This window comes from Chionomys nivalis, chromosome 6 (assembly GCF_950005125.1).
Source record: "Chionomys nivalis chromosome 6, mChiNiv1.1, whole genome shotgun sequence".
Lineage (NCBI taxonomy): Eukaryota > Metazoa > Chordata > Mammalia > Rodentia > Cricetidae > Chionomys > Chionomys nivalis.
The window spans coordinates 90,304,318-90,448,496 of NC_080091.1; the positions used below are offsets into that span (position 1 = coordinate 90,304,318).

The 144,179-nt window shown below is 43.5% G+C and overlaps 4 protein-coding genes and 1 long non-coding RNA gene across 6 annotated transcripts in view; 3 read left to right on the plus strand and 2 right to left on the minus strand.

Annotated features, from left to right (window-relative positions):
- Positions 1-3,362: 3,362 nt before the first annotated feature.
- On the plus strand, positions 3,363-33,966 carry Sparcl1 (SPARC like 1). Its single transcript, XM_057772476.1, has 11 exons — positions 3,363-3,732; positions 18,285-18,349; positions 21,170-21,298; positions 21,676-22,641; positions 24,436-24,505; positions 25,180-25,298; positions 26,282-26,402; positions 27,673-27,809; positions 29,067-29,215; positions 29,768-29,916; positions 33,514-33,966. Exons 2-11 carry the CDS (start codon positions 18,296-18,298, stop codon positions 33,540-33,542), a joined length of 1,923 nt encoding a protein of 640 aa, XP_057628459.1. The 5' UTR covers positions 3,363-3,732; positions 18,285-18,295; the 3' UTR covers positions 33,543-33,966.
- An 11,674-nt stretch (positions 33,967-45,640) lies between these two features.
- On the minus strand, positions 45,641-66,355 carry Nudt9 (nudix hydrolase 9). 2 transcript variants are annotated; one of them, XM_057771537.1, is made up of 8 exons: positions 66,223-66,355; positions 62,096-62,335; positions 57,521-57,616; positions 56,127-56,213; positions 53,779-53,890; positions 50,414-50,560; positions 49,480-49,564; positions 45,641-46,076 (listed from the first exon to the last, which is right to left on the minus strand). In XM_057771537.1, the coding sequence occupies exons 2-8, from the start codon at positions 62,290-62,292 to the stop codon at positions 45,898-45,900; spliced, it is 903 nt and encodes a 300-aa protein (XP_057627520.1). In that variant the 5' UTR covers positions 62,293-62,335; positions 66,223-66,355; the 3' UTR covers positions 45,641-45,897. The 2 variants fall into 2 exon arrangements, with proteins under 2 accessions (XP_057627520.1, XP_057627519.1); XM_057771536.1 differs by lacking the exon at positions 66,223-66,355 and adding an exon at positions 65,955-66,200.
- Positions 66,356-72,411: 6,056 nt separating this feature from the next.
- Positions 72,412-75,842, minus strand: LOC130875548 (uncharacterized). The gene is made up of 4 exons (XR_009057245.1): positions 75,673-75,842; positions 74,766-75,299; positions 73,836-74,092; positions 72,412-73,042 (listed from the first exon to the last, which is right to left on the minus strand). It is a non-coding gene; the product is annotated as an uncharacterized LOC130875548 (long non-coding RNA).
- A 14,639-nt stretch (positions 75,843-90,481) lies between these two features.
- Positions 90,482-127,406, plus strand: LOC130875547 (estradiol 17-beta-dehydrogenase 11). Its single transcript, XM_057771538.1, has 7 exons — positions 90,482-91,059; positions 93,965-94,072; positions 101,576-101,707; positions 102,865-102,971; positions 110,153-110,290; positions 123,782-123,898; positions 126,678-127,406. The coding sequence occupies exons 1-7, from the start codon at positions 90,850-90,852 to the stop codon at positions 126,760-126,762; spliced, it is 897 nt and encodes a 298-aa protein (XP_057627521.1). The 5' UTR covers positions 90,482-90,849; the 3' UTR covers positions 126,763-127,406.
- A 4,794-nt stretch (positions 127,407-132,200) lies between these two features.
- Positions 132,201-144,179, plus strand: part of LOC130876202 (17-beta-hydroxysteroid dehydrogenase 13) — a 12,740-nt gene continuing 761 nt past the window's right edge. Inside the window, exons 1-6 of the mRNA XM_057772664.1 lie at positions 132,201-132,410; positions 135,216-135,323; positions 137,168-137,299; positions 139,363-139,469; positions 141,052-141,189; positions 142,762-142,878. Coding sequence (XP_057628647.1) covers positions 132,201-132,410; positions 135,216-135,323; positions 137,168-137,299; positions 139,363-139,469; positions 141,052-141,189; positions 142,762-142,878 — 812 coding nt within the window. The remainder of the gene's footprint in view (positions 132,411-135,215; positions 135,324-137,167; positions 137,300-139,362; positions 139,470-141,051; positions 141,190-142,761; positions 142,879-144,179) is intronic.

The window sequence follows — 144,179 nt, forward strand, 5'->3', positions numbered from 1 at the left end:
TTGGAGGTTTTTGAATTGGTAATATTTCTGTGAGATGAGAGACTTGGAATTGATAGCTAATGGACCAAGTGTTTAAAATATATTAAAGAGCCTGGAGAGGTGTCTCAGTGGTTAAGAGCACCCGTTCAGTTCCCAGCCCTCACACAGTGACTCGCAGCCATCTGTAACTCCCGTTCCAGGGAATCCAATGCCCCCTTCTGACTTCGGTGAACACCAGGCATGTGTGTGTTCCACATACACACGTGCAGGCAAAACACTCATACACATAAAATAAAATAAATAACTCTTAAAATGAGAATAAAATGAAACACATTAAGGATATTGAAGTGGCGAGAATGTGCCGTAGCAAGTGAGAAAGAGGTGAATTTGGGGGGGCCAGACGCAGACTGTGCTTGAATTGTAACCCCCCAATGTGTGCTCCAACCTCTGAGTCTGGAACCTATTAATAAGACCTTACTTGAAAGTGGGTCTTCACAAATGGAGTCTGGGTAAAATTAGTCATTACTAAATTATGACAAACTCACTCTCATGACTTGCATCCATACAGGAGAAAGACACCACAGAGATTGAGGAAGAATTTAAGAGGACTAAGCCTATTCAATAATGACACATTTTATGAATATTCTTTCTGGTTTGTGGTTTGTGAAATCTACAGATCCAGAAGCCATGGTTATGGAATGAAACCCTTGGCTGAAATGTGTTCTTCAATCTTTCCCCTAAAATAGGGTTTTAGCCCCCCTCAAAGACCAGAGTAGGACAGGAGGTGGGCAGTGAATACCCAGCTCCACCCTGACAGTTGAACAGAATACTAGATGTTGGCCTGTGTCAGGTGTCCTGGCCAAGGTTGACATCCTGGTGACATCGCATATGCAGTCCTAAAGCCTACTCTGTCAAAGTTCTGACGCCTCATGTAGAGAATGGGCATGTTTTCTGTGTCTGGCGTCCGGCTCCATCTGTGAGGTGGGCATTGTTGTAGGTTCATTGCCCTCTGCTTGGAAAACTGTAAACGGTTTTAGAAATGACAGTGTCAGGAACAATGAGAGCTTGGATGTCTGCCAGTGAACATTCCCAAAACAAAGCCGTACTTTAAAGACATCGTGGACTCCACACCCTTTGCAATTGTTTTCAGTCATTTTTCCTTCGACCTCAATTGTAAGAGTTTGTATATATTACAGTGTTCTGAATTTCTTATAACTGAACAGTAGATTTTTCCAGTCGCAAAACTGAGTCAATCCCTCAAGTTTTATAAGCTGAACTAGCTCTCTTCATATACAAATTACACTTAAACCATAATTCCAGTTTGCCTTAAACAGTCTGTCCATAAGGAAATTCATTTTATCATTTTTCCAAAATATGTCAAATTTAGGATTAGAAAAAAATTTGAGTTGGTCAAAAGTTTCTCTCATTCTCATTGGATTAATCCCATTGCCTATAACTGATCTCATAAAGATACCTTAAACAAATGGGAGATGCTAATTCAAATAAGTTAATATTCGAAGTGTCTGAGAAAATTCTTTAACCAACAAAGTCAAATCCTCAGGAGTGCTTTTCTATATAGCCTGCATGGTCTCACCTCTCTCAGGTCCCTCAGGACACTATCGCAAAATGGTGTCAGGGTTGTCTACACTGCTAAGACCAGAGAGATGTGAACAGAAAGGGGAAGAAACAGAGACTAACACAGCCACTCCTGCTCCTTCCTCTGTGGAGCGGCTCACACTACAGGCCTGAGCTGAGGAAAAACATCCCATTGTCTAGGCTCCAGGACGTCATATCCTTAAGCCTTCCATTAGGAGCAATAATCCTGATCCCGGACACGTGGGCCCCTTCCCAGCTGTGAGGGCTCTCGGGCAAACTGCCCGACTTCCTCTGCTCACAGACTTCCCCACTGCAAAACAGAGATAAGTTTTGTTACCTTTCTTCCTCAGTGTTCTGAAAATAAATAAGGCAAATGTTTCTGGGGTCCTTGGAGAGAACTGGCTGAGGCGTCTGCTAACGTTGTAGCTAAGAGCCTTGTTTGTTTGCTTTGCTTTGGTTTTTATGAGTCTGTTTTCCTGATGACTCTGTCATGCATTCAGAAAACCCAAATTCAATTACAACTCCTCATCTAACTTTAATAAAGAAGCACAGCATCCAAAGTGTTTGTCTGGACACCTAGAGACTAGAGCAGCACCCCCACCTGCAGGAGATGCCGCAGTTGCTTTGTAGGTTGACTAACACAGGTGTGAAGCCGGGAATCCCTGTTCACTGGTTACAGTTGGAGGCCCTGGCGAAAGCACAAGCCTTCCCAAGCTTCGCTCTTGTCTGATGTAAACCAGAACAGTGAACGCTTGTTGAGTGTCCACTACATGGGAGTGGGTTTGTGCCATTTATTTGCATTAAATTATTTAAACTCAGAACAATTACCTGATCCTATGATCTGTATCTGTAGCCTCATCTTATGGATAAGGAAGCTGAAGCTTAGAGATGTCATGATCCCATTCCCAGGTCTACACAGTTTGGGTGAGAGGAAGCTGAGCTGCAAACCCAATCTCCCTGGACTTCAAGCCTATTGGTATATCCATTACACAGAACTACTTTTCAACGGGAACATAGTGAGACCTCCGAAGACGTGTCAGAATCAAGAGGCGTGAAGCACAGAAAGCCGTTAGCATAGGGCCTGACCTACAATAAATGTGCAATAAATATAGACATAATAACTGAAATAGTCAGACACATAAATGAAGAACCAGGACGCAGGACCAGGCCTTCTGGTGTATTATTACCTTAACCCTCTGAGGCAGAGGCAGACAAATCTCTGTGAGTTCCCGATTAGCCAGGGCTCCATAGTGAGACCCTGTCTCAACAAATAAAGACCACAATGCAAAGTCAAAAATAAGCACAGCTCAGGTCTGTTTCCCAGGAAGACCTTTTCTTGTCCACCTAGCTTTATTTACCATCGTGGACTTACAGGAGGAGATGACTGGGGATGAGCAGGCTGTGAACCTCCCTAAACCAGCTCAGGCTCTGTAAACAGCAACCTAAATTTCCAGAGCTGCTTGCACAGCATTAAGTAGCCGGACGCTTGGCTATTAACATTCAGGCTGCATCTAGGAGGGCAGTTTCCAATCGAGCGTGTAAAAAATGCATCTGCTACAAGAGTCCTCCTCTCCTTCAACCCCGACTTCCCAGTCACCCTGGGAATAAACAACTGTGGGGAGTCTCTTTGCAGCCTCTTAAAGTCGCACCCCACCCCCACCCCCAAGGAACCCCAATCATAGGATCTCTCAGACCGTTTGAAAAAAGAAAAAAAATGCATGAGGAGCCAAGAGCTTACGTTCTGGCCAAGTTAGGAGCCTATGAGAACAAGAGCTTAGGGGAGGGCTGTTCGCTCCGTGCGCGCAGCAGAATTAGCTCTCTCCCTCTGGGTCTGCTCTGCCTGCAAAGCTCAGCAGCACCGAGGGAGAGAGATCCAGGAATCTGCAACAAAAACGATGACAGCCTGAAATAGCCCCTGGTACCAACCTCCAAATTCTCATCTGTCACTTCAGACCCTGACTGGCTGGCGGGGCAACAGAATTTCAACTCCAATAAACCTGAATGTGCTTCTAGGCAAAGGAGCCAAGCTCAGGAGGAAGGGGGTTGAAAGAGTTCGTCTTGGGCAGCTGTCAGACTTTTACTTCCTACTGTGTGCACAGAGGGGATTCAACATCTGCTGAAGCCACCAAGGCACTGGATCCAGCCACTTCTCCGCAGGTAAATGTTAATGAATTCCCTACGTTGGCCGATTGCATGTCTTAGACTGACTTCTGTTATCTGAAAGGGCTGGTTAATGATTTTGATTAAATAATTCAAAGCCATTTACTTATTTTAAAAATCCATTTTGAGTAATTTATAGGGTTAAAAAGAGAATTTTCCTTTTCGTAGTCATTTTTCTTTGCCTCCTACAAAATTAATAAACTAATAAACTATAGTTTTAGTGATGACCACACCAGAAATAAATACTTCAAATCAAACAACATGCATGCTTCTTGTGTTTAAACTATCTGCAGTTATCCATCAAATAAATACTTCAAATCAAACAACATGCATGTTTCTTATATTTAAACTATCTGCAGTTATCCATCAAATAAATACTTCAAATCAAACAACATGCATGTTTCTTATGTTTAAACTATCTGCAGTTATCCATCAAATAAATACTTCAAATCAAACAACATGCATGTTTCTTATGTTTAAACTATCTGCAGTTCTCATCATCGCAGTGTACTTAACAGCAATGTAGGACTGGAAAGCTTTGTTTTTTGGAGAGTTAGGAACTCTCTCTCTGATAGCATATTCTGCTTCTGCTACTTCTAAGTTATCCCTTTCCTGTTCTCTCTCTCTCTCTCTCTCTCTCTCTCTCTCTCTCTCTCTCTCTCTATCTATCTATCTCTATCTCTATCTCTCTCTCAACGGTTTAGCAGGTTTTTCTTGACTCCTGTTCTCATTAGTTAAGATGTCTACAAGGGGACAGGAAATTTGCCCCACTCCTGATAATGTCTTCGTTAGGCAAACAGATGCAGAAGTAGCGTGAAAAGCTAAGAGCAGCTGTGCAGTCTCTCAGACGCTTCTCTTATCTGGCTCTTCTCAGATGCAGCATTTTCCTGGGAGCCCTGCTTGCTCATTCCTCCAGGCCCAGATCTCCATGCTGGAGAGAGCTGTGCGCTGCTTTTGTCTGCAGAGCAATACAGTTGACAAGGTGCCCCAAGAATCCCTGCTACAGTCTCATGTGCACTGCCTATTGTCTGCAAAGAGGTTCAACATGTCACTTTGACATTGTATCTGCCATTCCTCTGGGGCAGGCCCTGACCTCTCAGATTAGAAATGACCCCACAGTCTGCACCCCCCCCAAAATTTATTCTCTCCTTTCTCATGGATACCAGGGTTTTTTAAGTCCAAAGCTTGCTCAGCTAAATCTTTATTATATAAGACCACATAGATGTGATTTATATGCACATTGTCACACTAAAAAGGTTTTCTTTGTTTTTCTTCAACACCCCCTTCTTAGAGAACATTTAAATTTAGGATTATCTAGTGAAATCTAGCAAGGTAGAACTATCTATTTCATCTTCTTGCCATTCAATCAACTAACGCTACTTCCTACATCCGGGAAAACAATATGTGTGTTGTTCAAAGATCGTGCCCCTCTCCCCTTGATGCACAGCTTTTGGACAGTCGACAGTCATCGAGTGGTTAGACTACTGGGGGCTGACTTCAGTTTAGTCTCCGGCAGGCATTATGGTGCAGGTCTATAGTAAAAACAAGGAACAGCCATGACAGAAAGAGGTGTGCCGTGCAGAAGCATCTGGGCAACTCCAGATGTTGCCTCTCTCACTCCCTCTTGACTGTTACGTTTTCCCAGCTGACTTGCAGCCATGCATGAATATGTCTGCTTTGGTTAAGTTTTAGCATGATGTCCAGATACACATTGAGGACATTTTTTCCCTGTCAAGGATGACAAAAACAACTGATCACAAAGCCTGAGGCATGTTGGACTTTCTTATTATCCTGGAACAATCTTCAGGGGGGTAAACCAGGAGAACCTCTTACAGATCTCATAGGATGCCTTCTGTCCCGGCTGCATTTGTACCTGATTCCCACCTAGCCACAGCCTGCTTCTTTGTCATAGACATCAAGGGTTATACAAAACTCTGACTCTGGAAGAGACTGGCCGCTTCAAAGATAGCCAATAAAATTAATCTGAGAAAGACACTGGCCTCTGGTTTCATACATGATGATCACATAACTCTGACTTATATAAGATCATATAGATGTGGTTATATGTGCACATTGTCGCACTAAATAGCTCAGGGACCCTGGACAAGTGACTTTACCTTTTTTGTGCTATAGAACCCTTAGTGATATCATCGGACTCATAAAAATAAAGCATTAGATAGTGCTGAGATATGATGTGAGAATTAAGTGGAAAAAATCTATGCCTGGTATATATTAAATAATCATAGCAACTATGAAAGGATTGGTCTAGCTTTTCCTTCACTGCGTAAACTCTGGAAAGGGGAGGAACTCTAGGCTTTCCCTCTATTTATGCACTGTGCTCTAGCAAGTCCTCAGACTCAAGCTAAAATCCCCAAGTCAGCATGACAGAGTGGACAGGCTTGGGCTGCCCCTGAGCTGCAACCTCAGCTCCCCCTCACACGCTGTGTGGATTTGGCCAGTCACTTCCCACCTCCAGGCCTCAGCTATTTATCTCTTAGACAAATAATCCCCAGAGGTGAGGTTGTTGTAAGGGTAAAATGAGATATTTATGAAACACAAGTGTGTATGGTATCAGCCAGAACACTGAACTCCCCAGAAACACTACAATTGCCACAAGAAATTTCATGCCCCAAGCTGTCTATTATGAAGTTGGAATGCAGCTTCTAGTAGCATTAGAAATGAATAAAGAAATATTCTTTCAATTATCTTTTCTTTATTCAAAGAAATGTAGAGGAAACCATTTTCGGGGCCTCAACACAGGTGCTTGTTCCTGAGTCTCCATGCTCCCTTGGTTGGCAGCTTCTGAAAGGGCCTGAGTCAAATGGGAGGGGCCGCTTTTCAGGTCAGCTCTTCCGGAGGCAGAGAGGAGCCATGCCGCAGTGTGACCAGCTCTAGTTTAGGGATCTCCTTGGACAAGGGGGAGGCCCCAACATTTTTCCTTTCAGACCTTTCTTGAAGGCAAGAACAGAGGTTTTGACTTGCTCCAGGGGTGTTTTTTCCTCTCTCTGTTGACATCCAAACAAAAAGGCTTTTTTGGTGCTGGTTGTTGTGTTTTTTGTAAACTTCTCCCCTATGTTCCTAGCACTGAGATGTCAGCTGCTTTTTCTGGCTATGTAAAGTAGGAGCTGCATGTTGTCATAGTGATGAAAGGGTACAGAGAGAGTCCCAAGTCATGACCAGCTCTGTGAAACAGCTCTTGTTAGTCTTAAAATCTTTCAGTGGAGATAAGGTGTCCAGTTCTGGCTCATTTCTTGCCTATTATGCAACCAACTTATGTGCAGCAGTAGCTAAATGTTTCCTTTAAAGATTCAGTGAATAGAAGGTATTAAGAAAGCAACTAAAGCAGCACCCATCTCCCGTGAGGTGCAAGGGGAAAAACCGGGGAGAGAAAGGAGAAATAAAAGTCACCCTCCTCGATGGCACACACTGAGGTTGTTACTCAGCATCAAGCCTGTGTTAAAACCAGCTGCTAAACTCAAATGCCCTGGCTTCCCCTGTTTTTCAAAGGGGGAACCGATCGTTGTAAGATGAACTGAGGCGATGGATGAGAGCTTAGCAAGGATTGGTTTTATTGTCCTTTTCATGATGAGGTCTAAGGTTCACGGAGATGGCCCTTTGGAACTTGGAGTGTCCCAGAGAGTAAATTGTAATAATAGCCTCAGAAAAAAAAATTTGCTTACTTAACTGGTAAATTTGTAAAGGAAAAAGAAAGGGAATAATTATCGGTTTAGGGGTTGATATTTATTTATTTATTTATTCATTACGTTTTGAAGAATATAAGACTTTTCTTGTCTTAGTACTAAGACAAAAGGTATAAGCCATTTCATCTTCCCTGAGATGTTTCGTTTCCTAACATCTTAGGTCAGACAACTACCTAAAGAATGCTATTTTTACCTGATGCCTCAAACTACTGATGGCATTCAGTGTTGCTTATTCTGTGAAATGTCTGGGGGTTGGGATGGGGCAGCAAGGAGATGAGCTGGAGCAAGGCTGTGCTCCTCAGGGCCCGTGTGTACTGAAACAGTCATTAATCAAACCATCCCAGGAATGGAAATTGCATACGCAAGCATAAGGTGGCCTTGAGGACAAAGCCATCTTCATCTTTCTAACGGTTCTGGCCAACCCAAATGTGCAAATGGACATTGTGTACTGCAGATCTCTAACCTATTACTCACGTGCCAATTTTAAATATCGTTTCATCTTAGTCCATTTTATGTGTTTTATCATCTCACGTTTCCTGCCTTGTGTGGAGAATCTCCGCGTGTGTCTTTAACATCTGTGTCTGTGTGGACTGGATCTGCTCTGTCATTGCCTAACAGCAAGCATCCTCCATCCTGCAGACTGTGATTCACCTTTACAAACCTGCTGACGCTGTGAATGCAGCTCTGGGCACAAGTTCTCACCCTACGGTGATGCCATCCAGATTTTAATTACTTAGTGTTCCGCCTCTCCCAGTGCTCTTTAAAGAGTTTATGGAAAACCACTTAAATCTGTAAGTGAAGCTCTAGAATTGTGTGGTTTCCACACTTGCAATAATGAAGTCATGCCCTAAGAATAGTGATTAAATCTCCTTTATCTCTTCCCTCACCTGTTTGGTCAAGGTTGATTTTCTAGGAATGAAAACAGGCCGTGCTTGAGGCTGCTTCGGATTGGTTTCCTTAATAGTACTCTTTTTTGCTCGAAATGATGTCATTCAGACCAGGGGCTCTCATGAGAGAGAATGCAGAGGCGCCAAATACAATGAATCAGTATTTTTATACAGCATGAAAAAATTCACCCTACCTCTGAACACATATTGCTTGCAATTGTATACTGAGATATATGTTGCACGGTTAAAGCGTGTTTGTTCTAAGAGAATATGATGGAGCTTGACCTCTACTCAAGGTCAAAAGTAACTTCTCCCTGCTCCCACCCTCCCCTCCTCCCTCATCTGAAGGCTAAAAATAGGGGTTGTGTGTGGCAGGGTGGTTGGGGAAATAAATGTGAGCAGGAAGAATCATAGCCTATATGACAAACAAGCAATCAACCGATCTGGGAAAGAAGAGGGAAGGAGAATTGAATCTAAATCCCCACCCCCCCACCCTGCAAAGCACTTCACCGCTATATTTGGGGACTCTGTTAGATTCAGGTTGCATGTGCATCTCAACATCTCTGTGGATTTCTGGTCAGATCCAAAGACCCAGCAACCATGAGTCTCGTCTACCCCAAATGAAGAACCACATGGGAGTCTGTGGTCTGGGAATGTCTGAGAATAGCCCGGGACAGGCGCACCTTGATGTCAGCTGGTGGCTCAGCAGAAAACTCAAAATAGAAAGGTTTTGTTTGCGTTCTTTGGGTGACTTTAATGCCAAGCTCTAGACCTCCTCCTGGAGACTCATTAATACTTTAAAAGCTCTAAAGCACAGTGCTAACTCTAGATCAGGTAGCAGCACGCATTGGGCAGGTGAAGTATGACTAAAGGCTTTGCTCTCAGAAAGCAAAGCCTGTGACTCTCAAGCAAGACCAAGAGAGCACTGTTCGAGTCTGACTAGGAAGTGCCTGTAATAGTCATCTCGTTTGCACCTTCTCAGAAAGGAAATTCTCCATAGCTGCCCTAGCTTCTAAAAATAGTGGCCTACAGGCTTCCTCTGACACAAACAACCTCAACAGAGGATACCTGGCCTTATTTGGAAGTGTGGATGTACATGTTTCAGGAAATAAAACGCTAGCAAGAAGGAGAAAAGGAGAAAGCAGGGAGACTAGTTGAGGCAGGAGTCTCCCTTTTAGGGTCTCTGGTATGCCCTTCTCAGGCCCCTTAACTTAAAACAAAGATGAACAGATCAAATGGTTGTCAGCCTTCAAGACCAGCCGCTGAAGCCAGTCTCCTTGGTCAGGAAGGAAGGGGCTTAGTTGCTTGATGATTCAAGGCACAATGAGGTTAATTCAGGAAGGAGGCAAAACTACCAGCACTTAAATCCCCACATAGCTTGATGTGACCAGTAGACAAGAGGAATCTCTCAGGGGTATGGATGACTGTAGTGGTACCCTGACTTTTAAAGTGTAGAAGAGAGAGGGACAGTAAGGTAAGGGTACTCACAGGGGACATGTGGGTTAGTCTAAGCAGGTTTAAGTGGTGAGGCAGTCTAGAACTTAAGAAATTTAACTTAATTTCAATTTATATATGTTCTAAGTTAATATGACTTAATGTTATAAAAGCTATATGAACTAGAAAAAAATCAATATAAAAGTCTACCCTGCCCTATCCTTACTATAAATCTCTACAAAATGTTGCAGAAACTGAAATGGAAGCAATTGCAACCACAAAAGGACACACAATGAATTCATTATTTAATTTGGATAGAGAGTGATGATCTAGGGTGTGCCAAATTTTGGATACCTTGTCCTCTAGAAAGCAGACACTTGTGGACAGAGATAAAGACCAATCAAAGGGTTTCCTTCAAAGAAATGTCCATTTTCCTACCAAATGCAATGAAGAAGTGCTGTGTGGCTGTCAGAGGCCCAACGACTTCTCTTTCGTCTCAATGTCCTCCTCAGGCTCTCACGGCCCAAAGTTAGAAATGCTACCTCAGAGACCAACAGTGGTTGACTCATGCACAGCTGCCCCATGGTGCCTTGCAGCCCTGTGTCTCCAGGCTCGTCTGGACTCTATTGACAGCTGAAGAATAGGACATTCCAGCTCTACGGCTGGCTGTTCCAAGCGTGGAGCTTGAGTTGCTGCTGAGAAATCTAATTACTCCTTCCTTTCATGGTAAAATCCAATTACAACCTCTCCCATGGTGAAAGCCAATCCTTTAAACACAAAAAGGAGCCAAACAGAGGGATTGTGTGTGTTCTTCTCCGTGAGGTGCTATGCAGACAGGACGCAGGGACCTTGCTGGGGACAATCATCACAACCTATTGCTATTCACTTGCTATCCCTTTGCCCCTCAGAAGCAAAAAATTTAGATGTGATACCAGGAATTTGAGGAAATTTTCTAAAGATCTATTAGTTATGACAAAGCAAATTTTGAGCCAGCATCTAGTCCCTCCACACATACTTTTTAATTCAGAAAGATGACTTTTCAGAGCTGAAGAGATGTCTAGCATCTAAGAGCACTTCCTGCTCCTCCGGTGATCCTGAGTTCAGCTCCTAACACCCACAGCTGGTGGCTCACAGCCAACTGTAATGCCACTTGCAGGAGATCCAACTCTCTTCTGGTCTCAACTGGTGCTTACAGACTCACAGAAATATATGTAAATAAAAATAAATAAGTTGGACTTTTTTTTTTTGTTTTTTTGAGACAGGGTTTCCCTGTATAACAGTCCTAGCTGTCGTGTAACTAGCTCTTGTACACCAGGCAGGCCTTGAACTCACAGGGATTCACCTGCCTCTGCCTCCCGAGTGCTGGGATTAAAGGCATGCACCATCACCTCCCAGCCAAGTTGGACTATTTTGAAAAGATGGCTTTCCCTGTTGAACTTGGAATAAATCTAATAAATTATTTAGGCCAAGATCTGTTTCTGACATCCTTAATGCTGTAGCTGTAGCTCAGACTGTGAAACAGCAGTGTCATCTGGAGAAGGGTCTCCAGACTTCATAAAGGCCAGCTGAAATGAGTGGAGACAAGCTTATTTATAGAAATGTGTATTTGTACTTGCTTTGGCAGCACATATACTACAGATGTATATTTTATAAGTACTGTACATAAATATTTATAAACTAGCTAAAATAATGAAATTGTTTATTTCATTCAAATCTCTACTATTACAACCTAATCGCTGGAATGGGTCTAGTATCCCTGTTTGTAACTTGCAAAGAAAAGAGGTGGCAAATGTTGGAACAAGCCTCCAGCCCACTACTGGGTTTTAAACGAAGACAAATGGAATACAGCGTGAGAAGCGGTTACTTTTCATAATAGCATAAACATTACCCTAAATGCCGTCAGAATCTGTTCTACATGCGCACACACACACACACACACAGAGAGAGAGAGAGAGAGAGAGAGAGAGAGAGAGAGAGAGAGACCATAGTTCTAAAATGGAGAGAGAGAGAAAGAGAGAGAGAGACACAATAACTCTAAAAGCCGTATTTTGTATTGATTCAATGTGAGCTGCCAACCCACTGAAGTGACATGACAGAAATTCACTGAGAGGTAACCTGAGATTCAGAAGAAAAAAAAAAAAAAAACGTAAGAATTGACTTTATTTACGGCAGTGGAAGCCTGTAATTGGTTTAATACCACCACGCTGGCCAAATATTCAGGCTATGCTGTCACACTGGAGCCGTTTGTAATTCTGGAGCGACCGTTGGTTCAGTGCCCTCCACCAAGCTTTCATTCGCCATCAAACAACTCTGAGTTAACTCTCCCTGAATCAATGCAACATCTGTCACATTCAAAAAGAACAAAGCCCCAAGTGTCTTCCATTTTCCCCTCTTGCCCCTAGCTCTAGCTCACACAAATACATTTGAAGACCTAACCCTGGAGTCCATTTCTCCCTCTTGCCCCTAGCTCTAGCTCACACAAATACATTTGAAGACCTAACCCTGGAGTCCAGCTTAATCTCTCTGTAAATCTTTCCAATTGTTTCCTAAAATGTGGAGAGAATAAAACACTAGGAATTTGTTTAAAGCGAAGAAACTTTTAGTTTAGGCCTCGGTGCCGCCAGTCATTCATCCTTATTTGGGGGCTGATGTGGGAGTGATTTCTTTCTAATCTGTTGCTTTCATTGGTTAATTAATAAAGAAACTGCCTAGGCCCATTTGATAGGCCAACCCTTAGGGGGGTGGAATAAACAGAACAAAATGCTGGGAGAAAGAAGCCGAGTCGGGAGTCGCCATGATTCTCTCACTCCAGACAGACACAGGTTAAGATCCTCCCTGGTAAGCCAGCTCGTGGTGCTATACAGAATATCAGAAATGGGTTAGATCAATATGTAAGAGCAAGCCAATAAGAGGCTGGAACTAATGGGCCAGACAGTGTTTCAAAGAATACAGTTTCCGCGTAATTATTTCGGGGCATAAGCCATGCGGGCGGCTGGGTGCCGGGGACGCAGCCCTGCCGCTCTTATTACAACAGGGGGCTTCCTGACTGCTTGTGGCAGGGTCGTCGTATCCACTGTGAGCTGAAGATGGGAAGTGACCCATTTTTCTCTAAGTGTTTTGTTATCATTTGAGGTTTTGTTTTTCTGGGCAAGAATATAAATCCATGAAATCTAAGTGTCGTAATTTTTTGTTCCCACAAGGAACAGAACACCAGCCTCTGCTTACACTGTGTTTTGGTTCTTTGTCGTGGCGTTTTTCTCAAACCCAGTGCGTCTGTAGAGTGACTGTTAAGGTCCAAGAGTGAGTCACATGGGAGATGTCTAATTCACCCCACTGCCTCCAGCATCACGAGAGCAAGGCTGAGGACTCCAGAATTGATATGCTAGGACTTGAAGGCGGTGGGCGCATATTTTTGTGTTATGAAGTCAGAAATAATTGTCATTCCCCCCCGAAAAAGATTCCCATGTCCACTATTAATCATCCAAATTGCAAAATATATTTGCATTCAGCTAATTGGACCCACTCGTTACTAGATAAAATGTTATGGGTCCTAGGACAGAGCACAGTGTGAAAAGGGGCTGGAGACAAGTTGAAATTGAATGGGCTAAGTAGCATTGAAGAGGCCCAAGACATGGCGTCCCTTGCTGTATGAGATCTGAAGATATGCAAACCTATGACTCCTGTATTTTTACTCAAAGTTGTTATCAATCCAAATCACAAAGGAAATGGTGATTCCAGGCAACAAACTCCAATCTGAGAACTTGAGGAGAATCTCATTAGAAGTTATTTACCAAAGCGTGGGAAGCTATGGAGAAGCTACAGGGCTCTTAGGGACATGGCGGTCAAAACTGAGTTTGTAAATAAAAAGGAAGGAATTCTCTGAATCCAGAGAAAGCCATCACAAAGGGCCAGGACACTCAAGAAGGAGCACAGCCACCTGAAGGGACTGAAAACCACAGGCCCTCACCTTCTGCACCCTTGACTCCTCCTTTCAGGGTCCCTGTTGGCTGAACCCAACAGAAAGTGGGTCAGAAAGTCTGTTGATCCATCCCTGGGAAAGAAGGGTGTGGAGACACACATGGACAGAGACTGTGTCAGATGTAAGGGAGTGGGAGGCACACAATGAACAGACACGCTGCGGTGCAGTTGTGAAACAGCTGAGAACCAGCTGTGAGCCAGCTGTGCTTTTGCCTCTCTGGGTTCTTTCAAAAGGCAAAAGTAAACCTCAGCCTCTCCTCTTTTCCCAAGAAATTTTTCAAACTAACTCCAACCATAAAGCTCCTTAGGATTAGTTGCCTCTGCACCTGTGAGTGATGAGCTCTGTTATATCAGTGGGCAGACAACTGGCATCCTCAGAAAAACCGTTGGCCATGACAAGTCTACATGAGACGCTTCCACCATGTGCTAAGTCCTGGAGGGGCTCCTTGGAATGAGTGTTTTTATCCGTAGCTTACACAAAAGACAAAACCTTCTCAGAGCACACCACGGTTCCCAAAGAGGCCCAGTACCATGAGAATCAGGCTACTTGGAACTGTATTTAGGTATTATTTGCTGTTTTCCTTAATCCTGAAAGAGAGCTCTCTCAGTGAATTATTCTTGGTTCATTCACACAGTTGAAAGCACTTGAAATCCCTCTCAGTTAGAACAGAACAACTGACTTATTAACGAAACGGACAATTTCCACTGAAGCCAGAGGCTTTATTTTATACTCATAGAGTTTAACTAATGAGAGAAATTCAAAGAAAAGCAGTCAGATGAGAAGGCCAGAACCAGGCATCCAAAGGAGAAAAGCTTGGTGGTGGTGGAAGGGGAACTAAAGGAAGAAAGAAAATAGAGTACCTGACCATGGCAGGAGCCAGCCTTCAGGCAAGAACGGCCTTGTTTTAGCAGCATGAAGCACATTGCCTGTTTTATTGAGCCCCTATAGTAGCGCAAGTGTGAGGAGCTTTCAGAGGAGGCTGCTGAGAAGCACATGTGAGATCCATGAAGCTGGGAGTTTGTGCAATGTGTGGAGCCTTTTTGTTAAGATAAAGGAGTCACCATCAGGTTCCGAACTTTGTGTGGCCCCTGTGCAAACGAGGGATCTGAAACTGGAGGTTCTTGGTTTTGTTATCTGTCCCTTAGGTAGCTAGCTAGAAGATAGATAGATAGATAGATAGATAGATAGATAGATAGATAGATAGATAGATAGATATAATATGATATATAGATGGTTGAATAGATAGATGACACATGGATGGATGGATGGATGGATGGATGGATGGATGGATGGATGGATGGATAAATGATAAATACATAGGTAATGATAGATGATAGATAGATAGATAGATAGATAGATAGATAGATAGATAGATAAGATAAATAGATATGATATGATATGATATGATATGATATGATATGATATATAGATGGTTGAATAGATAGATGATACATGGATGGATGGATAAATGATAAATACATAGGTAATGATAGATAGATAGATAGATAGATAGATAGATAGATAGATAGATAGATAGATCTCAAAAATACTATTGAGCAGAAAATAACACAAAAATGAAAAAAGTCTGTATTCACAGAGAAAGGGGAAACAGGGCAGAGGCTGTAACCAGAGTTGAGAAAGGTTAATATGACCAAAATTACTTCCCTAATCACACTATGAGGCAGAGCAAGATGAAGCCATTCTAAAGGCAAATTCTTGAGGGAAAACAACACTGAGAACTGCTTTGTGAGTCTGGGCCTGTGGAGGTGGGGATGAGACACAGGGGGATTAGTGTGCGGTAGCAAATGAGGGCCTCTGAGATATGAGGAGGAGGCGTGCAAAGGCCTTCATGGCAACCCTACCCTGGAAAGCCCGCAGGATCCTCTGAACATAATTAAAGTAATCCCTCAATAACAGACCCCAGAAGACAGGGACTGCTCTCATTTCTTCTGAGTGAGAGACGGGGGTTGGGGGAGCCTTCGAGGCTGTCCTTGAAAAGCACACATTGGGGTGACCAGATGGGAACAGTGGTGAAAGGGCATGTTGGCAAAGTGAGGTGCTGGGCAAGTTTTCCTTGGTGGGCAATGCTGAGAACCGGAGGTGTGAGGTCACAGGAGGAGTGCCTGAGTGTCACACAGGGAGGGTGCTCACCACATTACCTGGCATGAGGTGTTAACTACTTATTAACGTTGGTGAAAAGAAGGTAGTTTTTCAATAAAATTATACTTCGGGAAACACAATGAATACTAAGAGATTCAACTTCCATTTCCGTCATCTATTACTGAATGCCAGTATATTGTCCCAACACGGAAGCCCTTGTATAACATCGGAAGGTTTTGTGGGTCAGGGATCTAGACTCACCAGGAGTACTGACCTGGTGAAGGACTGTCCCTCACAGGTGGGTATGCGTTGTCAAGGACACGTGGAAAGCTAAAATCATTAGGACTGGTAAACGACGTTCAATGATGTAACAGCCCGGGACAAGTGGCTAAGGGCTCCCGAAACAAATGTTCTAAGAGGGAAATATTAAATTTTTGTGACCCAGATCCAGAAGTCTGGACCATCACTTCTACCTTAAGCACTCAGTCAAACAAGTCACTGAGGACAGCCCAGATTCAAGGACAGAAACAAGACGACATTCAGTAAGAAGAGCAACCAAGACCTTAGTGCCTACACAGAAAATGGAAGACATGGTCGCTTGGAATACAGCTCGGGTCTGTGGAGCTTTGCTTCTTAGGAGGATATTTCTTTCTGCTGCCAAGTGTCTCATCTGGATATTTGTTGTGGTGACACAGACTGGCTGGCCAATAGGGGCGTTGGATTTGGGATTCTAATTTGCTGGTTTCTGCAGAAAGGCCTTACCTAGAGCATGAGTCTAGCTGGCATGGTTTAAAGTTTCAGCTGAAGTAGCCCATCTGGCAAGAGCCATCCTGTTCCTAACAGAAGAAAAAGGCTTCTTCTCCTTCTTTTCCACCACCCTGCATCTTCAGGGTTGCTGGGTTTATGACAGTAAATACTGGTGCGAAGGAAGGAAAGAGCTGGAGAGCACTAAGCGACAAAATGATTCCAAATATGTGAGTTGTTAACGACCAGAGTTGTTAGGCCATTTTCTGCCTTGGAGCGTTTCAAGAAATTGAAAGGTTCTCCATTGTCACAGGTGTTAGGAATCCCTGATGGCTAGATGCTCTCCTTTGAGTCTCCTGGGAAAACTCCTCCAGCCCTGTCTTGTAGATAAAGTAACGACCTGGCCAAGGTCTCTGGGCAGTGGAGAGACAGTTCCAGTCTAAAGCTCAGATTCCACTTCCCAGCCAACCCTTCCTTTCAAACGTTCTGCGATGAGCCAGCTTGTTGATTTGGAGAAGAGCTCCCATCATCTCATGTCAGTACACAAAGTATAATTCCACATATGCAAAATTGTGTCCCTGTCTGCATCTCTCGTGTCTAGAGCCTCATCTGCTCTTCCTGAAAACAAAGCCTGCATTTGGAGAAACAGCACACTAAATCTGACTGTCTCAACTGATTTTTTCATGTATCCCGGAATAAATGGCACTCATCGTTCTGAGTGAGGACGTCATGGTTTTTGTTTTCGAGCACTTTGCAAGAGTCAGCAAATCGAGCCTCCACCATCTTCCACGTGGCGGTTGTTCTCACAGCATCTCGTTTTCTACCATAGGCCTCACTTCTCTACACAAACCCATGCGTCTCAGTGATAGCCTACAGACCATGAAATCATTCCCATCACCGTGCGACAAACACAGTTATCCTGACGAGGCAGCAGGATCAGCCACTTATCCCAAGACAGAGAACACACTAGAACTGTCTCCTGTTTTTTAATATGGGACAAGCAAATATTCGTCAGTGGTTCACTAGTGTGTCCTCTTGGGTTGTTTCCATATCACATTAAACATAAAATTTGGAAGTAAAGAAAAAGGAAAATTCATTTCCCAATGACTCTTAACCATTAGCATTCACTGAGAAAATAAAGTATTTTTGGATACCATCAGTCATAGATATATCTTACGTATTCCCCCTAAATTTACTATCTATTTAGTTTTTTTACTTTTGCTCTTAGTTCCATATATGAAACGCTTATTTCTTTTTTATTGTTATCCTTTGAGAATTTCACATATGAGTACTTTGTTTACATCCTTTCCAGCCCTTCCTCTTCCCCTCCAGTTTCCCGTTCCCCTAGTAAAATGTTTATGTTTGATACAATAGTCAAAATATGTTTTAGAGAAAAGAGCATCTGGGGGTTGTGAAAGGTCTAGGGTTACCTCTGGTTTCGTGATAGAACATTACATTGAGCAGAGCTGGAGGTCCCTGGCAGCTTGTGTCTTTTCTCATCGTAAGTGGAAACATATGAAGGATCAGGCTTTATAGGAACAAGGCAAGGTAAGAACTGAAATAGGTTTCCATTCAGATGTGGGAGACTAGTAAAATGACAGTCACTTCTAGAGTGGACAATAGCCAGCTAGCATTTGTAAAACCATCTGGTAGTCGTCCCAAAGGAAGCCTCCACGAATCTGACGCTGTCTCCTTGATTCACAGGTCTAGACAACATGACGCCTGCGCTTTTCTTCCTGTACATCTTGGGGACTGCAGCTGCGATCCCGGTAAACATCCTTCCCTTCTGTGTTATAGCTCTCCCTTCTGGCTCTGCATTTGGAAAAAACTGTTCTTGACTTGAGGTGCTGAAACAGGAAGATCCATCTCAAGCCCCAGCTGAGCCTAAAAAGACCCAGTCCCAAGCAAAGACACCCCCACCAAAACGATCCTTCTAGGATGGCTTTGGATTCTTTGTAATTCCAATTACATTTCCATGAAGTAAATTCATAAGTAAAAGAAAAAAAATCAAGATAACATACTTTAAAAAACATTTTCCCATAGAAGAGCTAGTTCCAGGACAGGAACCAAAAGAGCTACGGAGAAACCCTGTCTCGAAAAATCAAAAAATAAATAAATAAATAAAAATAAAAACATTTTCCCAAACAATAAGGTAAAATAATTATGCAGCTGAAAATGTTGACTATCATCTTATTAGACAGAGTCTACCCAAACAGTAGTGAGGGAGAATAAATTGTAGATCTGTGAAAAAACAAAGAATTTAACATCTATTGCGTAGCCATTCTCCTCCATTATTTTCTTCAAGATCAAAGGCATGCTGTCTGATTTCTGAGACTGAGACTCTCTTTTGATACTCTGCAATAATAAAAACAGGACTCAGTGTAGTAGAATCGTACATGCTATGGTAATTAATGGCTGCTACCTCAACTCTAGGTTGTCCAAGACAGTATGTTCCAAGTAGGCGTGACTAGGGTGTCTTCTACTTCATGGTCAGGCACACTCTCCCCAGCACCATCTACAAGTAATAAAAACCACTATATGCAGAAAGCCACATCAGCAGTTTTGGCACTATTGATTGGAAGCTTTCCTTTTAAAGCCTGGTGATCATTTCTGATATCATCTTTCATTAAACCACTTGTGCCATCTGTTTTTCTTCATGCAAGGGAAGAACCAACCTCCTTCAGACAACATTGTGCCCTCTACCCTAGACTAAGATTCTATCCTTCCTTTTAGATGAATGGAAGCTGCTTCCAGACAGCAAAAGCAAACTCCATGTCTCCCTGATCAAGCAGTTCATAGAAAGAAAGGGTTTATGACGAACACTAAGAATGATGCTGTAAATTAGCTCACGAGAACAGTCCAGTTGACGTTACACACTGTACTCTGAAGTTAGAAAACTGGGAAGAAGTAGCATAGTATTCCCACAAAACCGTTGCTTTTTCCTGAAAATACGCTTTCCCTTCCGAATGGCCATACTTTCAACTTTATAAACAGACACCCAGAGTCTTTGAGCCAAACGTTTGAAGACACTCCCACATATAGACACAAGCCAGATGTTTCCTTTCCGGGGTGATTTATCATAAGCAAACCTAGCCAGACGCTGAAAAGCTAACTATCTTCTCAAAAGACTGGCCAGTGTAAAATGCTGCAGTATTTTCCAATCCTGGTTGAATTCTTCAGCAACTAATAGTTTCTGTGTGGTCAAGAGATTCCAAGCAGATTCTCAAGAGGACAGGAGAAATAAACATAGACAGTGAAATATATTTCAATTACCAGAAAGAAAATGAGCTGCCACACTAGTGCGTGCTCCATGGAGGTAGGAGGAGCAAGAAGGTACAGGAGACAGGCAGGGAAGGGGAGCAGGCATCCAGCAACAGGCCCAACCTCCATCTCCATTGCCTCTCCTCTGCCCTGGGGAAGAAGAGACTTGGCCAAAGCAGGCTCCACTTCTCTGTTTCATCTTTGCTTCAGCTTGTTCCAAATCATTTTCAGTCTCAATCCTCTTAGTTGAGAAGGAGGTGAGATGCGAAATAGCAAGCAGATCATAACAGATCCTGTAGCCACCTCTCCTTCTTTACCGGCACTGTCGGCACTAATGGGCCTGCTGGTAGGTGAGAAGACACTGACCGTAGAGCCTGGGCCCTATACTTAGGTCCCCTGCATACGCACAGGATCTCCATAAAGCCAAATGCCTGCTTCCAACACTGACAGTTCACGTGTTTTCATCATGGAACATTACTGTCAGGAAGACTAGTTTTCACGTGGGAGCTCTGAAATTTACAAAATAGTTTCTGTTCACCACTCAGTCTCTGTGCTTCTGCTCGCTTTGCCAGAGGAGGTGGAAGGAGAGAAGACAACAACTTGTCGAGTCCAGTAAAGATCAGAGAGCAACCAAGGCTTGAAGCGGGACCTCCCTCCAACTCTAGTTACCCAGCTTCTGTTCTGTGCATCACTGCCCAGCTCTTCGTTGATGTCTCTCGTCTTGTACGAAGCCATTGCTCTTGCTGAAGTTAGACTCCTTAGTGGCTGCTCCCTACCAGGCTCCGTGCCCTGTCTCACATAATCTTTTTTATTGGTTCTAAATTAAACAGCTTGTTTAGTCAAAGGTGTCCTGATGGCTTTTAGTAAAAGCCAATGGGACCAAGAAAATAAATATTTAGCAAAAATCTTATAATCTTTTCTGTTAATTTTCCATGAGAACTTAAAAGCAGCCACGGTGCTGTTCGGTGCTATATCCGGGGGTTAGTTTTGTTTTTCTCCACGTTATGTCAAATAACACTTTCCAAAATCATAAAATATGTATGTTTCTGTCAAGACTAAAAATCCCAAGTCAAGAATAATCATTACTGAAATATCTTCTGTTTTATTTTCAACCAGTCTTTGCATATATAGCCTTTCATAAATTTGACTATAATTCTTCAATGTAACAATAGATCGCAGGCCTTTGCTGGCGGCCTAGGAAATTCTAGAGACCACCGTTCATTCATGTCCCCAGAAAGACTCCAGCAGCAGCGATACTGACAAAAATAACTCATGTATCTTAAGCTGGCATCTGTCTGTTAGTGGCACAAAGTCTTTGTCTTTTTCAGACAAATGCAAGGTTTCTCTCTGGTCATGTCAACCCAACGACCGCAACTTTGGTGACACCTGACGATGCTGCAGCCCCCAGTGCTGAGGCTGAAGCTGCAGCAGACATAGAAAGCCATGCCAGCAATAAGGTAAAAGTCATCCCCATACTACTGTCATCTCCTTAGTTCTCCAGAGAAGTTCGTATAAAAGCATGCTTAAAGTCTAATATATTCGTGTCTCAGTTTAATTTTGTAAGTACAATAATTACATGAACTATCTCTAAACACTGGAAGTTATAGGAATTAATGAGTGTACTTACTCCCTGTAGTCAAGTGCTATATAAAATATTTCATTTTACAAAATTTAAATTCGGGATAAACCTGTGCTTTAGAAGGTGAAGAGCGGCATAAATATGTTTAGATGATAATGCATGGAGAAAGAAGGGAGACAACTTAATATTAACCTTGCAACGGTAAATATGAATACCATGTCATTTGTTTCAAGAATAAACTTTTGTTCTTTTAAGGATGAACAGCCTTCAGCACTGAAGTCAGAAGAGGACAACCATGAACAGTCAACAGAACAGGACAAAGCCTACAGCCACGAGGAGGATCTCAAAGATGAGGAGGACGGGGAGGGCGATTTAAGCGTGAATTTGGACTATTCACCAACAGAAGGAGCGATTGACGCACAAGACGGTACAAGTGAGCCTCCTCAACAGGAGAAGCTCCCAGAGAGCACCGATTTCCCTGAGGTTGCATCTACTTCCTCTGTGGATTCCAACCGACAGGCAAATGTCACAAAGGGGGAGGGAAGCCAAGAGCAATCTGAAGGGGATGCGAACCAGCAACTGAACAAGAACAACCAGCATAACCAAGACTTAATGGACGAAGAAAGTCCAGAACAAGATCCAGGTGCTCCCGATGAAGAAGAGGAAGAAGAGGAGGAGGAGCCAGGAGACATTGGTGCTCCCGGTGATAACCTGGAAAGGGAAAAAGAACCTCCCGAGGAGCAGCCTATCAGCAAGCAGGAGGGGAACAGTGACCAATCTGATGATCCCTTAGAAGAGTCCAATCAACCAACTCAATTAAGCAAGACAGAGAAGAATGGGTTTGAGCAAGGAAACCAAGAGCAAGAAGGTAACTCCAATGCAGAAGGGGAGGACATGACGGCAAGCAGTGAGAAGCACATTCAGCATACAGAGTGGCAGGGCCAAGAAGGAAAAGCTGTCCTCGAAGCTACTGGTAGCCAAAAGGACAAGGATGGAAAGATAGTTTCCACAGAACCTACCGACGGTGTTGCCATCCTGGCCAGTTATGATGGCAGCAAGGATGACGCTAAGCATGGTACAAGTGATGACTATTTCATCCCAAGCCAGGAGCTCCTAGAGGCTGGGAAAGCGGATCCCCTTTCCTATTACCTCAAACGTGCTGAGCAAACAACGGATGAGAATGAGAAAGTAGATAAAAGTGAGGCTGCAGACAACCAAATGGTGAGACTGTTTACCATGATGCTTATCCAATCAGTTAGCCAGGAAATAGCCGCCACCGCTCTGTATGCTCTCACGCCCTGCTGTGTGTGCTTCACACAGAACATTCTTAAGATACAGGGCAGGCTGAACATCCCCCCTGTGAAGTGATGGACCTTTAAAAACACTGCAGTTTTGTTCAGGCCCTGCGACATGTGCATGTACATAATGAGATATCTTGAAAATAGAATCCATGTTTAAGCACAAAATTTGTTTTACAAACACTCCCTATGTGTTTCTAGCTTAAGCATAATGTCATACAATATTTTGGATGTGACTTATTTTACCTGTAACCTGTCACATGAGCCCATGTGTTATATCTCCACTGGTGGTGCCACGTCAGTGCTCAGACAGTAGCTGGATCTCAGAGAATTTCATATTTTCAAGTGTTCATATTATGAATGCTCACCTTGTGCAATATGTATTTGTCTGTCTGTCCATCACCAAACTGAGAGCATGCTCTGTTTGAGCCCTTCTTAGAAGCAGACCTTTGATTTGAATGACAGGTATTTGAGAAGTACAAGAAACAATGAAAGAGAAATGTAAATATTACGTAGGAAAGGAAAAGAAGCCTTAAAAATTAATTAAATTTGTTTTTAAAAAACTCCCAAGGATTATTCCATTTGGGAGTAAGGAGTTTGTCTGGGATTTGCTAGAGGTAATAAATCCCGAATGCATCCAGTTTGCCCTTTGAATCGGCCGAGTAGATTTCTATGGCTTAGGGGACTTAGAAATGCAGACAGTCAAGTTGAAAATCCCTGAAGCTAGCTGGAAAATTCTGACAGACCTGAAGAAGGGGAGCCATAAGCAGCTGCAATTCTGCTGTCTTCAAAACTGGGGTCACATTGGTCCTGCTGAACCACTGTGTCTGTCAAAATGCCTCCAGCATAAGCAGAACCGGCAACGTTTGTTGAATTAACCATAAAAGTTAAAGTACTGCTTTATAAAATATGAAAATTATGGAAATATGGAAATTGCAGCAGGGAAAAAGAGGAAATTCTGTTTTCATTTGGCTGCTTAATCACTTGGGACTTCCAGGCAAATTCCCAGCACACTGCCTGCCACTCACCATCCCAGGAGGAATTTATCCCTTCTGCCTCACCCAGAAGGAACTGACCCCGTTTGGGGTGGCAGGCAATATCAAATCCCAAGGTCTTTCCTGCCATTTAAGGTAGAAACTTTCTTACACCTCAAACCTGCTAAGAAAGTGTTATCAACACGTCCACAGAGGTCACTGATGGACTTCCATCCTTGTGACAGAATCCCAAGACAATGTTATGGGGACAGTGATTTGGACCCAACTCCAAAGCGGTGATCTTCCTCACATGGAATGATTCTTGCTCTCCAAGGGTTACTGTCTCCCTCTGCAACTTTAGGGGTTTCCCTACTGAGAGCAAAGCATGCGCAGCTCAGTGACTGACTGTATGCACAGCTCAGTGACGATAGTACACACAGCTCAGTGACTGCATGCACAGCTCAGTGACTGTATGCATAACTCAGTGATGGCTGTATGCACAGCTCAGTGACTGTATGCACAGCTCAGTGACTGTACACACAGCTCAGTGACTGTATGCACTGCTCAGTGACTGTACCCACAGCTCGGTGACTGCATGCACAGCTCAGTGACTGTATGCACATCTCTGTGACTGTGTGCACATCTCTGTGACTGTGTGCACAGCTCAGTGACTGTATGCATAGTAAGACAGAGGCAAATCACCTGTCTCTTGATCAAACTAAAATTCTGTTTTGTTTTCAAAGGCCAAGAAAACAGAGAGCTCGCCAAATGTTGAACCTTCAAATGAGGGCAACTCGAGGGGGCACAGTGCTGGTGAGTGGATGCTTCACAAGCTGCAACAGGACCAGGGAGGGATGGAGTCAGTCATTTGGGTTAGCATCCTTTTCCATTCTGATCCAGAAATCCATGTCCCCAATCTCCCTTAAGGAAATATTCTATTAAGTGTTGGTATTTCTTGAATGTGTTTGATAAACTGTGGGTTAATGGGCTTACAAACTAAAAGTTCTGTTGAGCTTTTACACAAAACTCTCTTTATCCTCCCGCAGCCCCAACATCACTTTCAGTTCTGAGAAAGACTGATTCTGTCGCTTTCTCTTAAATCTATCCTACTCCAACCGCAAACATCTTTAATTTCAACAAAGTTAAATTCTCCTGGCTTAACTTTTGGCCTCTTTGCACATTGTTTTTCATGCACTTCAGATTCTGACTGTCTTAGGTAGGGCCAAGGAGAGCCATTGTCCTCTTCCAGCTCCGATACAGCCTGCCGCAAGGAGACATTCGAAGCCCCGTGCACACGTCTGAGGGCAGAGTCCGTCCACACATTAACATCAGTTCATGTGCCCTCCAGTGTCTTCCTCCTGCCTTCGCGTTCTCAGGATCTGGGTTTTTTCTCTAATGAGTGAAAGAGAAGCTAAGCATCTGGATGATTTTGTGTTTAATATACAACTTCTCTGTGTTTACATTCCCTTTCCACTCTTTCCTGTTAGATTCCTGCGTGAACTTCCAGTGTAAAAGGGGACACACTTGCGAAGCAGATCAGCAGGGGAAACCCCACTGTGTTTGCCAAGACCCAGAGACCTGCCCCCCTGCAAAAATCCTCGACCAAGTAAGTTTTCTGCATGAAATTCCTCAAGATAAATATAGTTTGTAATGTAATCTGTTTTTAAGTGGGTACATATTTGAAGTAATATTGAGTAGGAACATACCAGAGAAATCAAATCAAAGTATTTTGATTATACCATGAAAAAGATTAATACTAGGGCTGAGGAGATAGCCCAGCAGGTGAATCTGTGCAGGCCTAAGGATGGGAGTTCAGATCCAGCACCCACATAAATGCTAGGTGGGAGTTGCAGTGTCCTTGTAACTCCAGGATTCCCAGAAGGCAGAAGTGGGGATTGCTGGAGCAAGCTGATTAGCAAGACTAGTGGTACAGATGATCTCTGGGTTCAACTGAGAGATACCACCTCAGCAATAAGATGGGGAGAGATCAGCAAAGACCCCTAACATCAGCCCAATCCGCCCACACACATGCACCCATACATGTGTGTGCATAATGGGTGGGCACAGAGAAACACAGACTGTAGTGTGAACACCACACCCATAGCACATAATATTTAAAATTTAAAAGATAGTGAGCAGGTAAACTTTTAAATTCATTCTGTCCTGGGCACAGTCAGAATTACTGTCTATGGAGATCTATATGGAGTTAAATTATCAATCATGGGTTTACCTTGGTGCCAAATCAGAAAACTGGTTTTTTTGTTTTGTTTTGTTCTGTTTTGGGTTGGGTCGGGTCTTTTGTTTTATCAAGACAGGGTTTCTCTGTGTAGCTTTGGTGCCTGTCCTGGAATTCACTCTGTGGACCAGGCTGGCCTCGAACTGACAGAGATCCGCCTGCCTCTGCCTCCCGAGTGCTGGGATTGAAGGCATGCACCACCACCACCAGGTCAAAAATTGGTATTTTAGTAGACTCTGTCTGAACACATTACTAGCACAACACAACTACCAGAGGGACAGTCTGTGAGTTCCGGGGATGTGTTCTCTGGTGAGTACTCCGCTCCATCACTTCTCCGTGTTTCCCTCGCCTAGGTTTGTGGCACCGACAACCAGACCTATGCCAGCTCCTGCCATCTGTTTGCTACCAAGTGCCAGCTGGAAGGGACCAAGAAGGGGCACCAACTACAGCTGGACTACTTTGGAGCCTGCAAATGTAAGACACTGACCACTGCTCGGAGCATCATTTCTGGGTGGGCTTGGGGTGATGTTTGTGCCTCTATGAATTTTATACATTATACAAACAAAAAAGTTTATATAGTTATGAAGTCAGACTGAAACTAAGCCAGCTCAGGAATGCCCAGACCTTATTCACAGGAGACTCTGACTCCATGGGGCTGTGCTGGAACCATAGTTTTACTTTGCTTTTTGTTTTTTAAGAAACCTAAACAATTACAGGTCTTCCCACTGAGTTCAGAGGCACCATTGTAATATAGACATGAAAGGCAGGGGTTTTATGAATTACACTTACCTTCCTCCCAATTTCACTTAAGTCTTTGCCAAGAATTGTATTGCAGTAGACTCTTCCAGAAGGTGTAATGCCATCTTCCTGTCCCAGGATTTTCTCAGTTGTGTTGGGCTCCCCTTGCAGATAAGTAGTTCCACACTTGTACAGACCCCACTCACACACACACACACACACACTATATATATATATATATATATATATATATATATATATATATATATATATTGACTTGCTCTGTCCACTGATGTAACAAAAGTCACCCATGTGCATTCTGGGCAGAAGCCATGAAGGGTGCTATGTCACTGTGTTCTCTCGGTTTGTCCCCACGAAGGCTGGTGTGTCACTGTGTTCTCTTCGTTTGTCCCCACACTCAGAAGCTTTGTGCTGAAGCAGTAGCCACAGTGTTGAGGCCCAGAGAGACAGTGATGAGCTGAGCCCTTTTGGCAGTCGGTGCCTGATGTGGGACCACCTGGAGACTAGCATGGGGTTCTCCAAGTGAAGATTTGTCTTGTGGTTTGCTGCTGCAGAGGGAGCTCCTCTCAGCCTTTTCCTCTACAGCTAATCAACAACCCACTTGCCCTCCAATTCCAAATTCCTGGTCCCTGGATTTACAGCGCTAGTGCTCAGCTCTTTACTGAGTGTCAGAATTATTCTGGCATCTCTTAAGACATCCCGACGCCCAGAACCCACCACAAGATCATCAAGACTTTCTTTCCGTAGAGATTGTCCTCTGTTAGGCATAGTAGTGAGAGTGTATCATCTTGGCACTTGCGAGAGTGAGGGAGAAGAACCCAAAAAAATATCCAAGAACTTTTGGTATGTTGTGAAGATGCACTAGGAGATTCTACCATGCTTCCGGGGGTAAAGCCCACCATAAGAAGGAAGGAGGTGTTGAGCTTCCTATGACGAAGACTTGTCCTTTGAAGTATGGTCATATCATGTTCTCTGCTCCTCCCAGCTATTCCTGCTTGTACGGACTTTGAAGTGGCTCAGTTTCCCCTGCGGATGAGAGACTGGCTCAAAAATATCCTGATGCAGCTCTATGAACCGAATCCCAAACATGACGGTTATCTAAATGAAAAGCAGAGAAGCAAAGTAAGTTCCATGCTCTGCTAGCTGGGCGGCTGTCTGCTGGACCTGAGAGGGGAGGTATGATGAGATCACACTGGCTTGCACAGCAGCAGAGTCTGCCCCCACCCTTCTGCATCTGCTTAGCCTGCATGCATCAACATTCTGCAGTGGTCACCATCTGTGCCACAACTTCCGTAATACAACCAAACTGCCCACCTTTTACTCACGGGGCAGTAGCCTAGAAAGTGATCCTTAGGCTGCATCTACAGAGAACTATGAGCAAGCAAAATTAACTAATTCAGCATTTATGTGATCAGCTTTCCATGCTTGTAACAAATACCTCAGACAACAAAACTTAAAGAAGAAAGGTCTCTTGGTTCACAAGTTTTAGAAGTTCTAGTCTGTGACCGATGTTGACTATGTTGCTTTGGGCCTGGGTTGAGGTATTAAATTGTATCAGGGAGTATTCACTTCATAGTGGGCCAAGGAGCAAAGCAAAAAAGAAGAGGTGCTGGGCTCCCCACATCTCCTTTGAGGGCATGTTCCCATATGACCAGGAAACTTCCAACTAGGCCCTACTTCTGAATGTTTCCATCACTTCCCATGAGCGTCATGGGCTGGGGACCAAGCCTCTAACTCATGGGCCTTTGGGAGACATTCTATCTGTGATAAAGCAGGCTCAAAGTGTTTAAATCTAATATTTTCACCCTCATGGACCAGGCACAGATTCTGCTATAAGGGAAATTAATTGCTCATAATAGCAGCAACACGTTAAGGTTTAAAAGTGCAGAACATTAATTCCAGAAGTTTCAAGAGAAGCTTCTTTCATCAGGTAGTTAGTGAATGTATCCCAGGTGCCAAAATTGACCCACATTCTAGAGATACCATGATGGACACATCAAACTTCCACCTAAAAGCATTATAGATTCAAGGCAAGGAGACAGATTACTATACAAAAGTAAGTTCATGTGTGTGAACTGTCTGGCAATAAACTGAACGTTTATTTTACTGAGTCATTTTAAAACAAAAAAAAGAAAGAGGAAGAATGGGAGGGAGGGAAAGAGGGAGGGAGAGAGAAAGGGGGGAAAGAAGGGAAAGGAAAGGAAAAGAAAGGAAAGGGGGAAAGGGAAGGGAACAGAGAGGAGGCTGCTGTGTTAATAAGAACCCATTTCATCTGGGTCGGGCTTCGCACCCTCGGCAGGTTTCAAGTAAGATTTAACAAGTGACAATTCTGAGACACTTGCCTGGTACTCTGACAACCTTCTGCCTTCTTAATCTCAGGTCAAGAAAATTTACCTGGATGAGAAGAGGCTCTTGGCTGGAGACCATCCCATCGAGCTTCTCTTGAGGGACTTTAAGAAAAACTACCACATGTATGTGTATCCTGTGCACTGGCAGTTTAATGAGCTGGACCAGCATCCTGCAGACAGGTAGAGCCCTTCGCCTCCCTCCCCCCCCCCCCAGGACACTCCAGACACCATGGGGAATGCTTCCAGCCTCATTTTCAAACACTAAATACAAACCACTGTGGTTAGGAATCTAATTAAAAATCACTTAGAAAATAATGGAAGACAGAACCAGCACAGCTTCTGAATTACCGTACTGAGTTTCCTTATTAAGTCCCTGGGTTGCCCACAGAGATGCCTTCTAGTCTCATTCTGGAACTAAATCCACAAGGTAATCTCATTGGCTCAACTTGGGTCAAATACCACCTTTGGGACAATTCCAAGCTTGCCGGTGAATGAGAGCCAGCTCACACAAGCCCGACTTCCAGGTGCTCATATAGACTGGGGTTGGATGGTGCACAATTCTCAGCAAAGAGGGGAGTCTCAGGCGCCATGCCTTGTTCCTGCCCGCAGCTTTCCACTGTGTATGACTGAGTCACTTGGTGTACGCAGTGACCTTGTAGAAGGAAATGCCCTTGGTGTTCAAGACTCCTGGGCAAGTCTGGCAGTTAACGGGCTGTCGTTGTCCTCTTACAGAATCCTGACACATTCCGAACTTGCTCCTCTGCGAGCTTCCCTGGTGCCCATGGAGCACTGCATAACACGCTTCTTTGAGGAGTGTGACCCCAACAAGGACAAGCACATCACCTTGAAGGAATGGGGCCACTGCTTTGGGATTAAAGAAGGTAAATTCGTTATCAAGAACAATGTCTATTTCCTCAGATAAATGCTGAGTCTTGTGGCTTAATAGCAAGATCCTACTGTAGCAGGGGAGGGAGAGGGAGGGTGTGCGTGCATGTGTGTGCACATGTATGTGTGTGTGTGTGTGTGTGCTCGCACATACAGGTCTTTAATCGCAGAACTCAGGAGGCACAGACAGCTATATCTCTGTTCATTCTAGGCCAGCCTGATCTATATAGTGAGTACCTGGACAGCCAGGACTACATAGAAAAACCTTGTCTCAAAACAATAACAATGTAAACAAAGCCTAACTAACAACACTGAGGTTGTCTTCTGACCTCCATGCACACATATGCGTGTACACACACACACATCAGATGCTTTATGGATATGTCTAAAAATACATACGGATGAGCATACAGTCAAGCAACAAGAAAAGACAGACAGTCCAAGGTCAGACTTGCCCCCAGAGGTTGTATGTGTGACTTCCACCTTAAAATTCTTCTTCATGCCCATGTACAATGGGCTGGAATTAGCAAGATCCGAGAGTGTTGGGACTGAGTCCTTTCACGCTCTGCAGAAGACCGACCCTGGTGCTCTCAACCGGCCTCTGTGAATAAAGCCGGCGATGAGCCCATTTCTCTGAGCAGCTCCTCTCCTGTGTGAGCTGCTACACGACATAGCAAATCACCCCTGAATTAGCAGTCTCAATTTGCCAGGGTTGGGAGTCTGGGAATCACTTTCCCAGGTGGTTCTGGCTTAGGGTCATGGGACCAACCTGGTAGCTGGTGCAGAGGTTACTGCAGGACCTGCTTCTAGTCACCTGTTTGTAAGTGGCTTCAAGATCCCACCAGATGGTGCCACCTACCCTTAGTAACCCGAGGCTGAAGTCCACATCCTTCTGACATGTTCTGGTGGTCTCACAGGACAATATTGCTCTCATGTGGGGAACACGGGCCAAGCAGATCATAGGAAACCATTTTGGAAACTGTACTCTATTAGTACTGACAAAAAAATGAACAAGCTATTAGACCCAGACTGATATAAAAATAATCAATTTCCTTTCTAATATCTATTCTCCAAGCAGAGTATTTATACAAGTTCAAATATATCCCCCAAATGGTTAAACCTGTCTTTTCAACTCACTGCTGAAAAGACAGAGCATCCCTAAGTGCAGCTGAAGCCCATTGTTATCAACATGAGGAGCTCAGCTGGACCAGACCATTTTCCTTTGTTTTCTTATGGGACTTGGGACTTTAAAGACCTGATTTTTAAAAAAAAGGCAAATTTGAATTAAGGTCATTCATTTACTTAAGGAAAAAGAGTTTTTCTTCTCTGTTTCCTTTACAAAATGTGTAGCGGTTCTCCTAGAGTCCGCCTGCCCAGGCTCTGCGCTGGGAGGAGTAAGAAAGGTCAGGGCCCAGTGCCTCGCAAAGCTACTAATGGCCCTGTTTGTCACTGTGGTCTGGCTGGTGTTACACTGTTTTGAAGCTGGGAAAGAATTATCACATACTAAGCCAATAAGGCAGTCATTAAATGTTCCCTTAGAATAAGCAAACAAGTTATCACTTTGGGAAACCGCGGGGCAAGGCAAAGAAAGAATGCCATGTCTTTATAAATGCACCTTCTTCCCTGTGAACACTAGTAAGAACACAGGAGGAGACAGACCTTACCAGCATTTCCCAGAATTTCAACCGCTTGTGATCTAAACTAGCTATGCTTAAAGGGCACAGCCCCGCCGTTAGCCAGCTGCAGGCCGCTTGCCCTCGGTCACTCTCTTCTTAGGCGGTAATAAAGAAGCTCAGAAAAGTGGTGGGAGGGTCCTCGTGATGCTGACACCATGTGCCTAAGTCAGGGTTTCAGTTAATATGATCAACACTATGACCAAAAACAACTTTGGGAGAAAAAGGTCTATTTCATCTTACAAATCTCCGGCCACTGTCATCACTGAGGGGACTTGGGGCAGGAGCCTGGGGGCAGGAGCTGATGCAGAGGCCACGAGGGGGGGTGCTGCTTACTGGCTTGCTCCCATGATTTTCTCAGCCTGCTTTCTTATAGAAGCCAGGACTACCTGGCCAGGAGTAGGGGCTCCACCACTCGCAGTGGGCCGGGTCCCACAGGCTTGTGTACAGGCTAATCTGATGGGAGCATTTTCTCAGCTGAGGTTCCTTCTCAGCTGGCTCCACCCTGTGTCACCATCTATTGTATCTATTCACATCACTCTCAGAAAAAAAAAAAAACCCTTCCAAGTGAAACTAGTGGGGTAAGTCAGCCCACACAGGGTCTCCTGAGCCCTTTAAAGACTTTACTCCGGGGTGTTGGGGTGTGACCAACAGAGAGTCCTGTGGTCACGCGGCAGAGCAAGTAAAGAACGTCTGAGGATGCTGTGGTGAATCCAAGAGCGGATAAGAACCTGACTCAGAAGTGGTCGTGGGGAAACCAGTGATGCAGTCAGGACACCTTAAAATAGAAGCATACTCTCATGGGGCAGGGTTGGGGCATACGCGGGCAATGCCTGGCAACAACAAAAGGAAGTAAACAGGCCCAGAGTGAGGGAGCAGACAGCTGAGGGAATCTGGAGAAAGCCTGCAGTGTCCCCGTTCCCGCCTTGGGCCGGGCAAGGTAGCTCAAGGCACTTTTCCTCTGAGGCAGGAAACACGACAGGAGCAGATTTGGGGCGATGACAACTTCCACTTGGGCACACTGAATTGTTAACACTGACAGAACAAATACGATCCCTAGCTCAAGATACGAGTCATAACTGCAAAAGAGTGTGGAAGAGAGTTATGGGTATAATTCAGTAGCAGAATTCTTACCTCAAATATACATGGGCCTGAGCTTATCCCCACCAAGAGAAAAAGAGAGATCTGGGCATATGGGAATTAATCAATGCTAAGGAAGAGAATTATTATGCCAACAAAATTTTATTAAGTTATGGGGCAAAGGTCTATGATTGAACACCAAGGCATCACACATGTAGATAACACGTACTGAAGAAGGGGTTCAGAAAGGAGAATGAGCAGTCCCCCCAAAAGGAAGGAAAGTCCATGTCAAAGAATGAGCTACTAAGGGAGAGGACTACGCAGACTGCAAGGAAGCCCAAAGGCAGAAGACAGTCACGGGTCCATTGATGTAGAGATAGGGGTGTCCAGGCAGTCCTGGAAAGGTTACCTGATCCAGAGCAGTCTTGTGGCCAGCAGAGGAGGCTGTGTCGTCTGCCATCCAAACCTGATCTGCGCCAATTACGCCTAGCCGCCTACCCTTTCTACAGCACCTTAGTGTCCCTCCTACACAGCGCTTCTTGGCCTGCTCCTCCCATTGCCTGCCCTGGGTGGTTCTCAGCGGTACAAAGAATTCCAGAAGCACTGCCTAGGCATCCACGTGATAGCTGTCCACCCCAGGGACTCTGACTCCAGAAGCCTAGAGACAGCTTCAAAAGTTCAAACTATGTGGGAACCACTACCCTGCCGTCTGTGGATGGTTTCGCACATCCACAACTCTCGCCTGCCTTTCTCTTTCCAGGCGACTTTCTAAGAGTGCATCTATTTATTTATTTATTTACTTACTTACTTATCCATTCATTTACTTGTTTATTTTTACAGAAGACATAGATGAAAACCTCCTGTTTTGAATGAAGATTTGAACGACTCGTAACTTCCCATCAGCCTCTTCTTCTGCTCTAACCACTTCTGAATCCATGCAGCCATGACACTATAGATTCATATTTAGCAAAATGTTTGTTTGCATGTAAGAGAATACAATGATAGTAACTGCTTGATGCTGATATGTACATGTGCCAGGCTTTAACACTACCTTAGGAAATACAGCTTTAACATTAAGTAGGGTCAATGTCTACAGAGGACTGCACGGCCTGGGGACAGTTTAACTCACAGTAATGTCTACTTTTATAATTGGCAATTATAAAACATGAAAAATCTGTTTGTATTGTCCATACACCTTATGCATGTTAAGGACGTGGGAATTTGCTCTTTTGTGGTTAACATGCCTCATGTTCAGTATCTTAATGTCTAATAAAGAATATGTAAGCCCTCAAATGTCTGCACAAGTTGATTTCCAGTTATTTATTTAAACAATTAAATGTAAAAGACCAACCCAGGGCTTCTGTTAAACAGTGCTTGCTTCCTGCTCGAAATAAAAAGTGCATTTAAAGACAAGACTGAGATGTTTTCCATAGCAAACAAATTGCTACAAACTAATCAAGAGTGTCCTTTGTCCTTCTGTAAGTTCCAGTGGGGGTGTTGAATTCAACTGCTTTTTAGCCAAGTGCAGTTTAACACGTGGGTGACTCTACATGGCTGTAGCCAGCCGATTCTCACTTCTGTGCAGTAGCACTTGTGCGTGGCAGGGAAAGAGGCAAATGATGAGCCGTGGGGGTCATCAGACAGCAACACTCCTACGGCCTGATGTGTCTTAGAAAAATTCTGGGGCTTTTCTGTAATGCTAAAAACTGGGGAACAAAAGTACAAATGACACCACACTGTTTTCCAGCGTCTGAAGGGAGGCACCAAAAGTTTCTGGCAGCCATTGTGTTCCACTTTATAATATTTGAAAGAAACGGAAGGTTATGTAGTTTTCTAGTGAAATGGAAGCTATCAATACAATTATCTTTAATTGTTTTTATTTTTATGAGGTCAATAAGTCTCTTGCTCCTTAACTAAAACCCATTAAACCATATCCATTCTAAATAATTAAGTGAAATTTGACCAACCAAAATCTAATTGTTTATTTTCATCAGTTAGGAAGTTAATTTTAGAAATTATTCTAAACTTCAGAATATGTTTATATATACCAAAATGTCCTAATTAGAAACCAATTTTTAGAAGCTAAATTTTAGAAACCACATTTTATAATTATACTAGCAGGTGTCCATTAGACCTGCATTTTATTTTACTCTCAGGCAACTTTGTAAAAAATACTTTAAAATAAGGAAAACTGATTTTAATATTAAGGATGCCATCTAAACATTTACTAAAAATTATTAAAAATAATTTTCACTTTGAAATGAAAATACTAAGAATGGAGATGTTCAAATCTTACCCTGGGTCTAAGGATCCCAGGAGACAGATCACAGAAGTACTTTCACGTTCTTAGTGGTCAGTTCCTAATGACGAGTTGGTTGCCATAGAGAATCGCTCTGGTTCCACCAAGGCCATGAAGTTGTCTTCTCAGAATCAGTCTTTAAGCCGATCTTGATCATTGTGATCATCTAGAAACCGGAGTCCAGGTCTGAAGCCAACTGCTCAGTTTAGCCTTGAGTGTGTGAGTCATATTGCCCGTGATCATGCAGGCATTAGCACCACAGCTTAAATACCAGCCAGGTGGAGGGATGTCAGACCACACCGCTTCCTGGATCTGCCGCTCTGAGGACCATTGGAAGTACAGGTAATTAAAGCAATATAATTTATACTGCTCAAAGTAAGTAGGACAGTCTTGGGTTGGGAAGTTCAATGATTTTTACTATGTCCACTAATCAAAATAAGAAAGAATTTTTAGAGTATGAATCTAGAAAATTCACAAAGGAAAAATAAGAAACAGAAAAGATGAAAAAAAAATCCATGTTCAGGCAAAGTGATAGAAACTCAGCCAGCGCTGAGTTTCAGTATATTGCAGTAACTGACAGATGGAATCTGCCCCAAATGTTGGGGACACGTCTTCATAAAACTATGCTGCCAGAGACCACAGGACAATGACGTAGTTTAAAATGCAAGCGTGACCTCACTAACATGAAGGTTCGCCCGCGGGGCAGAGCAGATCATGCTAAGTTTCTTTACTGAATTATTCACATTGTGCTTATTCTTATCAACCCATTATGCCTTGCAAATTTTCCTCATAGAGCTTCCTTTCTAAAGAACTGTAGTTATCAATGACAGCATCCAGGGCATGTGGGCTGGTCAGTCTCCTGCAGGCAGGAGCTTTATTCCGTAAAAGCATTCTCTCCATTTAACCGATCACTTCCCCACTGTAACATTAAAGACAGGAGATCTATGCACAGAGATGGCAATCTCGAGTCACTTCAAAGGCAGAATGGCTGGGTGTAGGCAGAACTGTGAGGTGTAAGGAAGGGGGTTCTGACAGGTAATATAACAAGCCAGAGAATGACTGGTATAAAGGTACTTGAAGCTTTTAAAAGTTTTTCAAGCTTTAAGAAAAGAATGTGAATCTGGAGGCAAGATTTAGCCTGACTACTGACAGCATGTCTACCTAAACTGTCTGTTTGCCGTGGAAGCAGGACGTCCCTCACTTCAGACTCTCCCTTCAGAATGAAGGTTTTTCTCCTGGCTGCCCTGCTGAGCGCCGCCACTGCTCAGCCCATCCCTGTGAGTACTTCCTCAGCTGCTCTCTCAATCAGCACTGAGGCTTCATATTTCTGGGCTAGGAAGCATCCCACATCTTCACAGAAGAGGAAAGAGGAGACCGTGAGTGCAATGGGATCAGGAACCTTCCTGGGTGTAGGGGTCTGCTTCTGGAGACCTTAGCTAGATGGTGACCTTGGGCAAGGAACTAACTCATGCTTTCCCTGTCTGCTGAGTTTGAACAACCCCAGAGTGTATAAATGATTAAAAGTGGTTCTAAAACACGTACAGCCCCACTTGTAACAGAAAGTGCTTGGTAAACTCGGCAATATAAACCAAGTACTCTACAGGGACCCACGTGGAAATTTAGTAGTTGGATTGAGCATCCTCCAGGGTTCTCTTAAAAGGCTCCTCTCAAAGATGCCCAACACCAAGACTGCAGCCTGATAGACTTGGTTTTACTGAGAGGAAGATTTAAGACTACCCACACTGGTTAGAACCTAACTGCTTAGAAGCTAATATTAAAAACTTCTGTCTGAAATACACAGTGCAGGAGTGCAGCAGCTCATGAAAATATTATCCATGGATGTCTTTACTGCACCATTTTGGAAAACAAGATTTTAGTAACAACCTATGCCTGTGTGCAGCACGCCTGGATAAGCAGCCTGTTTGTTACATTAGGTCACAGTCGATTCTTGCAACATTAACAAGAATTGTTGGTGTAGTGTGTTCTTGGTAGTGCTAAGGCCCAAACCCAGGGTGTTCCACACCAAGGCAAATGCTCTTCCATCTAGGTACATCCCTAGCCCAGACAAGCATTACTGTCTGAAGTTCCAAACGAGACGCACTGCTTGTCTCTGTAGGAGCACCATGCCGATGAGACTGTTGCAGCGTATATATTTCGCTGGTTTTAGTATGTGCTTTCTCCACCCGTTAGTGTCTCTAGAAATGAGCATGTGTTTCGGTCACAGTGTGACGATGCATTACATTCATTGCTCTGCAGGTGATCGTGAAATAATGACATATTTTATGACAGCCTCTTAGAACACACAGAACACGGTGATACCACACCGCCAGCAGCTTGACCTTTTGTTGTGCACTGACTACAACCATGCTCCTCACATCTGTCATACACCGTGCCCAGCACCAGTGAAGCATGAAGCCAGCTCCGTGCACATTTGTCAACAAAGGGGCTTTCAAAGGAATGGGAGACCATTCAAAGGTTGTGGGGAGGTTACAAGATTTGACACTCGAACTCCCTTCCTTTGAACGTCTCCATCCTGAAAACCAATCTAGAGCAGCAATGACACTAACTAAACCATTGCAGGGCATGCAGTGGATGACCCAGGAAAGGAAATAAAAACATGTTTTGAATGTAACTTTAAAGCTGAAAAGCTCTTGGCATTCTAAATCACTGGACAAGATTAATTCAGCATTTCCCTGTTAAATATGTAATTATTTCAGAGGTGACAGGCATGATGCTCGCAGGCTTTTTTGCTGTTCTCATATAAAATAAAATGTCTTCATGGATAAGATATGGTCGCCAGCCACTTTACCTTGTTGCTTTTCTTGTTTCCAAGCTTGGCCAATCTGGGGGAAGCTCCAGTGAACAGGTAAGTTTGACCTTCCAAACGGATGCTCATCGTTTAAAAGCTGTCGTTCGCGGTTAGAGCCATTCACACTGCGTTTCCTTTCACAGAGATTCAACTTTTTCCCACCACAAATCCCGCCCTTCTTTCCTCAGTTTCCCTTCCCCCAGGCTCCTCCTCTGGTAAGCAGGGTGTGGGAAGTCTCAAGAGTATCATTTGGGGTGGTGGCTATCAAACATTCTGGACCCAGACATAGGACGCGTTAAAAGAAAAACTGTCAGCTGTTCAGTCTTCCCCCAGCATGGCTTGTAACGGGAGTCCCATGGCCCACCACGCCTAGTCCGCGGGCGCTCGTGCTGATGGTGCTGACCACGAAGGGGGCTTTGTGAACAGTAACCTCAGTGACAGCATTCTTGGTTGTTACTAAATCACGTTGTTGCTCACTTTCCTTAAAAAGAAAAATTTCCTCGGGTTTCTATAACAGAACCTTAGACACCATGTTTAATTAATCAAAATAATTATAACTCCTAAAAGGAAAATAGTATATCAAATCCAGAGTTCCCTAAGGACAGTAGCCTTATTTATTGGCACCCTGGGCCCAGAGGCCTAAGACTCTCAGCACACACCAGAAGGCTAAAATGGTGCTGCGTGAATAAAGAACAGAAAACAGCAGAGGAAAATGGACCTGGCTTGGTTCACTCACAGTTCACCTTTTTTTTTTTTCTTTTTATAGAATCCAGTTCCATTTCCCTTCCCTCTTAATCCGAATCAGGTAAATATATTTAAAACTTCCTTTAAGAAGATCACGTTGTTGCTCACTTTTCTTGAAAAGTTTCCTTGGGTTTCTATAACTTTTTCTCAAAAGTCAAAGCAAAACATTACTTTGACCTTCTTGCTGACACCCTCAGTGTCTCTGAATAGTTGGGACTTTATAATCGTCTCAGTGAGGGCTGGAGAAATACTAAGTACATGACGGGTCCTTTGATACATGCTCCCAACACAAAGGCAACTCTGGTGGGTTGTCAGTCAAACACTCCCCAAAGACAGGTCCTGAGCAACAAAAAGAAATCCTCAGTCTGTGAAGCAGAAGCTCCCCCCGCCAGCAGAGGGCGCCTGGGTTCAAAAACGAGCAGCTTGGCCTCTGGTAGAGAAATTGATGGGTTTGCAAGAACCTTCAACAGAACTTTAGACCCCGTGTTTAATTAATCAAAATAATTATAACTCCTAAAAGGAAAATAGTATATCAAATCCAGAGTTCCCTAAGGACAGTAGCCTTATTTATTGGCACCCTGGGCCCAGAGGCCTAAGACTCTCAGCACACACCAGAAGGCTAAAATGGTGCTGCGTGAATAAAGAACAGAAAACAGCAGAGGAAAATGGACCTGGCTTGGTTCACTCACAGTTCACCTTTTTTTTTCTTTTTGTAGATTCCAATTCCGATTCCCTTCCCTTTTGATCCAAATCAGGTAAATATATTTAAAACTTCCTTTAAGAAGATATTTAATTGACTAATTAAACTTGTTTTGTTTGATTTAAAGAATGTGATGTACAATCCCACATATCCTTGAAGGCTGAAGTGCCTAAGCCAAGCTGTGACCACATAGAGGGAACAGGGGGCCAGCAGCACTAACTGGAGAACAGCCTGAGGAGGCAGATGCACTGGCTGTCTGAGCCTCTGGAGGGGATGGGGCAGGGAGGGTTCTAACGCTCTTCTCACCTGGAGGCTGCTGTACTTACGCTTACAGGGATGCAACCTTACTGAAACGTAACATGTCCTAGCGCTCTAGTTAAGAGTAAGGTTAGAAGAGTACAAAAGGTTGGTTTACCTTGTATTTTTAACAAGGTTTTCCCGAAGTAGTGATAGTTATTTGTAAGATGATAGATTCAGCTACGAACCAAAAAGAAAAAATCTGTGTCTTTATTACACTATGGTTATTCAATCTTTAAACACTATTGAACTTGTGAGGAATAGCCATTGGCTGTAACTCAATCTTTAAACACTATTGAACTCGTGAGGAATAACCATGGCTGTTTTTCATGGAGCTTCTCCTAAGTATAATGCAATGCACACGCATGAGAGATCCTGTCCTCCCTACCATGCTGAGCCCACAAAGCAAACTGTAGAGTGCCCATTCCCAGAGATGGTTTGGAAAAGGGTACAGGAGGGTTTGTAAACTCTCAGTGGTAAGGATTTAATGATAGAACTTTAGAAATTCTAAGGGCTTAAAAAGTATGCTTCCATTTACCAGGCTAACTTGAAGTTGTGACTCAAAGTTGAAATGCTAAATTATAATTCTTGGATTACTTTGTTTCTTCTATTCAAGGTTCTGACACCTAATCAACTTATAACGGTAAGTATATTTTGCTCTGTTGATCTATAGGGAATCTAAGAATGTAGCCCCTAATACCAAACAAAATGAGCCATTCTTTCTGAAAGCCACTGGGCTCACTCAGTTCATCCGACACAAAGTAAGGATGCCTGTTTAACCCGAGTGCAACCAGGCACATGGAAGAACTCTTTCCTTCGGTTCAATTCACTGCACTATAGAGTGACAAGACCGCGCCCGTCTATGATTGACGCATTTGATGAGCGAGGATGCAGGAGAGAGGGACAGAATAAAGCGTTTTAGGAGATTAGATTCCATTACTAATGAGTTGCCACAAACACATATCACGTGGAACATTCCCACATCTAAACCCCTGAAGAGGGCTGTTTGTTTTTGAAGCAGTGTCTCTCTACATGGCCTGGAACTCACCATGTAGACCAGGCTGGCCTCAAATTCACAGCAATCCACCTGCCTCTGCCTCTGCCTCTGCCTCTGCCTCTGCCTCTGCCTCTGCCTCTGCCTCTGCCTCTGCCTCTCCTCCGCAGTGCTGGTATTAAAGGTGTATACCACCATGTCAGGTCCAAAGGATGTTTTTTAATCAACTGCACATGACTGAACTGATAAACAAACTGTTAGTAAGTACCATAGATCAGAGCATGTCAGAGTAATGCTTTGAATAGAATCACAAAAGAAAAAACTAGAAAGTTCCTTTTCTCTATCTAAAACACACACATTTCTGAAATAGGGGCACATTCACAATGAAGAAAATACATGTTACTCTTCTAGAAGCTGTTAATAAAATATTTTCATAGTTAATAGTGTCTTAGAAACAGACATGCAGTATTCTTTTAAAGGTCAGAAAGCTAGGCCAGAATAGTTTGTGTGAGAGATAAAATAGAAACTGGTTCAAGTCATCCTGAAGATCACTTAAACATACCTGGAAGCCTAAAGCTAATTTCAGTTCAGGCAACTGGTATTCTTCCCACAACGCACCCTGTTTAAACATCACAGCCCATTCCCAGAGAGCAAATCTATAAACGCCAAGCACACTTGCTAAGTGTGCTTCAGGGACCCTTAGGTGTGATTACCGGTGATTATGAACTCAGCAGGGCTCCTTCCCAGGCAAGCCTGGCCACAGAAGCACGGAGCAGCCCGGGGTGGGAAACGGGTCTTGATCTCACTTGCAGAGCTGGACCAGTTTTGTGGATTAGCCTCCTCCAGCACGGAAAATATAGACCCTGTCAGACTTCTGGGGTATCCTCTCCTCAGAGAATCTGATTCGTTCAAGTTACCAGAGGCCTTCTTAAAATATCTAACCAATCTTAAAGAACTGCCTTACCTAGCCAGCGACAGTGTCTACTCAGAACCACACACACACACACACACACACACACTTTTCCTCTCACGCTCTCCCTTCTCCCCCTTTCTTGCCCCCTTCCAACACTCACTACCCAGAGTGCTGTCCATGCATAAGAACCACTGAAGCTGGCCAGTGTCCACTCAGTTGGCTTCACTATTCCTACAGGCTCTGGGGCAGGCGGCTTAAAGAGGCGTTCACCACTTACACAAGTCAGTTTCTTGAACAAGCTGCTGAGTTTTAAGCAGCCCATTTCCAGCGAAACAACTGTGCAAGCAAACCCTCAAGACAAAACACACATTCATAGCTGTGCCAAAGAAGATCATTCAACAGACGCTCATATCCACGACAAAACCGTCACTTGCTTAGAGTGGACCAGAGCTTCTTCGACTTTCTGACTTTGAAATACAGTAGAGAGCTAGAAGGTGGAGAGAAGTACCTATGTAAATTGAATAAATTTAAATATCTTCATTTGAAAATCTTAAATAAAATATCATTTTCAAGGAAGCATTTATGTACAAAACACTTTACCTAACGCGTGGACGACGGCGATTAGAAACCAGAGGGCAAACCCACTGACGGTTCTCTCCTTTGTTCCTTTGCAGCTAATCACTTCGATTTTGAACCAACTGCAGGTAAATCGGTTTTTCATAAACCACAAACTCACTAGGGAACTGATGCTGGTATTTAATTCATTTCTTTCCTTATTTTCAGGGCTTCCTTGGGGTAAGATTCTATTTCTGATTATACTAAGTGACATCCAATGTCAGGTAAGAGAGACTTTCTTCTAAGCTACAAAAGCCTAAGACAGAATCAGCGTGAGTCAGTTACAACCCACGGGCATTATGAATTCAGTTCCCAGATCTTTAGATCAGAGTTCCTGCGTCTCCATCAGTGAGTATCCTGACAGATACACAAGGGGGGTTCACAAATTTAAGGTTATAGAAATCAACACAACATTAAGCCACGAACTTTCAAATAATTGTACTTTACTTTGGATTTCTGTCTAATGGTCAACTCAGAGTAACCAAATGAGGAGAGCCTTTTGTAAAATGACCAAAGGTAGCTCTGTCCTGTCCTCAAGGCAATTTTCAACCCCAATTTTGAGGGGGGAAAATTGGCTTTTCACCCATTAGCCTTCCATATAATGAGTTTTGCTGCCCTGGGATATTACCAGTATTTTCTTCACCACTGTGAGGACCTCCTTCCATCAGCCCACCACTCCCCATGTGGGAGAAGTAAGCTGCTATATGTTACAGGAAGATCACAGTTTTTCAGCATGTACTGATAATCAAAGCACAGGATTTTCTATGCCAGTCCCCCAATCACACCACTATTAACACAGCAACAAAATAACCACGAAACGGGAGAGGTGGGTGGAGGCGGAGGAGGAACTCTGACAATGTCTCGCGTATTAACTATAACTGTGCTATTTCAACAGAAATAATTCTCGGTTACAGCAGAAGTCACACATGGTGAGTAAAATCCCCACAAGTCGCCCATGACCTCGTATGTAGTTTATTGTGAGTGTTTTATCACCGCAGACAATGTCTGTGTGAGTAAATGAATGCCATGAAAAAGGCAAGACTTCAGAAGACCAACTAAACTGCAAAGGGTGTGTTTCTCGAAGGATGTATTCAAACTGTGTTTTAAGCGGGCGGGGTGTGGCTCAGTGGGAAGAGTTCTTGCCTGGCATGTGTAAGGTCCTGGTCCCACCCGCAATAAAACATAAATGTATTTAGAAAAACTCCAGAAATGTCTTAGAATATGTATCACAGAAGTTCTGGATATATTAAAACTAATCATTTTAACCCCAAGATGTCTTGAAAAATAGCTGGCGTTTTCAAATTCCTTCTTTATCTACCACACTTTTAACTTTCAAGATAACTATGACATTAAGTAAAATTAGGATATTTATGTCTGAAATGTTTTCAAAAACTCAAGAGTTCCTGTGTCAGACACTACCGACTGTGGCCATCATGGTCAGATTAAGAAATCCTGAAATAGACTGTCTTTGGCCCACAGCTGTGCACAATTTCATCGGTTGAATTTGAATTCAATTTGACCAAAGCCTTTAAAAAGCACGCAATATGTGGCTCACATAGGCCCATGTGTGGTAACGGATCTACACCACTACACAGTCCACAGGACTAACTGCCTCCTTTAGGAGCACCTCAGGGTCAGAACTCGGTAGGGAATAGAGCTGACAAAGAGCACACTCTGGGGCTAGGGAGACTGGGATCGAATCTCAGCTCCGTCCCTTGGGGGAGAAAGTCTTGAGCAATCTTTCCAAACGCCAGCTGCTTCATCTGTAAAACACCTGAGGATGGAGCGATACTCGGCACTATCTAGCATCCCTACTGATGCTACTAAGGTCTCCTGGAGAGAAAAACTTCACCCCAAACGCAGGCTCATAACCACGAGCAGACATGAGCAAGAACAGGGACCACCAGTGACCTCAGACATGAGCAAGAACAGGGGACCACCAGTGACTGTGGGCAGACATGAGCATGAACGGGGGACCACCAGTGACTGTGGGCAGACATGAGCAAGAACAGGGGACCACCAGTGACCTCAGACATGAGCAAGAACAGAGGACCACCAGTGACTGTGGTGGACCACTGGTGACCACAAGCAGATACTCCTGACAGGAAGGCCGGAAGCCAGTGGTTTGAATGTCTTCTCTATTGCAGATGGTGCTGAGTTTTGTCCAGATTTCCTGTTCTAAGTTATCTGCAGCTTGGAAGAGTCTTACCGTCTTGAATACTCTGAAAAAAGTCCTGTGAAACTTCAAACAGCACAGGGATCTATTATCTACAGACTATCTGCTCGAAATAAAATTCTCACTAAAACATCTCTGTGGCTTTCAGTGCACGTGTTTTGTGGCTGCTCAAAGCTTCTCGGGAGCCTTAGAAAGGAGCTCAGTCTCGGTGCTGGGAAATGGCGTTCTCTCCAAGCCGGCTTCACCCAGCACCTCCTGAGCACCCATCCTCATCGGGTCCAAGTGCCCGTGACACATCTGAGGGCCAGGCATTTCTGGACGTTCACCTTGAAATCCAGGTCTCAGAGCTCCTCAGCAAACTTCAGCGGGCTGCAAAGGCTGCAACCAGCTCAGCCCAGCTCACCTACCATGCAGGGTCCTGGCATATACCCCACCCCCTTTGTCCTTCCCTCTGGCTGGAGTGACCCTTATTCTCAAATCTCAAGAAGACAAAACTACCACACCCCCCTTTCCCTACGCTGGAGAGTCTTCAGAGGTCCTGCTGGAATCCTAATGGAATCCAGCAAACATGGGCCTCTCGTTCAGGCTGAGCGTGCCAGAGGACAGCCCTGGCCAGCGGGTGACACCTGGTTCACTGGGGTGAGATGGCATTACTTCCCCTTCTTCTTTCTGAGGGACCCCACCAACACATTCTCTCCTCCATCAGGGATTGTAATATTAGCAGGCACCTCTCAAAGAAGCTCCTTCAATCCTTAATATTATCCAGAAAGCCACCTGAACTCACAGAGGCTCCCTGCTAGCCTGAACAATTCCCTTCTATGTCTATTCTTTGTCAGAAGCAGTCACTGTAAAGTGACGGCTCTAGGAATCACTAATTTACCTGGGCATATTTTTAAAATTTAAATATTCTAAAAAGGAGAATAGGAATGTCTATTCACTGAGTTTGATCTTTGACCACAAGAATAATTGAGACACAATAAGACTTTGCCTCAAAATAGAGAGAAGAGAGAGAGAGAGAGAGAGAGAGAGAGAGAGAGAGAGAGAGAGAGAGAGAGAGAGAGAGAGAGAGAATGCAATGCCATTGTAAAACTGGCAACTCAGGCTAGAGAGATGGCTGAGCAGTTAAGAGCATTGGTTGCTCTCCCAGGACAGGGGTTTCATTCCCAGCACACGCATGAAGGCTCAGAACCACATTTAAATCTAGGTTCCGGGGAGCCAACGCCCTCTTCTGTCCTTCTTGGGCACTGCACACACAAGAAACAAAACAAAAACCAAGCCAACAGTTTAAAGGAATCAAGTCAGGCATTAACAGCACGTGTGAAGTGGCACCCTCCAAAAGAAGTCTAGTTCAGAAGGGCATCACTCAGCTCAAAGGCAGAGGGGAAAGCTAAAAATAAGAACTAGAAACACAAGTCACCAGCAGCTGTGTTTTATTTTTATTTTATTTACAATTCTTCAGAGAACATTTGTTATTTAAGTTTTGTTCGGACATGCTTTTGTTCATACATACAAAATCTGTTGACCTCTAATCCTCTGAGAAGAAAGTTTAAAATTCAGAGTTCTACTTCCCTGGGTTCACTCACTTTACCGAGTTGCAAACATTTCCGAGTGTCTTGTGGCATGTGAGTACTGTGTCCCTGCTGTCTGCAGTGCTCCCACGTGGCCTCTGGGGACAAGCTATGGTCCGTGGCTGTCAGTGGCAGGGTCCTCGCTCCAGTGCGCATCTCGTTTCTCAGCCACGAGTTTGATGAACTGAGAGTGGCTGGCATAGAGCTTGAGCTGGTCGCTGATGTCCACCCACTTCACCTTCCCCGCATCATCTCCGGCCTCCAGGGTGAGCTTGTCCATGGTGTCCCCTGGGTTTCAAAGAAGCAACACCAAAAGAAAGGAAATTCGTTTATTCTGCTTTTTTTTTTTAAATGTAATTCTGTATCCTCAAATTGTCTTACTAAAAATAAGATTAAATCTTTGTTACTAGGTAGCCAAAGGATTAAAAACCAGAATATTCCAAAATTTCTAAATTTTAACTGATTAAATATTAGTTGAAAATTTTTCTCTTTAAAGACTATTCCTTTGAGAGGAAGAGAGATGCCACATTGTATGAAAACCTTTTCAAAAACAGATTCCAAAAGGATTATAGAGTTAAATATAAAAAACCTAAAAAGCAAATCTATAACTCACTTTATTGTTTTAAGTTTATAATTAGATGCCAAATTGGAAACTAAAATACAATGTATCTATAATTGTATTTACACATATAGAAATGCCATCACTGTTAGAGATGCAAATGCTCTTCCTACAGGATAAGCTGTCAATGTTTACCCAGTGAGTTAAAGACAACTCTCCCTGGGGAGATCATATTGATTATTACCCAGTGTGTTAAAGACCAACTGTCTCCCTGGAAAGATCATATTGATTATTACCCAGTATGTTAAAGACGAACTCTCCCTGGAGAGATGATTTTGATTATAATTATAACTTTGATTAGAACACCTAATGGACCAGACTGTTAGGTTAAACAAGGTGTGATGGCCTACTGCAGTACCCTGAGCACCGCAGAGAACTGAGGCAGGTGTCTGCCATCAGCTCAGTCAGCCTGGGTTATATAATGAGACTCTGTCTCAGAAACAATGATCCAGAGGACATTGAGAGTAAACTATTTAAGGCAACATATGTGCATGTTTTATGTATGTACATAAACATTTGGTATTATATACTACGTCCTTTAATTTTTATTTATTTCTATGTGCATGAGTGTTTTGTCTGCATAACTTTCTGTGCACCATATGTGTGCCAGGTGCTGGAAGAGGCCAGAAGAGGGCACCAGCATCCCTGGAACTGTAGTTACAGACACATGAGTCACGATGACGGTACTGCAAGTTGAACCCAGGTCCTCTAGAAGACCGTTCAGTGCTCTTAACTGCTGTACCCTGCACCATATCTCATTCTTAAAAATGGACCGGATCAAACTTTCCACCTCTGTGATACAGGTGAAAAAATGATAGAGATAAACAATGGACCACCACCGTCACTAAACGTAGCAGGGTAGGTAGTCCATGACTGGAATCCCAGTATTTGGGAGTCATAGGCAGGAAGACTGCCCACGAGATCATGGCCAGACTAAGCTATATACTGAGCTCAGGACAGCCTGGGCTACAGAGTGAGCTCAGGACAGCCTGGGCTATTTGAGGCCAGCCCACATCTGTTGCCGTCAAGCGGCCACAATATTCTTCTATGTGAAACACCAAGCAGCGGAAGCACCTTTGATCTGTGTATTTGTGAAGGTGCACAAAGTTTGGAGGAAGCTACGGCAAACTGGTAATTGAAGGTGGTGGTTTATATTTTCTTCTTTACATCATCTATTCTCTAAGTTTCAATTATTTTACTTATGTAAATCACCAGTACAGTTAGACAACAGAAGTCCTTCTTAAAGTAGACAATGCTCTGGCCATGGCTCTAAGAGCAGGCACCAGCATCCCAGCTCTACATCGACCCACACTCCAGCTGCCAACACCTCCACAAACTGAGAGACACACAGCTGCCATAAAGCTGACGTAGAGATCCTCAACCTAAGGTTGCGACCCCTTTCACAGGGGTTGCCTAAGACCATCAGAAAACACAGATGTTTATGTTACAACTCATAAGAGAAGAAAAATTACAGCTATGAAGTAGCAACAAAAATAATTTCATGCTTGGGGATCACCACGACACAAGGAAGTGCATTAAAGGGCCGTCCGTCACATTGGGAAGGTTGGGAATCACAGATTTAAAGTGTCCTATTAGCTCAGTACAGTCCTCTGGCACGCTGTGTTTTATCTGAACTAACAATATCTAGACTTTGTTTCACTCCTCTGGTCACCTGACTAATATTTAAATGCATACAGACATCAGCAGCCACCTCTAGCGAGAAGAAAACTGACCTGAAAACAAACAGCTCTCATATCCACACTGCCAGTCCCGTGGGTAGAAAATCCCGTCATGGCAGGGAAGGGGAAGAGCAGCCAGCCTGGGGCATACAGTTTACTGCCTCTATGCACAATATATTAGCAGTAAGGGATTCAACCAAGAGAAGAGCATAGCTTAGACCACCTTACCAAGAAGCCTCTAAGATGCCCAAAGGTGTGAGGAAGACTAGAGACAGAGGCCTAGTGCCCACAGGTCTACTTGCTTTAATTCCTTTCGTTAGGTAAATCACAGCCAATCTAAATAGGTAAATCGAGAGCCAAAGATTTGGAATTTATGGGCAAAGAGTTTTCTTTTTACAGAGAAAGATCAATCCCACCCATCAGGTATAAAAATCCACCTTCAATCTTTGGAGAAAAGGTCATTTTTTTTTTTACCCTTGCAAATAAATAATGAGTTGTGTGCAGTTAAACTGCAGAAACCCCATCTAAACTCCATTCGCATGCAGCTTCTAAGTTCTAGGCAGAATTGCTGCATAGAGAAAGGATTTGGTGCTGGAGTTTCCCCAAGGCCAAGAACAGGCTGAGTGAAAGGAGACCTCCCACATCTAAGTCTCTGGTCCAGGGACAAGTGGTTAGCATAAGATCAGGCAGCTCAGCAAAGAGCCAGAACACAGAGTTCTCTCAACACAGCCTCATTTAATTAACTCCTTAAATAAAGGCCAAATGCGTAAAACACCACTCAGCTTAGCAAGGAAGGATGTTCCAAGGAGCCAGCCGATGCATAACGACCGTAAGTCACTCTGAAACAGCAGGTTCCCTTCTCTTCTGTAGTTACAAACTGTCTCTAAATCCCAAGACCTACAGATGAGGAAACGCACTTGCTCAGCAACACATGCTTATTACAGACGCACAGCAACTGAGGCCGCAGCACCCGAGGCCACAGCACCAGGGCGGCACATCACACAGGGTAAATGTAAATGCCATTTCTTACCTCATGCCAAACTGCCCTGCCCAAATTCTCACTTGCTTTTGCTTTTGTTTAGACAAATTTAATTAAAGTTTAATAAATGTAGTAAGCAATTGCTGGCTTTAAATGGTATTATGTTAGCCTGTAACTCCAACCCCACTGCCATCGACAGATCAAGGATATTTAGTCATTGCAGACAAACTTTGCAGGCTTTGTTCTCAGAGCTCTTTTAATACTAACAGCTTCACTCGCAGATACACACAACCCTAACCTCAACAGTTAACAGTTTAAATAGCTGAGATACCAGTTGTAATGACGTCCTAGGAGACATCTTGGCTTCAGCTGGCCTCAACTCTAGTCAATGGACACATTTAAGATTAGAATCACCTGTTTCGTCGTGGTAGTTCACAGCTTCTGTCTCCATCCACGCATTATCAGTGTTCCGAGGATCGTCAACATAGCCCTTATAGATCTATGGAGGGACAGAGACAACGGTCTCGGCTGAGACGGGAGTGAGTGGGAGAGCAGCTAACTGACACACACTGACACTGCTGAGCTGGACACTTTAAAGCAGGTAAGATTGTACGCAATGATATAGATTTTATCCCCAAAATGATTACAAAGAAATGTAAATAGCATAGAACGTTTATCATAGCTTCATAGACTTTTTATATTCCTAAGGGGACAATATTCTCTTTTGTGGCAGCTGTGGAATTCACAGAATCCTCAGTATCACAGAATCTGAGCGAGGCTGGGGATGAGCGTAGTGGTAGAATACACTCTGTGTGCTGGAACCCCAAATTCAACAGCACTAAGGGGAAACTGAGACAGTCAACTTGGGCCATGTCCATAGTGTAAGTGTTTTCTGTTTTTAACAATTTCTGTGATTATAATTTCATATGTTGAAGGATATGATAAACCTAGGAAACAGAGAAATCTGAAAATTGAAATTTAAAGCTTGTTGATAAAAGGAAAAATTTAATTCTAGCTATCAACACAATGTGGGTAAATGAGCCCCCCCAAAAAAACACCTTGTAAAAAACAAGTCTAAGATGTAAATGGCCTTTCACAACAAGCTAGATTCCTGTAAACAAAGAGATCTGTTTATTGACTTCCCGGTGTGTTAGAAAAGAGCTTTTTTGGTCACACAAGTTCAGTCCGCTGCTGAAGAAAAATTAGAGGGAAAAAAACGCAGTAAATGATCAAATGAGCTAAAGCCAGGATAGAAACATTAAGGAGAATCTGCTTTGTGAGCAGACCCCAAGTCCCCTGCCGTTAGGCCACAGCCCTTGCCAGAGCCTCCCTCCCCGGAGCCCCTTACCACGAGATGCTCCTGGCTGAAGAGTGTGTGCAGCTTCTCCTCGATCTCTCTCTTCTCAGCACTGGACTTCTGCAAAGAGTTGAGGGCCTCCTCACCAAACTCCCTTTTCAGTGTGGCACTGATCTTCTCTCCAGGGTCTACCATACCCTATGGGCACAGTTTTAAGAAGTAGAAAGCTTTGGTTCATTCGACCGAATTCACTGACTGGTACAATAAACAAGTATTACTGTCTTTGCCCACAATCGTTATCCCCACCCTCGCTGACAAGAGCTTCTTAAACCATTTGTTCCCAGCAGAAGCACGCAAGAGAGGCGACGCATACACGGGCCACAGCAATGGTCCATGGTGAGGTTACAGCAAACTCTGCCAGGCAAATTCATTTCTTGATACTTTCTAAACCCAAACTTCAAGGCCTGGAGGCAAGAAAACAGCACAATGGCTCTGCCTGCACTGTCTGATCCATCCAGCCATGATGGCTTCCTCAGAAGACACCAGCAACACTGCATCTGAGAGCTGCTGCAAACCGAAATGTTTGCTTCTCCATAGAAACTAAAATTTGCTTCCTTCATTACACCCTTTAAATGTCACCTTCCCCAAAAGCCTTCTCTAGCTGTAGCTAAAATTGCAATCTCTCATTCCCTTTTGACTTCCTGTCCTTCCTGCCTGAGTTTTTCTTGTATCATCTACTGTCAAAATACATTTAACTTTTTCATCTTACTACGTTGGCTGCCTTTCCCACAGGAATGTAGTATATATATGGCTCTGTTATATCTCAGTGTCTTCAATATTAACTGACAAAGGCAGAGAGCGATTAAGGAAATGTATCAACAACAACAATGGCTTCCTTGATCAGATTTCAAATGACAATAAAAATGGAATGCCCTATGATGAACTCATTTTTGTGTCACTGCATCCAGCATGAGTGGTCTGGTACACATGGATCGGCCTAAGCTTGGACCAGCAGCTACAGTCTGTAATTCCATTCCACTTTTACACTACAAAGAAAGACATATTCTTACTGACTGCAGTATATTCATAAAAACTCATCTTCCCTCAGACTACCTCCATCTCACAATAAGACAAACTATAAAGCCTCTACCACGCGTATGATATATGTATCTTCAAATACGGCACAAAGTCAATATGGGCTATAAGTACACTCTTCCTGATGGTGATATGGAACTTTAAGGAAAAGTTTGTAACAAGTGGTTATCTTTTTATTATGTTTAAAAATTATATGAATTCAGTAAAAAACACTAAATGTATATTGATGTGGGAGTCCCCTCTGTGTGCTGTGATTACCATTAATGAATAAAGAAACTGTTTGGACCTATAGCAAGGCAGAACTTAGGTAGACAGAGAAAGCTAGGTTGAATGCTGGGAAAAAGAAGGTCGGAGTCAGAGAGAAGCCAAGAAGCCACAGGAGACAGATGCTGGGATCTTTACCCAGTAAGCCACTTCCAAATTTGGGTCTAAGGATATGATGCCTTGGAAAAGAGGTTCTTCTCTTGTTTCCACAAAGGATGAGAACCTGTGGGTTGCTTCCAGACTGGTGTGGTTTGATGGAGCAAGAACCCCTGAAGACTGCTGTGAACACCCTCCAAAAATTACTATGCCCAACAATCAGCAAGAAGCAGTATGGAGAAAACTACGCCCATATTCCCAAATATTGTCTATAAATGTTTGTTTATATTTAAAGGGGGATATGATATAGATATGAATAATTTGACCAATTGGATCTTGGTTTATTGAAACAAATTTAAGGTCAATTTTGTTATATGTATATATATATAGTTGATCTTGATTAAGGTATTGTGTGTGTGTAGTTCATTTAAAAATGTAATGTATAATGAAGAAATATAAGTTGATAGATACTCATCTATAATAGTCAAGCTTGTAGTCATGTCAGTTAGATTTTCTAGATGTATAGAGATATATTTCAGTTAGAGAGGCATTCTTCAAATCTTTCAAAGACTACCGAATGTGGCATTTAAAATGTTTTATTAACTTAGGACTTTTGACAGTGAGACACCTCTGCTCCTGGCAGCATCAATTACTTCAAGAGAAAGATGGGCATCAAAGAGGCTCCTTATGGAGTTGGCTAGCCATTTGGGCAAGAAACTGCTCTTGCCTGGACTGCTTAATAAACTGGACATGAAGGACCCACAGAGAAATGACTGCTGAACTTGCTTAAAGGTGATACAATCCTTCAGGGTTCCTGCTTCATAAAAGAGTCTGCAAGACATTCTTCAGGACACAGAAGAAAGTGACTGAAAACTGTCAATATAGGCAGAACTGTCTTTGAGATTTCTTGCTTCATGGAAAAGTCTGCTGGATACTATGGGCCTGTAGGCTGAAGATGGATGCCCCAATGGTACAGAAGAACTTTGAGTGTCTGTCCAGGCAGCAAGATGTCTCTGTCAATTCTAGAATTTTGGAAGTTGCTTACAATGTACTTCCTGTTTACTTAGGTAATATTATAGTTATAGTTTTCCTTAGTTATGATAAAAGATAGAGTAGATATAAATATTGTAACTAAGTCTTGTTTGATACCTGTTTTGTTATATGTAATTTTACTATGTTAAAGTTAAAACCTTTCTTTTTATTTAATTAGAAAAGGGGAAGCGACGTGGGAGTCCCCTCTCTTGTGCTGTGATTACCATTAATAAATAAAGAAACTGCTTTGGACCTATAGCAAGGCAGAACTTAGGTAGGTGGGGAAAGCTAGGCTGAATGCTGGGAGAAAGAAGGGTGGAGTCAGAGAGAAGCCATGGAGCCACCGGAGATAGATGCTTAGTTCTTTACCTGGCAAGCCACAGCCACGTGGTGATATACAGATTAATAGAAATGGGTTAAATTAATATAAGACTTGGCCAATAAGAAGCTAGAGCTAATGGGTCAAGCAGTGTTTTAATTAATACAGTTTCTGTGTGATTTTTTCAGGTCTAAGCTAGCCGGGCGGTTGAAAAGAACAAGCAATCTCCCTCCAACAATATATAACAACTGAGATAGACCTTAAGTTACGAGTGCTACCCATATGTCAAATACTCACTGGCTATCTCTCCAAGGTAAATGGGGCTACCTTCATTGTAATGATAAAAGCCTGGACTCCATCACCCAGCAGCCAGTGCACAGAGCAGAACATGAGCCTCTATCTAGCCAAAAGTTCATGTTCTTTCCAAAGACACTACAACTGTACTTGAATCCAAAAAAGCTTACAGCATTCTAAACTTGGCAGCAGTGAAACTCTATGGTGAGGACTGTGGTGGGGCATGAAGGGGCAGCCTCCTCACACAGGAGCTTCATAGTGAGCGAGCTCAGCAATGAACAGCGATAGCATCAGCAGATGGTGGGGCCGTGCTTACCCCTGGGATTGCCCACTCTCCACAGTCTTTCCTCTTTATTGCAACAAACTGTAAGATGCATTTCCCGGAAACAGGATGTGTGATTTTATTGCCACTGTCATCTCTTTTCCACCTGTGAACAGGACAGAAGACAAGGTTCCAGCTCACACCTGTGCCAACACCATAAAGATGTTCTCTATATAACAAAGTACTTATTTACCCAAAACCACCAGTTTAAAAGACTGTCTTTATTAGAAAAATGCTATATTTAGGAAGTTTACTTCACACAAGGATGTTGTATTCTTTTTAAGAAGAATTTAGATTATATATAATTCTTACTACTTAAAGTCTGTCAAAAAAAACATTTAAAAGCAGAACATAACTTGAAGGAAAGGTTTTCAAATGTGTTGCATGAAATGATAAAAAAGACCTGGCAATACTTCTATTGATCACTTCACCCTGGAGATCAGAACAGCAGGCTACCAGTATTTCAGCTGACTGTGAAATACTTTTCAGTCTTTACGGCATCTTTAGACTATGGGGGGGCCCTCCATCCTATTATGTCTTGAATTAAATTACATTAGGGAATGGCCGGTCTAGAACACGTGTTTTCTAACCACATCCTCTTTTCCAAGGACAAGCCTCCCCTCCCCTTCCTAACCTACACCCCCAACTTCAAGGTTTTTTGTAAAACTGGTCTTCGAGAAAAAGATAAGAACTTTGTACTTCCAATAACAAAAGGAAAGTCTATGCTGCGATTCTCACTCCAGAAGAAACATGAAAGCACACTAGTTTGGATAGGTCTCCACGTTTCTTTATCTAACCCACAAGTCCTCTCGAAGGAGCAGAGCCAAACCCTAAAGTGCTGCATTATAAGAAAGGTTTCAGACTGAGGAGCACAGGAAACATAAATTAAAAGTATAATTAGTGCAGACCCAAATATAACATAAGAAAGATACAAAGCAATAAGATACTGGTCCAAAAAACTGAGCATCTACTCAGGTCTGGCACTATGAGCAAGTGAGAAGGGGGTGGAGCATGAAGCTGAAGAAACCAGCAAATGGCTACACAGCATGATTCTCAAATCTGTGTTCTGAAAAGAATGCCACAGCCTGCTAGCATTTTAGAGAGCTCCCTTATTTCCACAGAGGCATGGGGGTGACTCAAGGGAAACAGAATGACTCAGAGCCCAGCTAAAATGCTGGTACCATCTGCTACTTTACCTGCCCCATACTTAATACACTCACTAATCTGAAACTGAAGGTATGGACGGCTTTCACAGATCATTCTCCATCAGCCATTCTCTGCAAAGGGCAGCATCCCTGTGCAAACATGGTACCCCACGGCTCCCTTCTAAGGTAAGACTGTGAGTAAGTGTACCCTTTCAGATGTTTGAGGTCAGGGGTGGGAGTAACTTTCACTCCTGAGATGCCCTCACGGTCTGTCTGGTGGCATTCTAATGAAAGCTCCTGGATTCTTTGTAATGGCATCAAGTTAACAATCATGCCTTCTTTGGTGTGTTTACAAACAAGCAAGTTTACTCTAAGACATTACAACATGTTACTCCAGCTGTCTCCTGCGTCTCACATGCAGTAAGTCTCTTGCATCAAGAGGCCACAGTGAATGACTGGCCTGCATCCTCTAGGCTGTATAAGTGCACGATGTGACAGGCACACAATGAGAAAATTGACTAATGCATTTCTCGGAACATGTCTCCAGTTGGTCAGGTTTCATGCATTTTATTTTAAATTTTCCACCTTGCAAATGAAGCTATAGCTCTTCAAATGACCAAAAGTTTAATTTTTACACTTTTTTATGCCCTCTAAAGTACCTACTCAGAGCTGGGGGAAACAAAAACAAAAAAGATGTTTAATATATAACTGCCAGATGTGTCCAAACTTTTGACACTGCAACATGATTTTGTCATTTACAAAGCTCATGCTCAAGAAATGAGCTCTCAATTCAAATCATCTGTGCTGCATTGGGCCACATTCACAGCCTTCTCTGGGTACAGAATGCAGCCCGTGGGCAGTAAGCTGGACAAGCCTGGTAGATAACACCTGATGTCCACCTACATCATAAAACCACAACTTAATTACCTGACTGACTGATTTTGAGACTTTGAGACAGGCCCCAAATCCACGTCAACCCTCCTGCTTCAATCTCCCATGAATGGGGATTACAACATAAGCCACAATTCCTAGCTAAAACTACAGCTTTGTTCTTCCACACACACTATAATGTCCCATAAAGTCCCATGTATGCACACGCGCACACAAACACACACACATACACACACACACAGAAAGCTAACATTTGTATTTTCTAATCACTTCACTCTCTGCTACTGAACCCCACTCAGATCTTACCTGGTTATGATGGGATCTGCAGCATGATTTGGGCCCCATCTCCCCAAAAGGCCCCGGCCAACCAGTCCTGTCCTCCCTGCAGGGTTTCTAGGAAGGAAAAGGACAGAGACCACAAACAACATACAATCAATTGAATGCATTCATTTTTTAAAGTTTGGCTTGATACAGCATGCATGTGTGTATACATGCTTGCTTGTGCGCTGGCAGGTGTACATGTGTGAGGCAGGAGGCAGACATCTGGCATGAGGTGTCATCAACAGCTCTCCACTTCATCAAGGAAGAGAAAATCAGCTAGTCTGAGGTAGCCTAGCAAGTCAATTTACCTCTGGGATACCCTGTCTCTGTCCCTTTCTTGAGCCATGAGGTTACAGGAAGCCACCATGCCTGCTCGGCTTTTATGTGGGCTCTGGAGGGCCACACTCCTGTCTTTATGCCTGTACAACAAGAGTTTTATCTACAGAGTCCCAGTCCCCTAACTTTTTGTTTGTTTGTTTTGTTGTTGTTGTGTTGTTTGTTTGTTTGTTTGTGTTTTTGGTTTTTTGGTTTGTTTTTTTTTTTTGAGACAGGGTTTCTCTCTGTGTAACAGCTCTGGCCGTCCTGGAACTTGCTCTGCAGACCAGGCTGGCTTTGAACTTGCAGAGACGATCTGCCTGCCTTTGCCTCCCAAGTGCTAGGATTAAAGGCATGTGCCACCCCTCCCCCCCAGAAAACAATGGCAGCTCTGTGCATCTGCACGTAGGCCTACGTTCATTACTGCTGTTGAAACTGAGTGTTTTTTTTTTTTAATTTTGTACTAAATTCACAAACATACTTTTCAAAGTCACCTGGCTAACAGACAATAATTTTTTCTTCAAACTCATGGACATGTAAGGGAGATGGGCAAAATGAGCCTTGATGTTAAAATTATTGGGCTTTACTTGTCTTTTCTAAATTGCATTTTATTTAGTATGTGTGTGTACAGGTTAGAGAAGAAGTTACAGAAGTCAATCCCTCCACTAAGAGTCCCCAGAGCAGGCAGTCAGTACTGCAGTGGAAACGTCACACACCGAACAATCTCACCCAGCAAAGAGTTCAAGCTTTCATGTCTTACATGTTTGCATAAATTCTTACTAGAAGCCATTACCTCACTTAATAAATATCCACTGAAAACATAAATTATAATCCCTTTTTATAATTTATTCAATTATTTCAACCTTCAAGATAAAATTCTGAAACAATACATTCAAATTCTGTCACTTACTAGCTGTGTGCAAATTGCTAACGTTCTTTCTGAATCTGTTAAACAGAACTAAAATTATATGTGTGTACCCAGAGCTCTGTGGAAATTTAATTACTTCACTTACACTGTGAATGCCCTCCAGACTTACGCTAAATCGCTTCATGCCAGCACCCACCTGGGTCTTCCATTTTCAATCTCGTACAGGCCATTCTGGCTCTTCCTCTCCACATGCCCGTCCTTTTCATTGAATTTGGGAGAAAAGTTGCTCTCACTGCAATGCAAAATAAAATAATGATTAGATACCACCTACAGCTTAACGATGTAACTCACTGCTATTCAAAACAAACAGAAAAAAAAAATATCTGAAGCCAGGCGGTGGTGGCGCATGCCTTTAATCCCAGCACTCGGGAGGCAGAGGCAGGCGGATCTCTGTGAGTTCGAGGCCAGCCTGGTCTACAAGAGCTAGTTCCAGGACAGGAACCAAAAAGCTATGGAGAAACCCTGTCTCGAAAAATCCAAAAAGAAAAAAAAAAAGATATCTGAAAAATTTAAGAGTATGTTCTGATTTACAAATCATCTTATTCAATCAAAGCAGGCTCTAGGGGTGGGCAAGGATCCTTTTTATCCAAAGCAGAAAAGGATGTTGTATTATGAGGCCTGTTAACCCTTTTGAAAGAAGGGACTCCCTCCTACATGAGCAAAATGTCCATATCATAACAATAACACAGAACTGTCTGTGGGTGCACTATGGCAACTGCTGGCTCCCACAGGATCCCAAACAAGAGCTTCCTTCTGAACCAACAAACTCCATCAGCGTTACAACTGGAAAAGCAATTAGCACATGTCCTCTTCGTAACTCATGGCCACCACCTGCACTCAGTCCTTCCTCACCCCCTATACTCAGCCTTGTTCTCCTCATGTTACACTGCACCCACATGTACATTTGTTCACAGATACATGCTCTCTTCGTGTTACACTGCGCCCACGTGTACAGCTGTTCACAGATGCATATGTTCTCTTCATGTTACACTGCGCCCACGTATACAGTTGTTCACACAGATACATGTTCTCTTCATGTTACATTGCGCCCATGTATACAGTTGTTCACACAGATACATGTTCTCTTCATGTTACACTGCGCCCACGTGTACAGTTATTCACACAGACCCATGTTCTCTTCATGTTACACTGCGCCCACGTGTACAGTTGTTCACATACATGCATATGTTACTTGCTGGATTTGGTATGAGAGAGGCCTGGGGCTCTTCTTCTGAGCTTATGTGATGGTAGTTTAGCAAAGAGTGTGAGAATAAACTCGGGAGCCAACACGTTATCAGCCATCAGCAGAGCAAACATTGGTGTTTTCTTTTTTTTGTCTTTTTAACTGATACGTAATCACTGTACGTATTATGGAGTACAGAATGGTTATCTGACATGTATAACTGTGATGATCAAATCTGAGTCATTAGCATTTACATCATCTTACACATTTGCTACTTCTTTACATGGGGAACTTTTGAAATTCTCTTGTCTAACTCTTTATAAAATATATAACAAAGTACTGTGAACAGTAACCCCAGCTGTGCCATAAGATGGCAGAACTTCCTTCCTAAGGAACTCTATGTGGGTAGCTGCTGGCTACCCAATCACCCACTTACACTGCCTAGCCTGTAGTTAGCACTCTCCTGGTGGTATCTACTTCAATCAACTTGTTTGCTGGACTTCTGTTGCCACAAGTGCTGGGGTGGGGTTACACATGTGCACATTTGTGTGTGTAGAGACTGAGGTCAACCTCAGGGATCAATTCTCAGGGGTCACTCATTTTTCTTAGGCAGAGCCTCTTACTGGTCTGGAACTGGACAAATATGCTGGGCTGCTGGCCAGCGAGCTCCAGGGATCCCACGATCCCAGCCTCTGCAGCACTGGGGTTACAAGCACATGCTGCCCCTTCACCCCCACCCCCAACTTTTTACATTGGTTCTGGGGACCAAACTCATGCCCAGACCCTTCCACAGTTAGCACTTTACCCACTGACCAATCTCCCAGCCTGAAATCACTTTGTTTATCTTAGAAGTAAATGTCAGACCAACATACAGCTGCAAATTATCCAATTTGCCAAATACAAATGGACTGGACACTGTGAATGTAATTTTTATTTGATAATTGTTCTTATTGCATATAGTTTTACTGTATTAGTATCACTAATATTTACTATATTATTAAATAAAAATAAAAAACTCCCTTTTTATTTAGACAAAGGGGGGAAATATTGTGGCATATTTGATTACTGTGTGAAGGTGTACTTCTGTGATTGGTATAATAAAGAGCTAAATGGACAATATCCGGGCAGGAGGTGTAGGCGGGACTTCTGGGCAGAGAGAGAACTCTGGCAAGAAGAAAGGCAGGTCACCGCTCAGAATGGAGAGGAAACAGAAGGTACACGATGGAAGAGAACATAGATAATATAAATGGGTTAATTTACATTATAAGAGCCAGCTGAGACAGGCCTCAGCTAATGGCCGAGCTTTCATAATTAATAATAAGTCTCCATATTTTTATTTGTGAGATGGTGGTCCCAACAAGAAATCACTACTACAAAGGGGTTGGGGACAGCCTACTCTATGGGCACTGATGTCTATTTAGATAGGATTAAGGGTTCTGGTAACTTCAGAGTGGTTACAGACTATTTCAAAAGGCAAGAAGAAATGATTTAGATTGTTTTCAACTTAAAGAAAGGATGTTTGAGGAAATGGCTATATTAAAGCTGATTCAAATATACATTCATCAAAACATCAACATGTGCAGTCTTATGCTTTTATAGATGAGTTAAAATATAAAATTAGGCTGTGAATGTGCCTTTTGATAGTTAGCAATGAAATCAGAAAATTTGAAATTTATGTCCTGGCAATGCTGAAGCATGCATGGGAAGCCCATATATGGCAGTTCTGTTGAATTTGTCTATACTGGGTTACATGGTCTGCATTGACTAGCAACAATAATTAAATATTAAAGCAAAATAATTAAAATGAATCCAATGAATGAGTAACATTAAAAAAAATTTTAGATTGACTTTATTTTATATGTATCATATGATATTATTATATATATTTATGTATATATGTGTTTGTGTTTTGCCTGCATTTATTACATCCATCATGTGGGTCCACAGTGCCCATGGAGATAAGAAGGTATCAGAGCCCCTGAAATTGGAGTTATGATTGGTTGTGCACTACCATGTAAATGTTGGAAACCAAACCCGGGTCCTCTGCAAGAGCAACAAGTATTCTTAACCAATGAGTTCTCACTCTCTCTAGCTCCTGAAATCTTTTAAAAAAGAAAATAATTTCACTACTGTATTTTATTTATCATTAAGAGAAGCATAAATAGCAGCAAGCTGGGAAGATGACGCTGAAAGGACACAGGCTTGACTGTGTGTGAGCACTGGCTCTAGAGACCCGCCGTCTGCGACCACAAGCTTGACTGTGTGTGAGCATTGGCTCTAGAGACCCGCCGTCTGCGACCACAGCTGCACTGTGCTGTACACCTGAAACCTACTGAAGACACACCTCAAATGTTCTCACCACAAAAACAAGGGCACAAGACAGCAATGGCTACGTTAACTGGCACTACTGTGCTGATCACTTCAATGTAGATGTGAATCCAAACACTTGATGGAGGTGGTTCTTGTATTTTATCTGTTGCTTTCATTGGTTAACTAATAAAGAAAACTGCCTTAGCCCATTTGATAGGCCAAACCTTAGGTGGGTGGAGTAAACAAAAAAAAATGCTGAAAGAAAAAAGCTGAGTCAGGAGTCGCCATGATTCTCCCACTCCAGACAGACGCAGGTTAAGATCTTTCCTGGTAAGCCAGCTCATGGTGCTACACAAAATATTAAAAATGGGTTAGATCAATATGTAAGAGCTAGCCAATAAGAGGCTAAAACTAATGAGCCAGGCAGTGTTTAAAAAAATACAGTTTCCTGGCGCACGCCTTTAATCCCAGCACTCGGGAGGCAGAGGCAGGCGGATCTCTGTGAGTTCGAGACCAGCCTGGTCTACAAGAGCTAGTTCCAGGACAGACTCCAAAGCCACAGAGAAACCCTGTCTCGAAAAACCAAAAAAAAAAAAAAAAAAAAAATACAGTTTCCGTGTAATTATTTCGGGGCATAAGCTAGCCATGTGGGCGGCCGGGTGCCGGAGACGCAGCCCTGCCGCTCATATTACAACAAACACTGAGCTATATATCTTAAATACATACAATTTTTGTCGATTATAGCTTGCCAAAGCTAGAAAGAGAATATAATCATAAAATATGAACCACCTGAGCACTTCCAGGAACACAGAGCACTCTGCCCCTCCTTCCCTTTCCCACTTTTTGCACGCCCTTCCCTACTTTTTCACACTCATCGTCTGGTTTTGGTCATCTGGAAACACGTCTCACAAATACGCTCACAACCTCAAACACCAGCCTCACTGTGCCGAAACAACAGAGGGTACAACTACAACTACCCAACTACAACTGCAAAACAGACGCTATCGCAGCTGTTTCAAACCAAAATAGATTTGCCTATTAGGAGAGCCTCACGAAACAGCAAAGACTGTTTGCTTTGGAAAAATTCAAGGGGACGTGAAAACTGACTTGTAACAACACCCAGCATGGATAAAAATGATTTCCCAAGGGACAAATGATAATTTAAAACACATGACCTGTAGATACGTTACCCCTAGCCACGACCAGCTTATGGCTCACCTGATCTGAGGGTCTGCCCACCTGGGCCCAGCCAAGACGGAGACTGCAGTGTACTCCACCGGGTTATAGTCCTGCCACTCCACAAGCCAGCCCACCTTCTCATTAGGAACCTGACTCCGCTCGACCTTAGAGCCGGGGTAAGGAGATGTCCGAGCCTTGTTGTGGGAATTCTCATTGGCACCGTTAGAACCTGACATGATGACAGCGTCAAGGTGAAATCCACAGGATGGAAATGAGTTTCTGAGGAGAAAAAGAGAAACATCTTAGAAACATTCCAAAGCATATGAACTAAAAAACCTAGTTCAAAGACTCCCAAAACATTTTCAATTTCAAAAACTTCTAAATATTAGGAAATTGGGGCTGAAGAGATTGATGACTCAGAGGTGTGTACTGCTCCTCCAGAGGAGCCGAGCTGGTTCCCAACACCTACGTCAGACGGCGCACAACCACCGCAACTCCAGCTCCAGGATAGACAAGGCCGCTGACCTCTGAGGGCACTGACACTCACATGCATGTGTGCATGCACACACACTAGGATTAAAAAGCAAAATAAACACTTTAAATCAAAAAATTCAAGTTAAGAACATGTAACATCCATGAAGGATTTTCAAACATGAAGATTTTGAAAACTAAATCTGGACTGAAGCGGTAACTCAGTAAAATGCTTGCTACACAAGCACAGAGACCTAAGTTAGAGCCCCAGCACCGACACAAAAGGTGAGCACTAAGCACTGTCTGTCACCGCAACACTGGAGTAGAGCAGGTGGAAAAAGCTCAACAGCCAGCCAGGTGATACGGATGAGCTCCGGGGTCAGTGAGGGACCAATGAAGACATCTGGTATCACCCTCTGGTTTACATATGTGTACACACACACACACACACACAGTGGCACACACCAGCATGCACACACAAACTGGTTAATCTTATAACTGTTGCCTATTGGCTGCAATTATTTTAGCTGAGCAAACGGGGCAGAATGTTAGTTTTATGTTCTTTTAGGAAAAGGGTGTGTGTGTGCTATGAAAACTCAGCCATGGGTAAAAATATAAACAATAGTTTATAAATAAATTTACTAAAAGAAAGAAAGGAAGGAAGGAAGGAAGGAAGGAAGGAAGGAAGGAAGGAAGGAAGGAAGAAAGAAAGGAAAGAAAGAAAGAAAGAAAGAAAGAAAGAAAGAAAGAAAGAAAGAAAGAAAGAAAGAAAGAAAGAAAGAAAGGTTATGTGCAAGTTATTGCATGGCCATGAGTTACCCGTGGTGACTGAGTCATTTCAACACAGGGTGATTGTTTTTGTAAGACAACAACAAACTGTTTGCTCTGCCTGACTTTAGTCTGTCTTCCTTGATCCCATTCAGTAACTGTCACAACGCTGCCCCTTCATTTGCGCACACTCCTCACCCATGTGGTACTGTCAAACTCCCAAACTGCAGGGATGCCCACTTGATGAGGAGGCTCACACCGCAGGGAGGCAGGCTTCAGTGAAGAGCAGGAGAATATATAACCTGACTGACTTTATCCAAAGTACAAGTACAATTCCCGAGCAGTATGGACAGCCAGGAAGACCGCCTGATCAAAGCCAGCCTGGCCACTCAGCAAACTGCTTCACACACCAAGAAAACTTGCAGGTTTTCATTGTTTGCCTATCTGTCGGCATGCTTCCTTCAGCCACTAGAGATCTGGAAACCCAAGTTTTAAGTTCTCTCAAAAACAAGTATCATTCAAAGCTCATACTCAAAAATACACAAGTGTGAAACATGTGTATTTATCTAACTAGATTCCAGGAATATGTTTTTTAAAAGCAACAGTTAACAGAGTCCTGTTCTCTATTTTTGAAATGAGAGATAAGTTTCATGGATGGAAATAGGGCAAGAAAAACAAACTCACTCTTCTATTCTATCCCAACCAAAAAAACATACTCATTCTTCTATTCTATCCCAACCAAGCAATCTGAAGTTCTCTGTTCTCCAACTTAGGGAAGACTAAGCAAGCAAATGGTGCCAATGTGCTCTCCAGTCTCATGAGATTGACACGCCTGATGCTTACTTTCCTAATGAATTTAATTTCTTAAGGAAAGTAGTGGAGCTGGGAGACAACGCTTCTGCTAAGAGCAGCAACCACCCAGTCCCTGCGGATCGGAGTCCAGGTCCCGGTACCATCTAAAAAGCCAGGCATCCACACACATGTAACCCCAGTTGGCAGGAGGTGAGGCGGCAGAGGCAGGAGGATCCTGCCCAGCCGAAAAAAACACAAGCCCCAGATTAAGGGAGAGAATCTTCCTCAAAGGAATAGGCAAACCGTGAGAGATAAGACCCCCAATATCATCTTCTGGACTCAACACAGGTGCACAAGCACACACAACTGCACACATGCTCAGAGAGAAAGAAACATCCATAAATATTTTTAAAATAAATAGCAAAATAAAATCAGACTCTGCATCTGATAATCCCATTTAATCCGCTCTCCAGTGTGAGATAGTGATGGCTATTGGGACAAGAATACTTATTATAAACATACACAGAGTATAAGTGCTTTCATTGAATACCAGATCCATGCAGGAAATGTTTGCCCTAACAGATGGGAATTAGAAAACTAACAAAAAGCATCTTACAAAGCAGAGACCAGTTCCTAAGACTGGCAATAAAAGAAATTCAAAAGCGGCATGTTGCTTTGAACCGAGGAAAATCTCAGTGTTATAGTTTCTAAGAGCTAAGTGATGGAGTTCTGCCCACTCATCTGACCCTCAGAAACCTCTGTTTTCGAAATAAGTCTAACAAAGCCTTGGGAGCCTAGTAGGCTAACTAAGGTCATACACTCACAGCAGTCAGAATGCAGAGCCAGGCTCTAAACTGGGCCACGCCCCTGAAGAAAATGATAGCCACAAAACTCTTGAAGTGATATCGCTCTTGTCGCTCCCCAGATGGTTTACAATATTAGATTAGCTGGCACGTGACACATTCTTGCTGACTCAGCTTTGGGCTTTTCTTCTGAATATGCAGTTTCGGTTCCGGATACCCCACTGTCAAAGTTCCCTTCCCCATCTTACTACAATAACGAGGAACACCGAGCATCTTTGTATTGTTCTGGTAACAATCAACAAAAGCAGCCATCAGTGATTGCCTGAGTTGAGTTTCTCCCTCGGCAAACCCCACTGAAGAAGACCAGATGTATAAAGGGAAGTTCATTCACACCAGCAGAGGGGGACGCTCTGATTGAGGGGTTTTATAAGCACTGTCAGGAAGAAAGAAAAGAGATAAAGTCACTGGGCCTACAAACCACAGACAGCAGAAGTCATTCTACTTTCAAAAAGACTAAGAAAGATGGCACGTCTGCAACCAGAGCCCTGAGAAATTTCAAACTTGATCTAATGAGCCGGCTGAGAACCACGGAATTCTCTTTCCTCTGCGAAACTGAAGCTTGCTGACAGTCGGCCTCCTGGGAAAGGTCAAGTCTGAAGTGTGGGCGTTTGTGCTCTAGGGAGGGGAGGGCGAGGACCACTGCTACAGACCCTGGTGTGGAGGACTCAACAGAACCAGGCTTGCAACTTTCCCAGCCATTGGCCCAGCAGAAAGAGCGAGGTCCCAGCCCCGCGGTCCCTGCGCACAGCAAGCGGTGCCTGCTACTCACACCGACAGTGTGTGTGTCTCTGTGCAGGCATCAGTATTAACCCTCACACGGGGCAACGCACAGTCAAATGCCCGGTAAACCCCGGTGACCTGCGAATCAACGCTGGCGGCATAGCCATGAGGGCAAACTGAAACACCGGAGCTGGAGAAAGGTCCTTGCTAAACCCCGTGCGCCGGCACAGCCCCCGGGAAAGGCAGGTCTGGGGGAGCCGCAACCCGCCCTAGAAACGGGGTACCTGGACGCGGGGACGCCACGACAACCTGACGACCGGACAGCCACGGACGCGAGGGCCACGGAGAGTGACACGGTGGCTACCGCCTGCCCCAGGGAGCGGCCGGCCATCGGCGCCTGGCGCGCGGCCGGCTTGGGGTCTGCGGCCACCGGGCCTGGGCTCAAGCCCCGCAGAGAGCGAACCCCGCTCCCGGAAGACGCCGGGCACTGGGACCCCACGGCGCATCCGGCGAGGCGCCCCACGACGCTTTACGACGGGGCCGCCAACCAACCTGCCGACCGGGCCTGGCGGTCTGCGCAGGCGCGCTGAAGCCGACGCGGAAGGCACCCGGCGACGCGAAGGGCCCGGCCCGCGGCCGTGCGGAGTCACGTGAGCGGTGCGCGGTCGTGCGGGGACGCGGGACGACGACGGTGTGGTTTCCAGAAGAAAAGTCACTCGCCTTGCGAAACATGCGCACAGAGCAGGCTCAGCGACCGCCTGTGAGCAGGAAACGTGAGCGTCCCGCCCGTCACGTGACCCGCCCCGTCATGTGACCTGCTCCCCTCTAGGCCCTAAGGAGGGGATCCCAAGGCTGAAGGGGGTCTGAGCTCCCTAGAGTCCCCGTCGCGCTGCTGTCCGTGGTGTTAGCGTCTCCCTTGAGCCTCCTGTCCGAAAGAACAGCCCGCCTCAGTGTCCCATTTGAACCCCAAACTGTGAAACTGGCACAGTCTGGATAATAAGCCAAGTAATGCACGAAGGGCAAAAGTTAGACAAGTTGAAAGTGGTAAAAACCAAGTGTGCCATGCGGCCAGCATTCTGGCTTTCGTATTTTCTTAGACAAATTTTAAGTTTTAAGTATATAATCAGCTTCGCCCTCTGCGCTTTAGGAACATACTCTAAGGTATTGGCAGTTTCTTAAAGCCAGACCGATCATATTTTAGCCATATCCTGGAAACTACAAGGACTCTCGGGATGGAACAGCAATAACAAACTTGACACCCTTAAATTCCACGCTTGGATAAACTCAAAAGTATGAGAAATCATGTTTTTTATTCCCACAGCCCAAACCTGGTTCCATATACTTAGGTCCTTAGGCGAAGTAGGGATTATAATTATATTTTCCTCTGTACTTTGGAGTTTAAGTGTTACGGTTTAGATAAAATGCTGCAGATTCTCAAGTAGCCCGCCAGCCACCAGCCACGAGGGACAGCGGGTCCCAGGCAGGGAGCCACGCGGGTGAGAAGCAGGGCCCAGTAGGCACGCCATGCAGAGAAAGTGGGTGTTTATTTAGTGGGTTATGGAGGGGGGAAGGGGAGAAGGGGGAAGAGCAAAGAGGGAAAGAGAAACAGAGGGGATAGGCAGAAGCTCCTCTAAGGAAGGAGCTCAGGCTGGAATGAAAGGAAGATCCACTTGCCTTGGCGGATGCCGAAGTGGGCGAGGCTTTTTCTTAAAGGAACAGGAGAGATCATTACAACAAGCCTGTCACTTCATGTTTTCCTGGGGCTGTGATCGCCATCCCTCTGAGGTGCAAGCATTCAGGAAAATAATTCACCTTGGGCTTCAGTTCCTATGAAAGACAGTTGTCTTATTTTCACTTGCTCTACTGCCTCCTGCCATGAGAGTTTATTTCCCTGCTGGACAAGTAGCCTACCACAGCTGTCAACACTTTAGATCTTTCCACACCATTCCCCTGCCTTTAAAAAGCTCCACACTTTTTTGCTCATGAAAATAGAATCCTATTCCAGTCCTTATGGCGTTAGTAGTCAATGAAATCTTCCCTTGGGTCTTTAACTGGGAGCCTCATGTAGCCTTATCTCTTTAAGATTTATTTACTTTTATGTGTAGAGGTCTTGCCTGAAGGTCTGTGCATCCCACGTATGTAGTGTCCACATAGGCCAGAAGAGGGCTTTGGACCCCTCAGGACTGGAATTACACTTGGTTGTAAGCTACCATATAGGCAGTAGGAATTCAACCCAGGTCCTCTGGAAGAGCAGCCAGTGCTCTTAACCACTGAGCCATCTCTGTAGCTCAGGCATTATCTTTGACAGCTCTTTCAGATACCATTTTTCTTCAAATATTGTTGACATAAAATATAACTCCATTCAAAGGGTCTAAGAGTTTCTTGGGGAGCAATCTGTACATGCCTGTGGCCCCAGGAACAGATTTAGATTACTCCAAATATCGTGTTCCTAGGTGGTAACAATTTCATTTTAGTTTCTCTAGCAATAGAACAAAGAACATTCCAAACATTAGTGGAAACATCCAAAAGACCCCAGTTACAGCACATCAATGAAATCTCTGATATGGGCCTCAGGTATTATTTCATCCTCTTTGAGATGGGATCTGTTTATGCATTAAAACAGGATTTGTGTAATAGTCACGGTGAGGGCAATAAAAAGCAATTTAGATAGATAACCCACAATAATTTGTCTCTGGAGCTGCAACATATCAACTCTTGACGGTCATTGAGACCAAATCAGTTAACCAGCCTTGTAGAATATTAATGCAGCTATGGCTTTTTCCCCAGGAACTTCAGTTCAATGTGCATTTGAAAGTAGGTCCTAGTAGCTTGTGAATGTAAATTTCAGCTCTCTGGGAAGCTGGGGCAGAAGGATCAGAAGTTCAAAGCCAGCCTACATCATAAAATCTTGCCTCAAAAATGTGTATTTCAAAAATAAACATGAAACAGGGCATAGTGGTGCATACCTTCAATTCCAGCACTCACGAGGTGGAGGTAAATGGATCTCTGCAAGCTTGAGGCCAGCCTGGTCTACATAGGGAGTTCCAGGACAGCTAGAACTGTATAGAAAGACCCTGTCTCCCAAAGGGCTGCTTTCTTATAGAGGGAAGTGAGTGATAAGACGCTAGTGACATCAGACCAGGGCAGTGCTCAATGACTGGGGAGGTAGCTAAGTTCTTAGAGTGCCCTAAGGATTTGTGGTGGTGCTGACATTCAGGAGTCAGGAGATCAGAATCATCCTAGCCACATAGCAAGGTTCAAAGGCTATGCTGCCTTAAGAAAGGAAGGGCAGGGGGAAGAGAAAAGGGTGGGGTGGGAGTTCCTGTGAAAGAATAGACAATCTCCTACGGTGAGAGAGTCACTTTCCATTGTAATAAAACTCTCCTGAGCTGGTCACTGTCGAGCAGAGATGGAGGATATGAAACTGCTGGCCACTGGGCAAGAAGAACAGTTCATCTAAAAGGAATGTAGACTGCATATACTCTGGGATAGGGAAGAGCTTTCCACTAACAACAGAAGCCCACACACTGAAGCACCCTGAGCAGTGAGGCTCGTCTTTCTTTCCTCTGCAGTTCCTGAGGAAAACACCTACTCTAAGATGCTGCCTTCTCTCCGGGCAGTGGTGGTGCACACCTTTGATCCTAGCACTCAAGAGGCAGAGGCAAGCAGGTCTCTGTGAGTTCAAGACCAGCCTAGTCTATAAAAGAGAATTCCAGCACAGGTTCCAAAACTACAGAGAAGCCCTGTCTCAAAAAAAGAAATAATAATAATAATAATAGAAAAAAGATGTAACCTTCTCTACACTCCCTGCAGCTAAGGGACCAGGGGGGCCTCTTTGTCAGTGAGATGAAGGTGTAAGTTTGCTGTGTGGGTCTTGTGAGAACATGCTGTCTCCCTGGCGAAAGGGTCTGACTTGCTTCACGCGCACATTCCACCTCCACACTGTATCCGTGCTGGGAAGGAGGGCAAACTCTCCTATACATGGACAACTGACTGACTACCCTGTCAGAGGCCTTGCCCAGTAGAGTACAAGAGGGAAATTGAAACTTAAATGGGGCCTTGGATATTTGCATCAAGCCTGGGCAAGCTGCTTCAACATGGAAGCAAATTTCTACTTGGTTAAACCATGATTGGGTTCATTTTATTTTTTTAAAAAAATCTGGCATAAGAGTGAAACATTTGTTGAAGTTTTTCTAGATCCCATGATGTAAGAAGCCCTTCAGACTCAACAGATTTAGTCTTCACAAAGCAGAGAAACAGGGAGCAGTAGTGCTGCTGTTAATCCCAGCAGAGGCAGTGAGACCTGAGCTCAAGGCCAGCTGAGTTTACACAGCAAAGTCTAGGCCAAGTGAGGGCGACCTAGTGAGGTGCGGTCAGGAGGAGGAGGAGGAAGAAATTACCCAAGTTGGAAGCAGACAAGCAGAAGTTGTCATGAGTTACGGTGGCATGAGAACAGAGTAGTCAACTTTGCATTACTCAATGTGCGACATGTGAACTTGGGAGAAGGTTTGGTTTGGCTTGTGGCTTCCCAGGGCGGATTGGCCCTGTTGCTCTTGGTCTTCAGCCCAGGCAGCACATTGTGTGCAGAGCACAATCAGGCTGTTTACCTCATGGGCAGAATGTGAGAGAAGAAGGGACTGGGGACGCAGTTCCAGTACCCCCAGAAGGGTAGGTGCCCAGTAGCCCAACTTTTTCCCAATAGGCCTCAAGTCCCAGAGCTTCTACCATCTCCTAGTAGCGCTGCTGCCTGGAAACCAGGCTTGAACACGTGGGCCTCCAGGAAAACTAGCAGAGCGAGAAGTCGGGTGGCTGCTTTCTGGATGTGTCGCTCTCATTTCCCCTCGTTCTCGTCATCTGCGGGCCCAGCATAACTTCCCTCTCCTTTCCCATAATAAGGACTGTCTTCATGCCTCCTGTGTTCTTTACCTTCACCCCCACAGGTTCTGGTTTTTCATGAGTTAAGGAGCAATGAAAGAATCTGTAAAGCTCTCACTTAACAAAGCTTGGCTTTCAAGATTAATCCTGTGCTAGAGACTAAAAGTCCCCTTAACAGTCACGCCTTTGTTCTAAGCGTATCTGTTCTCCCCTCTGAAACACTGGAACTATTATTTCAATGGATAGAGTGCATCTGGCAATAAGATATGAGAATATTTTAAAAAACACGTCTAAAATATTTCAAAAAATTATTCCCATGGTATTTTTCATTTTGATAATGCAATTTGAGCAAACTGTTTAAATTCTCTGTCTGTTTGCTTGCCTGTAAAGTGAGGAGATGTGACATTCATCTTCACAAAGCTATGAGAACTAAGCATAATAGTTTATAAAATACCAAATAAATGTCATAATAAATATGTTTTCAAGCACTACAACATAATCTCTACAAATTGTCATCTACCGTACATGTTACCACATCTTCTTGGGCATCTGCTGTGGGTTTTCCTGGACTGGGAGGTGATACAGACTCAGCACCAAGTTGCACATTAGGTAACTTGTCCAGACTCACACAACACATCTAATAGCTTGGACAGCCCTTTCATTGCCATAATAAATCAATAGTTCGAATTAGAAATTTATTGGCTCGTGGTTCTACAAGTCAGAAATCAGTTTCACAGTTCCGAAGTCAAGATGGCAGCAGGACCACATCATCAGAGGGCTCTACCAGAGAGTATGTCCGTAGCCTTCTCTACCTTCTAAGTACTTGTGGTCATCTCACTCCGGTCTCTGCCGTCATCGTAACATTGCCTTCCACCTTTTCTATCTTGGCCTCACCTTTATAAGATACATGTGATTTAATTTAGTGTCAGACCCAACAATCCAGGATGAGAACCTCATCTCAAAACCCTTAGTCATATCTATGGAAGCCTTATTTCCATATTAGCTACTATTTACAGGTTCCAGGGCTTTGCGCCTAGGACATTTGGGGATAATGTTTCAGCTTACTTTACCATGATTCAAATTTAGACATGAATGACTATGACTCCAGTTCCTAACCAAACATGTACGTGCTCACCATTAAATGCCTGAATTGTTGCAGTGCTGTGGCAGAAACCGCGGGTGTAAAGTGGATGAAACAACCACCATTACTTACCAGGCTGCCCTGGCAAACCGGTGGGTTAGCTGAGGGGGTAGATGGTGGTTTAAAAAGAAAATAATAATCACATGAATAAGTATCAAGCTGCAGACATGACTTATGTTCTTACTGGAGAGTCGGGTTGCTCTGCGGAGGAATGATTGAATACATGGTCAAGGCTGAGAAAGTCCAGCCTTGATATGAGATCTTAAGGAGTAAGGGTCACTGGACACAGAGATAAGCAAAACCTTAAAACACCTCTACTGAAGAAGATGTAACATACTAAGTGCTCAGAAAATAGACTTCCCTCTTTCCCTCTGTTCCTTAAGGAATCTGCTATGGCAAGGTTGGGGAGATGACTCAGGGGCTAAGAGAACTGGCTCCGCTTCCAGAGACCTGGGTTCACTTCCCAGGCACCCCCATGGTAAGAAAAAGCTACCTGTAAATCTAGTCCCAAGGGATACAAAGCCCTCTTCTGGCCTCCTAGGACACCAAGCAGGCACATGGTACACACATGGCAAAACACTCATACACATATAAATCAATAAAATAGAATCTACTGGGGCAGCTACAGAGTTATCAATAACACTGGCAACACAATGTGGCTCTTCCCTGAAGAGTCTTTCAACTTGCACTGCAACAGGACATATACAACATCAGCTCCAGAGGTCATAATTGAGTAGATTTTAATGAATCTCTACTATATGGTGCTCAATTTAGACAGAAAATGAAAAGGAAACTCAGTCTATCGTGCCAGGAGACAAGAATTTTCTCAGTTACTTGGCGTTCTAGGATGTTCAAAGAGCCTGGCAAACTCTCTGTAATTGAAAAACACAGTGTTGGTTCTATCTCAGATTAATTGTCAGGCAAGACAAACTCACTCAAGGACAATTTTTACAAATGTGCTGCTAGGTGTTACAAGAGAGATTTCGGGAAAAGTACTTTTGTAGTTGAAAGTCTTTTTCAAGATTTTAATCAACATTTATTACATGAAAGAAATGAACTTATTTAAGCAGCTAGTTGAAAACAAATGTGTGAATTTTGATAAATCTGTTCCCTCTATTGTGTCCTGTATGTAAACTCCCATCATTGCATTAGTATTTATAACTAGGGAATGAAGTTTCCACATCACATAAAAACTACCTCATGAAGCCAAGCATGGGGCATGCGCCTCTAAGCCCAGCACTCGGGAGTCTGAAGCAGGGAGACCATGGGGCATGCGCCTCTAAATCCAGCACTAGGGAGTCTGAAACAGGAGGATTATGGTCTTGAGGGCAGTCAGTTTTGTACAGAAAGACCTGTCTGAAAAGAAAAAAAAAAAAAACTGGAATCACTTCATTTATTTTGAGAATATACAGTTAAATGGAGTTGTAAGCCATGAATAGTATATAACCTATGGGAATGACCCTCAAGAATTAACCTTTAGTGCCCCTACTTTCTAGTGTCCACATATAAGCCATTGGCAGTCCTTACCACTCTGTTTGTTCCTACCCTATCTACCTCAACCACCCTGTTGAACCCGCCGCCGTCAGCTTTTCCTTGGACTCCTCCAATTACTTCTGTTTCTCTTTCATTCCTTCTCTTCCAGAAGCCAGTTCCACACTGACCATGGGGGGGGGGGGCACAGATGCACAGATGAAGTAGAATCACATGACTCTATTATTTAGAACCTGTTCAATGGTTCTGTCCCTCCGCCCACTTTTTCAACTTTTATGTGCATGCTAGGTGTTTTGCCTGCCTGTATGTAGGCGCACCATATGCTTGCAATGCCCATGGAGGCCAGAAGAGGACAGTAAATCCCCTGGAAATAGAGTTTTTGTAAGCCACCATTAGGGTTCTGAGAGACAGCTGAACCATCTTTCCAGCCCCCCTGTCAATGATTTTTAGATACACTGAAACTTCAATAGGGACCCTTGAGATGGCTGGGTGAGTAAAGGACTTGCCACACGAGCCTGATAACCTGAGTTCAATCCCCAGAACCTGTGTAAAGGTGGAAGGAGAGAATCCACTGCACAGAGTTGTCCTCCACATATGTACCATGCTGTGTGCACACAATAACGATTATTATTAATAATTTAAATGAAGTGCAAATTACCATAGCTTGCAAGATCTTGCATAGTTTGGCTTCTGCTTAACTTTGGAACTTTACAACAGCCTCCTCCTTGCCCACTTACAGACACATCTGGAGGTTACCCCCATGGAGAGTATACCATTCTAGGTTGCCAGAACGATCTGTTCGGGGCAGGGTTAGTTTCTTCCCCAGGGTTAACACTGAGTGTTGCTAGCTTCTGGTGGTTGGCTGCTGTGCCCTGCAAGAAACAGGTACAGTAGAAGTGGATGGACTGCAGGAACCTGCAGGGAAAAGAAGTCAGAACATCGAATTCAGTTTTTTTCTTCTCGAGGTTAGTCATGATCTCTCCTACTGAGGCTTAACTTGTTTCAGCTAGCAGGAAAGAAAGATCTAGAGGAACTGGATGTTTCTATGAAACAGGTAGAAAAGGGTGAAAAGCAGGAAGTCAGGGACCAGCAAAAAAGCAATGAAAAGAGTCCAGAAATGGGGATGGGTAGGTGAATTTCTGCACAAGCAGAGGACAGGAGTTCAGGTCCCCAGCTCCCAAATGAAGCTGGGGAGACAAGCCATAATAGATCTTCATGACCTCTCACCCAGTTTGTCAACATGAACCTGTTCTTTGGACCCCAGAGTCACTAAACAATGGGAGTGGTACCGCAGAAGTACAGATAACATATTCCTCCAGTCCTTTTACAAACAGTTTTATGGCATTCTACAAGAGTAATTGTATACTAGGCAAGAGGCAATGCCCAGACCTTGTAATATTTGCTCTGATGCTCATCAAGCGTGCTGGAATGCTATTGTGGCCCTTCTGCTAGAAATTCAACAACACTAAGTGATAAATGAAATCCTGACATACATTCAGGGCACAGTAGATCTTTTGGATCTCTGAGCCCTGCCCTGTAGTTACTTCCTTGATCACCAATAGAAAGTGAGATAGGAATACTTCCATACCTGATCTTTGGAAGGGGCATTCGGAAAGGGAGGGCCAAGTAAGTCAGAGGCAATCTCATTGGGTACAGCAAAGATCAGCACGGCTATCAAGAGATTCTATAATGTGGGATGATCATCTTCATGGGAATCTCACTCTCCTCAGTCCCACCTGCCAGTCAGAAGCACGTGGCGAATGCTCTTAGACAGGCTCTCAGAGAGAGTTAATCAGATAGCAGCTTCAGCTCCAGGAGCTCTTAGACCGCCGCCGCTTGGTACCAGTCTTTCTCCGTCTGCAGCACTCGGTGTCCTAATGTCACTAATGACCTGGTGCAGTTCCTTTCCAGTCCTGGTTATTTTAAGAAGTAGGAAGTGGTTTCCTTTCAGTAAGGGCAGACACACATTCTCGGGCTTGGTGAACCTTTCAGTTGTCTTCCACAAATAGAACTCATCAGGGCCTCACATGAAATGACATTCTGCAGAGTACAGTTCTGGCTCATGTTGCTAACATCGGTTCTTGTGGACTCTGGTCAGCAAGCAGCTTGTGATCTGGATGCGCTAATGAGACAAGTACCACAGAACAGAGGTTAAACTCCACTGGAATCTGAACACCTATCACATCTGTGAAGCATATAGAGGCCCCTTGGAGATAAGATGCACAATGCTGCTCTTTCTGTCCTGTTCTACTGGAGGTTACGTGGTGGCCTCTTTGGTCTCGAATATCATAAATATAGATAACCACTTGTAGGGAGCTACGGGCTGTGTTCCTGCCGCCCCAGCTCCTGGTTGCCTGGATAGCTTTGCCCCAAAATAACAACATACAAACTGTATTCTTTTAAACACTGCTTGGCCCATTAGCTCTAGCCCTTACTGGTTAATTCTCATATCCCGATCAACCCATCTCTAATAAGATGTGTAGCATCAGTCTTACCGGGAAAGATTCAGCATGTCTGACCTGCCGGCTTGCTTCATTGCATCTGCCCTGGAGAGGAGAGGAAATGGCATCTGAGCTCACTTCCTCTTCCTCCCAGCATTCTGTTCTGTTTACTCCACCCACCTATGTTCTAACCTATGAGGGCCAAGCAGTTTCTTTTTTAATTAACCAATGACCTTCCTCCATCAACCACTGGGGAAATGGCTTTGATATATTTATTGTTTAGCTCAAAACACATCCACTTTTGAGTAAAACCCAGAGGAACACGGTGTTCTCGGTCAGGCCAGCCTGTGCTAAAGGATGTTTTTTTGGCCCAGGAGTTAGCTGCATGGCATCTTCCAAGGGAGAGTCAAGAGAGGAGGCCGTGGGGCTCTGGAGCAGAATAGAAATTTTATGGCACAGAAATGTTTGCTCTTTGGAAATCAACTGTAGGTCTGTTACATAGCCCTAGAAGACTATCAGTCCCCCACCAGGGGAACTCAAGTGACAGTGCCCATCATGTTACTAAGCAACATTTAATACCCGACTGAAACTACCAGTGCTCTTCCAAATTCTGTGCAACAGTAAATCTTTTCTCACCGGAGTTGCTTTTGGTCACTGTCTCATCACAGCAGCAGAAAAGGAAACCAGGTCACTCCCCTGCCCCTCACAGTGCCCATGCTCCCTTAATTCTGCCTCTCTAATCACGTTTTTCTGATTCCAAAAGCTTTTCTTCCAATAATCTTTTATCAGTTCACTTCACAGGCCGCCAACTTGACACCAAAGTAAAGTGCTTCCTCTCTGACAGCCCAGCCCTCAGGCTCTGAAGAATTCTTTCCAGAACAGAAAACTACTTGTTGTTTAAGAACCAACTCCACCAAGAAGAGGAAGGAACACCTTTAGAAGGCTGGAAGGAAGGAGAGATATCTGATCTGCATGCACACATGTGTGTATGTGTGTGTCTGTGTGCATGCATGTGTGTGTCTGTCTGTGTCTATGTGTGTGTGTATCTATATGTCTGGGATCAGGTGCAGGAACTCAGGTGGATTTGGTGATGGGATGAGGACTCTTCTTGTGATCAGTGTCCATGATGTCATCAGATGGGAAGGAGTGGGAAATGTGATACAGGGAGTTTGGACAGTAACAGCAATTCCTCTAGGAGCCTCAAGATCTCATCCCTCAGTAGCAATTGGGGGAGGGCACTGGGGAGTGTTCAGCTTACTGCAGGCAGGGCATAAGGGAGAATGGCCGGGAGCATCAAGACACTTAGGATGACCAGCCTGGGTCCACTCGGTACAGCAGGGAAAGCCAGTCAAACAGAGACTCGAGTGGGCTCATTGAAATTGGTGAGCTAGAGGAACTTGGGGTACTCAGCAAGGGCAACTCTGAGCTGAAACTGGACAGCAAGCGATACAGCAGTTGGAAAACTGAAGGTCATGGATAGAAGCATGGGCGATAAAGAAAATCAAATGAAAAAGGGGAGTACACTATTATTTTTTGCCTCATTTATACCCCCTCCTCCACATAGACTGGCCTCTAATGCATACTGTGCATGATTTCATCATTGTGCAACAGACAGAGCTCGGTGACAGAGCATCGTCTTCTTCACGTGCTCCTGCGTACAGACAGCTAACACCAGCAGGTCACCTAGTGTAACTGGTGAAGATAAGGGTCTGGTAGTTCTCTAAAGCCCTCAGGGAAATCAAGCAGATAAGTCTTCAGGGGCTTGAAAGGCTACAAAGCAAGTCCCAAGACAGCCTGGCCTCGAACTCACTGAGATTCACCTGCTTCTGCCTCCTGAGTGCTGGGATTAAAGGCATGCGTCACAACCCCACCCTAATGGGAGAGTCCCATGTCCCGGAGAAGAGGCCCTGTCTCAAAACCTAGATGGACAGCTGTCCTGAGAAAACATCTAAGGTTGATTGGCCTCTGGGCCTTTACACAAGTGTGCATGTTTGTGTACTTGCATGCATGCAAGCACCAGTGTACCGATGAGCATACACACATGGTCACATACACAGACAAATTGAATATAACTCCTTAATAACGTGCTATAAATTATAGTGAAACAGCTAAAGATGGAAGGAAAGGTGTGGCCTGTGGGGACCTTCCCTACGTTGTCACCATACCTGAAGCTAAAGCATGACAGGGTGTGAGGACACACAGGGAGGAGTTTTCATCAGATTGGCCAGACAGAGAATATGGTTCTCAAAGAGTTTTTCCAAGAGGAGATGCACTGTCTCTTTTCCATACACAGCTGAGAGCCTTGATGCCCAGGTGGATATTCTCAACAAAGGTTAAATAACATCAGCTGGCAGAATAGAGACTCCCCACTCCCAAAGAAATAATCATTCTGGGTAATTAATAACCTTACGCTGAAGGCATATTAAATGTGCATGGAGCTAATTAGCATGGATGCTAGTTCCCTAAGCATGATAAACACCAGCTAGTGATGGAAATGCTTTCCTTTGATATCATTTGAAATGAGTGAACAAAATTAATAGTTCCTTTCCCCAAAGTCTGGCGTTTAGACAAGTCCGCGTTTCTACCTACTAGGAGGAGTCTTTTTCTCATCACTGGCAAGAGGGACAAATGGCTCTTCCTTCAGCCTGTGCCTGTGGTGCCTATTGGCATATCAAGGTCTACTCTAGCCTCTGGGCATTTTCTTGATTGACTATTGATGTAGGCAGGCCCATCTCACTGTGGATGATGCCATCCTTGGGCAGGAGGTCCTGGGTGCTATAAGAAAGCAGGCTGAGCAAGTCACGAGGAGCAAGCCGGTAAGCAGCACCCTTCCACGGCCTCTGCATCAGCCCCTGCATCCCGGCTCTTGCACTGTTTGAGTTCCTGTCCTAGTGATGGACTCTGACGTGGACTGTGAGTGGAAATAAACCTTTCCTCCTCAAGCTGCTTTTATTCATGGTGTTCTATGACCGCAAAAGACTCCCTAGCTAGCACAGGTGTCATTCACGCACTCGAAGATGGTCGCAGTGTAATTGTTGATGTCAGAGGTGCGTGAGAATGTGAACTGTGGTCTGATCCCTCGCACCGCCAGAGATCTGAGTGCACTCCCGCTTAGGATCACTAAGATAAAACCTCCATCGTTGCTTTTATCTCTTCATCTATTTACTTTTTGCTTTGTTTATGGAAATTGAGTCTAGGGTCTGATGCATGTGGGTACTTTACCAGTACCCACCTTTTTTTTTAATTTTTATTTTCAGATAGTGTCACATTAAGTTGCCTAGGCTCACACTGTAGCCTTGACTGGCCTTGGGGTAACCTTAGAAGCAAGGAAAATAGAAAGGGATTGTTGTGGGAATGTGAAGGAGATGGGGGGAATGGCAGGACAGGTGACATGCAATGGGAGGTGGGGGTAGTTAACTGAGAGAAGGGGGGCAATACAGAGGGAAAGGCAGAAGGGGTAAATAACACTAGGAATGTTTGAAAGGCTCTAGAGAAATCTAGCTTAAAATGTGTGTGTGTGTGTGTGTGCGCAGTGTTCACGAATGAAATTCTCAAAAATTAAGCATTAAATAAATTCAGTGAACCAAAAAAAATTATAACCATGCCGGTGTTTCAAGACGAGTTCTCTCATCATTTCTTAGATGAAAAGCACAGGTCTGAAGGCACCGCACTGTGGACGCCTCCCTTGACAACTACCTGGGAACCACTCAAGGCTGTTGACACTGAAGCCGAACTTAGGAAAGCTGGGTCTTTCTCCTGTTAGCCTTGAGGCTGTTACCCCCAGGCCTTGTCAGATGTTTGTCTGCTGGTTGTCTCCGTAGCTCTCCTGTAGTTAGCAGGGAAAGGAGTGTTTTGTTGACGCTTTCTTCATATTCTAAGGTTATTCTATGTGCACGCCTACATAGACCTAGAAGGCCAACTTCTCTGAAGTGGCCTATTTTCTCCAGTGAGTTACAGAGTCCGTCCTCCAGCGTGTCTAACAGTCATTTCATTATTCTCATCAGAGCCGCTGTGACTGCTTGTAAAAACTTGTCCGCATCAGGCTTCTTGGCTGACAATGCTCCTTCATAGAAGGATCCAGTACACACAGATTCCAGGACCCTCACTGGAGCTCCCAGTCCCTCCTCCTGCACCTCCCAACCTGCTAAATTAATTCTATGTTCTTGTAAGTTTCTATGATGTATATGTGTGGAAGGTAGGCTGAAAGGGCCACTTCGTCTACACAGCTAAGACTCCACGTAGGTGAGAAGTTTCAGTGATTTTGCTGCTGGAAATGACCCCTCACCCTGTTCTGTCGGTGATCCCAGGATCACTGGTTGCCCAAGGAGGACTTTGGTGGATTCTTACTGAAGTTTTCCATTGTTTCTTTGTGTCTCCCCAAGAAAAGAGGCTCTACAACAGTTTCTCAAAACCCAATAACATCTTCGTGATCAAAGAGAAGACCAAAACATCTAAGAGTGTCTGAGTCCTGGAGCCCACACTGAGCCAGGGGTACAGACGAACCACTTCTCTAGAGTTGACTTCCTCATCTGCAAAGTGAAGAGAGTGTCGAAGGCAAAATAGCAGCAAATTCAAAGATTGACTTTTACGTGCAATTCTAGACTTGGGAGACATCTTGTTTTATGAATGTGTTCTGGTAAGTTAAGCAAAAATGGTTGATTTTATAGACGAAAATACTGAGTGATCCGTGGTTGTATCACAGAGGCATGGATATGCAGCATAATGATTTCCTGGCTTCATTCCCCAGGATGAAAAGAAGGTATGTAGAATGACTGAGCAAAGCGAAAACAGAACAAAAAGACTCATCATTTCCAAGTCATTCTCCTAGTAAAGGCTAAAGCAGAGAGGACTTCCTTACTATGCCCCATGGTACCCAAAGTACAGGATTGAACAAAACAAACCTGATAAATTAGACTTTACCAAAATTAAAAACTTTTAGTGCTTCCAAGGACTCTATTGACAAAGGAAAAAAAATCAACCTGTGGAATGAAAGAAAATATTCACAAAGCAAGTATCAGATGTGGGAGTCCAGAATATGTAAACAGTGCTGGAAACTTAGCAACTGAAAGACTACCCAGGTTTTTCAAATAAACAAAGGACTTGAGTCAACACTTGCCAGAGAAGAAATACAAATGGCCACTAAAAACATGTTTGGAAGAGGACCCAAAGCTGAGAGGAGTTGGGAGGGAGGCTTGGATCTGAGAGAGTTTGTGGGTAGGAGTAGGGGTGAATATGAGCAAAATATCATGTTGGGCATCCGATGTAGCACAAATTCTAATTAGTCTTAATAATAAAAAGTTGAAGTCAACTATAGTGGATGAAAGCTGAAGGATCAGAGAAGCAGAGCGGCCAGCCACTCTCACTTCCACCAATGCTTAGACCAAAGGGGCGATCCTGTCTTCAGACTGCATGCTCCTCAGACTGCATGCTCAGACAAGAGCCTTTAGCTCCTGTCTCCTCCCACATTATATTCTTCTCTCCACCCAGTCATATCGCTCCGGTCTCCTCCTCCCTAGTGCTAGGATCAAAGGCTTGTGATCCCAAGTGCTGTAATCACCTTGTGTGAGCTTGGCTTCTTTTTTAGACAGATTTGATCTCATGTAGCCCAGGGTAGCCTTGAACTCACAGAGATCTGTTTGCCTCTGTCTCTCCAATGCTGGGATTAAAAGTGTGTGTCACCACTGCCTGGCCTCTATGACTAACTAGTGGCTTAGTTCTGCACTCTGATCTTCAGGCAAGCTTTATTTGTTATAACATAAACAAAACACCACAATTTTAACTAAGCAAAGATGTGTTACACTTGTTTATGTTGCAGAATTTAACTCTGTGAGGGTGTGTTACATTTGTTTCTGCTGCCTTTATTAATGATGTAAAGATGTGTTACATTTGTTTGTGCTGCGTTTGACTATGTAAAGGTGTGTTGCATTTCTTTCTTCTTGCCTGCTTAAGACACCTGATTGGTCTAATAAAAAGATGAACAGCCAATACCTAGACAGGAGAGGAATAGGTGGGCCTGGCAGGCAGAGAAAATAAGTAGGAGAAGAAATCTATGCTCAAGAGGGAAGAAGGAAAGAATGAGGGAGAAAGAGAGGGACACACCCAGGGCCAGAAGCCAGCCAGCCACCAGCCAGCCATACGGCCAGCCAGCAGGAAAGTAAGATATGAAAAAAAAGCAAGGTAAAAAGACCCAAGGCAAAACACAGATAAAGAGAAACAGATTAAAATAAGATCTAAGCTAAGGTTGAACATCCAAAACTAATAATACGTGTCTGGGTCACGATTTGGGAGCTGATTGGTGACCTAAAGAAAAAGCTTGCTACATTCAACATCACTTTTTCTTATACAAAAATCAGAACCACGGTGGGATATCACATCATAGTCACGGATAAATATAAAAGTAAATTTTAAAACAGAAAAAAAAACAAATGTAAGTCAGGATGTGGAGAAATTGAAGCCTTCATACATTGCTGGTGAAGATATAAAATAGTCAAAAAGTTAAACAGAGAGAGATCATATTATCATATTGCCTACATCCCTATTCCTGTTGTTTGTGTGTATGTGAGGGGATGTGTCTTTTAGGAAATTGAAGACTCACAAAAACTTGTTCATAAGTGTTCTTAGCAGCATTTTCAAACAATCCCTTAAAATTATTTTAGAATTATTACCGTGTTTAGAGGACAAAAGACAACTTTGCAGAGTCAGTTCCTCCTTTTACTTGTGTGAGTTTTGGGGACAGAACTCAGACACCTGGGCTTGTGTGCACACACCTTATCTCCTGAGCCATCTTGCTGCCCCACAGAAACAATTCTTAATGATAGTCAAACATGATAACTGTACTAAATATTCCTCAATGAGCAGACAAACAAAATGTGCTATGGTTATTCCATGGAATAGATTCAGGGAAGGGGGAAGAGTGGAGAAGAGAGGGAGAGAGGGAGAGAATCTGAAAGAACCTTGAACTCTATAGCTAGTAAGTGAAAGAAACCATTCACAAAAGACAACTTGTTTTGTTGTGAACCAAAGTTCTTTACAGAAGCCACATTTGATTGAGTGCAGTTTACCAACCCTTGGCTGACAAGAACAGCAGTTATGGAGAAATGGAATATTTCAGAACAATTGTCAATGTTACACAATCAACCTCTGTGTCTGTGTCTGGCCTAAGCCTACTGACTGCAAGATAAAACTTCTGAATCATATCACTAAGCTTTAAATATTTTTAATATGCATCAGCACTAAAGTCAAGAATGCAGTAACAACAGGAAAATATAGAGGAGACTTATTTGCCCTCCCATAGCTCACCTGACCTGATGACTCCATCAATGTAATTGGTAAATATATTTAATTATGGCCTTGTTCTGTTCTATTACCAAAATTTATTTAGTTGGATCATGTTATCAGCATAACTTAATTCTATGCTCCCAGGTCAAAATAATTTTTTCTTATTTCATTATGAGTAATTTTTATATTGACAGTGTGATTGTGTTGTATGGAATATACTGTGAGAGAGAGACAAGGGGTCATGTTACACTAGGGAGGGTGACATGAGAGAATGGGGCCTGACTGAATGAACCCACAGTTTCTTTGTGAGAGGGCTAGAATTTCATCTGATTTGTCATGGTGACCATGCAACTCCAAAGGCATTCTAAAATCCACTGAGCTATATACTTTACAGCTAAATGATATGGTATGTGTACCATGTGTACTGTTACTTAATGAAGCTGCTTTTTAAAATGCTGTGTGTTAAACCCTAGCCCTGATCCTGAGAAGCAGCACCTTCTTAGGCAAGTCATTTACTCTCCCAGAACTGTTTCTTTGGGAATTGAGCTTTATTTAACTTCTCTCTGTGGTGATGTTTTGTTTGTGCTTTAGCAAGTAAAGCTTGCCTGAAGATCAGAGTGTGGAGCTAACCATACTAGATAGCTGTCCAAATTGAATAAACAGGACACAAAAGAAAGTGACTGCCAAATTTTGCCAAGACAAGGTAGGACAGCCCTTCAGAATATCTTGCTTCCTAGAAAAGTCTGTAAGATATGCTAGGCCTGTAGGCCAAAGATGGATGCCCCGACATTGCAGAGGAACCTTGGGTGACTGTCCAGGCAACCATCTGTTTCTGCCATTTCTCACATTTTTTGGAAGTCACTTGCTTTCACTTCCTGCTTTATTTAGTTAATATCATTTCATTCCCAGGTTTCTGAGGGAGTTGAAGACTAGATAGTTATAGCTATAGTTTTTCTTGTTTACTATACTCAGAAAAGAAACTCACTATTGAAATATAAAGTGTATAAGATTGAAAGATATAAAAAGATAATTGGTAAGGCAATTATGCATTGGTAAGGCAAGTTAGAATAAAAGTGAATTAGGTACAATGCTTTGGACTCCCCAATATAGGATAAATAATGGGGTATTTTCTCTGAATTTGCCTAATGTAAATGGACTAGACACGGTTGATATATTTATTGACTGTGTAGATTATATATCTTGCTGTTGTACTTATTGTATATAGTTTTTCTTATATTAGTTATAACCTTTTTTATTTTAGACAAAAGGGGAAATGTGATATCCTGTTTGTGCTTTAACAAATAAAACTTGCCTGAAGAACAGAGTACAAAGTTAGCCACACTAGTTAGCCATAGAGGCCAGGCAGTGGTGGCATGCACCTTTAATTCCAGCACCAGGGAGACAGAGGCAAACGGATCTCTTGAGTTCAAAGCTACCCTGTGCTACACAAGATTGGATCAGTCTAAAAGAGAAACAGAGTCAAGCAGTGATGGCTCACACTTTAAATCCCAGCATGAGGGAGGTGGAGATAGGAAGTAATGTGGCTGGGCAGATAGAGGAATATAAGGTGGGAGGGGACAGGAGCTCAGGATTCATCTGAGGACTTAGAGAGACAGATACCCCATTCTGTTTGAGGATTTCATAGAGGTAAGATCTAGTGGGTGACTGGTCTGCTTCTCTGCTCGTTCAGCTTTCACACCCTAATTTCTGACTCTGTATTTTTATTATTAAGACCAATTAGAATTTGTGCTATATCTCTCAGAATCATCTTTCCCCATTTGTTCAATATCTGCTCCTTGTACCCTCCTTAAAGGAGGAACTGAACAGTCAGGGCTATATCATAGACTATGTCTTCAACCTAAATGTTTATTGCACAGCCAAGTGGCTCTTCTCAAATTCTGAAATACTGGGGTTTACTCAGGCCCAGCTAGAAGAATGACTCCCAGAATTCTTTGCTTGAGATTCTTGGTCACATGAACACAGCTTGTCATGTGACAAGCCCTAGTTTGGGCATTTTGTAAATATCTCATTTATTCATCACAATAAAGTTAATATTATATCTCCTGTTCATTTATGAGAAAGCAGAAATCAAATAATAACAAAATTTCCCTTGTGTCCCAGATAGTAGATAATTGAGCTAAGACTGAACCCCAGAATTTATTCTTAACAGTGCTCTTGTTTCCAAAGTGAATGCCTTAATGGGTATACACAGAAATGTTCTTATACTCCACTCCCCATCAAGAAAATGGAGATAAAAGTAACAGCAGAACTTAAAAATCAACACCCTGAAATATTTGCTATAAGTTTCCTATAAACGTATTTGATTTTTAAAATACTGGTATAATCTTCTAAATTGATTGGCAGTAAAATGGATTCTCTAACTTAATAGATGTTGGTGTACAATTTTTAAAATGCTACATTGGAATATTGGTACACACTCATTCTCAGTTGGCTGGAGTTCCTTTAGTTACCTTTGTTGTATCTAAAACAAGTAATTTTTTAAAGAAGTCTGTATGGGTGTTTTGCATGTGTGCATGTCTGCACACAATGTGTGTGCAGTGTCTGCAGAGGCCAGAAGATGTCAGACCCCTGAAACTGTAGTTACAGATGGTTGTGAATCACCCTGTGAGTACTGGGATTGAATCCTTGTCATCAGCAAGAACTAGTGCTTTCAACAACCTATCCATCTCTCCAGCCCTGAAATAAGCAATCTTTTATTTTTTTAATTGAGCTATACATTTATCTCTATCCCTCCCTTCTTCTCCTCTCCCCTCCAACCCTCTCCAATGGTCCCCATGCTCCCAATTTACTCAGGAGATCTTGTCTTTTTCTACTTCCCATGTAGATTAGATCCGTGTATGTCTCTCTTAGTGTCCTCATTGTTGTCTAGGTCCTCAGGGATTGTGATTTATAGGCTGGTTTTCTTTGCTTTATGTTTAAAACCACTTATGAGTGAGTACATATGATAATTGTCTTTCTGGGTCTGGTAACACCTCACTCAAAATTGTTTTCTAGCTCCACCCATTTGCCTGCAAAATTCAAGATGTCATTTTTTTTTCTGTTGTGTAGTACTCCATTGTGTAAATGTACCACATTTTCCTTATCCATTCTTCGGTTAAGGGGAATTTAGGTTTGTTGGACCCTGAAGTCCAACTACCAAGAGGAGTCACCCCAAGAGACCATCTCTCATACCACAATTGATATAAAAGCATGAGGATTTTATTAATTCTACTGCCACAAGGTCTTTCAGCATTTGAGAAGCCAGAAAGACCCCGAATGGCTGGTACAGACTACTTTTAAAGCAAAAAGCCACAGAAACAAGGGGGAATTCTGGGACTTGTTCTTTAACTATTATAATTGGCTTATTCAAAGGGCTATTACCAATAATTGGCTGGAGAGTGGTTGCCAGATCAGGTGAGGTAAGAGGGAACATCTGAGGGTTACTTTGACCCTTTCCCAAGGACTGAGTAAAAACACCAGGAACTGAGTCAACACCTAAGGGCTATCTTGCCCCTATTCTAATAACTGAGTTCTATTTGGAGAATATTCACAAGGACTCAGGGAGATGGAAAAATCCCCAAAATTCTAGTACGTGCATGTGCATTTGTTAGGTCCTAGAGTTTTACAGGTTATTTCCAGGTTCTGGCTATGACAAACAGTGCTGCTATGAACATAGTTGAGCACATGTCCTTGTGGTATGGTTGAGCATCCTTTAGATATATACCCCAAAGTCGTATTGTTGGGTCTTGAAGAAGGTTCTTTTCTAATTTTCTGAGAAATCACCACACTGATATGCAAAGGGGCTGTACCAGCTCCCACCAGCAATGCAGGAGTATTCCCTTTACCCCACAACCTCTCCAGCATAAGTTGTCATCAGTGTTTTTAATCTTGGCCATTCTTACAGGTGTAAGGTGAAATCTCAGAGCTGTTTTGATTTGCATTTTTCTGATGACTAAAAATGTTGAGCATTTCCTTAAGTGTCTTTCAGCTATTTTAGATTCCTCTGTTGAGAGTTCTCTCTGAAACAAGCACTCTTAATGATTCTGAGTACACTGGAGTGTGTGAGGATCCTGAACAAAATAAGACTATTTTAAAACAGCATCTCCTCACCTGGACTAACACAATTCTCTCTCCCTCTCTTTCTTTCTCCTCTTCCCTTCCTCCCTGCCTCCACTTTCCACATCTCTCTCCCTCTTCTGAGTGGCTTTAATTTCTATGCAAACACTCTAGCTTCCTTTTCTCCAGGAGGAGAGCTTCTAGCTTCTTAGACCGTGGGCTTCTAAAGAGCGCTCTCTCTCTCTCTCTCTCTCTCTCTCTCTCTCTCTCTCTCTCTCTCTCTCTCTCTCTCTCTCTCTCTCTCTCTCTCCTTCTCTACTTTGTTCTTCTCCAGCTGCCTTACATGAAGAATATATGAGCTCTTATTGAATTCTTTGGTGGTGTATAAGAAGGATAAAGACACTAAACATATCTGTTTGTTTTCAAAATAAGGAAGAGGAAGCATCCTCCCAGGTGCCGGCACTACAATAAAGGCATTTTCTTTGATTCTCTTGTTTCTGGAGAGGTTCCTTTCATTTTCAATGGCCAAATTTTTAATTTTTGGGTTTCAGTAAAAAATTAAAATTAAACAAAAAAAATTCCACAAAGTTATACTTTTCAGTAAGTGAATTCTGAACTTGAATAAGTCAATGAAATCATGTGTGACTTTCTAGAATGATCTTTCTCGTAGAAGTGTTTGCATCTTGATGTGCAGTGAGCTATGTAATACAGAGCTGAGCACCCACCTATTAAGAGTCTGGAAATTCAGACCCTAATGGGAAACAGATGACTGGGGAAAAAAATCATATTTTGGAGAATTTGAGTCTTTTATTCAATTCCAGAGGGAATGGGAATATTTGCATCTGAGTGCCTAAAATCCACAGCTGGAAAAGTCCCAAGAAAAGCAGAGGTCAGTGATGCATCCCTGAGAACCCTCAGTGGACACTGCTGTCATTCCTAGACCCAGGGTGTGAGGAGGAGTCCCTCCCCTGCACTTGTGCTCTCCCATCTGTCCTTTGCCCTGTATCGGGAGGTCACTTTTCTCTTTGCTTTAGGCAGGGCAGTTCTCCAAAGCTGAAGCAACCACAAGAACGCCTTTTGACCCCAAACACACAGTGAGTGTGCGGAAACCACAAGGGCTGAGCGGCTTACACCTGCCTGCTTTTCATCAAAAGCTGTCAACAGTCAGTGGAACTGCCCTGGCTTAGGAGGAGCGGGAGGTCGAGACAATCTTCCCTGGTTTTTACCATTTATCCAACTCTTGAAGAGACCCTGAGATTGACATCTGGGCTCTGGGTGTGGTTCAGTTGCAGCCCTTGCTAAGCGCATGCACAAGCCCCTTGGTTTGATCCTGGGCTTCCTAGACTTAGGGCCAGAGGTGAGCTCTACATGGCTAGGAGTGAGATTGAGAAGCCAACTCTTCATGTCCTAAGATAATCGGACCTCTTACCACACAGTCAATGACTGTCCCTGTGATGAAAGACAGCAGACAGAAGAGTATTCTAGATAAGAATATTTCTAATTTTTTCTCATCCCCCCCAGGATTATTCTTTTTTCAAAATTTATAAAGCATTTAAAATGTATCAGTCATTATTCTAAACATTTTATAAACATCCTTTAATCTTCCTGACAACCCTAAGAGGTAGCTATTAATATCCCTATTTTAAGGGTAAGAAGACACAAATGCTTTATTAAATTCAAATTCATCCAACTAGAAATTGACAAAAAACAGTGTCCTTATTTTTATTTACTTATTTGGGTGTTTTGTTTTTGTTTTTTTGCTTGTTTTGAGACAGGGTCTCTCTGGATAGGCCTGGTTGCTCTAGAACTCACTCTATAGACCAGACTGGCCCTAAACTCACAAAAATTGCAAGTGCTGGACTTAAAGACATGCACCACCATGCCCAACACAACCATATCTTTTATGCATAGTTCAGGTTGGCATGGAACTTTGGATCCCCCTGCCTCTGCCTTCAGATGCTGGAATCCTATGCAAGTGCCACGATGTCCTGTGAAAACCAAAATTCCACCCTCCCCTCAGAAGATTGGCCCCAACATCAGACTGCTTCAGATCTAAACGAGGCTTGCAGGGATGACCTAGTGGGCTCATCATTTCCAAGTGATGCTGTTTTTTTCTGCTGTGCTCTGTCCCGGGCAGTCCACCCACTCAGTAGACCCTCAGTGAGGAAACCTCTTCTGATTACAAGGATGTAAACATCACTTGTCGACTTTCACTTTTCAGGATCAACAGATAAAGGAAGCAAATGTAATGGCTACAAGACAGAAAGTCAATAGATCAGTCCTGACAAAGGGAAACTAAACTCAGAAGACAGAGACCAGGCATTAGACATGGACTCCAGGGGAAGAACCCGGCATTTCCTTTCTCCCCAATGGCTGTAGCTGTTTCTCCACAACAGCTGTGGCTGAAACAAGACAGAAAAAGAAGTTTGTTCCCTACAGTTGCAAATAAAACCTAGCAGAAGTAGCAAAGGGAGAGATAATTATGTTGGGATGATAGGAGAGAGTGAGATGAAAATCAAGCAAGTCACATCCTCAGCTGCCACAGGAGGAAAGTCAGCTGCTGACGTTTATGATTCATAAGTCAAGAGCTCGCTGTTGGGAACCTTCATTAAGAGTGAGGGAGTCAGCCGCTCCACAAGACAGGCTGTTAGCCTGCTTCTGCTGCTGAGGAAACATTGACCCAAAACAACTTGGGGAAGAAAGAGTTCTAAGCCAACCAGAGCTACATAGAGACGCCCTGTCTGGAAAAGTGTGTATGGGGGAGGGGGGTGCTGGAGAGAAGGGTATGGCTCCGTGATTGTGATTAAGAGCGTTGGCTGTTCTCCCAGAGGACCAGGGTTCATTTCCCAGCGCCTACATGCAGACTCACAGCTCTCAGTGACTCCAGTTCTAGGGGACCCAGCACCCTCATCTGGCCTCCACAAAAGTGGTGTGCGTGCCTATAGGCAAACCACCTGTACACATACAAAAAGTAATAATAAATTTAAAGAAAGGATCGCCATCCTTGAATATCTACTTTTTTTTGTTTCCAAATTCTCTGAGTCCAAGTGGGAGCTGGTTGCTCGGTTACACTGCTCTTCCCTGAGGAAATGAGTTTACTCCAGGCCTTTCCGAAAGCTTGATGATGCCTTGAGAGGGTACAGCCTCCAGAAATTGTGTTCAATTCAAATTAAAATGCGATGTAGAGTCTTTCTAAATCAGGAGCAAGGCAACTGGCTGCTCCCTTTGTGCTTTGTTTTGTTTGGAGGGCTTTTTGTTTGTTTTGCTATTAATTTTTGGTTAGCGTGCAAAGAAATGGATTTTGTGACATTTTTATACGCGTTCTTATTCGCCCCTCCCCTATAGCCCTCCTCCCACCCATCCCCCACTCCTTTTCCCTTCCTTCAAGAGTCCCCTTCCTTGCTTCCTGGTCCTTTGAGAAATGGTTCCACTTTTTTTTTTTTTTTTTTTTTTTTTCAACCCTTATGCAGATTCAGTTTGTCCGCAGTAGCCTACAAACGGCTGTCTCTGCCACGCACCCTTTACTGCACCGGGTAACTACCTCTCCAAGGTCTACTGCAGTCAGGGAGAGGACTTTTCCAATTGAGGAAAGCTTACGGTACCTACGCCTCCCAGGAGGAAGTAGGTGGAATCTGTCAGGGTCGCACCGCCCTAGGGCTTGCGTCTGGACTTCGTCCCTCCCAGATATCCCAGCCAGAGAGCATTTGCTCTGACCGCAGTCCGAGCCAATGGCAAAAACCCTCCTGAAGCCCGGCCCCGCGGAAGGAAGGAACGGTTTCAGAGTTGTTTCTCTTTGATAGAAGAACACTGCAAGGCTCTGGTTTTACTCTGTGCGTGCCTAGACAATCTTCAGAAGCAGTTTAGAGCAAGCGACGAGAACGCCGGGCAACCGAAAGGATGCACTACGTGCTCGACTTTATCCTGATGCTGCCCTTGCTCATCGTCTTCTGTATAGAATCTTTCGTCAAGCTTTTTATTCCCAAGAAGAAAAAATCAGTCGTCGGCGAGATTGTCCTGATCACTGGAGCTGGTCATGGAATTGGAAGACTGACTGCCTACGAATTTGCCAAACTTAAAACCAAATTAGTTCTCTGGGATATCAATAAGGTAACAGCGCTTCCTCGCTGCCTTGCTCTGTGGACCTTCGCTCTGGGGACGGGTCCACACTTGGCAAACAACCACCCTTTAAGGCTCTCTGTAAAGAAGGTAGAGCTTTTAGTTACTATTGATATTTTCAGATTTCGGGAGAGGCATGAGGTGATAATTTTAAGACCACCGATGGATGGACATATGAGCGATAATAATCTTGGAATCGCCTGTGATCTCCCCCTGCTGACCCTCCTAAGCTTTTAGAAAAGGCAGCAGTTTTAGGTTGGATTCTGAAAGAGTCAGAACTGGGTAGCTGTTAAGTCTCTTCTGCAATTACTGAGATGAATTTAAAAATGACACCCTACAGAGATCACCATTACACTGCCATAGTTACTGATTTAAGTCACCTTGTAGGAAAAAATAACTACAAGAGAAAGAATTTCAGTGTAAGGCCTGGCCCTGCCGAAGAGGTGTGCGAGGGAACTTAAGAAGACACGGCAGGAAAGCTGTAATTTGGCTTTTGGTAGATGAGCACAGGGTTAGTGCCTGTCGGCCTAAGGTGCCATTTATTACGCTGTGTGTGTACATCCAGTTCTGAAAACAAGAAGTCAAGGTTCATGAGGTCAAATAATAACTAACTCAAGAGTGGTTGGGACAGCAGGTAGCTTATTCTCCATGGCTGTCTACTGCCTAGATGTTAAGGCCAGGTGGCAGACAGGAGATGGAATGCCTCAGTCTGGCGGATTAAACACGTACTAGGTATTTATACAAGGTAAGATGGATGAACCCGGCCAGCGTAGGTCAGCTGGCTGAGGCCCACATGGTCATATGGTCAGACACATAAAGGGCTCTTTGCGTCTTAGTTGAGAAACTTGGCTTCCTAAACCTTTAGTTTTCTGCACAAATCTATAAAATCAATTTTAGAAGGAGATGATAATTCGGCTGAGTGTCTAGCGGATGGCAAGCAAACTCGTGCGAAATTTTATGCTTGAACAAAGAGTGACTTGGGCTGATGACTTCCAGTCTCTAGCTCTGGTGAGCACGACATTTCCTCAGAAGTGTGTTTATCCAGTGAATGTCCATGGACACACACTGTCTGCTGGGCAGCAGTCTGATGTAGAACAGCCAGTACAGCAGTGAGGAGAACGCTTGGGACTGTGGGGACAAGATTGCCAAATTGCCAGTCCCATCTAGGTGGCCACGGAAGCAAGGCCTCAGTAGATGGAGACAAGAGACAAGGGTTGTAGCCTGATGATACGGTACTTTCCTAGCATGCACAAGGCCCTGCTTCTGTCCCCAGCACCAAGACACACAAGCACACAGAGACAGTTGCCTTCAGCAAATGTGAAGCCTGGAACAGTAAAGGGAAAAAAAGTCTAAGGTCTGGATCAAAGTCTGAGCTGGTGATGTAGGGAGAAGGCGCGCATCCATCATAGCTGTTCTGCTTTTAAACTATTCCTGGTCTGACTCGGGAAGTTCAGGGTGGATAAACCCACTTGATTCCAAACTTCTAGTGTGCCAAGAGGAATCTTAGTCTATTTCACCGGTTCTGTTTCAATGGTAATGGTTTGGGGGGTAACCTGGGTTAAATAAAAGGGTGGGGTCAACAACGTCTCTCTGTGAATCATGCACAGAGTTGGAGAAACTTCGGACCGCTGATGGTTGTTGAGCAATGTGAGCAAGGCTGTGCCCATGCTTCTCTGTCTGTTTTATCTGCTCTGCCATTCGCTCTGACCCGTGGACTGCATGTGATGTTTAAGTCAGCCTCTCCATGTTTTCCAACACGCTTAGGTTAATTGTAACAATACACACTTCTATGACGTATACAACTAAAACATGAAATCCTGTGGAAACAGATACACAGACAAGTTCAAGCACTATGACAGATGAACCCTGGGCAGACAGCGTGGCTGATAAAGTGCATGAGGACCCCAGTGCCCACTTAAAATTCCAAGTGCAAATGCCAGGCCTGTAAGGACTGTCACTGTGGGGAGCCTGGAGGATCTCTAGCAGATTTGAACTCCAGGCTCAGCGAGAAACCCTGTTTCCAAAAACTAAGACAGAAAATGATTAAAAGAAATGATTGATGAGCGCTCACACAAGTGTGTACATGTGAATATGTACACATATACCACACACTTGGATGCATACACATGTGTGCAATGTGTGTGAACACATACGCATGCACGCGCGCACACACAGAGGAGCTTGTCTTTGTTAAGTTGGCTGAAGTGTGAGGTGCAATTGATTCAGAAATGATGTTTTGATTTACTTTACTGTCTGAATCTCTACGATTTAATTGATCCGATGCTTTTACTGAACTTGTCAGAATGCTGTCCTGTTTTGACATTTCACTATGAAATATTTTAGTACAAATATTTAGGGGAAAACTCTAATTGGATGCATTGGAAAAACAAATTGTTCCACTAACCAAAAATAATTCTGCCAGTTTAAATTTTATTTTTGTAAAATGCTACTAAAAAATCAAAAAGAGAACTGTGACTCATTACATTTTTGGAGACCTAAGGCCTGAAGCCCTGTTGGTGGTGTCTTGGGAGATACTGTGCGGCCTTTGGTTTCGACCCTTGGAGGCAGTGGAGCGTTAGGAGGTAACTTTCCTCAGGGATCCTCTGATCTCTGGGTCACGGAGACTGGAGAAGGGGCCTGGAAGGAGGCAGTGAAGGAGGCCAGCAGTTAGGACCCCACGGGCTGTGAACACTCAGGTAAGTGTGGACGTTTCAATCACCAAGTGTGGTAACAGCCATTTGTACAAACCATCGAAGACTAGTGTGCGTGATAGGTTAGTTATTTAAAAAAAACACCTTGTATTTTAACATTCCGTCTGCCTACCTGCTCCTGAGCTTTTGTGCGGTGCGTCCCATCATTTACGCAGTTCTCTCGCTCTCTTTGGGGCTTTTTCTAGAGCGGCATTGAGGAAACGGCCTTAAAGTGCAGGAAACTGGGCGCCCAGGCCCATCCCTTTGTGGTGGACTGCAGCAAGCGGGACGAGATCTACAGTGCAGCAAAAAAGGTAAAATTCTACCTGGAGTTGGAAATATGTCAGGGGGTGGGGACGGGGACTTGGAAGTGCGGTGGAGATGGTCACATTGACTCCTTACACAAAGTAGTTGAGAAACACTGTGGTTTGAATTTCCCAAGAATGTACGTCTGGCTAGTGACAGACCTGCAACTGTACCATGTGACATAGTGTGCTCTACAGCCTTCTAGGGAACTTACTGGAAATACATACACTTGGGGAAGGAGAGATGGCTCAGGAGATAAAATAGATGGTTCAGGCATGCTTGCTGCACAAGCCTAGCACACAGCCACACATATCTAAGGCTTCCTGGCTGCCAGCCTGGCTCAGGGTTCAGGAATGAAAGCAGAAAACAATAATGTCCTCCTCTGACCTCTTGTGTGTACATAGGCACATGTACTTACATATATACACACATCACACACACTGCACACACACAGAGAGAAATATATGTGTGTATGTATATATTTGAGGGAGCTGGGGGCTACTGTGTGGCAAAGTACTTACCTAGCGAGGCCTCGGCATCAATCTCCAGAAAAGAAAAATCAAGGTGTGTGCTGGGTGTGTGTGTGTAGAGATAAACATGCATACCTAAGCATTGTTAGCCTTGCTTCCAGTGGGCTTTTTTTTTTCCTGGTGTAGAGCAGACTCCAGGAATCTAACACTGAGTACGCCCTTATATCCCCCCCTCCCCCCCCCCCCCCCCCCCCCCGCCGTGGTCTATGGGTGTGAAACTTACTCTGTGTTGGCTTTGAATCATAGCTTTATCTAGCCCTACAAGGCCTTGCTGCACTCCTCTCTGCCTCCAACTGAAATGTTCTTTTGTGTGAAATGTGTTCTCATTTGTACCAGTGAAGGCAGGTCATGAGAATAACAGGCAAATTCTTTAAAATCTACATTTCTAGACCTCTCCTTAAGCTATTTCTGATTTGGCAGACACAAAGATCCTGACTCGAACAACTGAGGGCCTCTTTGTTTAGATTTAGATACAGTTAAATTTTTCCTTCTATTTTCAAATAGTTTGTTTAGATTTTTTTATTTAGAATTGTTTTGACATTATAATTACCTCATTTCTTTTTTCTCTTTTCTCCCTCCAAACCCTCTCATATACCCAACCTTGGTCTCTTCCAAATTCATGGTCTCCTTTTTCACTAATTGTTGTGTGTATATATATGTATGTGTATACATATACATTCTTAAAAATAGCCTATTCAGTCTGAATAGTGTTTCTTGTATGTATGTTTTCAAGGCTGATCATTTGCTATTGGATAACCATTTGGTGTGCTCTTCCCTGGGGAAGACCACGTCTCTCCTTCTCAGCATCCTAAGCTGTCTATGGTGTCCTTTCTGCGGGGCTCAGGTCTTGTGGTCGTTCTCCCACCCACCTTGGCATGTGTACAGCTAGTGCCCTTGTTCAGCTCATGTTTGGGCAGTCACATTGGTGAGGTCCTATGTGTGTAGCTCTGAGGAGACACAACCCCACAGCAACTCACAGATCCTCTGGCCCTTGCAGTCCTTCTGCCCCCTCTTCTACAGGGTTCCCTGAGTCTTAGCTGTAGGATGGTTTTGTAGATGTGTCTCTTATGACAAGGCTCTCCCGTTTTGCATTTTGACCAGTTGTGGGTTTCTGTAGCAGAAGTTTCCTTGATGAGGGTTGAGAACTACACTTACCTGTGGATGTAAGGACAAATATTTTAAAGGTAGTAAAGGGATTGTGCTGGTTAAGTAAAGTGGTGGTTGTAGCTTCTCCTCTAAGATTCGTGATTTCACTACCCCTGGGTCTTCGACTGTTTCCAGTACAAGGCATGACTTCCCTCTTGTTGAGCAGGCCTTTAGTTCAATTAGAGAGGTGTTGATTACCTTCTTAGTTAGGGTCACTATTGCTGTGATAAGACGCCATGACCAAAAACAGCTTGGGGAGGAAAGGGTTTGTGTCACTCACAGCTCCATGGAACAGTTCATCGTCAAAAGCAGTCTGGACAGGAACTCACTCACAGCAGGAACCTGGAGGCAGAACTGAGTCAGAGGCCATGGAGGGCTGCTGCTTACTGCCTTGCTCATATGACTTGCTCAGTCTGTTTTCTTGGATTTTGGGTGTTGTTTTTTGTTTTTGTTTTTTTATGGGGGAGGGTTGTTTTGTTTTTGTTTGGTTTAGTTTCTCAAGATAGGGTTTCTCAGTGTAACCCTGACTGCACTGGAACTCACTTTGTAGACCAGGTTGGCCTTGAACTCACAAGAATCCACCTGCTTCTGCCTCCTGAGTGCTGGAATTAAAGGTGTGAGCCACAGCTTCTGACTTTTTTGTTTGAAGTGAATAGTTGAAAATATGATTCCTTGTGATGTTTTCAGACATCCTTACTGTTACTTTACCCTCTTTACTAGGTATTTATCTACCCTTCCTAATTTGAGCCTCCCCTTCCCGTTTCTCTATCAGATCAATTATACCCTGCTCCTCCCTTCTTGATTGATTCCCAACACCCCTACCCTGGCAACTGCCCATTGTACTTTTCTGGTTTCTGCGGTTACTACAGGATATGTTCTCAATCTGCAGATTTGGAGTTGGGAGCCAAATTCTTTCTGGGTCCGGGTTACCTCACTCAATATGATCTTTTCTAGTTCCATCCATCTGTCTGCAAATCTCATGATTTCATTTTTTTTCACAGCGGAATAGTAGTCCAGGGTGTATATTTATGACACTTCCCTTATACAGTGGCCAGTTAGATCTCTTTCCTAGCTACTGTGAATAGAACACCAATAAACATGGCTGAACACGCACCTGTGGAGGAGGATGTCAAGTCCTTTGGGAATGTGCCAAGAAGTGAGTGGTATAGCAGGGTTGAAGCATTTATCTAATTATTCTTTATCAATAAAAAAAATCAAACCTGAATGATCAGAGAAGCAAAAAAGCCACCAGCCATCTCCTTTCTCTTCAGTACTTCAATCTAAAAGGACTGAGATCCTCTCTCAGCCCCACTTTACTACTTCCTGTCTCCTATCTGTCCTCAGAGACCGCTATGGTTAATTTTGGTCAGTTAGTGGCTAGCTCTGTCCTCTAACTCAAAGCAAATTTTGTTGTCAGAATGCAATCAAAATATTACACAACCCTGGGTCATTTGGCACATTTATTTTTTACTTTTTGTGAATTCTCTCTCTCTCTCTCTCTCTCTCTCTCTCTCTCTCTTTCTCTCTCTCTCTCTCTCTCTCTCTCTTCTGCCTATGGATTAGGATGTAGTTCTCAGCTACTGGCCCAGCACCAACATGTTGCTATGCTCCCACCATGATGATAATGGACCAAACCTATGAAATTGTAAGAAATACCCCAATTAAATGCTTTCTTTCATAAGAGTTGCCTTGGTCATGGTGTTTCTTCACAACAATAGAACTGTGGCTGAGCCAATTTTTCTTCTTGATTCTTTGTTTTGTTTTTGATTTTTTTTTTTAGTTCTTTATATAATTTGCATATTAATCCTCTGTCGGATGTGTAACCGGCAAAGGTTCTCTCTCAATCTGTGGACTTTGTCTTACTTCGTTGATTGTTTCTTTAGCTAGGCAAAAGCTTTTTAGTTTTATGAAGTGCAGCTTGTTCTTGGGCAAATAGAGTTCTATTCAGAAAATCATGTTTGTTTGTTTGTTTGTTTGTTTGTTGGCAGTTTCAGTGTTGGAGGTTTAGGTCTTTGGTCCATGTGGAGTTAGTTTCTGTGCAGGGTGATAGATACAGGTCTAATTTCATTCTTCTGCATGTGGAATTCAGTTTTCCCAGTACCATCTGTTGAAGATGATTTCTTTTAGCCAGCTTTTGTTTTGGGCATCTTTGCCGATTATTATGTGGCTTAAGGTGTGTGTGCTCATGCTGGGGCCTTAGATTTTATTTGATTAGTCTGATGTCTGCTTATGGGCCAGTACTGGATTATTTTTTTATTACTATAGCCCTGTTATAGGTCCTGAGATTTGGACTGGTAATCCTTCTAGCATTGTTCTTTTTGTTCTGGAAGATTTTGGCTATCAGGGACCTTTTGTGGTTCCATATGAATTTTAGAATAGGTTGTTTATCCCTAAGAATATTGGGATGGGGATTTTGATTGGGATTGTATTGAATCTATAAATAGCTTTTGCTAGAAGGGTCATTTTCTTTCTTTTTTTATTTACTCATTTAGTGTACATTAGGGTTTTGCCTGTATGTATGTCTGTGTGAAGGTGTCAGATCCTCTGAAACTGGAGTTACCATGAGCTGCCATGTGGGTGCTGGGAGTCGAACCTGGGTTCTTTGGAAGAGCAGCCAGTGCTCTTAACCTCTGAGCCATCTCTTGAGCCCAAAGGGTCATTTTTATATTATTAATTCTACCAATCCATGATCATGGGATGTCTTTCCATGATCTAGTGTCTTTTCTATCTTTCGTCAGTGGTGTAGATCTTTCACTGGAGAGATTCTTCACTTCCTTGGTTAAGTTTAATGGTAGATATTTTATTTTCTTTGTGGACATTATGAATGGGAATGTGTCCATGCGCTCTTCTTTTTATGTTTGTTGTTGGGTTATAGAAAGGCTATTGATTTGTTCAAGTTGATTCAGTGTCCTGGCACATTGATAAATTTATCATTTATAGAAGTTTTATGGTAGAATTTTTGGGATCTGTATGTATAGTATCATGTCACCTGCAGATAGGGATAGTTTGGCTTCTTTCCCTATTTGTATCCATTTAATTTCTTTCTCTTGCCTTATGGCTTCAGCTAGCACTTCAAACACAACATTGAGAAGGAATCAGAATATTAGACACCCCTCTCTCATTCTGGCTTCACTAGGATTGCTTTAAGCTTTTCCCCATTTATAATGACATTGGCTTGGGTCTCTCATGGATAGCTTTTACTATGCTGAGGTATGGTCCCTTTCACCCTACAGTCTCCAGGACTTTCATCATGATGGCATGTTGTCTCTTGTCAAAGGCTTGTTTCTACATATATTGATCATATGGTTTTTGCTGTTGTCAATTTATGTGATTTACTATATTTATTGAAGTATTTATGTTTCAGGGATATAGTCAACTTAGTCATGGTAGATAATCTTTTTGATGTATTCTGTTTGATGGTAGATAATGGTAGGTATTCTTTTTGATGTATTCTATTATATTCTACTTTTTGGTCTATTCTATTTGTTTTATTGAACATTTTTTTTGAGTCTATGTTCATCAGGGATGTGGGCCTGTAGTTTTCTTTCCTTTTTTTCTTTTTCTTTTTTCTGTGTCTTTTCCTGATTTGGGTATTCAGGTGATAATGATTTCATAGAAAGAGCTTGGGTGTGTTCCTTAATGTTTTTATTCTTTGAATAGTTTAAGAAGGGTTGGCTGTTGATCTTCTTTGAAAGTCTGGTAGAGTTCTGCTGTGAATGCATCTGGTCCTGGCGTTTCTTTGTTTTGTTTTGTTCAGCATTTGTACTTTGATTTTTAGCTGAAAGGCTTTTTATTACTGTTTCAATCTCCTCATTTGTTATAGATCTGTTTAGGTTGTTGACTTCTTGGTTGAAATTGGCTGAATCTAGAAATTCATCCCTTTTTTTCTGGTAGCCTTTCTGTGTGAGGATTTTGTGGAGCTCTGGAAGAGTCTGGCTTCCACTCTTTAATGGCCTAAGTCATTCTATTGGTTCCTGCTTTTTATCTTTAAAAAATGGACAAACAGGGCTGGAGAGATGGCTCAGAGGTTAAGAGCACTGCCTGCTCTTCCACAGGTCCTGAGTTCAATTCCCAGCAACCACATGGTGGCTCACAACCATCTGAAATGAGATCTGATGCCCTCTTCTGGCTGCAGACACACAGACAGAATATTGTATACATAATAAATAAATAAATATTTAAAAAAAATGGACAAACAACAGTCATTGCCTTGAACATTATTGTGAACACTAACTACGAAGAAGAGTGAACCCATCCTAAATGCACAGCAAAGGCTTCCAGTAGGCAGTTTGCTGCTTTTCAGTGCCCCAGCCTTACCACGGCACTGCCACAAATGATGGCAACTTCGTGAGGAGAAGCCAGCTGTTATGTGGAACCCAGTGTGTAACAGGGTCTGACTCTGGGGTCCACGCAGTCAGTGAGCTAACTACGCACACAAAACAAAAGTTCTGGTATGATATCCTTGCTCTGCTAGACCTGGGAACTCTGGCGCACCTGTTATGAAAAGGAGCTTAAACATCAATGTTTGTGCGCTTTTATTTAGGGTTGCTGTTACTGATTACAGTAGAACCCTGAAAATGCAGCGGTCGCTTGGAAAAATCACCAGAAGTTCCTGCTTCCTGAATAGGGCAGCTTTCACTGCTCAAGCGATGCCTCGTGCGGCCCTGGGCAGCCAGCCCTGTGATCACGCTCGTACTTCCTCCACAGAAATCATTTTACCCATAGCTGTAATAACCTTTGAAATTCGCCCCCCCCCCCATATAATCACTTTAGTTTCTCAAATGTTCTTCCTTCTTAACTAATACCAAAGAGAGGAGCTAATTACCCAGGGGAAACACTTACATGATAGAAACCATGCTTGTAACTTTTTATTTGTGCTTTTATTTTTGTTTGTTGAGAGACAGGATCTCACTGTGCAGCCCTGGATGGCTTAGAACTCTCTATGTGTATCATATTATACTCCAACTCACAGCGATCTGCCTGTATCTGCCTTCGGAGTTCTGGAATTAAAGATGTATACTACTATGTCCAACTATTTATAACATTTATATTAATTACCTCATATATATTTCCATATCAAGACCTACTCAGATACCTCATAAAATCAAGAAAATAGCCTATAAACACATCCCTTGGGTATAGGTATAAATAGATGTGTATTGATGATATAATAATAGTAATAGCACATTATAAGTTGTACCAGATAGCTCGTTTACATGTTGTTCCGTTATTCCCACAATAACTTACAACACGCTATATTCTTAGCTCTATTCTAAGAGCAGCAATGGAAAATTCGAATCACTTATTTAAAGTCCAGAGAGTGGCAGAGACACAACTCGACTCAAGACTGACCAAAGACCCCCAACTTTATACTCCTCCGCCCTTTGCCACCCAGTAGAGAATGGTTGGTGAGAAACAGAGCAAAATCATCATGACAATAAGGAAATAGATGTGACTATCTCAATAGTGTAGCCAGGTTTACACCATTTCCTCTAACCTGTCCAAAATCTGCTAATAAATTTAACTGATTTCTGCTTACCTTTAGAAGAAGTGTTTAAAAAGCAATGTTATTTATCCAAATATCTCTTTAGCCATAATCAATAAGAGCAAAGTCAATAGACTAAATTGTAAAAGAATTATAAGCAGAGTTGCTTTGCACATAAGTAGGTAAAATAAAAAGGACCTTTTACCCCATATTGGCATACAGGTAACAAAATAAATGCTTTTTCCCCATGCCTAGTAGATAAAAAAATGTATATTCTTTTAATAGTCAGTATATAGGCAAACTTGCAGTCAAACCACTTAGTGAATGTTGTTTTCTTTTTTATATTTAAGGTAAAGGAAGAAGTTGGGAATGTTAGCATCCTGGTAAATAATGCTGGCGTTGTCTACACTTCAGATCTGTTTGCTACACAAGATGCTCAAATCGAAAAGACTTTCGAAGTCAATGTGCTTGCACACTTTTGGGTGAGTGCCATTTCTTTTACAAAATACTTCCTTTTGAAGACCCAAAGATTAAGAGTTCACTTTTAATGACATGACTGCATTTTTGCCAACAGTTGCACCTTCCAAAATTAGTAATGAAGTATGTCCTTGTAAGTTTCTGGTGTTGTGTGTGTTTTGATTCTTCTGGATTTTTGGTATCGAAGTCTCGGGTAGCACAGGCTTGCCATAAACTTAATATAGAGCTGAGGCTAGCTTTGAACTCCTGATCCTCCTGCCTCTACCTTCAAAGTGTTGAGTTTGCAGGCATACATTATCATGCCTTGCTCATCAGTTTTGATTCTAAACTATATTTGCACACATCTCTGTGATAGTATAGACATATGGAAAGGACACAGAGTTCACCCGAGTCATTGTCTATGATTCTGGAACAAGGGTGAGTGTAGTGTGCTTTCAAACTCTTGTGAAACTCAGGCTCCATATTGTTTCCTGGCCTCAAAAGCTGCAGACTTTATAGTGGAACTCACTGTTCAAGGACTCTAGTGTGGGCTTCTGAAGACTTAAAATAGCTCCCAAACAGTTAGTTCATAAAGGAACCCTTGATATTTTCTTGGATGTGAGCTTGGGGTGATAAGAGTTCAAGAAACTGCAGTGTACTGGTTACCCCGCTTTTTCAAGCCATAGATGCCTGTCTTCCTGTGTTTACATTTGATAAAATACAGTGTGTTATCTCATTTGCTTCTGTATCCCCAGCATGCATACAGTGGGTACTCAATAAGCATTTAGGAACCACTGGAAGATCACTCTTTGTGGTTTTTGAGATCATGATCAAATTATTATCTAGCAATTTAATATGAAACATTAACCCTTCTTGTACTCCAGTGTATCGTTCCTATTCGGTGTATGAGATGACAGAAGACATCAGTGCGGAGGGTAAAAGTCTAGGAATATAAGCAGTGAACAGTTTAAACGAGATAGGTTTTCAACGCTTTCAGCGTCCGTTGTAATTATTCTGCTGTGACGCCCTGGCCATTTGTCCAGGCCAATGCTGAGCTTGGCAGTTGGGTGTTTTCATTTATATCAGGGAAGATGTTTGGAGAGCTTATCATTGCTTCAAGGTAGTCTCCATGAACCTGTGAATCATAAATAATACATGGTTTTGTAATAAAAATTGTTTCTAGACCACAAAGGCATTTCTTCCCGACATGATGAAGAATAACCATGGCCATATTGTCACCGTGGCATCAGCAGCCGGGCACACGGTGGTTCCCTTCTTGCTGGCTTACTGGTATGTGACTGCTTTTCTTCTACCGGCTCCTGTGCTGACTTGTATGCTTTCTGTCTTATTATTTTGGTTATATCCTTAGAAACTTTTATATAAGATTTACACATATCTTATATAAAAATAAGTTACCCACCTACTATGTATACTTATGTATGTATATTTACACACATCGATAGCTACGTGTACAGACACATTCAATGTAATTTTAGAGTGTAGGCACTTAATTTTTCTTTCCCTATTTAATGAGGACTGTCTTCATCATGGTAACAGACTTGAAGTTGCCCAAAGAGGAAGAGCTACGCAAAGCCTTGAGATTAACAGTGTCATCAACTGTTAAGCCCCTTTGCAGTTCACCTCAACAACTGTTCTAGAGGTCTCTGGAGTAATTGACACAATTATAAGACAGTCACTGAAAACATTTTCCATGCTTTCTAACAATAAGGAAACAAAAGAATAATGATTTTGCGCCATGAAGATGGCTGTAAAATAACTTCCAAAGAGGAATGACTGTTTAAAATTGACGAGGGTTTCGTCTGTCTGCGATAGCACAGTGGGTATCCACTATCTGAGCTAACGCTCTGTGGTTCCTGAGCCTCGCAGAACCCCCACCGGAGTCTCAGCTGTCATCTTCGTCTGTGAGCCAATCACAGCCTTCACTGGTTGTAGTCAGTCTGTCTCTGTACTGCCACACATGGCTCACGGAGCTTACCTCTCCTCCTGCATGTCCTGCTTCCTCTGCACCCGACTGGCCACCTAATCTCTCTTCCTCTCTGAGTCCTCTCTGTCTTCACAAATCCCAACTAACCTCTTCCTGCCTGGCTATTGGCCATTCAGCTCTCTATTAAACCAATCACGGTGACTCATCTTCACACAGTGTAAAGGAATATCCACAGCGCTGGTTCAGTTCCTCTGAGTGTCTGCTCAGGGCTGAAGTTTTCACAGATACTGAAGACCTCTACCAGAAAACCACATCATCAGATGTTGGTAACAAGCCTGTGTTCTAAGTGAACACACTACTTTCTTTTTTCTTCTTCCTTTGTGCTTTTCCCTCTCTTTATCTCCTTAGCTCCTTCCCTTCCTCCCTCTTTGTGTGTGTGTGTGTGTGTGTGTGTGTGTGTTTATATGTGTTTTGTTTTGTTTTGTTTTGTTTTGTTTTGTTTTGAGACAGGGTCTCATGCGGCCAAGCCAGGGATGATTTTGAAGTCCTGTTCTTGTTTTTACCTCTTGAGTCCTGAGCTTATAGGTGTGTGCCAGTGTGCCTAGTCTCTTCAGTGCTGGATTACACCGAGGGCCTTGTACATGCCAGGTCAGCACTCTTGTCTGTGCAGTGCTGAGTCACACCCAGGACCTTGTACATGCCAGGTGAACACTCTGTGCAGTGCTGAGTCACACCCAGGGCCCTGTTCTTGCCAGGTGAACACTCTATCTGTGCAATACCGGATCACACCCAGAGCCCTGTGTGTGCCAGGTCAGCCCTCTGTCTGTGCAGTGCTGGATCACACCAGGGCACTCCAGGTGAGCACTCTACACTGAGCCACAATTGTAAAATTTTAAAGGCTTTACAATACTCAGTTAGAGCATGAGACTCTTAATCTCAGGGTCGTGGGTTCGAGCCCCCCCATTACGTGCCAATCTGTAGTGAGGAGGCCTCTTGTTGGTTCTGGCCGCCTGGCTAGCTTAGACCCGAAATAATCACACAGAAACTGTATTAATTAAAACATTGGTTGTCCCATTAGCGCTAGCTTCCTAATTGGCTAACTCTTACATATTAAGTTAACCCATTACTGTTAATCTGTCTATCGCCACGTGGCTGTGGTTTACCAGTTAATGTTCCGGTGTCTGTCTCCAGCGGGGCTACATGGTGTCTTTCTGATCCTGCCCTTCTTTCTCCCAGCATTCAGCCTAGCTTTTCCTGCGTACCTAAGTTCTGCCTTGTTATAGGTCCAAAGCAGTTTCTTTATTAATCAATGGTACAAAGGGAAATCCCACATCACTAATACACATTTATAATAATGAAAAATGATTGCTTCAAAGTAAATCATCTATTTAAAAAGTAGTCATAAAAAACCATCACCCCTGGGGCCTCTTAGTGCTCCCCTAGTTGCCATCGTAACGGCACAGGTTACATTTGCCCACTTTTGATCTTTATGTGCGTGGAATCTCACCATGTTTGTGAGATGTGCCCAAAATGTCATTTGTGGCTATTGTTTGATCATATGTAGTTTTATATCATGTGACTCTAAAGCAACCTGTTTGCCTGTTCTACCATCATGAACATCTGGGGTGTTGCTAAGACAGGATTCTTATGGGATACTGATGCAGGCAAAGTTGCTCGCCTTTCCTGTGCTGGATTTTCCTTATCCATGAAGCAGTTTGATAACCGTATCTGATGTAAATCCTAGAACGCAGATTCTGGGATCTGGGGACTGCTTAGTAACTGGAGGGCAGCTGCTGGAATTTCAATTCCACTTCCCTGTACTCACAAAAAAACAATAAGGCTCCACCTGTCGGCTCCCAGAATACGGCCCCAGAAACCGGTTCTGTGTTCTCCAGCTGCCCTTTGTGGGATGAAGCGCAAGGAAAACAGAATTGCTGACTCTTTTCTCTATAGTTGAGCCCTCGCCTGTCACTGTAGCAGCACGAGGACTCTCTTACCATCTCTCTGAGGAGAAAGGGAATCACGCTGAAGGAGCGATAGCAGAACAGTTTCAGCGATTAACATGAAAGGGCACAGTGACAGCACTGACGTCATAGTGAGGAAGACAAAGCTGGCTTGAGTCTTTCCTAAGATGATGTTTGATGTTTGTCAAGTGGGTTTTTTAATGCTACCTTGATTTTTAATACAATATTTTATTAAGTCTTTGGGAATTTCATGCCTTGTATTTTTATCATATTCACGGCCTCCCATTTCTCTCTCTGACTTCTCCCTGATCCAACACCTTTCTTGAGTGAGAAAGAAACAAAGTAAAACAGGAGAGGACATGACTGCCCTAGGTTGGAAGAGAACGCTCAGTATAGACCCGAGGGAGAGCAGAGCCGGAGTGGACATGGCCTGAGCCATGGGAGGGGAAGGTAAAGGGAGAGGGGCTGACCAGGAGGGGGCAGCCTGGGCCGAGAGACTGGCATAGCCAAAATGGTGGGATATATAGAGAAGGGCAGTTGGGGGAAGGGCAACCCGAGTGCCTGGGCTGGAAATGTTTAGGGTAGGAGATGGGATGTGCCAGCCATACCCTGTAACAGGTAGGAACTGAAGGATGTTAGGAGAACCTGGTGGCCAGCATCCATCCTGATATAGTAAATAGGCCCCCAAAATAGCTGTTTGTCCAGGTTTAATATCCAACACTCCTTTCCTGCTCCCAACTTCAAAGTTGATTTTTAAAAGAAAGCAATGAGCTTGAAAATATATTTTGTCAATGCAAATAGCCAGGGTAGGAATACTCAGCAAAACTGCATGTGAGCATTGGCTTACGATGAAATGCTGCTTAAAACATGATTGGAAGTCGGGAGTAATATTCCGACTGTAGTGAAGAATGGAGGTGATGTTGCAAAGGGTGGGGAGTAGCCCACTCCCTTCTAGGTTTCCTATATTCGTATCAAGGTTCACCCTAAAGTGCATACCTACTTTCTGTTGACACACCATGCTGAAAACCTCTCTTACATCCTCAGAGACTGGAACTCTTGCAGGACCTCACAGCCAGAGTTAACAACCCGCCTTAAAGCCAGTTAAGACTGCTCTCCTATTGTGTGCTGAAACTGTTTAACCTGCCTATGAAAGAACACTGTACCAATCAATTTCACTTGCCTTGGATTTCCCTCGTAATCCACGTGTACAGCCTAAGCCAGTGCATACCTGTGATCTTAGCTCACTCTTCCCTGCCCCTGACGCAGAGCCAACCTGTGGGGCATGGGAGACTGTGTCTCAAAACAGACAGACTACTAAAAACAACTGCAATGTAGTCTTGTATTCCTAATTGAAAATTGTTAAATTATACATATTGTGTGCCAGCACCATTTTCTTTTTTGTTTGGTTTTGATTTTTTTTTTTTTTTTCTTGAGGCAGGATTTCTCTGTGTAACAGCCCTGGCTGTCGTCGTGGAACTGGCTTTTTAGACCAGGCTGGCCTCAAACTCGCAGCAGAGATCCACCTGCCTCTGTCTCCAGAATGCTAGGATTGAGGTGTGCGCCACCACGCCCAGCCCGCCGGCATAATTTCAGTTCCTGTGACGTGATTCTTTGTGCATCACGACCCAGTCATTCATTGTTGTTAAGACTGTCTCTGGATTCTCTCAGTTACTAGAAATAACAAAACTCCAGAGCCGGGAGGAGTGAGAGTCAGTCTCTGGCAGGCTCCTCCCTCTTGAGGATCAGCCACCAGCAGGTCAACTGATCCCTTCAATCCTCAAGCTCAGCAAGACCATCACTTCCCCACAGGGCCTTCAAACAAGTGAGCTCTAGGTCCAGGGTCAGGGTCAAGACCAATCTGGATCCAGTTCTAGAGATTTGGCTGCTTGATAACTGTGGTGTGACCAGATCACGGGATCCAAACGCTGCCCATCACAGTTTTAATTGTTCTCAACTGCGCATTTGCATGAGCTTTACCCCACATTAACCTTTAGACACACCACTGTTGTTTCCTCCGTGTAAACTCTTAGACGTGATGCCGAATCAAAGAGAAGGGAACCGTGAATTTGATTCAACTTTAATTACTTTTATGTCTTTGTCAAACTACCTTTCAGAAAGGGCTAGTTTAATCTGTGCTTTGGAAAACAGAAAGCTGTGGTACTTTTTTTTAATCTCAATTTAAAAAAAAAAAAAAAAAAAGCACAGATCCAGAATTTTAAAAGTTGCTAGGCTCAATTAATTATGAAGAAGTCTACCAGTCTGGTGAAAGACAAACAGAAAATATGAGTTTTCACGTCATTTGACCATTATTCATTAGAGAAGGATACTAGTGTGTGTACTGTATGAGTTATGACCCAAATGAGCGTGTTTATACATCCGTCTTTGTTGATAATTTATTTCATGATTTTTCTTCCAGTTTCCTTTAGTCTTTTTTTTTTAATAGAACAAACCTTTTATTAGCTCTTAGAGGATTCTTTTTTTTTTCCGGCTAGTTTTGTTTTTCTCTGAAGTGCTGAGGATCAGACTCAGTACCTTCCACGTGCCAGGCCAGCACTCTGCCCTAAGCGATGCCCCTCGCCCACGCTGCTATAGTTTAGCACTCTTGCTGTGTGTTGTGGATGTTCAGAGGGTTGTCCTTTACTGGCTGATTTTGTCAGGAGCCTATCACCTTTAGGTTGTAGACTATTCGGGTCTGATTTATTGTTTACTTTTTTAAAGGTTTTTTATTTTTATTTTGTGTATGAGTATTTTGCCCGCCTGCTTGTATGTGTACCACATGTGAGCCTGGTGCCTGTGGAGGCCAGAAGAGGGTGTTGATTCCCTTGCAGCTGGAGTTACAGACAACTGTGAGCAGCCCTGTGGGTGCTGAGAACGGAGCCCCAGTCCTCTACAAGAATGGCAAGGGCTCTTAACCGCCAGCTGCCTCTCAGCCACGCTTGCTTCTCAGCCACTTCAAGTTTGTTTCTACCTCCTCAGTTTGCATCTCGAGCTTTGATTTCTGCTTCGGTAAACCACACTCATAAAAACACCTATATCATGGATTGTTGTGAGGGTTAAAATTCACTGGGAGCAGCTCCTGTCCTACACAGATTAATTTTAGATGTCATTGCTGCTATGTGTTATGTTCTTCAGTGCAGTGAAGCTTTGTACCTCGTTATTGAAATCAACGTATTTTGTTTATGGTTCAGTATATTTCTAGGCTTAAAAAAATAAAACTTTCTACAGCTTTGTTTTTCAGAGGACAGCTTAATTGACAAGAATGTGTAGAAACCTTATCTAATTTCTTATTCATCGAGATTTGAAAGCATAAAACTATCTGGCAATTAATATCGCTGAACTATATGCTTGAGATAACAGGTTTTATATTACATGTATCTCATGATAGTTTTTAAAATTAGTAATGTAAGATACCAACAAATGATTGAATTATATACCTTTATATATGAAATATAATGTATTATATGCTTTCATATAAAATTTAAAGTAATATATACTTACTATCCCTATAAAGCTCTTTTTAAAGCTACCTGGAAAAATAAAGTCTATTTAGAGTAGTTTCACAATATTTCCAAATGAAGATGTTTTTGTCAGAATTGCTTTGCACTCTGATCCATTTGACAGATATTTCCTGAGTACTGTTAAAAGGCCAGTCCTAGGCCAGGCCCTGGAGACTCATTTGTGACCAATATCGTCATGGAGGAAACTAACAGTAAAAGTGTAACAGGAAAAGATCTTGGGGGATGGCTTAGTGAGTAAAGTGTGGGGCTGGCTACACAAACACAGGAACTTAGTTCAGACCCCTATTTCCCCCACAAGCCCAACAGCAGCCCACGCCTCGATCCCAGCACCATCCAGGCAGAGAGGGAGAGGAAGATCTCTGGGGCTTGCCGGCCAGCCGGTGTAGTCAGTGGGCAAGCTTCAGGTTCAATGAGAGACCCTGTCTCGAAAAATAAGGCGAAGGGCATTAATGAGAATCATCAATGTCAAAATCTTCCTTTACACAAATATATACACAGTGCATGCATGCACACACATGCATATACACCGTTTCAGGGTTGATAATTCTTTAAAAATTGTATATACAAAAAAGCACAGTCAATGTTTCATTACAAATCTGAAACATTCTATCCTAGAAAACTTATGAGTGTTATATAATGGGTATGGGGGAGGGGTGGGAAGGACTCGGAGTAAGTTAAGGTGTGACTCAAAGGAAGAACAGGACCTGTCCCCTGAATAACACAACTGTTTTAGATTAAGTAATAAGCAGATTCACAGTGACCTTGGGTTTTATGGAAAGAACGATAATGAAAGCAAACACACCGCCAGTCTCCTGCCAGCTCATTTCATTCACTGAGTCCAGCCAGTTAGGGATGCAGTGTGTAGGAACTACCGTGTGCCCTGTGCCTGAGGCTCTCCTGTGCCGAGGAATTTACCTCTGTGTTGCTCTGGTCCTCTCAGTCTACACCAGATCTGAGAGGAGGGGTGCCCCGCTGCTGACCGGAAGAGCTCACCCAACTGCAGGACCAGTGTCCCTGAATTGACTTGTAACCTCTTTCTTTCAGTTCCAGCAAGTTTGCTGCAGTTGGCTTCCACAGAGCCTTGACGGATGAACTGGCTGCCCTGGGAAAAAGCGGAGTCAAAACGTCCTGTCTCTGCCCTAACTTCATAAACACGGGTTTCATCAAGAACCCGAGTACCAAGTAAGCAGGAACCAGAGAGAGACCGCCAGGCGGGTGGTTGCTATGGAGTTCATTCTGTGGGGATTAATCCTGAGCAGATTAGTTCCTGAAATACCTGATATCTGATGCTGTTAGCTGTCTTTGCTTTCAGATTCTGTAGGTTGTGGGGAACCAAGGAGAGAAAGTGCGGAGAGCATGGCTAGAATGTAAATCTGCATGACACAGGAGAATTGGTTAATCTTTCCTGTTTCTTCAACCCTGGATCAGCAAAGGGTTTCAGACTCATTCCGCACATCCGTGCGTCCTGGAGTGCTTGGGACACATGCTGGACTCCCCCACCTCAGAGGGGACTTATGTTGTTTGGTTGACGTAGGGCAGTGGTGGGGAGGGCGCCTGGATCCCAGGTAGGGCAGTGGTGGGGAGGGCACACAGGTGGTTCTGGTGTTACAGCATGAACCCTTGGTGGATTTAGAGGTTGTCTTCCAAAATGAGTTCCAAACCAAACTATTTCTTTGGTTAAAAAAATAATAAAGAATCAGCCCTTGAAGGCGCAAGTCATAAACAATCCCACAACAGTTTGGAATTGTGATTAATAGGGTGGTATTTATTTAAAAGGGAATAAACTTACAGATCACCATCCCAGACAACAGCCCTCTGTGCACGCAATTAGGAAGAAGTCTAGTCGCCGGAACCGGAGCAGGAAGTAAAGAGAGAGAGGAGGGAAGTAGCAGCTTTTTTTAAAGGGAAAGAGACCACGCCCCAATGGGCTGGTATCTCGGCGGCTATTGGCTGGAGGAGCAGAAGGACCTCCCGCAACACCTCCCCCTTTTGTTTAAGTAAGAGAGTTCTAAACCTACTATGAAATTATATACAATAAGTACAAATATCCTATTCTAACTAGCTTAGGTCTTATATAATAAATAGCTTGGCTAAGTCATGAGTCGAAAGTAACTACATTTATATAGTCTTAGTCTGCAAATTATTCACATCTATATCATCTCCCCCTTTAAATGTAAAAGAACATTTATAAACAATATATGGGAACATGGGTGTAGTTTTTTTCTCTCCAAACTGCTTCCTGCTGAATGGGGGCGCTGTTATTCGGGTCTTTTATGGGATAACCTGTCTGCTAGGTTCATCTCAGTTGGCAGTTGAGCAAAGTAATTTTTTGAAGGTGTTCACAGCAACCCTTCAGTAGGACGTGGTCCATCATACCATATTGGGATAAAGGCAATCCACAGTGTCCCATCCTCTGTGAAAACAAAAGAAGAAACTCTTTCCCAAAGTATCATATCCTTAGATCCAAATTCTGAAGTCAAGGTATTTTGAAAATATCTATCTTGGATTAGTTCAGCAGCATTTATAAACAAATATCTTTTAGCATCTGTTGCTCCTTCCTCAGCATTAAAACAATTCAAAGAGAGCATAATAGCAAACAGTATCAAGATTCTCTGTGTATTTTCCATCTTTGTACAGCTTTATTTTAACTCTATTTTGTTTACTTTTACTTTTATTTTATATTTTCTGTATATCTTCCTCCTGGAATAACTCTTTAGACCAGGCTGTCCTTGAACTCACAGAGATCTGTCTGTCTCTGCCTCCCAGGCAGTGGGATTAAAGGCGTGTGCTACCACACCTTGAAGTCTCAGAGGTCAATCTCCCTCTGTCTCCCAAGTGTTGGGATTAAAGGTGTGTACTACCACACCCAAATACTTCCTTATTTTTGTTTTTTTACTTTTAAGAACTTTATCTTTCAGCCTGCATATATTTTTAACACACTGTAAATCATTTAAAGTTTTCTTTGTCTTTGAATCTCTCTTTACTGTATCTCTCTCTTTTTCTGAACACACAAGCCTTTAAATTACTGAGCAATATGGGTAGGATTAAAGCTGTGGCTTTGCCAGCTAAATCCAGCCCATTACTTAGCTTTCCAGCCTCATGGCAGAGGTACCGGCTATAGCCATGTTTATCACCACAACTCTGTGGCGTTTCAAGGTCCTTGCCAGCAAACAAGCTACAACTCAAATGCTCTCTCTGTAGCTGACCTCCTGCCTCAGTGTCAGAGTTTTCCTTGGCAGGACGGACCAGAATGCCAAAGTTTTAAAACAGCACAACTTTTTTCCTGCTACGTCTGAAAACAAACAAGCATGCAGTCAGCTTTTTATCAATACCTTTTAAGTGTTTCGTGGCAGGACCTCTTAAAAGAGCTGCAAGGTTTTACAGCTAAGGCTGAGTCAGGAAGCCTCTCTTACATGAGAGTGCTTGCTTGCCTCTAGCAATCAGAGCAGACCCGAGAAATTGCTGCTACCAAAAAACATGCTTTACTCTATTCTTTCCCAAGCTTTCTCAGGCTTTCTGTGGACTCAGTGCCCCAAGTTGGGCGCCAGATGAAGGCGCAAGTCATAAACAATCCCACAACAGTTTGGAATTGTGATTAATAGGGTGGTATTTATTTAAAAGGGAATAAACTTACAGATCACTGTCCCAGACAACAGCCCTCTGCGCACGCAATTAGGAAGAAGTCTAGTCACCGGAACCGGAGCAGGAAGTAAAGAGAGAGAGGAGGGAAGTAGCCGCTTTTTTTAAAGGGAAAGAGACCACGCCCCAATGGGCTGGTATCTCGGTGGCTATTGGCTGGAGGAGCGGAAGGACCTCCCGCAACAAGCCCTGGGGATAATTTTTCATCTTTCGCCCCTGTGGCATCAGCTTTAGTAATCATAACGCGGGTCTTTATTTTTTTTCCTGTTGGATCTTTTGTTTTTGGTTTTATTGAGCTGTATTTTTTTCTCTACTCCCCTCCCTCCTCTCCCCTTCCCTTCAGCCCTCTCCCATGGTCCCCATGCTCCCAATTTACTCAGGAGATCTTGTCTTTTTCTACTTCCCATGTAGATTAGACCCATGTATGTCTCTCTTAGGGTCCTCATTGCATAACGCAGGTCTTATGATTAAATGATTTCCTTTGGGTAAATCCGTGAATGGCCATTAGTATATCAAATCAAATGTCTAGAAATTGTTGTTATTCCTACAGTGCCCCTCCAGAAACAAGGCACTAGTGTACAGTTGACCCACAGTGAAGGCGGGTCTCTTACTTCATCAACCTCCTTTCTGCTCTTTTTAAATAATTGCCAACTCCATTCATGAAGAATCTTTATATTTATATTAAAAACTAGCTCGTGCAATCACTTTCATGGCTCGTCTGTTTCATGGTATGAGCTTGCTCTTTTAGGAGCTCCAGAGTTTTCAGCAGACAGCCCTTCCTGTTTCTGAGAATCTTTACATGTTACATTGGTTGTGTATGTTCTCCAAGGGCTCTCCCGGTGGCCTTTAGGTTCCATGAGGTGTTTGGAAAGGTCCTTCTCTTGACACACTTACCCACATCACTTTCTAGTCGCTTGGATGGGAGGAGGTGAGGCAGTAGTTGGACCCAATGCTTTGCATACATGTAAGGCAGGTGCTCTGCCGGGGAAGGCCACATGTCAGTCCTTTCATGATGTTTATGGCTGTACTTTTTACAGTTAAATCTTTACCTCAATTTATTTTGGCTTAAGAAAGAACTGAGGTTACAACACAGCCTCATTACTTTTTCCAAAGAGCTAATGAGTTATTCTGTTCTATTGTTTAATAACTCATTATTTCTTTCATGGATCTAAATTTATATCATAAATTCATGTACCTACTTAATTATGCATTTGGATTCTCTATTTGGTTATATTGATATTATAAATTATTTTAGCTTATTCTACCCCCTCAGATTTTGTTCCATTCTCCTCTAGTTTGGCCGTTCTTTTGAAGTGTCTTTGAAGTTAGTGAGGAATATTTGGGTGACTCACTTGGGAAGAGAGCTCATTCTGGTTTAAATACAGGCTGAGTGCAAAGCCGATATTGGACCCAAATAAGGAGCTCTTTAAAAGCACCAGGATTCCTAGGGCCGGACAAGCACCCAGTGCTCCTGACTACAGTAGATTCGCCTCCCAGTGACATCATCACAAACTGAGAGCCTGGTTAGCGAAATGCAGGTAACTTATCCACCCTCCCTAGGGCCACAACAGCACAGTGAGGGAGCATCTGACCTCACTCACTGGAATCTGCAGCTTCCTGCTGCCCAGCCAGACAGATGCTAAAATTAACATTTGAAATACAATGTGTTCAGAGCACACAGCCATCTAAAGCTTAAAGACCGTGATTGAGCCATGAACCATCCTACATCCATCTGTAGTATAAAATTTATTTTCTATTTAGTTTCTCCATGGGTGCATAGTCATTGTACTTGGTATTATATTAAATAAGGACATTTTTCTTTTCTTTTTAACCCGGGAACTTCTGTTTTGTTTATTGAATTATATCGAAACTACTAAGTAGATTTATTTTTACAAAGCAATATGCAAGTTGCAATATCCAAGCTAATAACAATTTTTAAAGATTTATGTAGTGATATAATTTATACTAGTAATGGATTGCCAGATGATTCAGCAGTAGTTAGGGTTGGTGCGGGGTTAGAAATGTAAAATTCATCCTGGTGATTTACACCGCAGTTGGAAGTTAGGAATGAAACTTTGTACTGATTGATAGTAAAAGAGCCCTCCTGTCTTATCTTAAGGGACCTATGTGTGATGCTAAGAATCTTGAAGTATAGATTTTGCAGGGAAATGGATGATAAAAAAATGCCATTTAGTCAGATCAACTAGGTTTTCTAATTGATTCACATTTAGTGAATTTATAATGTTGGTAATACATGGACACATTTTTACAGGCTGCTCACTTCAAAAATGTGTAAGAAAAATTTATCTATTGTTACAACTTGAGAGATGGCTCAGAGGTTAAGAGCATTGCCTGCTCTTCCAAAGGTCCTGAGTTCAATTCCCAGCAACCACATGGTGGCTGACAACCATCTGTAATGACGCCTGGTGCCCTCTTCTGGTCTGCAGGCATGCACACAGACAGAATATTGTATACCTAATAAATAAATAAATATAAAAAAAATACAACTTGAATTTGTAATAAACAGTTTACATTTCCCCTCCCTCCTTCCCTCCCTCCCTTCCTGCCTCCTCCTTCTCCTTCCTCTCTCTCTCTCTCTCTCTCTCTCTCTCTCTCTCTCTCTCTCTGCTCCAAACAGTCTTTTTTTTTTTCTGTTGGGCATGGAACTCACATCGCTGTGCTAGCAGAGCGAGCACCCTGCTGACTGAGCCATTTTTCCAGCACCCCCCCCCCCTTGTGCTCTCACGTCACACAGACATACACAATTTCACGTGTCTGTACATCCTAGAATCACAAATGATAGAGAGTATGTTTGTCTGTCTGAGACTGACTTAATTCACTTAGTACGATAGTCACCAGCTTAATCCATTTTCCTGAGAACAACGTTATCTTCGTCTTTACGGCCAAGAGCATTTTGTCGAGTGTTTACCGCCTTTTCTTTACCCGTTCCCCTGCTCTTGGACACCTAAGTTGCAGCCATCTCTTAGCTGCCATGACTAGAGCTGGAGCAAACACTGGTGCAAGGTCTCTGCGGCAGGCGGGTTTGCAGTCGCTCATGTCTTCCTAGGATCTTAGGGTAGATCTTCGTCCTGATCTCCCCTCTGGTTTACTTTCTCACCAGCAGCGTGGTGAGGAAAAGCAGAGCTCGGGCTTGTAATTAGCGGCTGGCGTCTGCTCACCTGAGCTCCGACTTGGTGTTGAAAGCACTGCCACTCTAACTGGGGGAGGCGGAACTCAGTGTTTGTATTTCTTTGGTGGCTGCTGGAGCTGAGCATTTCCCCGTCTTTATTGGCTATTGGTAGTTCTGTTGAGAACGATCTGTTTCTTTAACTTATTGTCTTGATATTCAGGTTTTCAGTTCTTTGTACAATCTAGACATTAATCTTCCGTCAGATGTACAGCAAGCTAAGATTCTGTCCCGGTCTGTAGTCCATCTGTCTTCACTTTGTGTTCTTATCTTTTCTGTGCAGAAGCTTTTCAGTATCATCCCAAAAACATCTCTGCTAAGACACGATTTTGTCAGGAGACAAAAGTAGTTCTTCTAGCAGGAACCTGTAGCTCCAACACTCTGGAGGTTAAATTTCTATCAGCCTAGGCAAGAAGGTAAGCTCTGTCTCAAAACTAAATGAAACAAAAACAAACAAAAAGAAAAACAACAAAGCAGAAACAAACAAAAAGCCCCAAATCAAGACTTTCTCGTTCAGAAATCCAATTCTTAATTCCCTCTGATTTAGCTGTAAAACCCTAATTTGGCCTTGAAGAAAGGACACCAACTGGTCAGCTGGGCTGGGGAGCAGAGTTAAGGCGAAGGGAAATCTTATTAACTCCAAGAGCAGGCATGCCAAAATAACACTTGCCACTTTCCTCTTATCTCGGGATTTAGATGTTAAAATAACATATTGGCACCTGTGTTCTTAAAACTGGGCATCTTTCAGTTATTAAAATCAGGTGCCACATTTTAAAGCTGTTACTCTTTTAATCGCCCCCTAAAACACGGTTGGACAATGCAAGAGCGCCCTCTTCTGGCAAAACTATATCCGTACAAGAAACAGAACTTTTTAAAAATGTGACTGGCGGCAGGAATCCCACACAGGGTCTTTTTCTTACACCTCGAGCGCTGGGGCAGATGCTGTCTAGTTATCTGGTAGATGAGCCAACTGCGGCTTACAGATAATCTAACAACTCACCCATGAGCAACAGAACGGAACCTCAGACATGATTACACAAAGTCAGGTTACTCACTGAAGAGACTGAACAGCTTCCAAGTGGCTGAATTTGAAATGATATCTCATGTTAATATTGGCATTTAAATCCACTCTAAAGGGCACTCAGGTGTTGTTTATCGCTTCTTGTAACACAGTGTAAGAAACAGGCCTTCCATAAAGTCTAAAATTCACTGTTGTCTAAATTTATGGAAATTAAATGTTATGCATTCCAATTAAGTCCTTGAGAACTAAAAATTATTTTTTTAAAGATTTATTTATTTATTTATTTATTATGTATACAGTGTTCTGCCTGCATGCATGCCTGCAGGCCAGAAGAGAGCACAAGATCTTATTATAGATGGTTGTGAGCCACCAAGTGGCTGCTGGGAATTGAACTCAGGACCTCTGGAAGAGCAGCCAGTGCTCTTAACCCCTGCGCCGTCTCTCCAGCCCCTAAAAATTATTTTTTATTAAATAAGCTAGGATAATGTACTGGCTGGTTGTGTGTCAGCTTTATACCAGTCATTCATCAGGACGGAGCCTCAGCTGAGGAAAGGCTTCCATGAGATCCAGATGTAAGGCATTTTCAGTTAATGATCAATGTGGAGGGCCCAGTCAATGGAGGGTGGTGTCAACCCTGGGCTGATGGTCCTGGGTTCTATAGGCCAGAAGAGGGCACCAGACTCCATTACAGATGGTTGTGAGCCACCATGTGGTTGCTGGGAATTGAACTCAGGACCTTTGGAAGAGCAGGCAATGCTCTTAACCTCTGAGCCATCTCTCCAGCCCCCTTGGGTTCTATAGGAAGCAGGCTGAGCAAGCCAGAGGAAGCAAGTCAGTAAGCAACACCCCTCCATGGCCTCTATGTCAGCTCCTGCCTCCAGATTCCAGCCCTGTTTGAGTTCCTATCCTGGCTTCCTTTGATGATGAATAGTGACGTAGAAGCATAAGTCAAGCAAACCCTTTGCTCCCCAATTTGCTTTTGGTCATGGTGCTTCATTCCAGCAATAGAAACCCTAAGACAGCTAGCAACAGCCTTATTTCAAAACATTTACCTGCTAAATGCCAGAAACTGTATTATATACTGTATAGTTGCCTCTATACACTGCTCTCAGCCTGCATGGTCAGGTCTGATATATTCACATTCTCTCTGCCCATCTCATTTCCTACAGCCAAAGCTGGACTCAGATTCAGTATGCAGTTAGATTGCCATGAGCGTCTGATCCACCTGCCTCTGCCTTCCAGTTGCTGGGATTACAGGCGCTCCTCCACCCAGTGTGTCTGGCTCTAAGTCTTGTAACAACTCCGTGAGATGGGTCAGCTAGCTGTCACTCCCACAAATATCCGGGATAATCAGCTGAAGAGGAAACACAGTTGCTTTTAGTCAGTTTTTGAGATTCCTGCCTGGGGTTGGTTAGCCTTAGACTTTGGGGCATGAAGCAATGCAGCAGCATATAAACCAGGTGTGGCCCCAGAAGCCTCTAATCTTAGAGTGTTCTAAATTGAGTCTCTCAGGCTAATGGTCAGTTTGGGCTTAAATATCAAGACCCTCCACAAAACAAGAAGTTTCCTTATCGTCTGTTCTTAGAGGAATTTGAAAAGGGTTTCTGTCAGTTCTTCCTTAAATATTAAAAACGAATGCAAGCTGTAGCCGGGCTGTGGTGGCGCATGCCTTTAATCCCAGCCTTCAGGAGGCAGAGCAGGCGGGATCTCTGTGAGTTCGAGGCCAGCCTGGTCTACAGAGTGAGTTCCAGGACAGCCAGGTCTATACAGAGAACCTGGGCGTGGTAGCTAGGATCTCCAGTTCAGTGATGGCTCAATCTATGTAGGGAACTCTAGGCAAGCCTGAGCTAATAGTCAGACCCTGTCTTAAATAAGCAGTCTTGGGTACTGGTTGAATTTCTTTCAAAGTCCTATTCCACTTTTCACCTTCTTCTTGAGTTGGTCTTCACGGTTGCACTGGAACACGGCTGGCTGTTCATGGTGCTCTCGGGATCTTTATTTCCGTGAGTTCCTGGAAATGGCCCTGCTTTCATTCTTGAATTTATATGCTGTGTCTTCTATTTTCTTTAGTTATTCTAGCTTAAGACATTGTTGATTTTGTGGTTCTTTTCAAAGATTCAGTTTGATTTCACAGATTCTCTCTGCTGTGTTTATGGCTTCTGTTCCACAGAGCTATAATTAATTAGATCTTTACTATTTCTCAATTTGACTTGCTTTGTATTTGGTTTAATTTTGACTTATGACCTATTTTTTAATATTTTTCTTATTTTTTGATATAATATAATTACATCTTTTCCTTGTAGAAGGAGCGGTGGGCTGCTTCCTGCCACCTGGGAGGGCTCCCAGCCACCGGCTAGCTTTACCCAAAATAATTACATGGAAACTGTATTCTTTTAAACACTGCTTGGCCCATTAGCTCTAGCCTCTTACTGGCTAGCTCTCACATCTTGATTAACCCATTTCTAATGAGTGTAGCACCAGGAGGTGGTGTCTTACCAGGAATATTCTTAACCTGCGTCCATCTCGGAGAGGAGAGCTATGGCAACTGCCTGACTTGGCTTCTTTCTCCCAGCATTCTGTTCTGTTTACTCCACCTACCTAATTTTCTGTCCTATTAAAGGCCAAGGCAGTTTCTTTATTAACCAATAGACATATGACCTCCTCCATCATTTCCTCCCTTCAAACACTCCCATGGAATGCCCCACCCTGTCAAATTTGTGACCTCTTTTTCTTTGTTGTTTTGTGTGTGTGTGTGTGTGTGTGTTATTTAACATATTTGTACAACCTGCTCAGTCCATATAATGTTACTTGTATATATATGACTTCAGGATTGACCTGGTGTGCTCTTCCCTGAGGGAGACCATTTCTCCTGCTCGGGCATTCCTCCGTCACCTGTAGTTCTTTGCCTACGGTTGAGGCCCCACGAGCCTTCTCCCTTCCGTGTTCGTGTGTCCAGTGTTGTCCTTGTTCAGCTCACATTTAAGCAGTCCCATTAGTGAGATTTTATGCATGCAGCTTCTGACATTTCTAGGAGACACGGTCTGTTTGGCTAGCTCTGTCAATCTCTCTGCCCCCTCTCCTTCTATCCCAGCCCTTAGGTTCAGGGGTTGTGTTGTAGATGTATCTGCTGAACTAGGATCTACACCTCTGCCTTTTGATGGGTTGTGACTTCTGTAATGGTCTCCATCTGTTACGAAGAGAAGTTTCCCTCATGAAGGGTAAGAACTTTATAAGGATTAGTATCTAGAGTGTAGTTAGGGGTTGGGATGGTTTAGTAGAATGATGGTTACAGAGTCTCCTCAAAGGTCCACGACCTCACTAGCCCTGGGTAGTTGGCCAGATTTCCAGTAGCAGCATGATTTCCCTCTTGCTGATGAGACCTAAGTTCAGGTGGAGCACTCTTGGTTCCTACAGAGGCACTGCCAAGGTTCTACCACTACTGCTCCCTTAGGGTTGTCTTCCTGCTGGTCATTGTACTGGTTCACCAGACATCAGAGCTGGCTTGCCTCCTTCCTTTGGAAGCTCGGATGTCTTCTCAATATGGACTGTCCCATCAATTGATTTGATACTTTCCTTCTTTTTTAATGTAGGTTGCCAGCCTTGGGTTCCCCTCTGAGCACTATATTAGACATTTTGCCTTCTTTTCATCCAAACCTCTGGTTTTCTGTAGCTTCTCTAGCCCGCTGGATGTACATGTGCGTGATGCTCACTTCCCTGTGACTGCCAACTTTCCAGTTCCCTTTGTGTTGCTGGTTTCTAATTTCACTCCATTGTAGGTTTCAACCATTATGATCAGAACATAATTTGTTCCGTTTCCATCTTTTTACACTTACCTAGACTTGTCCTGAGGTCTAATGCATGGCCTGCCCTAAAGAAACTTTTTCTATGTGCTCTTGAAAAGCCTATGTCGTCTGCCGCTCTGAAGGGACTGCTTTGTCCACGTTGGGTCAGTCTAGAGCTGACTCCTCATAGTTTTGAAGTCTTCTGTTTCTTGCTGGCCTCTTGTCTCATTGTTTCACACGCTGTTGAAAGTGAGGAGTAAAGTCTCCAACTATGACTACCAAACTCTGTTTTCTCCTCTCAGTTCTGACACTTTTAGCTTCCTATGGTTGGAGACTTATTGGGAGAAAAAGGCCCTTGTGCTCAGAGATAGCATGAGGGAAAACAGGAATGTTCTAGACACAGGTTCTTTTCAAAGGAAAGGCTTTGTAACCTGTTTTTCAACCCAGAAGGCTAGGGATGGAGGTGGTTAATAGTCTGGTGGTCAGTGTTGTCTGTATGACCAGGGTCTCCCTCAAGCTCCTACAACCAGGACCGGAGGTGACTGACAGCCCAGGTGACCTCTACGTCCTATCTGTATGACTGCGACATCTATGACCTCTACATCCTATCTGTATGACTGCGACAGTACCAGATCCCCCGTAGGCCCTGTAAGCTAACACAGGTCGCCTATCTCTAGAACCCGTCTTCTTGGAAGAAGTGACACATACTTTAAGTTGAACTTTGTTGTAACTTTGTGTCCATGTGCATAGGGGATTGCATTATAGAGAAAACGTCTCTTCAAATTGTACTGTGCTTAAATATGCTTACAATAAACTGCTCGGGCTCAGACTCTAGGAGTTTGAACCAACACCAGCTGCTGAGTCATGTTGGACTGGATTTCCTACACTTTACTGGCTTGATGGTTTTAGGGACCCCCACAGAGACCCTATTGTTTCAAGAACAAACTGTTTTTAATTAAAAATCTTCTTGAAATAATTTATCTCTTTCTGTTCAATTAGCATTATGAACAATGCAGCATAATCTACAGTATTAGACCAAGGGTAATTGATAATCTACATACAGTATTAGACCAAGGGTAATTGATAATCTACATACAGTATTAGACCAAGGGTAATTGATAATCTACATACAGTATTAGACCAAGGGTAATTGATAATCTACATACAGTATTAGACCAAGGGTAATTGATAATCTACAGTATTAGACCAAGGGTAATTGATAATCTACATACAGTATTAGACCAAGGGTAATTGATAATCTACATACAGTATTAGACCAAGGGTAATTGATAATCTACAGTATTAGACCAAGGGTAATTGATAATCTTCATACAGTATTAGACCAAGGGTAATTGATAATCTACAGTATTAGACCAAGGATAATTGATAATCTACAGTATTAGACTAAGGGTAATTTATAATCCTTTTTTTTTCATAGCCAACTTTTAAAACATTTACTCTTTTTGTATATGGCTCTATTTTTTTCTGTAAATATTTTCAAGTTGTATGTGTGTGTATATATGAGAGAAAAATTACTTTATTTCAGTTTGTTCATAAATAGAAGATGTTACATAGCAAGGTGGTACCTGTATAGTAGAGCTCCACAGCATGCCAACAGCATACATCTAGTTCCTCATCACACCCCAGACAGTACGGCTGCTTGTAGCACAATTAATAAAAACCCAGAGACAGAAATTGGGGTTCAACCTGAAGATCAGAAAAGCAAAACAGCTAGTCACTGGCTCTTACCTCTACCTCAGTCCAAAATGGCGATCCTGCCTCCAGGAATCTCAGAATGAGACTGTGTCTGAGCGTTGTTTCCTCCCGTTTTATAATCCTCTACAGAGCTGGGATTAAAGGCATGCATCGTCCAGTTTCTATGGCAAACTAGTGTGTGTGTGACCACTGCCTGGTCTATAAAGGCTGATCAGTGTGGCTGTTTTACTCTCTGATCTTCAGGCAAACTTTATTTATTAAAATACAAGTGAAATGTCGCTACAGCTGCTGGCTAGTGCTCACCCGGAGATGCCCCGTGGGTAGCCGAAAGCTGCAGTGGGAGGAGCGTTAATACCATGGAAATCAGCAATCCTGCAAAACTGGGGAGCCTGTCTTCTGGAGAGCCGCTTGTTAAAACTGGCCACCATGCTGCTGCCACCTTGAGCCCATTTTTAGATTAAGAAACAACAAACATTAAAACCTGAGTTTTTGTTGTAAGCGATTGTATTTGTTTCCCCACCCAGTTACTCAGCCACTTAAATGAGAAATCAATCAAACCCAATTATTCGATCTGGAGATTCTCTTCAGTCTCCCTTCTTGTCCAACGTACCCTCCTTCCTGACCCAGCAGATTGGCCCATAGTATTGACGTAGTGTTGTTTTATTTCGTTTGTTTTTGGTTTGGTTTGGTTTGGTTTTGGTTTTCTGAGACAAGATTTCTCTATGTAGCCCTAGCTGTCTTGGAACTCACTCTGTAGACCAGGCTGGCTGCAAACTCAGATCTACCTGTCTTGCCTCCTGAGTGTTGGGATTAAAGGTATGCACCACCACCCAGCTTGATGTATAGTTTCTATAAAAGCCATTGTGAGCATTTATTTAACATAATTGCAGTTCCTCTCAACATAGGGATGTTGGAAGAAATTGAGATTTTTCTGAAAGTCCTATCTTTTAGCCTTTTAAACCACAATACTCTAGAATTACGGCACTTCATTCGGAAGTTGTCTGACTTAGGCAGTGCGGGTACATCAAGCTACATTCATTCACTACAGCACTTCCTGGTGGTGGGTACCAGGCCACAGTGTAGACTTCCTGGTGGTGGGTACAGGCCACAGTGTAGACTACAGATGGTGGGTACGCGGTCACAGTGTAGACTTCCTGGTGGTAGGTACCAGGCCACAGTATAGCCCCCAGTGTCCTATGCCATTCACACAGGTGTTTATGAACTCGTGGTTCCAGAGCAGCCTTTCCTCCGAATGCAGAATCCACTTGTGCAACAACAAACTTCGCTTCAGTGAGCTATCTTGTTTCTGAACCCTGCCTCTGTTTTAGTTTAGGGCCTACCCTGGAGCCTGAAGAGGTGGTAGAAAATCTCATGTACGGGATCCTCACCGAGAAGAAAATGATATTTGTTCCAAGTTCTATCAAGTTATTGATGGTATTTGAAAAGTAAGTGACACTTGTGTTGGTTGACGTTAGAAGTCACCATGTTCCTGCTCGATTTAAAATCAGTTCATGTAATGCATTTATGTGGGAGCAAACTGAGGTTCTGAGTTTTTAAAGCTGAGGGTGCTAATGATTGAGGGAGACTGGGATAGCCACCGAAACACTTTGGTGTGTTTTTAAGGCTTGTTAGGTTTTTTTTAAAGAAATTTATGTCTCACCGATGAGCATGATTGTTTTAAAGCATTTCTAACAGTAGACTCCTTGAACAGTAGGACCAAAGGAGACCAAGGTTAGATTTTTTTTCTATTTTTATCTTTTTGTCATTTGTAAAGCAAAATGCTTATTGTCAATACTAGGTTCTAACCCAGTAGGTAATTTCAAAGACATCTAAGAAAGACATGGTCTCGCATTACCAATGAAGACTGGTTTGGTCTTAAATTCTGCAGCTGACAGCGTTACGAAGGCAGTTGTCACGGGAGCAACAGCTCTCATGGTTTCTGGCTTCTAAATGGAGACATACAGAATGGAGAAGCTTCCCGTGGGGATCCATCTCTTGAGTCCAGAGTGGCTTGCTGCAGAGTCTTGCTCAGGAAATAGGTCTGCTGTTTGCTGTAACCTCCGTCACCTAGATGGATGGCCGTCCTCTCTCCACAACACTTACCTTTTCGGTTTGCCAACCATTAGTGTCATATGGAACCCTAACAAAAAATAGGTTGAAAGATACCAAATTAAAATAAAATAAAAATCAGCATCTGTAATGCAGGAAGATGTACTAGCAAAGTACCTTGAAAAGCTTTGAACGAAGCAATTCACATATTGGTTACAGTCTTTGGTTGGTAACAAAGTTATATTTTAGATCCACATTCACAGATCTCATGGGAGTTTTCACGGTATGGAAAGTCATCTTGAAGCATAGGAGTCACTAAATGATCTATAATTTTAGAGATCTGGCCCTTGCTTGCAGTGTGGTCCCTGCACTGTGAACATCCATATGACTGAGAGTTCATTAGGAGCACAAAATCTCCTGCTCCCTTGAATGAGAATTTTCCTTCCCTCCAACTCCCCAGAACACGTGTGTTCTTTGGCTGCCATGTTCTCTGGTGCAGACGGGAGTTCCCTGGAGAGGCCCAGAAAGCACTGATGTTTGAGACCTGCTTTTCAGTTCTTCGGATGACTCCCAGACTTGGCAGAAATTAGAAAGCAGGGGTGCTAAGGATGCCCATAAAACACATGCCCTCCGAAGGAACTGCCTGAGAATCTGTGTGGCCTTTGAGGCTGTTCAAGTAGTACCCTCAGGAGCGCTGGGGGAAACAGATGCCCTTGCCCTCTGCCTCGACAGGGGCTTCTACAGCTTCATGGGGTTGCTTAGCAACTAGATTCCCCCTCTTCTAGATATTTAATACAGAGGACTCAGAAAATTGTGTTTTAACAGGTAACTGCTACCAGCACCTGATTCAAAAAAAAAAAAATCATTCTGAACTAAACATTAAAAAAAAAAAAACCCTTAAGAGATCTAAGTATGACAAGCCTTCTAGCCCCTTCTGCTCAAACCCCAGTTGAACATGCTCTCAGGGTTGGGTAAAAAGCCAAGGGAAGAGCTAGAGAAATGGCTTGGCAATTAAGAGATCTTGCTGTGCTTACGGGGGACCAGGGTTCAGTTCCCAGCATGGTGACTCACATCCATCCATAACTGCAGTTCCAAGGGATCCAGTGCCCTCTTCCAGTCTCAGAGGACACCAGGCACACACACCATGCACTTACAGACATACAGACAAAATACTTATCCATGTAAAATAAGAAAGAAATCTTTTTATTAAAACCATCTAAAGTGCACCACGAGCACTCCCTTGGGGCCATATACCACAATTACTGCTCTTACTGTTGGAATCGCCATTACGGTATGCGTTGTGCAGATTCCAAACAGTGTTTGAATGCTGTCTGGCATGTAGGTCACTGTACCCATTACACTGACCTATACATACCGTTTACTTTCTCTCAGACCCACTGGACTGTGACAAACTTCTAAACAGTCTTTAGTGCACACTCTGGGGAGAAAAAAATGAGATGAGCTGCGTGTGTGTCGCTGCTCATAGCCTTTAATATTAACATAGAGATTGTTCACAAGAGCAATTGGGCATAATTTTTTTCCATACACGCGTGAGAAATTCAAGCTCAGACGTTAATTTGTTCACCGTTATGCTCAAGACCAGGGGCACTGCCTGCATTGTCATTGCCTTTTCTGGGCTTCAGGGCAGCATTTCAGTGATGTCTGAATTACAGCGCATCATCTTAGCCCTCAAGCCTCCTTCCTCTCCAGCTGCAGCGGTTTTTAACCCTTTAGCATCTCAACTGTTCGGCTTAGTATACCTCCTCTCTGAGGTCTTCTGAAAAAAGGAAAGAACATGTTTATTTTAAAAGTAAATAAATACATATATGTGTAAATTTCAAAAGATATTCGGGACACTTCTACCCTAGTGAAAGTTGACTTACTTATTTAAGAAGGAAGTGAAAGGTTGGGCGATGGTGGCACAGGCCTTTAACCCCAGCACTCGGGAGGCAGAGGCAGGCGGTTCTCTGTGAGTTTGAGGCCAGTCTGGTTTATAGAGTGAGTTCCAGGACAGGCTCCAAAGCTACAGAGAAACCCTGTCTCGAAAAATGATAACAATAACAACAACAACAACAACAAAGAAATTAATTGAAATACAAAAATTAATTTTAAGTGAATGTGTTTTTCAAAAGTACTTGGTATCATTTTCCTAATACACTTGCGCGTCTCTCCTAGGATCCTTCCTGAACGGTTCCTGGCTGTTCTGAAGCACAGGCTCAACATTAAGTTCGATGCAGTTATTGGATACAAAGACAAATAATGAAGACTCTGGTTCTCATGAAAGCTGACTTACTGCTCTCAAGCTGATTCCTTCCATAGTAATCAAAATTTTAATGTTTTCAATCTCCTGGGATTTTTGTTACCTTGTTTCTTCACCATCTCTTTTTGAAGTGTGATCATACTCACGAAAGCCAGTTTCCCATCATAGAACCAAGTGGCCTTAAGAGTTGCTCTTATGGAAAGGGGAGGGGAAGATGGTCGATTTCAAGATCATACTTTTTTCAGATTTTGCAGCTCAGCCCCAAGTGTTCAGCACTCGTGCTGTCCACTTTTACTTAAGACATTTGTCACTGTACTTTCAGCTTGTGTAATTCATCTCCTCCTCTGCTCCATATAAATTAGAAACTTTAGCCTCTCCAGATGGAATGAAGGACCGTGTCTAGTGTCATTTCACCATGGTTTCATGTGTTCCGAAACATTTCAACCCATGTATCAGCACTGTTTCCTGAAATCCCAGTCCCAGGAAGCTGGGGTAGATGCTCTTGCAAGGATAAAGGCATCTGCGGGCTTTCAGGCTGAAGTGCGGGACAATACATTTACAAATGGTAATAATGAATGGACATTTCAGTCCTCAGTGTCTCTGCTACACACAGAACATGACCTGTAAATTAAAGGAAAATCAGTGATGCAATAAAGTCTGTCTTTTTCTTTCTTTCTTTCTTTCTTTCTTTCTTTCTTTCTTTCTTTCTCTTTTGTTTGTTTTTTTTTTTTGGTTGTTGTTTTGTTTTGATTTGATTTGTCTCCAGAAACTTCTTGAAGATGAAGTTAGTGAGGTGGGGCTGTATGGTCAGGTTCAGGTTGGGTGCGGCATGTAGCTCCATTGGCAAAGTACAAACCTAACAGGCACAAACAACTGGGCTCCACCCCTACCATTCTGCACCACATCTGGCCTGTTAGCACACTTGAAGGAGAAACGCCTGATATGGTAGCCCCTGCCTCCTTGAGTAGTAGCTTTATTCATTTGGCTAACTTACACATGTGCCACAAGCTTGCCAACCTCAGCTGCCATTGGAGTAGGCATGGTGGAAGCCTCCAGAAACTTCAGTAAGAGAACTCACTGTGAATATCAGCATACTGATAGCATTTCCCTTTTCCCACTAAACACATTTTACCTTCCAAAGCTTTCATCAGAAATTAATGCAAATACGTATTTTGAGAGTGACCAGTATGAGCCCTGCTTCTTTGCATATGATACTGGCAAAATAGAAACTCATTTCTTGAATGTTAAGGCACACACCAGGCAGACTGCCACGTGATTGTTGCAGAATATTTGTGTACATTGTGAAGTTATGTCTTTGCCGAGGCACCTTCTGATTGAATGGCCAGTAGCTAGGTAGGAGAGGATAGGCAGAGAGAGGAAAGGGGGAGGGGGAATCTAGGCGCAGGGATTTTGCCAGCAGACTCAGAGCAAGTCAGGCATGCTGTACAGAGGAGAGGTAACGGAGTCACGTGACGGAACGTTGATTAAAAATATGAGTTAATTAAGTTCTCAGAACTAATTGAAGACGAGCCTAAGCTAAAGCCGAGCTTTCATAATAAGTCTCCATGTTGTTATTTGTGAACTTGTGGTCCCAAAAGAAAGTCAAACAACACCTGATCTCACAGGAGTCCTGCACCACGGGACTCTTAGGAGTCAGACTGGCTGTGGACGGAGCAGTAGCCCCAGGAGCTCAGGAGAGCAACCCTGAGTCAGAGCCGCACTCTGCGGGGATGGTAAATGTTTACAGAACGGGGAAGGGCTTCTGAGGGTTTTTTTCCCCTCTGTGTTTTTTAAAAAGCTTACTCTAATTCACCAACATCAGGCAGTGACTCCTTTGACTCAGTCTGAGGCTTATGACATGTTTGAAGCTAATTCTCACTTGAAATCTCTCTCTCCCTAGTTTGATGAGAAAATCCACCTCGCTCATCCATAGGGCGGCCTCTGAGGATCTCACCCAAATCCAAGACTTGAGAGACTGTTTGCCAGCTGTCAGGATTGCGCTTCTGCACTGGGGCCACTTTGGATGGGATGACTAATCTTGATTGTCAGTTTTAGATTAAGGAATGCCTAGGGAATTAGCAATGCTCACTGCTGGGTGTGCCAGTGAGGTCATTTCCCCAGACAGTAAGTAAGAAAGGAATGTCTGCCCGATATGGCAGCACTGTTCTATAGCCTAGGACCTCAGGTGGGGCATAGGGGAGGTAAGGGGCACCCAAGACCCCATGTGTAGTCCAGGCCATAACTACCATGACAACAACAGCCCTGCCCATCAGTCCTGTGTAATTGGAGGCAGAGCCTTTTTGTCCCAACTGCGCCAGTCCCGAATAAATACACAGAAGCTTATATTAACTACAGAAGGTTTTGTTTGCTCTTGTTTTTTTTTGAAATGGAGTCTCACTGTGTCACTATAGGTTACCTGACACTCAGTAGGTAGACCAGATTGTCCTGTCCCTTGCATGTTTCTCTCTGCATCCCTAGTGCTGGAACTAGAGACACGTACCATACATTCATACATATATACATACATCCCTAGTTCTGAGTCTAGAGACACATACTATATGTACATACATACATCTGTAGTGCTGGGACTAGAGACACACACCATACATGCAAACATACATGGCAGCTAAGGTTGGCAAGCCTACGGCACATGTGTAAGTTAGCCAAATGAATACATCTATTTATAAAGGAGGCAGGGGCTACCATATCAGGCGCTTCTCCTTCAAGTGTCTTTTATAAAACAGGGTCTTGGGTATCTTGGCTGCAACTCACAACACAGCTGGGTGTGACCTTGGACTTCCTCCTGCCTCCATCTAGGATAAGGGTGTGTCCTAAGCCTAATACAAAACTATATACAATATACAATAAGAGTTCTAAGCCTAATACAAAACTATATACAATATACAATAAGAGTTCTAAGCCTAATACAAAACTTTATACAATAAGAACAAATATAAATTATTGTCCATGGAAAAAAGAGGCAAAAACATATCTAAAAATTAGAATTGCAAACAGCATGAACAACACCAAACAAGAAATATATGCTGAACGCTTCAATAGTTATCCTATCCTAAGAAGTCTAAGTCTTATATTAAAAATGGCTTGGCTCCCCTGGACCCAGCAATAGCACTCTTGGTAATATACCTAAGAGATGCCCTATCATATGACAAAAGCATTTGTCCAACTATGTTCATAGCAGCATTATTTGTAATAGCCAGAACCTGGAAGCAACCTAGATGCCCTTCAATGGAAGAATGGATGAAGAAAGTGTGGAATATTTACACATTAGAGTACTACTCTGCGGTAAAAAACAATGACTTCTCGAATTTTGCATGCAAATGGATGGAAATAGAAAATACGATCCTGAGTGAGGTAACCCAGACCCAAAAAGAAGATCATGGGATGTACTCACTCATAATTGGTTTCTAGCCATGGATAGGGGCCACTGAGTCTATAGTTTGTGATCCTAAAGAAGCTAAACAAGAGGGTAAACCCAAGGAAAAACATATAGATATCCTCCCAGCTATGGGAAATAGACAAGATTGATGGGCAAAAAATTGGAATCTTGCGGGTGGGGTGGGATGGGGATGCGGGGTGATGGGGAGAGAAAAGTGTGAAGGAGAGGATGAGGGGAACTGGGGGAATCGGGGTGATTGGGGATAAAAGAAGGTTGGATAGGGGAGCAGGGAAACTCATACCTTAGTTAAGGGAGCCACCTAAGGGTTGGCAAGAGACTTGAACTTGGAATGGCTACCAGATGCCCAGGGCAATGTCCCCAGTTAGTTCATTGGGGCACCTGAGGATAGGGAACCTGAAATGAACCTATCCTATAATCATACTGATGAATATCTTGCATATCGCCATAGAACCTTCATCTAGCAATGGATGGAGATAGAGACAGAGACCCACACTGGAGCACCAGACTGAGCTCCCAAGGTTATAATGAGGAGCAGAAGGAGAGAGAACATGAACAAGGAAGTCAGGACCATGAGGGGTGCACCCAACCACTGAGACAGTGGGGCCGATCTATTGGGAGCTCACCAAGGCCAGCTGGACTGCTACTGAAAAAACATGGGATAAAACCGGACTCTCTGAATGTGGTGGACAATGAGAGCTGACGAGAGGCCAAGGAGAATGGCACGGGAACTTTCATCTGACGATGGATCGAGAGAGAGACAGAGACCCAATTTGGAGCAACGGTCTGAGCTCCTAAGGTCCAAATGAGGAGCAGAAGGAAGGAGAACATGAGCAAGGAAATCAGGACCACGAGGCGTGCACCCACCCACTGTGACAGTGGAACTGATCTATTGGGAGCTCTCCAAGGCCAGCTGGACTGGGACTGAATAAGCATGGCTTGAAACTGGACTCTCTGAACATGGCGGACAATGAAGGCTGATGAGAAGCCAAGGACAATGGCACTAGGTTTCGATCCTAATACATGAACTGGCTTTGTGGGAGCTTAGCCTGTTTGGATGCTCACCTTCCTGGACCTAGATAGAAGTGGGAGGACCTTGGTCTTCCTGTAGGGCAGGGAATTTGGACTGCTCTTCAGTATCGAGAGGGAGGGGGAATGGACTGGGGGGAGAAGAGGAGTGGGAATAGGGGGAGGGGAGCGGGGGGAGGGGGCAATATGTGGGAGGAGAGGAGGGGGAGGGAAATGGGAAACGGGGAGCAGTTGGAAATTTTAATTAAAAAAGAATAAAAAAAAAAAAGAAAAAAAATGGCTTGGCTAAGTCATGACAGGAAAGTAACTATGGCTACCTAGTCTTCAACCCTATTAAAGAAATGAGAAGGGAAATTAATACTACTTGAGTAAACAGGAAATTCAATCAAGCAACTTCCAAAAGGTACAAGAAATGACAGACAACCGGCTACCTGGGTAATCACCCAAAGTCTCACTTGTAACATTGGGGCAATCAATTTTTCACAGCCAGCTTCATGCAACTCTGGTGTGGATGTGTATGGGTGGCCGGGAGATAAGGGCTTTATGATAAGGGCTGAGGGTATGGGGGTGTAGAGTTGGTTCTATGCTTCCACTATGGATTCTGGGTGATGAAGCTTGCATGGGAACCCTGAGGGTGAAGAGAATTTTAGGTTATATGAAAATCAGTTCTCTCCATGATACCAGACCATTAGGTGACGCAGTATTTCCAGAATAACTTCGAGAGATGAAGTTTCGTGTTGAAACATAACTGCTTCTCTGATAAGCAGGTCCAAAGGGCACATACTGCTGGGTTCCCTGACCTGTGCTGAGCTTCTGTTAGAAGCTAGCGCTAGCCTCGTTTCAAAAACCAAAGGTGTATCTGATTTGTCAGGGGCGGGAGGCAAAGACTGCCCCACCTCCTGCAGCCTGTCATACCCAGCAGGGCTCTCTGTGGAGTTCTGTGCCGAGGCGTCTGTTTCCAGAACGCGGCCGAAGGGAGAGCGTGTGCAGAGCCATGCACATCATCCTAGATCTTCTCCTGCTGGTGGCCATCATCCTCTACTCCTACTTGGAGTCACTGGTAAAGTTTTTTATTCCCCAGAGAAGAAAATCTGTAGCTGGACAGATCGTTCTCATCACCGGGGCTGGACACGGAATAGGCAGGCTGACGGCTCATGAATTTGCAAAGCGGAAAAGCAGATTGGTCCTGTGGGACATCAATAAGGTAACAAGTGTTTTTGTCAACCTTCAAAGTCACAAAATAATAAGGCAAAATATAATAAGAAGAAATACACAATAATAATGTATTTCTTTGGTTATTTGATTTAGCACTTCTTTTTGTTTGCCTCTTACAAAGTTTTAATAAATCCTCCAGAGCCTTGCATGTTCTCTGTGACAGGCTGACTGGATGGAAAGAAGCTAGAGGACTAAGCTATGAGGTGTTTTGTTTGTGTGTTTGTTTGTTTGTTTGTTTGTTTCTACCACTGTACCCAATGTGATGCCAAAGCTGCAGGAGCCAGAAAGCTCCCAAGCTGCTGGAACTAAGCAAGCCACATCACTTACCTCAACTTCATTTTTTTTTTTTTTAAATCTCTACAATTGGGATGAAACTTCAGAAGGCAAAGCTGGAAGTGATAAATGTCAGGTGAAACAAGCCGGGCTAACTGAGGAAAGGATCTGCTGGGCATGGTCGCTCTGTTGTGGCCTCAGCACTGGAGGAGCCAAGCAAGAGGATTGCTGCGAGCTGGGAGCCAGTCTTGGCTACAGATAGAATAGAATGATAACTGAAGCCAAAGAGGGAGGCTGTCGGAGACTAGGGGAGAACAGCAATCATGGGGGCTGCTAAACATCTCGTGTGTGTATGCATGGAAATGCCATCCCAAAACATACTATTTTGTACACTACTAAAGAAAGAACACTGAGGTTAGCAAAGCGCAGGACACAGAGGAGTTGACCCTACAGCAAGTCTTCATGACTAAAACTGACAAAGGTTACATTCTGCCAGGTTCCAAGTCAATGCTAAGACTGGAGGGCTTTCGTAAGCTCTTATGAGCAAATCTTGTCATATGCGATCATGGGATTCATCATAAAAAATGTTTATTTTGATCATATTCAGTCCTCAGCCCCATTTTTATCTCTTGCCCCCCTCACACTTGCTGACCCCCATTCTAGCTGTCCCCCACTTCCACGTCTTCTGTATGTGTGCGAGCTCTCAGGTTTAATTAGGATTGCTTCCATGAGCTGCTCAGATGAGCCTTCATTGCAGGAGCAGGGACGGCTTTGCCAGCGGCAGTGCTGTTGAAGCAGGCGACAGTGGTGAATCCTTCTTCTTCAGTCAAAGCACCTGCTTGAAGCTCTGGTGGCTGCTACTCTCTCCAGACCTCAGATCTGGACAAAATGGAGTCGGGGGAGGGGGGTTGGAGGCAGCTGGGCCTTCGGGAAGTAAGCAGGCTTCCAGTAGAAGCCAAAGTCAGTGGAAATTCTCCTACCCAGACTGCTGCTCTATGCTGCCACCCACCCCAAGGCTATCTGAAGGGACAGTTGGTTTTGTAGTGACATTCTAATCCTCATTAAAGTGTGAGGGTTTTTTGTTTGTTTGTTTCATTTTTTGAGACTTCAGTTGCTGCTCTGTAGTTTAGTCCAAGATGAGGAAATGCAAAGGGGACCCAAGGGAGGCTGTCAGCCTATGCCAAACCCACCCAACCACTGAGGGATGCCTCACAAGATGGTAACACTACTTCCATCCCGGTGTGCACCGGAAAGGGTTTCTCGGGCGTCCCCACTCTCCATCACAGAGAAGTGGGGATAGCCAGGAGAAAGAAATGTATAATTTTTAAAAGTTACTTTAAACTGGGCAGCGGTGGCACACGTCTTTAATCCCAGCACTCGGGAAGCAGAGGCAGGTGGATCTCTGTGAGTTCGAGACCAACCTGGTCTACAAAGTGAGTTCCAGGACAGCCAGAGCTGTTATACAGAGAGACCCTATCTCAAAAACAAATTAAAACAAACAATTATTTTAAACCTCATAATATTCCTTATGAAATCAACAGATGCCAAAACTTGGAAAGAATTCATATTTCCTCAAAATGGAGGTCAAAAATAAAAATTAAAATTAAAGCCTCCCAGGGTGTTGACTCACACCTGTAAAAGCAATACTCAGCAGGATGAGGCAGAGACACTGGCCGGAGTTGGAGACCTTCTTGGGGTACACACAGTAACAAGGGGTAGAGAGTGACAACTGGTCTAAAACAACAGGAGAGAAAACACACACACTTGCACACATGCACACACAACACACATATGCACACACACATACATGTACACATACACACACACCTCACGGCGTTAGGACAATTCATCTCAAGTAAGAAAGAGGCCTCTGAATTTAGGCTAAAAATAAGCTGTCTCCACATTCGGGACTCGTGCGCAATTTCAACCATTGACTCTTGGCCTTTATCCACTCAAAGCACCAGAAGAATAAATGCCGGGTAGATCATCTGCTGTCGTAACCGTTTTCCCACGGAAGCTTCCCTCAGATAAGAATCTGCTCTCGCACCAGGGGAATGAGTCTGAGTTGTCGAGGCCAGTCAATAGAAACGTACCTAATCTAGAATCACTGCTAGTTAGACGCTGCTCAGCCCTTTCCTGCCAGCTTCGGCTGTTGCTCCCCAAGGATGAGCTGAGCAAATGGAGCAGCCACCCTTCTGCCCTCTGTGCTCAGACATCTTCCCTGACATTGAGAGGAGCATAAGGTACCTTCTAGCACATCAAGGATGCCCTTTGCGCTATGACAGCATCTCTCTACGTGCAAGCCCCAGTCAGGATGAAAAGCTGCAAAAGCCCTAAATGCAACGGCTGTTTCCCTTCCTTGCTGGTGCTGGTTTGCGGGTAAAGTCAGTGTAATTAGTTCACGGAATTCCCTTACACTTAAGGAGAGACTTATTGGACAAGGATTTTAGAGTCTTTCTTCTCTTCCTCCGGTGCTTATTTTTCCTTGAATTTGCCTCCCGCCCCCCACCCCAACACACAGCGCGGTGTTGAAGAAACTGCAGCCGAATGCCGGAAACTGGGGGCCACTGTGCACGTGTTTGTGGTGGACTGCAGCAACCGGATGGAGATTTACAACTCTGTGGATCAGGTGAGAACCAGGGTGTGGGCTGAGAAGCCTGAGAAGCATATGTATCAGCTGACAGTGAGCTGGGAAGGGGAAAGGTTCTCTGGGGCTGCCCAGACACCGGTAGTTCAGTAAAGATGCTGTGTGACCAAAGGAAAGCATAAACAAAACTTTATTGGTATTAAAATCCTCAGCTCTGGCCTCTGTGAATGTTTCATATTATCAATCAAATTTGCTCTGTTCAGAACTGAGCAATGGCCCAGAGGAAATAAATGACAGATCTCTCTCTCTCTCTCTCTCTCTCTCTCTCTCTCTCTCTCTCTCTCTCTCTCTCTCTCTCTCTCTGTTTTGTTTGTTTCGTTAATTTTTTGAGACAGGCGTTCTCTGTTTAACAGTTCTGGCTGGCCTGGAGCTCTCTCAGTAGACCAGGCTGGCCTCGAACTCACAGAGATCCACCTGCCTCTGTCTCCCGAGTGCTGGGATTGAAGGTGTGCGCCACCACCGCCCGGCTATGATGGAAAATTTTCTACATAATATTTTCCTAACTTTTTTTGAGTTACATTTGTTCTACTAGTTCTTTACTTATTTCTTCTCTGAGATTTATTGGTTTGTGTACAATCTAGTCTTTTATGGAAAACATACAGTTAATGATGGTTATTTATTTAGTGTGTATGTGTGCATTGTGTGCCTGAGTGTACATTGTGTGTGCATGCATGCACAGACACACACGTGTGCATGTGGGGGTGTATTTGAATTCAGAGGACAACTTTTGGGAGCAGGTTCTCTCCTTCCACATGCGGGTCCTGGGCTTGTCCAGTCTGCTAAGCCATCTCACCATCACTCTCTAGCCAGATTTTAGAAAAAGCACACGTCAAGTGCCTTCAGTGAACCAAGCCATCTGATTCTGATGGGCCGCCACCTTCCTAAGTCAGTTTTAAAACGCCACCCTCTCTATAGATGAGTATAAATGCTCAGAAGGTTTGGCCCAGACAAAGGCCATGAGGTCAGTGGAATCAAAATTAATTACTTAACACTCCAGAAATATTTCGTCAGAACTTAAGTATTAGTTTACCAGTACAAAGATTAATTCTTGTTTATTTAAATTCTTAAATTCAGAAGCCTTCACACGACCCGTGCCACACTGAGCACAAAATTAAAGGTTCTCACCAACAGTTGAGCCTCCCTAGTGACAGACAGGTTCCTTTTGTGCCACCAGTGTAACCACTTCCTTCCTGTCTGAACTCTGAGAGACCTTAGCAATGGAATTAAAAAAAAAATCCCCGGATGGCATTGTGACCCAGTTAGCTATCCCAAAGCCAGTGAGCACAGAAGGAAATTGCATCTTAAATCTGTTCTTTACTCACAGAACTGGCCACCTGAGAAGATGGCAGGTTACTATCCTACCTATCAGTCTTCCCTGTCAACCCCAGCCAGCGGATTATACAGGCTGTGGACAACGGCAGTGTCTCTAACACTCAGTCTTGCCTCTCGATAGTCAACCACGGTTTTGTGACTTGGGATGTCTGTATGTCTCTCATTATCATCCCTGTAGTGTGTTATTGGGCTCATGTGTTTCTTAAAATGTCGACTCGACTTAGTTTCTGCAGGTATCAACCTGGTACTCCTTCAGAGGCTTCTGGGCTAGGGGTAGGGAGTGGAGTGGTTAGCGCAGAACACAGAGCCCATTAGCAGCATGTAAACTGCCATGCTAAGGATAATATGTGTGTTCTGGTTCCTTTTCACAAAGTGATGTGTATGTCCTTATAACATAGAACATGAAAATACCTCTGCCCATCTGACCCCTATCAACATCAGCCCCGCGACCTCGCAAGAGTAACCCGTCCTGTGTTCATTTTCTCATCGTTAAGGTGAAGAAAGAAGTGGGTGACATAGAAATCGTGATAAATAACGCAGGGGCGATATATCCAGCTGACCTTCTTAGCACCAAGGACGAGGAGATCACCAAAACCTTTGAGGTCAACATCCTAGGACATTTTTGGGTGAGTGGGTCGGAAATATTTCTGGCTTGTGTATGTCTGGTATCTCCTTGGTGTTGAGAACTCATTGAGTTCACAATATTTTGGGGTGGGAAAATATGAAGTTTTATTTAACTTGGGAATCGTGTGCTGTGTTTGAGTAGAAAAGCCATGTTGTCTCTGGCCGCAGGATTCGGAGCTCAAGCGGACACAGCTCCCCCAAATGAAAGCCGTCTGGTTTGTTTTGTCAAATGGAATGTACCATAGAGCCCGATACGTGCTGGGTCCACGAGAGCTGTCTGTGGAGGTCAGCTCACAGCCGTCTCTGTGCGTCTTTCCAGTGTTTTAGAGGAAATGCATACCGCGTACATCCGTTTGAATGTAGCCTCCTTTCATAGACGTTAGGAGCTCAAAGGACATAGAAGCCACTAAACAGATGTGTGCAGGAGTTGGGGACACTTTGGGTGAAGTTCTGAGATAAGTTGACATTTGGACATAAACATTTTCATCTATAAAGTTCATGGCTGAGGAGTTCACAGTCGAGTTACCAAGAAGAAAAAAAAATCTCAAAATGGTTCAATAAGTCCACAGCTTTGTGCTGGTCTGCGTTCAGAGCTGATCTAAGCCATATGCAGCCTATGGGCTCCGGTTGGAACAGCCTGTTAGGTCCACGGAATGCTGGCACATAGAAAGACAGGTCAGGAGGTTTCTTACTATCGATTGTTTGTGAGAAGATGAGGTGTGACTCTCGACTCTTTGGAGAGAGCATGGAGCCTCATATTGGTGTAGCCCTTGGAGCGATGTGGATCCAAAGATCGTCCGTGCTCAGCCCCTCAGTCTTGCTGCCATGATTCAGCCAGCATGCCACTCACACTACACAGAGACCTTGCATACTAATAACCTACTAATAGCAAATCATAGCTACTTCACTAAAGACAGGGGTTTCCAGCAACCATGAGTGTTCATTACAGGTCTCTAGGCAGGAGCTGGCTGGGGTTTGGTTTGACAGGGCTCTGGGAATTTACATAGAATTTGATTGAAGGCTGAGTCTCTAAAATCTTATAAAATGTTATTGATATTTCTCACTATACAGTGAGGACTCTTTTGGAAACAAAAAAAAATCTTTGTTTCCCATAACATGGTGTATAATATATATTGTTACTAGAAAGAGATTTGGGTCTGCTCACACTATGTGCGGTGGTTTTGGACCAGAAGAGAACTCAGCGTATGTTCTTCAATTGCCTTTATACAAGTGATGAAGGAAGGTCATTGGTTAAATAATAAAGAAACTGCTTGGCCCTCATAGGTTAGAACATAGGTGGGTGGAGTAAACAGAACAGAATGCTGGGAGGAAGAGGAAGTGAGCTCAGACGCCATGCTCCCCTCTCCCGGGCAGACTCGATAGCTCTCCTCTCCAGAGCAGACACGATGAAGCTCCGACCCAGGATGGACGTAGGCTAGAATCTTCCCGGTAAGCACACCTTGGGGTGCTACACACATGAATAGAAATGGGCCAAGCAGTGTTTAAATGAATACAGTTTGTGTGTTGTTATTTTGGGGCATAAGCTAGCCAGGCGGCTAGGAGCCGGGTGGGAATGCCACCCGCAGCTCCTCACTACATACAAGTAGATTCCCAACCTTCTAATTGAAACCAAGAACGTGTAAAAAGCCAAATTACCCTTCAGGTCTGACATCTGAGGATTTATCCCTTGACAATATTGCTCAGAGCTCAGCAATACCCTGGTTGTCTAGCACACACAGGGTCCTCTGGTTAATCCCTAGCCCTATAGAGAAATGACAGTCATGTTGCTTAGATGGCATGTCCGGGAAAGAGCTGCTTAATTCCTTCTGAAGGGAAAAGGGGACACATAGCACAGGTTCTCAGCATATGAGCTAAAGGGCACAGCTCTCGGCGCTGCCCCAAACCATCATGTTTACTCTCTATCTATCATTTATACAGAGGGACCACAGAGTCTTGCACATATTTTATTTCTAATGCCTCCACCTTGGCAGAAGTGAAATGTCCTGATTTGGGATCTGCCTAATGCCTTTGTCATTGTTTCTTTTCTTTCTACATGGACCTTAAGATCATCAAAGCACTTCTCCCGTCGATGCTAAGAAGAAACTCTGGCCACATTGTCACAGTGGCTTCAGTGTGTGGCCACGGAGTGATCCCTTACCTCATCCCCTATTGGTAAGTACTGAGCAATGCCATCAGTGAGAGACACTTTTGGACTTCTGAGGGATTATTAGTCTTCAGGCCCACAGTTTGGGAATTTGGACGTAGGGATTTACATGGAAGGTTGGGATATCTTTTTAATGACTATAAAATAAGGAAACTGGCTCTAATTTTATTTTAAAATTTTTAGACTTCTGAAAGCTCCCCCCATTGTATTTCCATTGTGTTTTCATTGTATCCTGCAATGTGTGGATGTTGAGACAAGAAACACAACAGACTAGGAAATAGAACATCAGAAGCTACTGTGACCTAGGTGCATGTGTGTGAGAGAGAAAGAATATGGAACGGCTCTACCTCACAAGAAGATGTAGACACCGCACACCAAGTCCTAGGGACACACTGTCTGCAGCGTGTCCCCTGGAACTCTGCTGCATAATAATCCCAGAAACGAATTTATCAAGATAGTTGAATGCAGTGGATGCAAATGTTGTTCAATTTGTTATCTCTTTATATGCACATTGATACTGATTTTTCATCACCTGGGTCAAAACAGAAATTACCACTTGTATAGCTCCTTGTGCTTAATAAGTTACTATTTCTATCCTTGTGCTTAATAAGTTACTATTTCTATCCTATTTTACTGAATCCCCAAAACAATCTTATATTTCATTAGCAACATTTTATAATCAGAGAAACAAGAGAACATAGAATCTGGTGTTAAACACTGCAAATACAAACCCACCCACACCATCTGGAGTCCTTCAACTCCAAATACTCAGTGAAATTAAGAAGCCAATAAGACCGCCAATGTCAAGAGAGAAGCTATCAGCCCATTAATCAAGAAAGGAGAAGTGTGCTTTGCCGGGAGTTCCCTGCCACTCTAGGGGAGGGTGCAATAGGGAAGAAAAGTAAGAACTCTGCTAGATTGCTTTGTCAATGTTGGTTTCCCCCACTACTCAAGAAAGGAGAAATTGTTCATAGTCCCACAAAAGTTTGTCAGTATTGGTTTCAGAGTGTTTTCAATGTCTTTTCCCAACTCATATTTTTAAGATAAAGACCGAAATAAAACCAGATTAAGAAACATTTGTGAGGCTGACTGGACCATAGAAAAGGTCACATGTAGAATGAAAAACAATAAGCCTGTCTGTAAAGTGGTTATTTTGTTTTTGGTGCCCATCCCGGAACTAGCTCTTGTAGTCCAGGCTGGCCTCGAACTCCCAGAGATCCGCCTGCCTCTGCCTCCCGAGTGCTGGGGTTAAAGGTGTGCCCCACCACCGCCTGGCAAGTGGTTATTTTGTTATCTTTGCTAGTTAGAAATCAGGAACATGGCCCTAGGGTGTAGCAATGGTTGAATACATGCTTAGCGTGGACAGACACCTGCGTTCAATCCTCAGCACCCCAAAAGGAAAAAAGTACTGGACATGTTCAGAACTCTGCTTAATCACACAAGATAATAAAAACAAATGGTCATTTACCCTCTCAGAAGAGCTGTAGGTAGTAGGCCAGAGGTCTTCTTGGCCTAAACAAATAAATCTGTCTTCTCACAGGTGGCTAAGAATGTCCCCCAACTTTGCTAATGGCTGCCTTTCTCTCATAGCTCCAGCAAGTTTGCTGCTGTTGGCTTCCACAGAGCACTGACTGCAGAACTGGAAACCTTGGGGAAAACTGGTATCAGAACCTCATGCCTGTGCCCTGTGTTTGTGAATACTGGTTTCACCAAAAACCCAAGTACAAGGTGAGGTGGTACTCGGCCGTGCTGACCTTTAAGCTGGAATCCTCCCAGACAATGGCATCTTGAGTAGGTCATAGGTACTTAACAAGTATGTGACCTTTATTTAAGTAAATCCTGTGGCACCACCTCAACCCCTAGTGGCTAACTAACGTGGTAGAGTGGGTCCCCTAAAAATCCTAAAAATCCTGGCAAGTGCTGATCTTAGAGTCCGATGTGCTTTGCCGGGAGTTCCCTGCCACTCTAGGGGAGGGTGCACTAGGAAAGAAAATAAGAACCTCTGTCAGATTGGTTGTAGTCCTGGAGCAGCCCTAACTGCAGACACAGCAAGGCCCAGGACACGGGAATGTTCTCACTCAGGCTAAACCCTGATTTTTTCCAACTGAGGCTACATTAAGGTGCTTGTGTCAAACATGGCTCTGAGTCTGAGTTGAAGACTCTATTGCAAAATTAGGGAAGAGACAGAGCACCAATAATCTAAAAAGTATTGATTTCTGTTTCCATATGATGGTTTGTTAGTCTGCAACTGGAATCCCAATCACACACGGGTTTTCAGAAACCACAGACTATCTCAAAGAATTAAGTTCTAACATTCATTGTAGACGGAAGTTTCTGTCCTGTCCAGTCCTGTACCATTCAGTCCCAAAGAAACACACAGAGGCTTATATTAATTTTAAACTGCTTGGTCTATTAGCTAAGGCTTATTAATAAGTAGCTCTTACAACTTAAATTAACCTATAACTCTTGTCTGTGTTTAGCCGTGGCTTGGTACCTTTTCTCAATAAGGCCTTCTCATCTTGCTTCTTTACTCAGCCACCCCTACACATGCTAACCTTGGTATGACATATTAAACCCATTTTCATGCTTTGATTTTTCTCTCATCATCTTCATTAATGGCACAGATTCCGAGCATTTCTCAGTGATATATGTGCACAACCTTTGGATCAAGGAAGGCCATGCCACCAAATGTGGCACATGCATATACATATATGTGGCACCACATACACAAAAAGCTATGATGTATACAAATATTCAGTTTCCATAAAACTGCAGGAGAAGCAAATCTTAAGCACTAAATGCCTTAAAACATTACAGCTCTACGAAATAGCCATACACAGCGGAGGTGGGCTCAGCTGTAGAATATTCTCTTTACATTCATCAGGCCTGGAAACACCACGTGACTCACCCTATACACACCCTTCTGTCTCCCTCCCCTCCTCCCCTGTTGCTTCCCATCTTGCACCTTGTCGTGATTTACTTATTTTGATCTGGTGCTCTAACACCCATACACACTGGACCCAAAAGAATGTGATACAAGACACCAGAATGGGATGTGGAGGAGGTGACATTCATGCAGAGAATCCTGAGACATTTTAAATCCTAATTCTAAATTTGGTGAGGAGATGGGTTCCTTTGCTTCATTCATTAACTAAAAATAATAAAAATGGAAGGACTGGGGTTCTCTCTCAGTGGCAGAGTGCAGCCTTGGTATGTGTGAAGTTCTGGGTCCAATCCCAGCACCCAAATGAAGAAATACAGTATAAATAGACATCAACACTTTGCCCCACTTTCCACCAGGTTGTGGCCTGTATTAGAGACCAGTGAAGTCGCAAGAAGTCTGATGGATGGAATACTGACCAACAAGAAGATGATCTTCGTCCCATCCTATATCGGCATTTCTCTAGTCCTGGAAAAGTAAGTAAAGCATAGAACCCTGAAATACTAAATCACAAACAGAGATGTTATAGACAGATGTTCAGATGGGAAGGTCGCTATGGAAACTCTCCGTGTCTGGAGTGAAAATTCAGTTTCCAATATTACTGCCTTACTCATTCCAGAGGGAGAGAAAAAAGTCCTGGATTCTCTGATTCCCTTTGTCTAATACATCTATTGTCTCTGCCCAGACATGGCTCACTACTATTCAAACTGGAGGAAAGGCGGTTTAAGAAGAACAGGTTATGGGGACATCTATTATAAAGGCTCTGTGTGTGTATTCATGTGTTTGTGTGTGATGCGTATGTGGGTACAGGTGAAGCAGGATTTCTCTCTCTCTCTCTCTCTCTCTCTCTCTCTCTCTCTCTCTCTCCCTCCCTCCCTCCCTCCCTCCCTCCCTCCCTCTCCCTCTCCCTCTTCCTCTCCCTCTCCCTCAATCCCTACCTCCCCAGGGTCTTTCACTGAGACCTGTACTCACCAATCCAATCAGGCTAGGGTCGATGTCACTGGGCTTACATGCACACCACCATGCCCAGCTTTTTATGTGGTTTCTTGGGACTAAACTCAAGCCCCCGCATTTGTGTGATCATCTCCTCAGGCCCTCAGGTGTTCAGATTTTGCAGTTCTTTGTGACAGTGTACATCCTAAATGTCTCACAACCCACTTCCACGGGATTTCATACCACTTCATTTTCAATCTGAGGACCTTAGCATGGAGTCACTTCTTTGCTTCCCAGGCTCATGAGCAAGACTGCAAAATCCCATGAAGCAAATTTTTGCAAGACAGCCCCAAACAGATCTCATTAAAGTAGGAAAATCCCCCAAATCAGACCAGACATGTATATGACCATGATATAAATATGATTGGTTGTTCTGCCTGGGGTGTGAGCGGCAACCCTGCATAGGGAGGCATCTCAAAGCCTTTGCCTCATTGTAGAGTTTTCCATGTGATTTGTTTCTCTGGCAACGGGTTTTTTGTTGTTCTTTGCATTTAACTCATTTTGTGACCAGAGGCATTCGCTAGTCATTGGGTGGGCTAGCTGGGCCAGGAATGCCTGCAGAAGCTCTCTTCTTGCCCTTGGCCTCCTCACAGACCCTTCATTTCTTCCCTATCTTCCCCTCCTTAACCCAGGGACTGACAGGGAAGTAAATCTTAGCAAACAATCCCAGTGTGGTTTGAAATACCACTTTCTTTGTGGAGGGTGCTCTTTCTGCCTCCTCCAGTTCACTCACGCTCTTCAGTCAGCTCAGCTCAGGTTGACTAACCCACCGACAAGCTTAAAT

Bases quoted from the DNA above. Each gene is read 5' to 3' on its own strand.
- LOC130875547 (XM_057771538.1), top strand. From the start codon at position 90,850: ATGCACTACGTGCTCGACTTTATCCTGATGCTGCCCTTGCTCATCGTC. The intron at 101,708-102,864 runs GTGAGTGCCATT...AATTGTTTCTAG, and splicing joins ATGTGCTTGCACACTTTTGG to ACCACAAAGGCATTTCTTCC. The intron at 123,899-126,677 runs GTAAGTGACACT...CGTCTCTCCTAG, and splicing joins TTATTGATGGTATTTGAAAA to GATCCTTCCTGAACGGTTCC.
- Nudt9 (XM_057771536.1), bottom strand. From the start codon at position 66,061: ATGGCCGGCCGCTCCCTGGGGCAGGCGGTAGCCACCGTGTCACTCTCC. The intron at 49,565-50,413 runs GTAAGGGGCTCC...GTCCCTCCATAG, and splicing joins TCAGCCAGGAGCATCTCGTG to ATCTATAAGGGCTATGTTGA. The intron at 46,077-49,479 runs GTGATTCTAATC...TTTGAAACCCAG, and splicing joins GAACTACCACGACGAAACAG to GGGACACCATGGACAAGCTC.
- Sparcl1 (XM_057772476.1), top strand. From the start codon at position 18,296: ATGACGCCTGCGCTTTTCTTCCTGTACATCTTGGGGACTGCAGCTGCG. The intron at 24,506-25,179 runs GTGAGTGGATGC...CTTTCCTGTTAG, and splicing joins CTCGAGGGGGCACAGTGCTG to ATTCCTGCGTGAACTTCCAG. The intron at 25,299-26,281 runs GTAAGTTTTCTG...TCCCTCGCCTAG, and splicing joins CTGCAAAAATCCTCGACCAA to GTTTGTGGCACCGACAACCA.